Source organism: Solanum dulcamara, chromosome 6 (genome assembly GCF_947179165.1).
Source record: "Solanum dulcamara chromosome 6, daSolDulc1.2, whole genome shotgun sequence".
NCBI classification, from domain to species: Eukaryota; Viridiplantae; Streptophyta; class Magnoliopsida; order Solanales; family Solanaceae; genus Solanum; species Solanum dulcamara.
The window spans coordinates 23,994,721-24,138,899 of record NC_077242.1 but is presented as its reverse complement, the minus strand read 5'-3'; the positions used below and the strand labels follow the sequence as shown (position 1 = coordinate 24,138,899).

General features: G+C 36.4%; 6 protein-coding genes across 9 annotated transcripts; 3 read left to right on the top strand and 3 right to left on the bottom strand.

The window, feature by feature from the left end:
• The first annotated feature begins 51,335 nt into the window (after positions 1-51,335).
• LOC129892790 (protein FIP1-like) lies at positions 51,336-75,647 on the top strand. The gene is made up of 15 exons (XM_055968340.1): positions 51,336-51,478; positions 65,238-65,329; positions 65,402-65,506; positions 65,642-65,691; positions 66,441-66,507; positions 67,006-67,074; positions 67,172-67,193; positions 69,816-69,846; positions 70,213-70,391; positions 70,717-70,772; positions 71,026-71,150; positions 71,864-72,016; positions 72,395-72,457; positions 73,004-73,063; positions 75,335-75,647. The coding sequence occupies exons 1-15, from the start codon at positions 51,360-51,362 to the stop codon at positions 75,434-75,436; spliced, it is 1,293 nt and encodes a 430-aa protein (XP_055824315.1). The 5' UTR covers positions 51,336-51,359; the 3' UTR covers positions 75,437-75,647.
• On the bottom strand, positions 54,356-56,729 carry LOC129893207 (uncharacterized). 3 transcript variants are annotated; one of them, XR_008767401.1, is made up of 3 exons: positions 55,527-56,638; positions 54,537-55,440; positions 54,356-54,445 (listed from the first exon to the last, which is right to left on the bottom strand). XR_008767401.1 is itself a non-coding variant. In XM_055968702.1 (2 exons), exons 1-2 carry the CDS (start codon positions 56,320-56,322, stop codon positions 54,881-54,883), a joined length of 1,356 nt encoding a protein of 451 aa, XP_055824677.1. In that variant the 5' UTR covers positions 56,323-56,729; the 3' UTR covers positions 54,500-54,880. The 3 variants fall into 3 exon arrangements, 1 of the variants encoding a protein (XP_055824677.1); XR_008767402.1 differs by lacking the exon at positions 54,356-54,445 and having other exon boundaries at positions 54,500-54,655; positions 54,736-55,440; positions 55,527-56,729; XM_055968702.1 differs by lacking the exon at positions 54,356-54,445 and having other exon boundaries at positions 54,500-55,440; positions 55,527-56,729.
• A 152-nt stretch (positions 75,648-75,799) lies between the features above and the next one.
• Positions 75,800-82,392, bottom strand: LOC129893206 (uncharacterized). 2 transcript variants are annotated; one of them, XM_055968700.1, is made up of 15 exons: positions 82,070-82,392; positions 81,663-81,905; positions 81,029-81,153; positions 80,667-80,877; positions 80,339-80,464; positions 80,015-80,271; positions 79,258-79,365; positions 78,334-78,475; positions 78,082-78,247; positions 77,705-77,862; positions 77,295-77,618; positions 77,063-77,137; positions 76,873-76,942; positions 76,600-76,757; positions 75,800-76,352 (listed from the first exon to the last, which is right to left on the bottom strand). In XM_055968700.1, the coding sequence occupies exons 1-15, from the start codon at positions 82,361-82,363 to the stop codon at positions 76,203-76,205; spliced, it is 2,607 nt and encodes an 868-aa protein (XP_055824675.1). In that variant the 5' UTR covers positions 82,364-82,392; the 3' UTR covers positions 75,800-76,202. The 2 variants fall into 2 exon arrangements, with proteins under 2 accessions (XP_055824675.1, XP_055824676.1); XM_055968701.1 differs by lacking the exon at positions 82,070-82,392 and adding an exon at positions 81,988-82,064.
• A 4,715-nt stretch (positions 82,393-87,107) lies between these two features.
• Positions 87,108-88,121, bottom strand: LOC129892789 (uncharacterized). Its single transcript, XM_055968338.1, has 2 exons — positions 87,991-88,121; positions 87,108-87,510 (listed from the first exon to the last, which is right to left on the bottom strand). The coding sequence occupies exons 1-2, from the start codon at positions 88,119-88,121 to the stop codon at positions 87,108-87,110; spliced, it is 534 nt and encodes a 177-aa protein (XP_055824313.1).
• A 1,974-nt stretch (positions 88,122-90,095) lies between these two features.
• Positions 90,096-90,989, top strand: LOC129892788 (uncharacterized). The gene is made up of 2 exons (XM_055968337.1): positions 90,096-90,606; positions 90,829-90,989. The coding sequence occupies exons 1-2, from the start codon at positions 90,096-90,098 to the stop codon at positions 90,987-90,989; spliced, it is 672 nt and encodes a 223-aa protein (XP_055824312.1).
• A 17-nt stretch (positions 90,990-91,006) lies between these two features.
• Positions 91,007-91,797, top strand: LOC129892787 (uncharacterized). Its single transcript, XM_055968336.1, has 3 exons — positions 91,007-91,231; positions 91,430-91,520; positions 91,604-91,797. The coding sequence occupies exons 1-3, from the start codon at positions 91,007-91,009 to the stop codon at positions 91,795-91,797; spliced, it is 510 nt and encodes a 169-aa protein (XP_055824311.1).
• Positions 91,798-144,179: the final 52,382 nt, after the last annotated feature.

Below are 144,179 nucleotides of genomic sequence, written 5' to 3'. Positions count from 1 at the left end.
AGTGAGGAATTGCATGAACCAACAGCAAGTCCTATCCAACACTGTCTAAGTAGTTTATGGGATTTGAATTATCTAAAATCTTACCCAAATCGATGCTCAATACCACTCCCAAAATAATATGCATTAATGTTCATATACTCAAATGAGTAAATACTCAAAATAATAACTCATTTAGTCTCAATGGACTTATACTCAATTTAGCTCAACTTTTCTAAAACTCTATACATTCTCTTTAAAAATAGTTATACTTCTCAACTCAGTGAATGCATAAAATCTAGCTTTGGCTTCTCAACTTAGTCTCAAGATAATTAGATGCATAAATAATACAACTCATTTAGACTTGATATGGATCATGCTTAAAATCAGTGAATGAAAGACTTCACAACTCAAGTAATATATTATGCTCAAAACTCCTTTCTCAATTAAGACATGAAATTACATCATTCATCAACTCAAACAATGCTTAGTAAAAGAAATTATAAATAATCAACTAGGGTTCATGTGAATATAAACATGAATAACAATTCAAGAACTTGATTTATGGGGATAATCGCAATAGAATCAAATACACAGAGAACTCAATGGGAGGTAGCTTAACTTGCTCGAAAACTCAATATACAGGATTGAAACTCCTGCTTGAACTCTTCAATTATGGAATTAAGATATAGGGTGCGAGGATGAACTCAATCTAATGCTATGATTATCCTTACATACCTAGAAGGAAGACATTCTTGGCAAAAATCAAAGAACACAGTTACTACACTTGAACCCTAGCTTTTGTCTTCTCCAATCCTTGATTTAAAGTTTCTAAGTATTAATGAGGGCTAAATGCACATAAGGTACTGATAAGGGAATCAAATTAGTCCCAAAATATCATGGTTTTGGTTTGGTAAAAGTGGGAAAAGAATAAATTACCCTTTATTAAAACCAACTTTGGGCCATCTATGGGTTGTTCCATGGATCGTAGGAACTATTATGGGCCATAGAATACCCCTCGTAGGAAATGGTGTACAAAATATTAGAGCTACTAGTTTTTCCATATTGGTTCTAGACTTATATATGGGTCATAGACCCTTTGATGGTCGTACATGCTTCTCATATTGGGGTTCTCAAGAGGGTTAAGGTCTATGGACTCTTGTACGGTTCTCAGAGCTTATTAAGGTATGTAGACTAGGCCTATGAAACTTGGTGCACATTCCAGTAGCTACTAGAATGTGAAATTGGGTATACGATATTACCCTATGGGTAATAGTCATTTAGACGGGTCATATATTTGGGCTCATGGAATGGGTATAACACTAGGCTTCAAGATTACTAAAATGGACTCTTCCTATGGTCTGTAGAAACTTCTACGAGTTGTAGAAGTCATCAATAAAAGGAGTCTCACCAACTCAAATTTCACTAAATATTGGTAGTTGTACGAGTCCCTCTTATGGATCATAGAAACTTCTATGGGCCCTATATGGCACTCGTTGGACTTCTCTAAATCAAAAACTTGGCTTTTCTCTAGTTCTCAATGACTAATCAAAGTTTGATTATTTCAGGGTTTTACATTAGTGCTCTTAAAAAATATTAGAATTTCCTAATCTTGTCCTCCATTGTTGTTCACTGATATTATCAGTGCTCTCCATATCATGCAAATTTGATATGACTTTCTCACACTAAGCATGTTAAACTTGATTACCATTTTGTGCACGAAAAGGTGTTCATGGTGAAATAGAAACCACATTCATTCCTTCCAAGATTCAAATTATGGATACACTCACAAAAAGATTTCCTAAGCATCAATTTAAGGTGTTATGCATAAAGCTAGGTGTTATCTGAAATCCCCACACTAGCTTGCGGAGGGAAGATAGACACTATCCTAGGTCTTGTTTCCATAGTAGTACTTTTACTTATCATTCTTAATATGATATCGTGCAATTTAAATTTATTGAATAATATATATTCTTACTATAGTGATCCTTGTCTAAATTATGGAGGACCCCATTTATGGTAAAATATTATAATATTCCCGAGAATGGGTAGTGTGCACCTCACTAACCCTTTGAGTGAAATAATTATAATATATATGGTGGTCAAGAACTCAAGATGACCATGGAAATGGTTGTCCTAAATCTATTTCCCCTTCCATGATCCCCATTTGTAATTATTCTTTTGTTACTTGTGATGCTGATAGGAGTAATGAAGTAATGGGGGCAATACTATTGGAAATTATTGATATACTGAAGCATCTAGAGAAGAATAATGTAGTGGTGGGAGAGAGGTCAACGGAACAACAAATACATTGGAAGAGATTAATGTTAAGCTCACATAGATGTAGGTTGAAGCTTTTAATGGTCAACAAGTTACAAACTTAGCCAATATTCGGGATGAACCCCAAAATAAAAGAAGAGAGCAAGTTCCTGCAAGCAAAGAGTTTTGATGAAGAAGACATAGTGAACCAATCTTTGCTAAAGGAACAAGCTCAACAAATAAAATTACATATATATATCTAAGATGGTCTTTGTGACATGTCAAAACAATTCAATAAGTGGGAAATTGGTATACCCAGCACTTTAGGTATACGGGAACATCTATTTAGCTTTTCTAGAGCTATCATGTGGTCCATGATGTTATCACATACTCATAAGTAACGGAGGATAAGGCTGTCCATAATGATTGGAAATAGGATTGGAAGGATGTGAAGGGAGTTGGAGGCTAAGTAAAGAGGTCATGGAGCTTGACTTACTTGCTCAAGCTACCAACTTGGATGCCTTACATACTTAAGCTACTTGAGTACATGTCGATCTTAGGTAGCAAGGATTACATAGGTTCTTAAAGTGAGACGAGATTATGAACCCATGAAAAAGGGGTAAGTAGGTGATGAACCTACTTGTACATGTGGCAGCAGGTGATTCACCTACTTAGGGTCAAGTAGGTGATGCAGCAGCTTGGGGTGGACCCCCACCTACTACTTGGCAGCCTAGGAGTGGCCTCATGGATGTGTTGGCCCAATAGGGGCTGGACATGTGTCACCCTTAGGGGATAACACATGTACCCTCCTAAGGAGGTGTATATATGTATGTTAAGATAAATAAGAAGTCATTTTCTTCAACTTGTACAGTTACAATTCTTGGAGAAAACTTGAGAGAAGGAAGAGAGGGGAGCTACGGCCTAGGTGATGCCAAGGTAAGCTTTTGAGTTTTTCTCCATGAATTAATTATTTAAGGTGTTTCTCAGTCAATTGGGGGTGTTAATAACATAAATTAATGGTTTGGAGCAGCAACAAAAGGGTAACGAGCAGCCACCACAATTTCATCCACGTTAGAGAGCTTCCGAGGTGAGTTTTGGCAAGGTAAGGTTCTCTCTTTCGAGTAGGAGTTAATGATGTTGTTATGGAGTATATTACTTATGTTAAATGAATCTGGAAGTAGGAAAAATTGCGTAAGTATGCTGGACGTTGTGAACAAACAAAATCAAAGTCGTTCTAGCCGAGTTAAAGTTGTTAAAGTTGCATAGTGTTGTTATGATTGTGGTGTTGTCTTTGGAGATGGTTTAATTTCTTGTTGCAGGGATGGAACGTGGGTAAAAAGAGGTATGGGTGCTTCTGGTTGCAGCCACATAACCCTCCATTCCGTATGGTCAAAGATTTTACAAATTAACGATTAAAAACTTTATTTTGGTATCGTGATTTTGGGAGAATTGTTTGGAGTTTGTATTGTATAATATTGAAGTGATTTACTTATACATAGCTGCTGATTGTTGTTATTGGTTTACTTTACTAATTGAAGATGTAATTGGAAGTTCGGATAGGGTAGGTTATAAGGGAGATGCTGACCAATTTCCGTTAACTTCTCGACTAACTAATAGACTAGTCGAGAAAGGCGAATAAGGAAATGATTCCTATGGAGGATTAATTGTATTTATGGAAGCTGGAAATTCAAGGGTTATTGAAATTAGTATTACTTCCGTGTTAAATAGGTTCAGAGGACGACGAGGCAAGCGCGGTTAAGAGTAATCCATAAGAGGTATGTGAAGCTATCTTTCTTTTCTCTTGGCATGTCTTAGTCTTAAGTTGTTTGAATATGAAATATGAGGATAATTTCATTCATATAACCCCGAGTACGATTCATAAATCTTATTCACTTTGGGATGTTAGAACTCCTATAATAGCTGAGTTATTGCCTTGTAAGTCTTTTACATGACAAAAAGTAGTGTATATAAAGCTATCTCTCTTTTCTTTTGGCATGTCTTAAATATAAGTAAGTAATGATATGTATATGATCTTGGGGTAAGTCCATTCATAAGTTCCAAGTGTGAAAAGTGATTCTTGTTCACTTCGAGATGTTAAAACTCATAAAGTAGTCGAGCTACTACCCTCGAGTCTTCTATGTATTGAATAGTAGTTGGATGTATACACTCCTACTTCTAATGTCTCTAAGATGATGAACATCTCTAATTCCATAAGTTGTTTAGCTTTGTCTCGATACATGTCTATAATTCTTGAGGCTCCAGCGAATATGATCCCTAATGATATTTAGAGAGTACTTGAGACGATTGGTACTCTGATCTTCCAGTGATGGTTCACTTGACTATTTTATTGAGTCTTAGATGATGATTTAAATTGCATATGGTTTCTCACTACTCTACTCGTACATACTGTAACACCTCTTTCTTCAAGTCTCATAATGGGCCGAGAATGTTGTCATGCACAGCTTTACTACTTCTTTCACTGAGTCCCAGGCCGAGTATGGTATGATGCCATATATGAGGGGATAATGCCATATATGATGATATGATAATGCGATTATATGATAATTCACCGAGTCTCGGGCCGTATTTGAGATGATGTCGTATACGATAATATGATGACATGGAGTCCCTCACTAGAGGGCCGGGTATGGTATGATATATATGATGATATAAGGATGGCACCGAGTCCCATGATGGGCTGGATACAGTATAACTATACACTATATGTACGCTACTCTCTTTACCGAGTCCCTCACTAAAGAGACGGATACAATAGATAGACACGCATATGAAAACATAATGATATATTTGTAACACCGAGTCCCACAGTGGGCCGGGTACGGTATAAGAGGATGATATACATGCCCTCATATCATAAGATGCAATTATAGTGATTTGCTAACTATTATACTTGTTTCCTGCATCCCTATTTCAGCAGTTGTCTCAATTATGATATGTTATTCTTTATATACTCAGTACATATATCATACTGACCCCTCTTTCTTCGGGGGGGCTGCATTTCATGCCTGAAGGTACAGATACGCATTCCGGAGATCCACCAGCTTAGGATTTCTAGTCATCAGTTTTGGAAATGCTTTGTTGTGCCAGAGCCTAGCTTTTAGGTACTGGTCTTCTCGTGTATATATTTCTTTATTCAGGAGTACGGTGGGGACCCTATCCCACCATATGTTATCATTGATATTCTTAGAGGTCTGTAGACTTGTATATGTGGGATGCTTGTAAGTTTGTTTCAATTGTGCCTATACGACATATTGTAAGTGTTGTTATGTTATTGCAGCCTTGTTGGCTTGTGGTCCCTTTCATGTTATGATACAAACAAAAAAGGTTACGCGTATAAGAAGATGTTATGACCCATTGGGGTTCTTATGTATAGTTCTTATATCTAAGAATTATATATACGGGGGTCCAGTTCGGACCCCAGTCATGGCCTACGGGGTTGGGACATGACAAAAATAGTTCTTAGAAAAGAGCGAGATTTAGGATCAGCAGCCCAATGACATCCCAAAGCTAGTGTAATCGATGAATCACTCCAAGTCCAAACCAAATCCAACTTGAATCGATGAATGGCCTCTGAAATAAGAACCAAGTACGCGGAGCCAATAGAGAAGAGAATTATACATAAAAGGTCTCAATCACTGAGTTACCGCCTAACTAAGGCTTAGACTATTAGGCTCAAGTCTACATTATCAATCTATATAGAGCTAATCCATCAAATACAACATCAGAGAGGGAGTCTATGGCGGCTCTAAACTAGCACGTCTAAGACAAACACTAGTCTAATCCTAGTCTAAGGCAAAGAATGCTCAATATAAACCAAATAACGCATACCAAATACACCACATGGTAAGGATGATCAAATTAGAGAAGACAACATGCAAAAGATCCTGAATTACCTGAAATAGGCCTAAGATATGGATTCTAAAAAGTAAGCATGATCAACTAGGTACCATAAATCAACATACAATTAACTATTAAAGCTCACTCTAAAACACATCTCTGGAGATTTTTGTATTCTGTACAGCCTATAAATGTTCCACACTATTAAATATAAAATCACAACATTAATACGGTTTTTAGACAATAAATTCACTTAAAGCAGAGAGAGACTAATTTTTGAGTAAGAAAGGTAATGTGGGACATGACCCCAAATTTCAAAATTGACTCCATCAAAAGATTCTAATAGGTCCTAGAGTTGTGTTCCAAAATTAAGCACAATTTGGGGTCAGAATAGCCCAAACGAGGATCATGCAAAATAACTATTAAAAGCTAAATAAAGAGAGTTGGAAACTCCTTTGGGGCTAAATTACATTAAATGAAGGTCCCCCCCGACAATCCCCGAACACTCCCAAGACATTCCTACATTCTCCCCCAACATACTTGACCTTGAAGACACTAAATTAGAGCTAAAATGAGGGAGATATCACACTTTGAATATTTTTTGGAGAAGTCGATCGCGTCTAGTCTTTTAAATAAGGACTATAAGAATGCCTTCATCGCGAATGTGGCTAGGATAGCCTGCGATTGTAGAGTTCCAGTTTGATATCCTGCGCGAACGAGGGGAAAAGTCTCATGATCGCGCAAGAAAAGAATTTTAGCCATCGCGAATGCAGCCCAGGCTTTGCAAACGCAGAAGTGAACATTCATGGCCATCAGGAATGCATCCAAGGGCTTTGCGAATACGAAGAGTAATGGTGACCTGCACCAGCTGAGTTGCATCAGCTAGTCTTGGCCAAGTGCAAAATTTCCCAATGGGATGCATAAATTCATTAAAACCTCATACACGTAAATGAACTATTCTACCCTAAAAAATTTGATATTCCAAACTACATGAAGATGTTAGAATTTATAAAAAAAGTCGTTTCGACAAAAATTGGATCCCACAATCAAGTATTATATTTAGCAAAAATTCTTTAAAGGGGCTTAGGATTAGATCGGATGCCTTAGGAATTGCACAAAGGATCATTCTAGATATAACTCGACATTCTGTAGATAATCAGGATAACAGAATTCTCATTCGAGCATGTTTACGAAGAATGTTTACCAGGGTCAAACTTAGATTGAAGCTTAAAATCTAAAATACCTAATGGAACAAACTCGCATGAAGGCCTCGGGATTCGATCCAACCATGTTACTACCTAAAATTCCCTTCCAAAGCGAATAGAACTGTTAGAAATCTATTTTGAGGTCGTTTACTAGAAGTTTTGACCGAATTAACCTATTCATGTTTTGAAAGCTCCAAAACACAAAAATGGACATAAAATCCAAACGAATAACTAGGAGACCAAATAGCCAGTGCCATCAAGTCATAAATGACTTTTTTTTAAAATGGGAACAGACCTTATACGAGGCTTCTACTTTTCGTGCACAGTCAAGGGTTGAGCATCACCCCCAAGCCTTAACATAAATAACAAAATAGAAAAATACAAGGAGGGGGACATAAACCTTACCTCCGATCCTATGTTGGTACATAAGTGGGCTAACCTACTAAGGTCGGCTAACACATCTCCAGTACAAAAAAGGGCTAACTATAACTAGAAAGAAGTAAACCTATGAGAGGACTCCTCCCGATACAAGTCGACTAAGAAAGCATAAATGAGGGAGACTCTCCCCTTCCATGAGAAAACAAGAAAGTAACCTACACTAGTCCTATTCAACTATGCTACGTATCATACATAGCTAAATTGAAGAAGAACAAGTAAATGAAACTTCTATCTCGCATGGGATGAGAAGGTTCTTTTCATCTTTGCCCTTTTTAGTCTTGTCATACCAAGTAAGTCCCTATGGAGGGGTGCATCCAAATCAAGATCAAGTATATATCAGCTAAGGAGGATGAAAGGAGAGGAAGTATATTGAATTGTAATGCCCAGTAGCCTTGGAGATATTGTTGAGGAAGGACTTGAATTGACTTATTGCATGATGTAATTTGAAGATGCTGCAGCTTTGAATAGGGCTGTTGTTAGAGAGGTCAACTGGTGGTGGTCTCCAAGAAGCTTGTCTGTAATAGAGCTGCTGCAGGTAATGAAGAGTAATGGATGGTGTTGGTGAGGTCCTAGCATGCAATGCTTTAGTCTCCCCTTGTTTGCAGATAAGAATAAGATGTTTTTTGTTGCATGTTATACTTAGGAGTAGAACCCTCATTGTGGTAAGAGTTGTCTCCTTCAGATACTTGCACAGGCAAACACAACCAGAACAACACAAAACAAACAAACTTGCCATCTGCTGTACCAAGTACTATTAGCTTGTAACTGCTTAGTGTGTGCTGCATATTAGTAAAGCAGAGGTTGTATGATGTTGGATGCTGGTGGATTGAGGATCAAAGCATTCTCATAGTTGGAGTTGCAGCTGGGGTACAACAGTGCTGCTGCAGGAGCAGTTGAAGGTGTTGAGATATGGAGATTGGTATAGCTGGAGTGATGATTTGGTGATGAGGTCCAAGTATGCCAAGCTGTTGTCTCCCCTCGTTTTAGAATCATTGAACCTGCATAAGAAAGTAGCAAAGAAGCAAACAGGTGTGGGAATTGGATAAGCTGGTGCAAGTTTATGTGCAGCTTCTTGTTGCTTTCATAGTAGGAGAAGTTAAGAAGCTTGTTGGGGCAAGCTACACAGGAAAAGAGTCCCTTCCTTGTGTGTGGATACCCAGTAGTTGTTGTACCTACAGAAGAATAATCAAAGGAAGACAAGCTACCAAACAAGCACAAAAAATAGGAGGTGCTTCCAGTTCTGCAGAATCCTTTTGTAGCAATCATGGAGAGGCTTGTATCTGTGGTGTCCTCTATGTAGTTGTTGTTAATGCATGTTGGGGTATATCTCCAACAACCTGCAACTACACAGCAAACAAACAAAAACAAGCAAGGACATGCACAGGCTATCAGAAAGGAAAGGACCTCAAAGGGTGCTTTGGAGCCTACTAGCTTTTTCAAGGTCGCTCGACTAACGTCTCCAATTATCTGTTTGAGGTGAAACTTTTTGGGCTTTGCAAATACTAAGTATGCTGTAGTCTTGCACCATTTGAAGGCCTTTTCCACAAGTTGGAGCTTCCAAATTGCTTATTGCTCCCTCTTTAGATTCAAGACAGCAGACTTTTTCAAGGTCGCTCGACTAATGTCTCCAATTATCCGTTTGAGCTAAAACTTCTTGGGCTTAACCACTACTGTATTTTTTGTAATCCTACAACATTTGGATACCTTTTCCTCAAGCTGGATATATTTCCATTGTGCCCTCAGCAGTGGTCTGCAGTGCTGGTTTGTGCTAGTGCATAGCTATATTTCAGTATAGATGTGCCCCTGCAGCAGTAACCAACTCCTTGTTTCCTCCCTAGCTGATGTGGTAAGATGCTTGTTAGAGTACCTGCACAGACAAACAAAACCAAAGCACCACACAAACAAACAAATCTGTAAGCTGCTGTAACTAGTACTATTAACTTATATTTGTTCCTTGTGTGTTGCAGGTTGGTGGGGTTGTTGCTGGAGGGTATTATTGGTGGAAGATGTGGATGGCAAGCTGAGGGTGCTGCTCCATAGAAGCCACAGGATACTGCACCCTATAGAGCAGTTCCAAAGAGGGCCTACATAAAGGGAAGAAGGCAAGGTCCTATTTGTACCCTGTTGCACCATGCTATTGCTGCACCTGGAAGTACCTATGGTTGTGCCCCCAAGAGCTGAATGAAGAGTTGCAGGTTTGTATTTACCTGCACAGACAAACAAGAGAAGAGAAGAAAGATGGACTAGTCTATTCCTTACCTCAAGAGGCAAGATATTAAGTTTAGGAAAGCAATAACAAGAGGAGACTCCCCCCTTTACAATGGTCCTAATTATAGGATCTTCAATGTAGCTATAACTATACATAGAGATATCCAAATTGAAGATCAAATTAGAACAGCAGTTTGGGGGAGGTCAAGGGGGTTTCTTGATCCTTTTGAGCCTTCTTCTTCTGAAATTTGTCATTCCCAGCATGTCTATTTCCATGTGAGCTCTAGCTTCCTTGGGGAGGTCCTGTTTGAGAGATTTAAGTCTTTTCATGGCTCCCTAGGTATTAATACCCCTCACATTCCAATAGAGAGTACTAATCATTGGGAGATTTTGGAGGTATAGGATCTAGTTTTGGGTCTACCCTTGGTGGCAGAGTTAACAGTGTTACTTGGTTTGGAGTTGAACTTTGTCCTGTATGTACCTCTTGGAGATAATCCTTGAGAGCTAGTAACCTGTTGGATCTCATCTTCATGGACATTATCCCTGGATGGGCTAAAAGCTTTGATCAATTGTTCACTCACAGCATCATCCTCATCATACTCATTCATAGGCTGATTATCACTATCCTCTTCATCTTCAGAGACACACACAACATACTCATCAACCTCAGGAGCAACTTAATTGTTGGTGTTGAGAGTACAGCTGAGTTGGGGGTGAGCAGTAGTTGCTTCAGGAATGAGACCTGTTGAGTGGGGGGGAGAAGTGAGGATACAATGGGCCTGAAAAGGGGTTGTAACCATTCCCACTTGATCATCATCAATCACAAATTGTTGACAACTCTGATCCACATGCTGTAAAGATATGTTGTCAAGAAGCTTGGGAATTTGACATTTCTCAGCATGATTTTTTTCATCTATTTTATTCTTTATAGCATCCCTCCTTTTTTTACTCTACTTGTTCTTTTTTGCAGTAGAATGTTGGACACTAGTGCTGGAAATAGACCCCAAATCCTTAGCCATAGAACCTTTGGGAGTTGGCATGGTAGGATCCTTTGCAAGATACTTTTCTTCAGTGGTTGCAAGCTGGGATGTAGCATTTATATCAGTATTGTCAGTGGTTGCAGAGGCTCTAAGGTCACTCCATGTGCCCCTGATGCTTACAATACATGCAATACTTAGGTATATTCTCATATAGGAGTTCTTGCCACCTCCCTATTATGGGATCACTTTTGTCATGCCCAAGCCATACATGATGCGGTCTTTCTTGTGTAAGATTGACCTGCACTCTCACCTTAGCAGTGCTTCCCCTAGTTTTCTGAATAGAGGCTGCATCCATGAAGAGAACTTTCCCAACAGGAGAAAGGAGGGTGGTCACGAACTCCTTATCATAACAATGCCATGGGAGTTCAGGAAGAGCTACCCAGACTGGGACAATTGGAGTTTCCTCCTCTGGACTGAAAGTTGGAGTCCATGTTTGTATTCTCATGATCTGACCTTTAATAGTCATTCTTTGCTTGGTCCACACAGTTGTGTAGTCCAATTCATTGTCCAGGTCAATATATACATGCCTAGCATTGAAGTGGGCAATTTTAACACCTCCTACCAATTGTGTTTGGAGGATGAAGCTTCTCCTTATAAGCTCCACTTTAGGCATAGTACTACTGAATTTCCCAACAAGAGTATATTTACACCTTTCAGCCAACTTAACCATGAAGTCATCCTTATCATAGATCACAGCTGGTAAGCCTTGTCTGGTAGTATAAATAGGAGTAGATAGATTAAGAGGGACATCATTTTTGGCTTGGTTAAGTCTTAGTTTGGAGGCAAAGGTTTGTATAACAGTATATGGGGCTAGGTGAGGGACCTGTTCCTTTCTTATAGGGAACTGGTTCCTTGGAGGATTTTTAGTGGTGTTTTCTATTGGTTGGGGCTGTTTATTAACAGGTTTAGGGACTTGGTTATTGGGGCCAATTCTATCAAAGTTGGAGGATATCTTAGGGAAGTTATTAGGAATACTAGTAGGCTTGTGGGTGTGCTGGTTCATTGCAGGATTAGACTCGGAGTTGGCAATGATGTGTTCAAGGCCCTGCACATTAATATTAGCAATGGTACCAGGAAGCTCATTTGCTCCACTGGATTTCAACAATTGCAATTCAGAAGTAATCAAATTGGAAGAATATCCTGCTACATTATCCTTACCAATATGAGAATTGTGATTCACAAGCTCAGATTCTAGGCTACTTTTCAAGTAATGCATAACATTATTTTGATGCTCTATATTAGAATGAAGTTGAGCATCCTTAGGATAAATGATATGCTGATCCTGTGCATTATTAGCAAGAGAGAAAGAAAACTTACCTGAAGTTCCTTGGCTTAGGCTGCTGTTGTGGTGATCTAAACACTTTTGTGTTTGATCATTGCAATTCATTTGATGAGATTGAGATTGGATGCCATTACCACTATTCTGAGAGTAATCATGAGCCAAAGTTAGCTCATCATTTGGTAAAGCCCTGTAACTGTTGGTATCTCCTCCACTTGTGTCTTGACGACTTTTTGGATTTGAACTTTTTGGAGGTGATTCAAAGTCAGTGGTTTGTATGGAAAGCTTCACAGCATCATTGGGAACATTTTGGCATTGACCTTCCATCAATTAGTTTGTCGGAGCTCCGGCGACTCTACCATGATTGTCGTCTTGACGAATTTTCAAATTTGAGCTAATTGATAGTGATTCGAGACATGCCATATAGTTAGATGTCATCCCCACACTGTCACACACCTTTTGGCATTATTCTCGTGTCATTTAGTTCATCGGAGCTCCGGCGACCCCATTGTGGTCGGTGTTTGAATTGGAATTCGAAGTTCCAAGTTGATATTCGAGCTGATTGTTGATACCTGGGAGGTGCTCCTTGTCTAGCTGAATAGTTTGGCATTGGTCTGGGAGGTTCTCCTTATCAATCTTGGCATGTTCGCATTGATTTTGGTAAGAAAGAGTTGTCGGAGCTTCGCTGCCAACGTCGACCTTTTCACCGGCGATGGCAACACCGGTGAAATTTATACCATTTTGTGTGTCTTGAGTTGGAGAGCAAACCCCAGTAGTTCCGAAGTCTCGAATGTCGCCAAAAGTTATTCGAATATTAATTCGTTTTTTCAGCGCGACTGTGTTCTTCAGCTCCAAGTTTGAAAAATTAGTGTGCACAGTTGGTGATATAGTTTGTTCTAATTTTTGGACTGTATGTAGTCCAATAACTGAGGAATCATATGCACTTATTCTTACTACTCGAATCAAACCATCCTTTTGCAAATCGATGATTCTTTGTGCTGCTCTGAGCTCCTCCTCAAAAATGACCACAGTGATCGCCTGAGTTTTTAGGGGATTGGAGGAGCTGTGTTTGGAATTTCAGGATGTGGTAAATTGCGTTACGTTCATCTAGACAGGATCTATGATCCTATCTTTCAAATGAAATGTTTCAACGTCGGGAGGTGGTTCCTCTCCCATACCTACTTAATGCTCACTTGTGTGACTAGTAGAGAGCTTTTTCCTTAGAGAGATGTTAGAGAAAGAGAAATTAGTTATAGGAATGCTCTAAACGACAAAAAAATGACTTTTTCATATAAGTGACTTCAAGGTTCATTAAAACATACACTACTGAAAAAGGACTTTCGTCCACGAAAGTAAGAGTCAAGAAGTACCTGAAGACTATACACTAGGCTGAATGAATCCCTTATCTAAGAGATCCTAACACTGAATACTAAGCTCCTTGAGCTCTAAAGGATCCATCGGGTAAGGTGGAGTACAAATAGGATGAGTGTGTGGCTCCAAGTTAATTGCAAAGTCAATAACACACTCTGGGAGAAGGCGAGGCAGGTCTACGGGGAACACATCCTCCAACTCTCACACTATAGGAACTGAATCAACTATAGGGACCGCCCTACTAACATCTCTCATATATGCCAAGTAGTATAAGCAACTGCTAACAACCAATTATGAGCCTGCATATAGGAAATAACCCAGTCGTTGTGTGGCTAACCCCTGCCACACAATTAGAGGGATAACAGACATAGCTAAGGTTAAAGTATTAGCAATCAAAGACTACATAGTGAGGGGATAACTAGTCCATTCCCATAATAACATCAAAATCTAACATATCCAACCCAACAAGGTCAGCTTAAGTGTCATTCCCTTGGATAGTCACTAAGCAAGATCTATACACCTAATCCACAACTAAAGTATTACCCACAAGGGTCAAAACATGCACTGGCATTGATAAGGGCTTAGAACACATACTCGATCAGGAAGAAAAATACAAAGATACATATGAAAACATAGGACCTAAATCGAATAGAGCTAAGCCAGGAATATGGAATAAAGGAATCATATCTATGATAACGCCGTCCAATGCCTCAGTCTTCGCCCTCATTGGAGCTACATATAAGTGGTCCTACTTGATTTTGTACTGATCTTTAATCCTTCCACCTGACCTACCACCCCGTAGACCTCCCCATGCACCCAAATAACCACCTAGATGGTCTTACCATGGCCTCTGCCTCTAGCTGGAGTTACTACTATTCGGGCTGGTCATGTTGCCTACAGAGCAGGTGAAGCCGCCCTACACAAGGGGTACATCTAGAACAGTGATCAATCTCTTCATAATCATAACAACCCTACGAAGATCTGCTCGCAACATAAGGATAGCCACTATGGACTAAAGTACCCATCTATGAAATACCTTGAACTTGACTCGAGACATCACTCGAACCACTCCACTTGTACTAATCACCATCAGAGGTATAAAGTGCCACTTGAACAGACCGGCTAGACTAACCCTACTGAAATTACTAGTAAGGCCTATCATAAGATTCCTAACCCCTAGACTAGTACCCACAGTAGTAACTCGGGTGTCAAGCCCTCTTGTTGGTGCCCTCTTGGGCCTTTCGTCAGAGATGCTCCATAAAATGGGCATAGTTGACCACCTCTAAGAACGAGCAGACTTTTATAATTATAGGTTTGGTCTCTATACATAACTGGAACCTTAGACCATGAGCAAAGCATCGAATCCTCTCCTACTCGTTAAAAAATATCTTTATAGCATGGCGAGAGAACTCATAGAACCTATCCATGTACTCAGTACAGTCATGAGCCTTGTTTCAACCTGGAAAGTTGATCACATCCCTAAACCTTCACAAAATGAATCTAGATAAAAAGGCCTCTAAGCACTCATCCTAAGAATATAGAGGTGACCTAGTTGGTCAAGTCTCTAAGTACAAGAGCCACTAATGCATGGCTGGCTCGAGGAACTAATGAGCAGTGAAGTCTTCTTATCTCGACTCCATAAGATCTAAATACTAAAGCTTCTCACGATAAGTAGTTAGAAATGTGTCAGTAAATAGTTGAGAGGATAGCCTCAAGAATATCTCGAGCATTTTCTACTCCTCCAATAGCATAACCTCAGCTATTGCAACTGACTAGGCTGCAATGGGTGCTGGTGGTAGCTAAACCTGAGGTGTCGCTGCTGTAAGTTGACCCTGCAATGCTAGCATAACTAGAGTTAGAGCCTACTACATATCGCATCTACTAATATTTGATCGAACATCGTGTCAAGATCCAAAGCTGTAGTTTGTATGGGTGGTGGCTAGGATGATCCCATCCCCAAGACTTTAACCAAAGTAAAGAATGAGTTGAGGACAATAACCAAAACTAAGGGTAAGTCAAGGACTCTAACCGAGGCAAACGATAAGCTAAGGTTTCTAACAAAGGTGAAAGATAAGCTGGGGACTCTTACCAAGGCAAAATATATGCCAAGGACTCTTCTAACCAAGGATAAAGACAAGCCAAAGAGTCTAACCAAGGTTAAGAGATAGGCTAAGGACTATAACCAATACAGAGAGAAAAGGTAGGGACTTTAACCATAACCATGTAGAGTGAGTTAGGGATTTTGACTAAGAATAGAGATGAGTAAGCTATATTTAGGATCAGTGGCCCAAAAAGCATTAAGAGGAGTACCCCAAACCAAGTACAATCAATAAATCACCTCAAGCCTGAAAAAATCCAAATTGAATCAACTAACGGCCTCTAAAACCAAAACCAAGTACATAGGAGCCGACTGGGAAGGTAAGTATGGATAAAAGGTCTTAAGCACTGGGTTTTCTCCTAGTTAAGTCTCAAACTATCTGAATCAAGTCTGCTATATTAGTCTATATGAAGCTCAGTTGTCCAAAAAAAAGTCATCGAGAGAGTCTAAGGCCTATTGTCAATGAACTTTGCACGTCTATGACAAACACTAGTCTAATCCTAGACTAAAGTCAAATATGTTCAATATCAACCAATAACATACCAAATACACTACGAGGTAAGGATGATCAAATTAGAAAAGACAACAAGAAAAAGAACCCAAGTTACCCAAAATAGGCCTAAAACATGGATTCCAAGAAGCTAAGCAAGATCAACTAGGTACCCACCCTAAATTCACACAAATAAACATACATTTTCATATTCAAGCTCAATCTAAAGGATGAAAAGTCGTATCCTACCTTTAGAATGATTGGGTGCGCTCTAAATCACGTCTTTGGAGCCTTTCCATTCTACAATGCTACCACACTATAAAAAATAGGATCACAATATTAATACGTCGTTTACACACTAAATTCACTTAAAAAGAAGACACGCTAATTTTTTATTCTAAAATGGGAATGTACAACCTGCGCCTAAAGTTCTGGAATAGTCTCCATCAAAAGATTCTAATTAGGTCCCCAAAATTGTGTCCTAAAATGGAACACAATTTGGAGGAGCTCGGAACATCCTAAATGAGCATCATGTTAAAAAAACCATTAATAGATAAAAAAAGAGACCTGGAAGCCTCATTAGGGATAAAATTACCTTAAACAAAGGTCCCCCGACAATGCCGAGCACTCCAACACATTCCCACAATCTCCCCAACACAATTGACCTTGAGTCACTCAAATTGGAGCTAAACCAAGGGAGATGTCACAATTTGAATGTCTTTGGGAAAAACTAATGACTTCTGGTCTTTTAAATAAAGACCAAACAAACGCATTCACCATGAACGCAACCAAAATGGCCTAAGATTCGGAGGTCTACTTTACTGGTATTCACGAACGAAGGGAAAGGTCATGCGATCGCGCAAGACAAGCTTCTTGGCCATCACTAATATGCCCAAGTCTTGATGAGCAGAGCCCAAATATCATATCCATCATGAATAAGGCCAAGGGATCCACAAATATAAACAACAATGGTGGCCTTCACAAGCTGGTTTTGACTAAATCCAAAATTCCCAAGCGGGTACTCGAGATTCATTCAGAACCGCATACGCGTAAATAAATTATGTTACCCTACCAAATTTAAAGTTTTGAATTATACGGAGATGTTAGAAATTACGGAGGTCATTTCAACAAAAAGTGAGTTCTACACCCAAGAGTCGTTTTTAGCCAATTTTTCTAAAGGGGCTCAGAATTAAACTAGACACCTCAGGAAGTTCACAACAGATCATTCTAGATAAACTCGACATTTTGGAAATAACCAGACTGAATAAATTCTCATTCAAGCTTATTTACAAAGAATGTTGACCAAGGTCAATCTTAGGCTGAAGCTTAAAAGCTAAAATTCTAATGGCACAAACTCACACTGAAGTTCTAGGCATTCAAGCAAATGATGTTACTAGCATAAAATGACCTTTACGGAGCTGATAGAATTGATAGAATTCTATTCTCAAGCCATTTACCAAAAGTTTTGACTAAAGTCAACTATTTAATTTTTAAAAGCTCAAAAATAGAAAGACGAGCATAAAACTCAAACAAACGACCACACGATAAAATAATGAGTGCCAACAAGTCATAAATGACTTAGTGTCACTATAGGAATTCTCTAAACGACAAAAAGTTGGCATTTTCACAGAAATGACATGGAGGGTCATTACAACATCTACTACTTAAAAGGACTTTTATCCACGAATGTAAGAGTCAAGAAGTACTTAAAGTATCAAATATATCTAGAAATTCTCCTACATCTGCTGCTTAGTCTCCATAGTAGCTTCCTCAACTGGATGATGCCTCCAATAGACCTTAACTACAGGAAAGGCTTTAGAGCGCAACTGCCCCCATCTCTCGATAGAATGGTAATTACTAACTCCTCTAAAAGGTTCAACAATCATCTAATTCAATTGAATCACACTGGAGCACATTAGACTCATCTGTAACATACCGGCGAAACATTAAAACATGGAGAACTAGGTGAATAGCAGAAAAAGTAGGAGGTAGGGGAAACTCATTGGTGACATCTCAATCTGTCCTCAAAAATCTCAAAAATACCTATATACCTGGGGATAAGCTTGCCCCTCCTCCAAACCTCATCACGCCCTTCATGGGCAATACTTTGAGGAATACCCGATCAATACCTACAAACATCAATAGTCCTTTAGAACCTCAATCCAATTGTTCTACCTCTAATTAAGGTCCTTTTGGCTCATAATGTGCTATTGACACATGTGATCAGTGTAGTTCTCATAAAGAACTCGATAGAGGTAGTGCCTCTAGATTTTAAGTGCTAAATCTAATACCGCCAACTCCAAGTCATAAGTAGCATAGTTTCACTCATACAACTTAAGCTACCTCAGTGCCTAAGCTATAACCTGTCCTCGCTGCATCGGTACACAACTTAAACCAATACCTAATATTCCACAATATACCATGAAGCCCTCGCCCTCAACTAGAAGAGTCAAAATTACAGAGGTAGTAAGCAACTCCTTGTATTTCAGAGAGCTCATCTCACACTTCTCACACTATTCAAAAGGAATATCCTGGCGAGTCAACTGAGTCAAAGTTGTTTCTATAATAGAGAATTCCTTAACAAAGCATTGATAATAACCCGCTAACCCAACGCAGCTATGAATCTCAGCAATAGAGGTGTTCCTGGCCTAATCACGAATAGCCTTAATTTTTAACCGATCCATCATAAGCCCATCGTTCGACAATATATGCCCTACTGATACTTTTAGAACTTGACATAAAGTCGATGATTTCTTAAAGTTTGGAGCACAGTCCTCAAATGATGCTTATTCTATTTCCGACTTTGTGAGTATGCTAAAATGTCATCTATGAATACTATGATGAAGGAATAAAGGTATGTCCTGAACACACGGGTCATCAAATCCATAATAGAAGATGGGATATTAGTTAACCAAAAAGATATCACTAGGAACTCATAGTGGTCATTATGAGTCTTAAATATAGTCTTAGGGATGTACGCCATCCTAATCCTCAAATAATGGTAATCAAATCAAAAATTAATATTAGAAAATAATGCGGCACCCTAAAGTTGATCAAATAGGTCATTAAAACAAGACATAGGATAACGATTCTTTACCATCACCTTGTTCAAATACCTGTAGTTAAGACATATCTGCATAGTCTGATCCTTCTTTCTTCAAAAACAAGACTGGGCACCCTAAGGCGATACACTAGGATGACTGAATCCCTTACCCAAGAGATCCAAAAGCTGAACACAAGCTCCTTGAGATCTACAAGGTCCACCTGGTAAAGTGGAATACAAATATGACGAGTGCCTGAATCCAATTTAATAGAAGAGTCAATAACACTCTCAAGAGAAGTCTAGGTAGGTCTATGAGGAACATATACATAAACTCTCATACTCAAGGAACTGAATTAACTATAGGGACCACCCAACTAACATCTCTCATATAAGACAAGTAAGCTAAGCAACCACTAGCAACTAACTAATGAACCCGCATATAAAAATTAACAATAGTTGGTGTGTGGCTAACAGAGCCCTACCATACAACTGGAAGGATACCATGACAGCTAAGGTTGAAGTCTTTGCATAGAAATCCAAGTACACATGGTCAGAGGATGACTATTCCATGCCTAGAATAATATCAAAATCTAGCATATCCAACTCAGCAAGGTTAGCCGAAGTGTCACACCCATAGATAGTCACTAAGCAAGATCTATACACCTGATCAAATATTAAAGTATCACCCATAGGGGTCAAAACAGGCACTGGTGCTAATAATGGATTAGCACACATACTCAACCATAAAGCAAAATACAAAGATATATATGAAAACATAGAACCTAATCGAATAAAGTCAAGGCAAGTTGATGGTGTAAAGAAATCATACCTGTGATAAAGTCGTTTGATGCCTCATCCTCCACCGTTACTAGAGTTACATAGAAGTCGTCTTGTCCTCCTCTATTTTGAGTGTCAATCCTTCCACCTCATGGTTTCATGGTTGGTTCTTTGCGGTTGGATTGGTAGCTCTCGAGGTCTGGGTTGTGTTATAGAGCCCAAATAGTGGTGTCCCTTGGCGGGTTAAGACTTAAGCTTCTGTTGGGGAATTAGAAGTTGTTAGAAGGTTCATATATAGGATGCGGCCAAAGTAACTCGTGGAGCCTATAATTTTGAATTTGTTATGGATGGAAGGTTTTCTTTTGGCGTATTCTGTAGACTGCAGTGTTTGTGAGTCGGAGTGAGTTCTCTTAGACCATTACCAATCAGTTGTTCATGTTTATGCATTGCCTACCGGCATGATTTCCCTTGGACTGGGATGGTTGACTCAAATTTGAGGTGTTAGAGTAATTTGTGGGCATACGATGCCAGTTTTTCATAAGTTCCTAGGGTAAAGTAAGTCACTAGGGCTAGGCTCAATGCGACCTTGTCATTTGCGGGATAACAGTCCCTTGGAGTGGAGTATTCAGTTTTGGAAGCTTGTGTTTTCCCGCTTGAATTATGGGTTTTGAAGTTGAGATTGGAGTTTTTTTCTTTGCCCTGGGTTGTCTTCTTGTTTTAGGTTATTGTCATCAGCCAATTTTCAGATAGAATATGTAACTATTTCGAGGTTGGTGTTGTATGGTTCTATAAGAAAGTTTAATATGGTATTTGTAGTATTTAGGATAGCTAAGGACTAGCAGAACTCCTTAGGTGGCTAGAATAAAAGAGACTTGGAAGCATAAGATGAGTATTTGGAAATTTACGTTGAATTGTATTTTCCATGGTCCTGCAATACCCATTTCAGTGGTTTCGGCGTAGTTTGGTCTTCCTCGGATGAATCCAGTGTTTTTGTCAAGATCGGGCTCAACAAGCGAGAGTTGGAACCAAAGAAAGAATTGTAGGAGTTTTTGGAGTTAGAAGTGGATTTGAGGATTTTTCTCTTAGCTTGCTTCTATGATTGCATTGTTCGAACTAAGAAAGTGTTCGAGGGTCTGGCGGAACGTGCGGACCAGATACCCTCATCTTTTCGGGCCTCTAAGTTGTGACTGTATTTTTACTTTTGTGAATGAAAGTTCTTTTAGTAGTAGATGTTGTAATGACCCTCCAGGTCATTTCTTTCATCTTCTAACCATTTAAAGTTTTAGATCTTTTCTGTAGCAACCCCAAGTCATTTATGACTTGTTGGCACTTACTATTCGGTAGCGTAGTCGTTTGTTTGGTTTTTAGGCCCATTTTCCTATTTTGGAATATTTGTAACTTGAAAAGTTGACTTCGGTCATAAATTCAAGTAAACAACCTCAGAGCGGAATTTTGATGGTTTCATCAACTCTGAAATGGCCAAATTAGGCTAGTAGCTTAGTTGGTGCGAGTATCGAGGTGATTAGTGTGAGGTTGAGGTCATTTGGCACTTAAGTCTTTGAAATTTGGCCTAAGATTGACTTGGGTCAACATTTTTGGTAAACACACTTGGATTGAAATTTTAACAGCGCGGTTAGCTTTAGAATGTTTAGTTTGGTCTAGAACGACCCTTCGTTTGCTCTCCGAGGCTTCCTGTCTAATCACAAGGCCCATTGAGGAATTAGGTTCAAAATTGCATTTAGGTGTGCCACTTTTAGTCATGACAACCTCGTATGGAAATTTTGACTATGCCATTGAGTCCGAAACATCAAATTTGGTGGGGTAGCATATCTTATTTGTGTGCATGAGATTCTGAATGAATTTTGAGCACCCTGTCGGGGATTTTAACTTGCCAAAATAGCTAATGTAGCACCTTGTTGGTGCAAAGGTATTTTACTCTTTGCTTTTGAAGGAATTAGGCCGCATTTGCAGAGGCCAGGAGAACTAGTCTACGCATTCGCAGGACGCTTGCCTCATTCGCGGGATTCAATGGAGTAAGCCTCTGCGTTCGCGGGCCAGGGGCTGCATTTGTGGAGATTTGTATCGGTATTCGTAAAGGTCTTTCCCTTTTCCTTCTGTGATGGTGGGCCACTTAGGCCTCGTGTGTAAAGGTCAGATCCTTGGCCTTTTAATGAGAGACCAAGGACGAACTTAGCCATAGTTGGCATTTTAAAACCTTGATTTCTCCTTCGATTATCAAATTTGGCGATTCAAGAGGTTATCTTTAATAGAATTTTGTGGGTAATCTATTATTGAGCTCAGAGTATTAATGGGAGGCTTCTTGTGAGGTAAAACCTTGAATTTATATGTTGTTCTTAACATTTTCGAGTTAAGATTCCTATGAAATTTGGAGTTTGATTTTGTGATCATTTTAACTCTGTTTTCAATGATTCTTGGGGCTAAGTAGTGGCATTTTCTACAAGGAATATCGTGGTGTGATTAGTTTCATCCGGTGAAGCACCGTTTGAGGTAAATTCCATCCCTAAGGGACTTCCCTCCTTCTTGAATTATCCTTTTAATGGTAAGATTATGCATGGGCGGATTTTCGTACGTTTCGATCATCGAATTGTACTATAAGTTTGAGCACATGTTTGTTAAGATCAAATGTAACTTTTAACGAATATGAATTCTAGATTCCCAATATGGGTCCCACAACCCATTTTAGACCCAATTTTGGGTCCATCTTTAAAAACGTAAATTTGGTTTTAAAACATCTGTATTGATGAGGTGATTACTATTTTGTTAACTTGGCGGCGATTGGTGGATTCAGAGTGTCGCGTTTGGCTTCAGGGTAGGCTATGGTCTCCCTTTTTGACTATGTTCTATTAGATATTGCTTGGTATTTATTTCATGTGATTTAGACTGGTATTGGCTGGGTTTAGGTATTTTCTCCTTTTATCTCATTACCTTGACTCCGGTTGAACCTTAGACTAGCGTAGTCTCTCGAGACCCTTATTCTAAATTTATGGTTTTTGATTGCATTATGGTTTTGGTGAAATTATCCTTCTTATGATCGGTATTAATGACTTTAGGCTAGATTTGAGCCTTAGATGCTTTAGTTTATATTCCAAAGTGCCCTTATAGCTAGGCGTAGCTTTCAGTAGGGTGTGTCATGATTGGTGTAAATAGGTGCTAGTGCTAGGGACCTCTAGGGCCGTTCGTAGCCATAGTTTAGGCTTAGTTGTGCTCATTGAGAGCGGAGATGGTATACTTTGGGGTAAGGCATCGTTCCTAGAGATATTTCTCCCCCTATATGATTTTGATCATTGTCTTGATTGTTTCGCTTTTATTTAGCGACATGCTTATGAGGACTTCTTATCTATTATTCATTGTTGGGCCTGAGATTGTATTCGAGGAGCGATTGGACCCCAAGTTAGTTCCTTTTCCTTGTTAGTATTGTATGACTTGATGTACTATTCAGACTACGTGTACCTTATGCTTGCATTGATTAAGCATATTCACTCATTTTATGGTACGATCCCAGATGTTTTATGGATTTTCACTACTATTTTGAGAGGGCATTCTCATGCTTTCACTAATTTTAAACTGGATTTTAATAGGAGTCGTACCACATGGGTTACTTGATTACTGGTTTTGAAACTTACGAGGTGTTGAGGACGTACTCTTTTTTGTACTTGAGGCATTAGAGGCATCTAGATATGCTCAGTTTTACTTGGCTATTCGGTGCGTCGATGCCCTTTCTTGACTCAGCGATGCCTCCAAGATAACTCTTGCTAGCTAGGTCATGCCCCTGATTTTACTGGCTAGCTAGGTGGCCCTTTTTAAGGGTGCTCACGGTTTGAGGGTATTAGTTTACTGATATCCGGTGCGGCTTCGCCCTTTCTACATCGTCTTAGAATCTCACTCTCCAGTACCACTATGGGGATACTATATGTCTATGTAAGACCTGGTTCAGACCCAGGTAGTGTATACGGACTTCCTGCGTCCCCTATGGGCCTCTTTGGTCAGTGCACTACTGAATTGGATAAGGGAGCCACAAGGGTCCCACCTGGCAGGCTGGGGGGCGGGGAGGTCTATACACTTGTTTTTGTTGATCACTGAGAACCACCGATGAGGTCATTGATGTTTACTGTAGACTTGCATTCATCAACATCGCCCATCACCAGTATACTTATTTGTTGTTTAGTCCTCCGATTTTATAAGAGATGGGGGTATATTTGTCATTGTACCTTCCGGGGGTATGGGCGTCAGGTCGATTATAATTTGATCTTACTTATACTTAACTTTGGTTGTATTGGTATTTGGTCTACATGGTATTTGAGTTGGATTGTGGTTGGTACTTCCTGCTAGGTTCAGTCAGAATAGTTCCTAGGTGATTACGTGGTTAATGTTGACTATTAGCACTATATTTTCTTTAGTAGACTCCTATGATGCTTTCTTCCTTTGAATAGGTTGTTAGATTGCATTACAGGTGCATTCTTTGACTTTGCTCTGTTATCTATATCTCCGGTCTCCTTATTTTATTTCCTTTCATTATTGTGATAATTTTGATAAGTTACTTATGCAGTATTTACCTGATTATATGTTATTTATACTTGATTTATTTATGGAGCTCAATCATCCTATGCCTACTGAGTACCATTTGTGTGGTACTGATACTACACTTCTGCCCATATAGATCATAGTACAAGTTATCGTGGTTGATTTGGAATGGTGTAGAGAAGCTTCTGATTCAGAGATTTGATGAGCTCCTAGCGTTTAGAGTTGGTGATTTCCATCCATGCCGGATTAGGACTGGTCTTTACTTGCTTTTAAAGACTGTATGTACTCATATTGTATTTGTAAAAGCCTGTACTCGTATTTTGATTTAGATGCTTGATTACTGGCTGATGTTAGGTCTTGGGATGGTTTCTTGTGGTTGTTTTAGTTGTTCTCTTTCTTTTCATTATTATTAACCTTCTGCTTATTGTTCATCTTTCGTTTGATAGCTTGTTGCCTATGGTTTTGGGCTAAGGGTTAAGAGTTAGGCTTATCTGCTGGTGGGTGTTTGCAGGTGTCATCATGGTCTGAGAAATTGGGTCGTGACGATTCCCTACCATTTTTAAATATTTCAAAAATCCCTCTTTTCCTCACTTTCTCTCCTTTTACGGATACATCACTGAGAAGTCCCAACTACACAATTCTTGTTACTTTTTTCATGCCTAAAATCACTTTATGGTATTACCAATTACCCCCCATGACTCTATTTTTGAATTTCAAATTTTTTCTCTCTTTCCACTTCATCGATTGCAAATTATTGAAGAGGTAGTTCTTCTTCATCATCTTCTCCATCCATTTTTTTCTTTCCAGTTCATAAGCTGTCATTTTTTTAATTATTTTTTTTAGTTTTCTCATATACAAATTTCTGACACATATGGATGATGCTCCATCTTTTAGTATTGGGATTACCCAATTAGTTTCAACTACTGAAGATAATGTACGTGGTATATTTAATTCTCACGGTGAAGATTTTATTGAAAATAGATATAAACAAAAAATGATCCATTATTCATGAAGAATTTGAGATTGGAGAAGTCAAAGCCGAAGAAGGATGCATCTTCGACTTCTAAATCATTGTGAAAAAAATGTCCAAAAGAGGGAGAAAAAGTTGGATCTACCCTTTCACACTCATCTCTACCAAAGGTACATATTTTCAATGTATCTCATTTATTTTGATTTTTAAATTAGCCTTTGTTAGTTGTATTAATGTTATGTTATATCACTGCTACAATAGCCTCTGTTTATGCAATGTATCATGTTTATATTTAATGTATTGATACATAAATCCTAATGTTGTTGAATCCTCAACTAGTGGTTATCATGTTCAATACAAATGTACTTCATACATAAATAATATCTAATGTATCATTTACCATGTATCAAGTTCCAAAGTGTATCGTCAATATTAAGACACACTCTCTCTCTCTCTCTCTCTCTCTCTCTCTCTATATATATATATATATATATATATATATATATATATATATAGAGAGAGAGAGAGAGAGAGAGTATATATATATATAGAGAGAGAGAGAGTGTACAAAATCAGTTGTGTGTAATATATCAAGATTACCCATGAATAATTTTGGTACATAAATCATAATGTACTATAACTGGAGCACTGTGTATCAAATCCAATAATATGTATATGTATCGTTTGTGTTTTTAATTTTATGTTTAATTTATTTTCTAATACACTACATTATTTTTGCCAAAAATGCGAGTTGTTTGTAGTTTGCTTTTGTTGAATACCTTAGTGATGGGATTTCGATCCCATATGGTAGTTTCCAATATGATTACTCTTGTACAAGATCTGCAGCACTGTTATGAAAATATGGTAGCGAAAAGGACAAGGAAGATTACATTTGGCAAAAAGATGATCCACCAAAGCCTAAGAGTCATATCATACCACCAGCTGAAGAAGATTTGGTTAATGTAGAATAGTCGTGTAGTCATGACACCTTTAATTTTTTCTTATTTTATAAGATACTTTTACTTATATTTTAGAGTATTACTCCTAAAACTTGTATGGATGTTTAATGTTTTTGAATTTAAATATCTTATCTTAGTCACGCCATGTTGTTGCATTTTGTCCATAGTGTCTTTTGTAATTATAGATGGACAGCTAAGAAAATGATACATCATGCCATGTCATGAATACATTATAATGCTTTTGAGACATAAAGGTATACTTAATACATAATAATTTACCTGATACACATCAGTGTCATATTTTAAAACACATGTATCAAATACATAAATGGTGATACATAAATGTCATCATAAGGAGTTTGTTTAGTTTATGGTAAATGTGAACGACTTGCAGTCATGTATTTAATATAATAAATATGGAACATATTAATAAATCTAGTAAATCATGTATCCGATACACAACAGAAAGTACCAGATTATAATGACCTCCAAGATCATTTTCGTGCTTTTGCGTATTTTTATCATTTTACCCCTCTTTGTAGCTTCTTTATAACCCTTGTATGATGTTGAAATGGGTGGCATGCTCCTCGAGGTGGTTAGGTGATCTTGGTGCGAGTTTTTCCCTTTTTAGAGATTTAAAGTGAAAAGATTTGACTTTAGTCAACATCCAGAGATTTATTCATCGTATGAAAATTCCAATGGTTTCACCAGCTCTGGAAGCTCTATTTTGGTCTAAGAAGAAGGTTGGTTTGGATTTTGGAGTCTTTATTTTGAGTTGGCATCATTTTATCATTTTAGTTTTAAAGTTTTAGCCAAGTTTTACTTCGGTCAATATTTTGGGTAAATGTGCTCGAATGAAAATTCTGTTAAAGCAGTTAGCTTCGTAATACCAATTTGATCTAGAACGACCTTTGGTTCGATTCCCAAAAAATGTTTTTGGTAGTTTGGGAGTTTTATATGTTTTCATTGAAAGTGTTGACTTTGGTTAACATTTCAATGAGACGACCTCCATTGATCATTTCATCGATTCGATTGAGTTCGTAATACCATTTTTTCAATAAGGTAGCACGGTTTGTTTGAATCAACGGGGTTCCGAATGAGTTCTGAGCCCCCATTGGGGAACTTCTTCCCCTTAGTGAATTGCTGATGCACAACTATTGGTGCAGCTCTTAGTTGTTCTCCATGATCATGGACCTTTATTCGAGTTCATAGAGGTTTGGATATTTGTTCTGTATGTTCGTGGGCCATTGGCCGCTTTTGCGAATGGTTGCCTGTCCTTTTTTCGAGTTTGTAGGAGGATCTTCGCGTTCATCGAGGGAACTTGTCCAGTGCTCCGCATTCACGGACTAGCCTCCACATTCACAAAGGGTCAGCTCGCTAACCTCCGTGTTCGCGAAGGCCAAATGGCCTAGCAGGGAAATCTTATAAGACCCGTTATTAGCTTCCTCTTTTTCATCTCCAACATATACAAAAGTCATTTTTGAGATCAATTCCTGATCAATTTTAGTGATTCTTTTACCTTGCATTGGAAATTCTTGCGGGGACATTTTGAAATCCTATCTCGTCCCAAAAATCTTATAAGTCTTGCGTAATTTCATAATTTTCTTCCTTTTTTGACCATCTTAAGGGTTGAATTTTGTGGGACTGATTTGAGCCCTTCCAATGCTCAAATTGTGCCTATTTTTAGGGCACAAGTTCCTTGAGCTATCTGAGACCTTGTGGCATAATTGGTTTCTTAATTTCGTGCACAGGTCCTATGTCAAATTTTGACCCGATTTTGATTCCATCTGCAATAGCTGTAATATGGGTATCATTGTCTTTGTTTTGATGTGTTCTTCAATATTTTGATAGAGTGGCATCATTCAGATGCAGTCTAAAAGGGAAAAGCTTTATTTTAGCAGTTTGTGTGCGGTTTTGGCCTTGAGGTAGGTTATGTTTTCTTTCATTTAGATTTAGATCGGTTAGAACTTGTATATTATGAGTAGTATCATATGATTAGGTTAGTTTCTAGGTGTTGATAGCCTTTTTGAGAAAATTAGCAGTTGATGGCCATCGTTGGTAATTAGTTTGGATCATAGTCGTTGAAGCCTTAGTTTATGTGCTTTGTTGTCTTGTTTGCACCATTTAGTATCCTTAGAATTTACTCCTAGGTGACTTGATATTTAGGACGCTACTTATTTGGCTTGATTGGTTATGTTTGACCTTTTTGGTGTGCTTTCGGGTTATAATTATGTTATGCTTGCTTATGTTATTGAAATGTTGGGTCCGAGGTCGTGCTTTTGTTACGTTGAAGTTCCAGGTTAGTAAATTAATGCCCTTGGTGGGGATTTTCCCCGATTTTGAGTGATCCAATACCATTTGATATCCTATCTGCCTTATTTGTTTCACCGTTAAGTTAAAATTGGAAATTTTCCCTTTAAATGGATGAATCAATGAAAAGTCTCACTATTATATTCACTATGACAAGCTCGAGGTATGAATTTTGCACTACCCATTGATATATTCTAGGTTTAATCCCTTGATATTGATAAGCTTGAAGGCTATTCCGGGTGACCCATTACATTTTTTAGGTTATTTGCTTCATCATTACTGGACTCACTCATGTTATTACTTTAATATCATTGTGTTTCTTATATATATATTTATTCTTTCTAAGCTAGGTCGGCCTATGATGCCTACTGGGTACTCTGTATTTTGGTACTCATACTGCACTTCTGCATCTTTTGATGTAGCTCCCAGTTCGAGCCACCCCCAGCACAAGCCTGATCATTCGTAATTGTGTCAAATCCAGATAGTGGTGAGCTCCCAGCGTTCAGAGACTTGTTGCTTTCAATCTTCTTTACTGACTTACACTTATATTTTGGACAAGAATACCATTTAGTTGGTCTATGTCTGTTTGAACATATATATATATATATATATATATATATTAGCTTTTATACTTAGCAACTCCTGTGTAGGTGACACTAGGTCCGCGGATTGGTCTAGCATTAGTTTATTTTTTTGGTCACTTTCGGACCTTTTGTATATTTTGTATCATATTTATACATCTATACCATGGCTCAATCTTTTTTATATATCATTCCTGCATTCGCCTTCTTATGTTATTACTTGATTATTTAAATTAAATATTTGGCTGTAGCAAGATTTGGGTTTGGTCTAGCTTGCCTACTTTGGGTTATAATAGGCGTCATTATGGCCCGGGTTCGGGTTATAACTCCCTATCCGGTAATTCAGCCTATTCCTACCATTTCTCAGCACATGAAATCCAGGATGGTTACGACTACAAAAGAGCAAAAGATGTTGGGGAGGTTTATCAAATTAGGTCCTCCATGGTTCTCAAGTGTTGCAAGCAAGTATGCCTATGAGTTTTTTGGTCAGATGCCAGGAGATATTGCATAACCTAGAGTTGGTGGAGTCCCATAGGATTGATTACACTATTTTCCAATTGGATGGGCCAACAAAGCAGTGGTGGAGGTCATATCTTAGTTGTAGACCCAGGGATAGCTGCCAATAACATGGACTCAGTTCTTCGAGGCTCTCTTGGAGAAGTATGTGCCCACAATTTGGGGTAGAGTATTAATGATGAGTTCACAACGCTAGTGCGAGGATCGATGATGGTCACAGAGTATGAGTCTCGATTCCATGAGTTATCCAGGCATGCCACTATGATTATACCGATAGAGGAGAAGCGGGTGCGCTGATTTGTTAGAGGGTTATCTTTTCCTTTAAGGTTGGCTACAAAGTAGATGGTTGTATCAGGTTATTTGTTCCTGCAGATAGTGGATCATGCCTATACTATTAAGGCTATATGTTATGAGGCCTATGGAGGAAGCGACAAGAGGTCTCACTGTCAGGGCGATTTCAGTGGACACCAGTCCCATGGTAGGGGTTCTTTTAACAGAGGTTATCCACAGTAGTATACACCTAACAGGCCGATTCAGGTATCTTTATAGCTTACCGATGGTGGATCAGCAGGTACCGGTGGTCAGATCAACCAGACTTTGGATCAGTCTTCTCGAGGTCAAACTTCTAGGTATTCAGGCTGTGGTGGCCATTTAGGTTCAGCTGGGACATCACAGGGGGGTTCATATAGAGGGTCATGGTATAAGTATGGTGTAATAGTCCACTTTGTCAGGGACTGCCCTATGATCAACCATCATAGATGCCAGAGTCGGCAGGGTCAGCAGGTTTAGGCCCCCAGGGCCCCAATCTAGTCACCCAGAAAGGGTGCATAGGGTGGCAAAGGTAATTCTCAGGGTACGAGGGATGGTCCCCAAGAAACTCAGATAGGTAGTAAACATGGACGTGGCCATATGTATGCATTTCTTGGTTTACCAGAGGCAGAGACATTAGATGCCATCATCATAGTTAAGATCTTCGTCTCTAATTAGCCTGCCTATGCTTTAGTTGATTCGAGGACTACTTATTAGTATATGTCTGCGTATTATGCTACTCAGTGGGATGCTTTGTCTGAGCCATTACTTATGCCGATGCGTGTAGCTACTTCTGTAGGTGATTCTTTAATAGTGGATTGAGTATATCAATCCTGTGTAGTGACCATCTTGGGGTATAATACTAGAGCAGACTTTATCGTGCTAACTATGGTAGACTTTGACTTGATTCTAGGCATGGATTAATTTTCTACTAATCATGCAATTTTGGATTGCTTTTCCAAGACTTATACCCTTTGTATGCTTGATATTCCTCTGATAGTATGGATAGGTGCGGCTAGTCATATGCCGTGTGGTGTGATCTCCTTTCTCAAGGATCAGCAGTTAGTAGGAAAGGGGTGCCTAACCTATCTTTCTTATGTCTGTGACACTAGTACTGACACTTATTTTGTAGATTCTATTCCAGTAGTTTGAGAATTTCCTGATGTTTTTCCCACTGATCTACCTGGTCTCTTTCTTGAGCGTGATATTAACTTCGGCATTAATGTTGAGCCGGTATACAACCAATCTCTATTCCACCACACTGAATGGCTCCAGTTGAGTTGAGGAAAATTAAGGTACATCTCCAAGATCTCTTAGGTAAGGGGTTTATCAGGCCCAATGTGTCTCCATGGAGTGCTCCTATTCTATTTGTGAAGAAGAAAGATGGTACCTTGCATATATGTATTGATTACAGACAACTAAATAAGGTGAGCATCAAGAATAGGTATCCAATATCGTGTATTGATGACCTATTTGATCAGATCCAGGGTGCAGTAGTGTTCTCTAAGTTAGACTTGATATCGTGGTATCACCAGTTGAGGATTAGAGAGGCAGACATCCTTAAGACTACCTTTAGGACTCGATACGACCATTATGAGTTCCTACTCATGTCTTTTAGGTTGACTAATGCCTCCGCAATATTCATGGATTTGATGAATTATGTGTTCAGACCCTACTTGGACTTTTTCGTTATTGTATTCATCGATGACATCCTAGTCTACTTCAGGAAAAGAGAGCAGCATGAGCAGTACCTGAGGATAGTACTTCAAACCTTGTGAGATCAGCAATTATATGCCAAATTCACTAAGTGTGAAATTTGGCTTTAGTCTATGGAATTCTTGGGGCACGTGGTGTCCAAGGATAGGATTATGGTGGATCCAGTAAAGATAGTAGCAGTTTGTGATTGGGCTAGGCCCACTTCTCCTATCGAGGTTCACAATTTCATCGGATTGGAAAGGTATTACAAATGATTTGTGGAGGGGTTCTTTTCTATTGTAGCGCCTTTGACTAGATTGGTAAGAATATTCATTTCCATTTGTCTGACGAATGTGAGTCAAGCTTTCTGATATTCCTTTCCATTGGTCTGAAAAGTATGAGTCGACCTTTATGAAGCTCAAGGTCTTGTTGACTTCAGCTCTGATTCTTACTCTTCCTGTTGAGGGCTAGGGATTTACAGTTTATTGTGATGCTTTAGGTGTTGGATTGGGTTGAATTCTGATGCGGCAGGGTAGATTTATTGCATTTGTTTCCAGACAACTGAAGATGCATGAGCAAAACTGCCCCACACACGATTTAGAGTTAGTAGTGGTAGTCTTCTCATTGAAGATTTGGAGGCATTATTTGTAAGGCACCCACTATGAGATCTACACTGACCACCATAGTCTTTAGTACATCTTCATCCAGAAGGGCCATAATTTGAGACAGCGCAGGTGGTTTGAGTTATTGAAGAACTATGATGTTACTATTCTTTATCACCCGGGCACGACAAATGTAGTAGCAGATGATTTGAGCCTGAAGGCAGAAGGTATGGGGAGTTTGGTATTCTTATCAGTTGAGTAGCGGCATTTAGCTTAAGACATTTAGTCCATAGCTAACCAGATTGTTCGACTTGATATTTTTTAGCCGAGCAGGGTACTTGTTTATGTAGAGGCTAGGTCTTTTTTGATGGAGTAGATTCGGACACAATAGTTTGATTACCCATATTCAAGGGTTATTTGTGATAGGGTGCTCAGTGGGGAGGCTAGGAAGGCGACCTTAGATCCAGAGGGAATTTTGAGGATGAAGGGTCGTATTTATATTCCTAGAATTGGAGATTTGGTCAAACTGATTCTTGAGGAGTCCCATTATTCAAGATATTTTATTCATCCCAGCGTGGCAAAGATGTATCGTGACCTACGGTATCATTACTGGTGGTGTTGGATGAAGCGGGACATTTTGATATTGATAAGCTCGAAGGCTATTCTGGGCAATCCATGACATTTTTTGGGTTATTTTCTCCATCATTACTGGATTATTTTTATGTTCATTCTTGTCTATTGTGATTGCATCAATTGTGGTGGCTATTTGGTCAGGCTAATTCTTGAGGAGGCCTATTATTTTAATTATTCCATTCATCCGGATGTGGCAAAGATGTATTGTGACCTATGGCATCATTACTGGTGGTGTTGGATGAATCGGGACATTTTGATATTGATAAGCTCGAAGGCTATTCCGGGCGACCCATGATATTTTTCGGGTTATTTTCTCCATCTTACTGGATTCTTTTTATTTTCATTCTTGTCTATTGTGATTGCGTCTATTGTGGGGCTACGTATTTTTTGTGAGCTATTTTGGTTGTTTTATACTCTTTTCGTACCTCGATACTCCTGTATATGTAGTTTATGACTCACTCATGTTATTACTTTAGTATCATTGTGTTGCTTATATATGTGTGTGCGCACGCGCGCAAGTGTCTCTGTGTGTGTGTTCATTCTGAGCTAGGTCAGCCTATGATTCCTATTGGGTACCCCGTGTTTTGTATTCATATTGCACTTTTGCATTCTTTAATGCACCTCCTAGTTTGAACCACCCCCAACGCGCGCCTGATCATCCGTAGTTGTGCCAGATCTGGATAGTGGTGAGCTCCCAGTGTTTAGAGACTTGTTGTTTTCTATCTTTTGTACTGACTTGCACTTGTATTTGAACAGTCAGTTATGTATATAGGTGACAATAGATCCGGAGAATTGTCTAGCGTCAGTTCATTTTTTGGTCACTTTGGCCGTATATGTTTTATCGTATTTACACATATATATACCATGGCTCGATCTCTTGTGTTATATTATTCCTGTTTCTACCTTTTTATGTTATTACTTGATTTTTTGATTAAATGTTTGGCTTCCGTAAGCTTTGGGTTTGGTTTGGCTTGCCTATTCGGGGGTTATAGTAGGCACCATCATGATCCAGGTTCGGATTCTAACACAGATACACAACATTCTGTCTTTAAACAGTGTTATTATCAAAGACAATATTTATCAAACACATCTAAATACATTTGAATTTTTTCTATAATATGCTTTCATACTCCAAGCACAAGTTCTTTGAATAACATTTTAAGACATAGCTACATAGTTTATTTATAATTTTATTATATGTAACAAATACATTCCAAATCAACAGTGTATCATGTATCACTCAAAAATAAACTACAGTAATTCACAAACATATCAAGATAGATAAATAGTAATGTATCATTCCCATTTTCTTGATCAGAATTCTTGCATTCATTTTAATAGCACATATATCTGATGCATATTAATGGCTAATATGTATTAATATGCATTACATGTATCAGATACACATTACTGGCCATGATACATTCATACAAAGTACTACTACTTATCCATTCTTTTGGTGATACATTCACACAAAACTAATTCACATGTATGTGATACCTAATAATGACCACACGTTAATGCATAGATCTAAAAGCAACCACATTACAGGTAACCGTTACTTTTCTATTATATCTAGTAGGATTACAATACTTAGCAATTTACTAAATATTTTTAAGAATAGTAATACATCATGAGTAATATATCTAGATCGAAAATACAAATCAAAAAAATCTTTACCCATGATACATTCACTAAAATGAATACTACATGTATTTGATACGTAATAACTATTGCACAGTAATGTATCGATCTAAACCAAACACATTACGGACAAACTTTATTTCTTTAATGTATCAAGTAGGATTACAATACTTAATAATTTACTAAATATTTTAGAAATAAAAATGTATCATGACTAATACATCCACCTTGAAATCACAAATCAAAGTAATGTATCTCTTCAGCAATCATGTCAGTTATATCAATGAATAGTGGATACATTGAAAATTCAGGCTAGTTTTTTTTACCTCCAAATATAGCCTTACTCCCATGTTGTTCCTAATTATCATTGGAGATGAATTACCTCCTACGATGCATCGAATTTCCAAATTTTTCCTCGTCTCATCTATCTTCAATTTTGATGCAATGGCAGATTTGAGATTCACAAACGAAATCGTTTGTCCAACAAATACACTATCCCTTTTGTATCTTTCATAACTCACCTTGATTTTCCAAATTTCTGAACGTCTCAACAAAATTGATATATTCATCATGTATCAGCTTATTTCTTCGAATTGTTGAATCTGTTACAATTTGGTGTAGATCGTGGAGAAGAAATTTTAAAATTTGAATTTTTGAAGCTGTTACAAAATTGGGAGAGATTGATATCGATTTGTTTTGCGTGATTTATGAAACTGAAATTAAATTTTATATTTGATTTCCTTTTTAAGATCAACAGACTAATTGTCAAATGTATCAAACAGCTATGATTGCTAGTATGTATTCGAATGGAGTTAATTTGAAGGAATTTTGTAAAATTGAAAGGATAGGAATAGAAGGTAATTAGCTCCTTACATTACGTGATTCCTAAAATTTGTACCTAATCTTATATATATAAAAGAATCTTAGGTCAGTGACGTGGTGCATTCTCATAGCAGCAATTATATTTATCTTTTTCCACTTCTCAAAGCAATCTTCTCAGAAAAAACAAAATCAACAATAAAAAACGCTATGCTTCAGCAACCCAATAGTCATAACTCTCTCTATTCTCTGCCTTTTATGTCTCTCCATAACGTTTCCAGTTTGCCACTTCAATCACTCCCTGTTTCTCTCTCACACACTCACACTTTGTATTCTTCCTCTCTCTGTAGCAATTTATTGTTTCTTCTCATGGCCCAAAATCTGATACTATATGAACCTCTCACGTTGTTCTTCATGGACGAGCCCAACAGGTTGGCAATGAACAAGATGCTCTTATCTCCTGTATCAATTCTGCTCCCAGATTCTCCGCGCCAACTTCCCAGATTTTTTTTTTGCCCTAATATTGTTAATATTATACCTTTCTAATGGTAATATTGTGGTTTATATTTATATGATTGAATTTCTTAACCAAATCACTTATTAGCAATTACATGGGTTAAACATCTCTATGCAGGTCTTAACTATCGCTTTCTACAATCAACTCTCGGTTCTCCCATTCAACAATTGTGAACAAAAACTAATCTATAGGCAAAGAATTTGAATCAAAATATGCTATACTGGAAAGAATTGTAGTACCCAAATTACAACTATCGGAATTCGTTACAAAAATCCACTATTGAGGCGCACACTTAAGTTTATATATATATTGTTCTGAAGCTTTGGGCTGACAAAAATCTAACAAAGTAATGTAGTCATGCACTTGGAGGATTATTTCTGGTATGGTTGTCTCTTTAATTGAAATCATAGTTCAATTTCGATGGTTCATTTTTTTAATTTCAAATTTTTGAACTTTATTTATTTTGTTGTAGATATGGAGCAGAAGTTGGTGCAAATATGGCTAGAATAGAGGACTGGTTTATCAAAAAAAGTTACCCATATTTTTGCCGTGGATGTTTTCTCCAAAGTTATGAGTTTTATGGACTCTTTTGCGATTGACGAAAAAAAGTTACCCAAGTCTTAATAATCGCTCTCTATTTGGATAAAAAAAATATAATGTAGTGTCTATAAATAAGGCTTAATAATATAAATACACAATTTAATAATATTTTACCCTAGATCTCTTACCTGTATTATATGGTTAAATGGGTCATAATAATATTGACACAATTACATTAGCGACGGTGTCCACTAGGAGTTTATTTGGTTTGTTTTGAATCAATACAAAAGAGAAGTCAATACTAAAAAACTGTCAAAAAACGACGCAAAGGTTCCCAAGCCTTATACCTTTCTTCTGCAATGATTCCATTCTGGAATTCCGCGCTACGAAAAGTCTTTTTTGATGCGTCTATAATAGCCTATGTGTCCAAAAAAAGAACGTGCTACGCCCGGCCCCCTTTTCAATAGATCAGATTAGGATGAAAGGGCTTTCTTTCATTAACATTTAGTGAAGGTGCATAGCTTCTTTGAATGTCCCGCTGATTGACTACTACATCTAGGGACGGGACTGATCCCGAAAGAGAGGTCTTTCTTTATGGTTATGAAATCTCTTTGATTGAAAAGCAAGTCGATGATGCCATAAGCCAAACGGGCGGGTGAGGCGAGAGTCCTTCACTGCACTCACTGGAGAGAGGATAACATATCCTATATAGTAGTAAGGTCTTATCACATTATTAGTAGCCGAAGTGTGGGCCGGCTAATTCAGAAAAAAACTTCCAGATGTGCATAGGAAGACTAGAACATGTTAAAGAAGCCTTAGTCGACCTCCGGAGGACAACAATTTGGTCAAACTCGACGAAAAAGCAACGCAGTCACCTCCATTGCTTTTTTGCTCGACGCTTTTGAAATAGCGACGGACAAGGCCGTTAAAAGCTACGGACTGGGTCGCCCTTAATGTTTTTAATTACAAAATATATATAAAACAAAATGATGGACTCTATTTTTTTATTTTTTTAAAAAAGAAATTATTTAATAAAAAACGATGGACTTTTAGTCTCCGCCCGTCGCTTTTTTATACTACTCTTCTTAAAATTTTGCAGAAAAGCGATGGACAGGGTCCTTTAGTCCATCGCTTTTTCTGGAAAAATATTTTTAAAAAAACAGAAAAACGACGGACTAAAGGACCCTATCCGTCGCTTTTCTGCAACACTTTTGACAGTAGAAACCTGCAGTTTCTGTTGCCCATCTGCAATCAAAATCCAATTCAATTGTATTCAATTCAACTCATTCAAACACAAATAACAATAAACAAAATCTGCAAAATACATAATAATAAACATAATTAAACACTTAAAATGAATAAAATCATAATTTAGAACGATTTAAAGTGTTTCAAAGTTAACAAAAAAATTCAAAATATTCATAAACTAACATAGGGAACCCTAAGGACTATTTGCTATATATCCATCACTATCGTCGGAAATATCCGGAGTAGACCCTCTTGAATAACGAGGCGGAGGCTGACGGGCGAGGTTGAGCACTTATTCTTTAATTTGCTCAACTTGTTCATTCATACTTTTTTGATCCTCGGTCCTTCTTTTCTCTGATTCTGCCAATGCGCATGTAAGTTCTGCAATTTGCTGAGACATTGCATCTATCTTAACCCCGTCAATGGCCTCGACTTGACGCAACGATCCAATACCTTCTAAACCTGATTGGAATTATCGTACATTATTTCTAGAGCCCATTCCATATATTCAGCCCTTGTGGCTGCCTCCAACCACTTTTTCTGACCAAATTTGAGTGGACTGTTCAGGCATTAGATGAACCGAATCTCTCATCTCACATACGTGCCGCTCATAATCTTGCTACATATTAGAAAATAAAAGTTATAATCAATATATATATATATATATATATATATATATATATATTAAAAATAAAACTTAGAATCAAAATATATTATATTATATCTTAAATAACTTACATAGACTCGTTCGGCTCTTTCCTCCACCCACTTATCCGTATCTGACTCATTAGTCTTTTTATTCACATGAGTCTTTTTAAAGACTTCATGACAATAGGGAGTGCGTCCCAATTCTTTTTCCTATAAATAAAAATACAATTAATGAAATAATATTTTGATTCAGAAAATGAATTTAAACTTAAAATTTAAAAACATTACCATCTCCCTCTGAATCGTACCAACACTCTTTGCACCTCCTGTGTGCAACGAGCCACCCTTTAGGCTGGCTCTGGCTTTTTTTCCTTGATTGGACAAACCCTTGAATTCTTTGGTATCTCAATACTGGCATAATTCTTCAAATATATAAGGCAGCATCCAACTCGAAGGTGCCCGATCATCCCTAGCTTTCTTTAGTCAGCTAGACAGTCTGGCGCTCGCTTTTTTTTCAAAAGTGGTCGCAATGACCATATTTTACCTTGTCTCCCAGGTACATAAAGTCTAAAAAAAATAACATTAAATAATTAGTTAAGTAAAGTATAGTAAAAATATTAAACGTAACTTAAAAAATAGATTTAAACATATATATATACCTTGAATTCATTAAACATTGCCTGGCGAATACTGTTTGGAATCTCCCGCCAAGAATGATAGGGCTCAGTATATAGCCTCCTAACACTCTCCTGAAGATCCCTAGCAGCCTCCTTCGAAGGATGTCACCTGCAAGACACATAATAAACATGTAATTAAATCATCAATAAGTTATTAATGTAGTAAAAATAAATAAATAAAACATTAAACTTACGAGGATCCATCAGGCTCAATCATGACTCTCCCAAGTCTGTCCCTCTGCCTAGGAGCTAACTCAGACACATCATGTACTGCCTCTGTTGTAGCAGCAGAACAAGGTGTAGGTGATGCTGTAGGAGTGTCAGTCTCTACACTAGAATCTCTAAGTCTCAGAGTAGATATGTGAGGAGACTGAGATCCGGGAGATGGAGTAGAAGAAGATGATACTCTCGGGGGTTAAGAATAACCTCTGTGGATAGCTGGTAGGTCTGATCATATGAAGTATATCTGACCTGTGAAGAAGAAGAAGTGACGCGTGGTCGGCGGAACTGACTATGGTAAACTAAAGGATCCATGGTCCCAAAAGGCACAACATGAATATGTGTAGGACTAGCTCGGCGGTGCTGCATCTCCGGCGCTGAAGAAATATGTCCTGGGATATCCTCAAGATCAACAAGTCTCCTAGACTTCTTTTTACTTCTACCAGAATGGCAAACACCAAGATGATCCCGGGATCTATCACCATTACCAGATGACATTTGCATGTAAAGTAACAATACAATATATAAAAAATATAAATTAAATAAATTTAGGGTTAGGGAAATAAATAACTTACATACTAATGATAATCTACCACTCTATTCCTCCTCACTTGTTTCATTTTCGTCATCTTTCCATTCCTCCTCCTCAGTTGTTTTATATTCATTGTCAATCCATCCTCCCCCTCAAATGATTCATATTCCTCATTTACTTCTTCCTCAATATTTGGCATTATAAGTTCATCATCGAAAACCTCTTCTACTATATGTTGAGGATGTTCTAGTGTGGTTTCCAACTCAAAATCAACTTGTCGTTGAACAAGTGCAACATCATTTTGGTACGCCACATCTAATACATTCTCAATTTTAATTCTTCCCATAGGCTTTGTCTTAATAACAATACACCAATCAGCCTTATCTCTACGCAATGGATATGAAGCGTACTAGACTTGCTTAGGATTTTGGGCAATGATAAAAGGATCATAACTTCCGTATTGTCTGGTGTGCTTAACTTCAATTATATTATGTTGTTGCTCCACCCTGTGCCTCTGTGTGATGGGTCAAACCACTTACACCAAAAATACTATCTTTTTTTAGGCCAACCTGAATATCTTACTTCAATATTCTCTTGAATGACACCATAATATTCTACAATTTGGCCATTACCATCGACATCACCTTGAATGCACACACCACTATTATTGGTTTTCTTGTGCATAGAAACTTCTTCAGTTTGAAACTTAAAACCTCTAATTAAGTTCCAATATTTTTCTCTAAGTTTCAAACTTCAAAACTTCCTAAGTTACAATCCAATATACAAACAAACTACAACAAACTAGATGGAATAAACTAATTAATCAACTACTAAATCACAAATTACTATCCAATTTACAATCTAATTCAAAAGACTCAAATCTAACTTAAAGCTTAAAATCAAAACTATAACTACATTCACTAATTTTATAATCCAATATACAAATAAACTACAACAAACTAAATGGCATAAACTAATTAACTAACTAACATCACAAATTACTATCCAATTTACAATATAATTCAAAAGATTCAAATCTAACTTAAGCCCTACAATCAAAACTATAACTACATTCACTAATTTCACAATTCAATATACAAATGAACTACAACAAACTAAATGTAATCAACTAATTAACTAACTAACATCACAAATTACTAAAAAAAATTATAATCTAATTCAACAACCCAAATCTAACTTAAGCCCCCTAAAATCAAAACTATAACTATATTCACTAATTTTACAATCTAATATACAAATGAACTACAACAAACTAAATGTAATCAACTAATTAACTAACTAACAAATGACAAATAAAAAAACTAAAATTTAGTTTTAAGTTTAAGCCCTAACCTCTTAAAAATTAATAATACTCCTAAAGCACCACAAGACGGCGGCGGAGCAGCGGCGGCGGCGGAGTAGTGACGGACGACAGAGCTGGGGGTTGGGGAACAACGGTGGGAGGCAAAGCGGCGGAATTGTAGAGAGAAGGCAGAGAGAAGAGAGAGTTTAGAGAGAGAGAAAACTGAAAAAATACGTTCTGTGTTGTACATATTTTAACAAAAAGCGACGGACAGCATCTCTAAGTCTGTCGCTTTTTTTAAAAATATTTGACTGTCATTTTGACAAAAAATGTGACGAACAAAGCGACAGCGTCCGTCGCTATTTTAAATATGTTGACCAAATATTTTGACAAATAGCGACGGACGTAGCGACCCTTTCCGTCGCTAAGTTAAAAAAAACTATAAAAAAAATATTTGCGGCGGACGGCGTCATAATATTTAATTTATAATAATTATTTTTTAATAAAATATATAAAATATTTATATAAAAATAATATTTAATTTTAGCAAAAAAAACTGCCAAAATAAGAGACGGACTAGGCGTCACTATCCGTCGTTCCTATTAAAAAAAATAAAAACGACGGACAACGTCGTTTTATCCATCGCATTTTATTTGCGACGCTGTCCATCGCTTTTTGTTCTATAGCTTTTTGGACTATTTTTAGTAGTGAGTGTGTGTAAAATGGAATTGAATTGATATTTGTGGATTCATATAGCCGTTCAAGTTAGTCCGGAATTGATTAACAATAGGAATTATTGTAATTTAACTTGTGTGGTGGTCGGAACCAAGCAGCCTAAACCAACAATATTTAGGATTGAGCAATTTTTTTCCTCTTATTTTTCCCATGAATTCTTAGTTTTCGATCAAAGTTACTCTAATTACATTCCAAAATTTCTTTGATTACTATTATATTATGAGTTTTTGTGAAGTGTGCACGATTTTCTATTTTTTGTTGCAGTGTACTTTGGTAATGAGAGTTTGGTAGAGATTTACCTTAGTATGTTTGATCAAGTTTTTTTTTTTCATGTTGTTAGAAGCAAAATTCGTACACCTAGAGCATCATTAAGAAATCATGACAGTCCCAAACTCATCTGATAGAAATATTATTACCCCAGCAAATTGAGGTAATAAAAATTAATTAGTTTATTCTATTCTTGAGCGGGTAGACGAAATAGAGGCTTTGTTTCAGGGTACTTTGGTGGAGATTCGTTCGTAGGCTTGGCCATTCTTGAAGATAAGGTTGTGGTTGCAGTGTCGCTAGAGGTGCAGTTTTAGGTGGTAATGTTGTTGGTTTTGGGAGTGGAGAATTAGTTGTCAATGAAGAGGAATAATGGGCATGGGTCTTGATTTTAGGTCTCCTTAAGCAGAAGAAAGAGGAAGTGGTTGGGGAGAAATGTGGGAGATATAGGTGATGAGAGCTATTCCAGTATTGATTTGAAATCTTTGGTAGTTCAATTCGTGTAATTATTAATAGTCATTACAGGAAAAAACTTTTACATGAATTTATTAACGATTAATCTGTTAATTCCAACAAGGGTGGTTGGTTACAGGGGATTTCCTTGATTTAGAGCAGAAGTAGCATAATAGTTATTGAGAAAAACAAAAGTTCTAAGTTACATATTGCCAAAAAATTGTGGTGGCACTTTGCATGTTTCTAATGATGAAGTTGTGTATATATTCTTTAAAATCAGGAAAATAGAAAATTTTTGCTAATATTACCTATCTGCTACTTGGATATGGATTTAAGTGTTTAAAAAGTGTACTCATTTTCTCTCACTTTTGCTTTATTTTCACACGGCTTATTGGTATTTATGTTTTAGTATGTGATTGTATTGTGAGAAGTTAACTAGTTGGAGGGTAGAATAGTCACTTTACCAGAAATTAGTTTAGTGTAACTAACAAGTTGTTAAAGTTATTAGTGTAACTAATTTTAGTTAACTAGTCTAACAAAGTGTATATATATATACACTAATTGTAATTAGGTTGGAATGAGCTAAAAATAAAGAAAAATATCTCCTCTCTCACTTTACTCTTTCTCTCTTCGTTTCTCTTCTTCTCTCTTCTCTCTTTTGTTGTTCATCTTCATCTTTTTTTTTCTTTGATCTGTGTAGCTCACGTTTATCTTCATGGTATCAGAGCGGATCGTCACACTTATCACTGTGAGAAGCTGATCCTCGTTATGGAGTCAAAGAATCGCAATGAGATTCACTGATTCATAGTTCTTTTTGACGGATCAACAGATCGGAGCTCCGTCTTAGTTAAAAATTCCACAATTGTGTTACTGTTTGAAAAAATAGCAGGTGACACGGCAGCAGCAACAAGTTCACCTCAAAATCTCAACCAAGATCACCAACAAGCTAGTGTGCCCTTTTCCTCGAGTAGTAGTCTCACTCAAGGGCAAGGTATTGACTATAATCACCCTTTATTCCTTGTCCATCATCTCTTTTCAATTGACTGGTGTTGAGAACTACACTCTGTGGAGTCGTTCAGTCAATTTAGGCTTGTTAGGGAGGAACAAGTTGGGGCTGGTTGATGGAACATGCAGAAAGGACATGTACAGTGAAGAACTGTGGTGTCAATGGGAGATGGTAAATGCAATTGTCTTGTCGTGGTTAATGAACTCAGTCTCAAAGAGTTTACTTAGTGGAATTGCATTTGCCTCAAGTGCGTTGTAAGTGTGGAATGATCTACAAGAGAGGTTTGATATAGTAGATGGATCAAGGACCTACAATTTACACAAAGAGATTGTTACTCTACAGCAGGGTACTAACTCTGTCTCAGTATACTATACGAAGTTGAAAGCATTGTGGGATGAAAAGTCCCACAATGCTTTGTTGCAACTGTGAAAAGTCCAAAGGATTTGTAGCTCACATGAATAGACAAAAGTTGTATCAATTTCTAATGGGATTAAATGACTCATACATTCAGGCTAGAAGTCAAATTCTCATGATAGATCCATTACCAACTGTAAACCAAGCATATGCCATGATAGTAAGAGATGAGGGCCAAAAATCTGTGGTTACAGGCATTAATAATTTGGGACTACATTCATCTATCCTAGACTCAGATACTATGTACTCTAAAGGTGGCAGTAGTAACAGATACAAGAAGAATACACCTCTACTTTGTGAATTTTGTAAGTGTAGAGGCCATACCAAAGAATTATGCTATAAGATTGTTGGATATCCACCAGATTTCAAGTCCAAGAGGAAGGCATAAAGTGCATATGCTGATACATCTAGCTTCTCTAATCATACTCAGAAATCAGGTCAAGCTAATTTCTCTTATGGTTTGAATACAAATGTAACTGATGAATCAGTGTGGGGTAGGAATATTACAGGACAGCACTTTACAGACACAATATCAGCTGAAACTTCAACTAAAACTCTGAGTCAGGCTGAGAAAGATGTCAAACAATTACTTCAAGGGTGCACATTCATAAAGGAACAATATGAACAGATACTCAAGATGATGAACCAACAGCCATGAGCTACTACATCTGACTGTAATAAGGCAAATAATGCAAGTAAAGCCTTATTTATAACTGAAAATAGTGATGTGTAGATTGTGGATACAAGTGCAGCAAACCACATGGTATCTAAGTTAGATATGCTACAGAAAGAATTTGTGCTCAAGATTGACACTCCCAAGGATGTATGCTTACCAAATGGTGGTACTACACAAGTTACTCACATTGGCTCTTGTAATCTATCAACTAGAAGTGTGATTACTAATGTGTTCCATATACCTGAGTTCAAATATAACTTAATATATGTCAGCAAAATAACAAGGGAATTAGGCTGCTCGGTCTTTTTCTTCCCTGATTTTTGTGTTTTCCAAGAGCTTTACACTAGGAAGGTGAAGGAAGTTGGGAAGGAAGAAAGAGGTGGAGACATTTAACTCAAGGTAGTGTCAATAATGTCAAGGAATCTGCTCATGTTGTTGATACAGTTCCTTCAAATGGTAAAGAGTTAGACATGGAGCTATGGAATCAAAGGCTTAGACATCCCCCTTTAACAGTACTTACAAAGATGTTTACTGACAATAAAACCACTATGTGTAAGGTGTCTAAGTGTTTTGTTTGCCCATTTGCAAGACAAACTAGACCTGTATTTCCCTCTAGTAGTATTAAAAGCAGTAGATGCTTTAACTTGATACATTTTGATCTTTGGGGACCTATAATGCAGCTACTTTTGATGACAATAATTACTTTCTTACAATTGTGGATGATTTTTCAAGAATGACCTAGTTATTTTTACTTAAACTTAAGTCAGATGTTTGTGTATCTCTTCAAATGTTCTTGCAATATGCAAAAACACAATTTGACAGAGTTGTGAAGATTGTCAGATCTGATAATGGTACAGAATTTGTTAATTCTGTGTGCTGCAATTTGTTCAAAAAATGGGGCATTATTCATCAAAGGTCCTGCCTTTATACTCCTCAGCAAAATGGTGTTACTGAGAGGAAGCATAGACACCTACTGGAAGTGACAAGAGCTCTGAGATTTCAAGTTAAAATACCTATCGGATTTTGAGGTTGCTGTGTTCTAGCTGCAGCCCATCGCATCAACAGACTCCCTAGCAGTGTAATTAGGTTTCAAACTCCCTATGAAAGACTATATGGCATCAAACCAGGGCTATCTCACTTGAAGATTCTTGGCTGTCTTTCTTTTGCTAGAGCATGACAAACTCATGCCCAGGTCAAGGTTAGCAGTTCACATGGGCTACTCTGAAGTGCATAATGGATATATTTTGTTTAACTTACTTAACAAATCATTCTTTATTAGTAGAAATGTTATTTTCAAGGAGGATATCTTTCCATTTGCCAATAAAGCTGATGCTGATTCACAACAACTATTTGTGGACATTTTGCAAGAAGCAGATGTGGCTATTCCAGATTTATCTACTATGGCTCCCATATCTTTTAACAATACTGATCAGAATCCAAGCCTTGATGCATGATGTGAGCATACTACTGTTGAGAAGTCTGAGGATCATATACATGTTGCTGATGGTGCTAGCTCTGAGTCATCAACCGTTGTACAAGTAACCCTTACTGAGGGTCTAAGTGTTCCTAGAAGATCTGCAAGATCTAAACAACCTCCAACATGGCTGAGGGACTTTGTTTCCCTAAATATAACCAGTGGTGTTCAATATCCTTTGTCTAACTATGTGAGCTATTCTCATCTATCTCCCATCTATCAGAGTTATATTGCTGCTACTTCTACTATAACAGAACCTACCAGCTATGCAGATGCCATCAAGGATCTAAGATGGGTTGATGTTATGCAAGCAGAGATTCAAGCATTAGAAAACAACAATACTTGGGAGATCACTACCTTACCTGCATGTAAAAGACTTATTGGTTGCAGGTGGGTTTATAAAATCAAATACAAGTCCACAGGTGAAGTAGAAAGATTCAAGGCCAGGTTAGTTGCCAAAGGTTACAGTCAACAAGAAGGTATTGACTACAAAGAGACATTCTCTCCAGTTGTGAAGATGGTTACAGTGAGGTCTATTCTAGATCTTGTTGCCTCCAAACAGTGGCACATTCATCAAATGGATGTGTTCAATGCATTTCTTCATGGGGATTTTGATGATGAAATCTATATGCACCTTTCTTAGGGGTTTGTCAGTCAAGGGAAGAAGGTGTGTGGACTGACAAAGGCCCTATATAGACTGAAGCAAGCCCCAAGACAATAAGAAAGAAGGAACTTAAATCATTTTTAACTTACTTATTCGAATAACTTGAGCTAAGTAAAAATAAATATAAAATTTAAAAATTCTTTAATAATAATTTTATAAATATACTCTTTCCATCTCAAATTAGTTATTGTGATTTCTAAAAATAATTATTATAAATTATTTATCATGTTAGAAGTTTAAGATAAAATCAATTATTCTTTTCTCATTTTACATTCAATAGTAATTGTTCTTAAATACTACAAATACCTCATATAACACATAAATAATGGAAATGTTCAATAAAAAATATATTATATTTTAAGATAAAAATAAAAATAAAACAATCAAAAACTCTCATAATTAATATTTTTTTTTAAAATCATGTAAATAAAAACAACAAATAATTTAAGATGGAGAAAGTATCATTTAAAATGGAATAATAATATGAGTAGTTATTTTGAGGCCTTCAATTGTTGGGGCGTAAAGTAATGGCTTCAATGACATTATCATTGAGTCTCTCGTGTTTTGGAGACACAAATAGTCTTTGATCTTCAACAATCGTAAACACTCTGATAATATGGACGACATACAAACACTTTGAATTATGATTATGTGTCATGTGAAACTTAGTTTAAAAGGAAGATTGTTGGATGTGAAAATAAAATAAAAATAGTTATTTATAAGGTGTTGGATATTTTTAGTGTGAGACTTTTTAAAAAAGATCGTGCAAATTTAGCATAAAGTGAATAAAATCATGTCGTATTAAGCATATTTTTGGATCTTTTTAGCCCAACACCAGAGGTAAAGGATGTAACTATTAATTGTAATTACTATTATTTTAAAAAAATTATTATATCCTAGTATAGTTTATGCTCAATTCGACTACTTTCATGAAATATCTATAACTGCCTACTAATATAACTGTGAGATAACTCTATTTACGAATGTTTTACTTGTAATTATTATACCTACTAGTGTTTTAAAAGGCGAGGGCGTGAGGCGAGACGTTTTACTTAGTATAGGGTGAGGCTTAAATCTTGAGACATGGGGTGTAAGTCATATGGATCTTTAAAATTTTAATTTACAATATGGTATAATAATATAATAACACAAAATTATAAAAATACATCAATAATTTAAAATAATTACAAATATGATTAAGAAAACTCATAGAAAATAAAACTTCTAACATGACTGTACAAGTATAAATAATCTAATATCTTAACTTTCTAATAATAAAAGAATCATTATTTCTCAAAATATTATTTATCATACTATACAATTCACCCCCTAAAAGAAAATAATCAATAAACTTATTGGTATTATAATACAAACATCACTACATCATGAATAAAAATAAAATTACTTTCAAATAGCTAAATAAAATATGATAATTTTGATACACATGACAAAATCATAAAGACCAATGAGAAGTGAAAAATTAAATTTCGCTACGTATTTTTAAAAGAAATATTACGTAATATATAATCACCTTCATAATGTTACCAAATAGTAAGGATGTGATACTACAATTTATTATTTGGGTTACTCTCAATCTTCTTATTTCTATAGATTGAAAATTAATAAATATCATTCATTTATTCAAGAATTATGAGGGTCACCAATGTTGACTAAAGATTTTAACACATAATTTGTGTAAGATCTATTAGGCGAGCCCCAAACGTTGGGAGTGCTAAAGGCGTACGATCGGACACTTAGGGCGTAAGTCTTATAGAACTAAGTATCACACTTGAGTCTTGAGCATTTTACTAGAGCCGCGCCTCGGGCAAAGCCCCGAGGCGAGTCCCAATAAAGTCTTTTAAAACAGTAATACCTGCTTTATCTGGTATTTCTATTAACTGATATGATTAGGTGAAAATCTATTACAAACAAACAACAACAACCCAGTGAAATCCCACAACATGGGGTCTGGGGAGGGTAGAATGTACGCAGACCTTACTCCTACCAAGGTAGGACGGTTGTTTCCTGGAGACCCTCGGCTCAGTAAAAGCATAAATGCATAAAAAATGTTAGATAAGAATAGAAAATTAAAAGCTTTATGCGAAAAACAACAAACAAATAACGAATAGATAACAAATAAATACAAATAAATAAATACAAATAACAAATAACGATTAAATAAATAATGAAAGCGTCACAGGTAAAATAGAGTAATCAAAGCATAGAAAGCAATAAATAATAACAGAAATCAGAAGTCAAAGTGCAAGAGATCGTAATGCACTACTACACCTATGAATAGAGAAGAATAACGAGACTATGAACTAGCATTCTACCCTAATGTGGGCCCTCCACACCCTCCTATCTAAGGTCATGTCCTCCGTAAGCTGTAACTGCGCCATGTCCTGTCTAATCACCTCTCCCCAATACTTCTTCGGCCTACCCCTACCTCTTCTGTAACCATCCATGGCCAGCCTCTCACACCTCCGCACTGGGGCATCTGTGTCTCTCCTCTTCACATGTCCATACCATCTCAGTCGCATTTCCCGCATCTTGTCTTCCACCGAGGTCACTCCTACCTTGTCCCGAATAGCCTCATTTCTAATCTTGTCGCTCCTGGTGTGCCCACACATCCATCTCAGCATTCTCATCTCAGCAACTTTTATCTTTTGAATGTGAGAAGTCTTAACTGGCCAACACTCCGCCCCATACAGCATAGCCGGTCTAACCACCACTTTGTAGAACTTGCCCTTAAGTTTTGGTGGCACATTCTTGTCACATAGCACTCCGGAAGCGATCCTCCATTTCATCCACCCTACCCCAATACGATGTGTGACATCATCATCAATCTCCCCGCTGCCTTGCATGATAGACCCAAGATACTTGCAACTACTTCTCTTTTGGATGGCCTGAGCACCAAGCCTAACTTCAACGTCAACCTCCTGAGGTGTCTCACTGAACTTGCACTCTAAGTACTCTGTCTTTGTCCTACTCAACTTAAACCCTTTAGACTCCAAGGTATGTCTCCAATCCTCCAGCTTAGCGTTAACTCCGCGGCGAGTCTCATCGATCAGGACTATGTCATCCGCGAAAAGCATACACCATGGCACCGCACCTTGAATTTGTCGCGTCAATCCATCTATCACCAAGGCAAATAAAAAAGGACTAAGAGCTGATCATTGATGCAACCCCATCACCACTGGGAAGTGCTCTGAGTCCCCTCCTACTGTCCTTACCCTGGTTTTGGCTCCCTCGTACATGTCCTTGATCACCCTAATGTATGCCATAGGTACACCTTTAGCCTCCAAACATGTCCATAGTATTTCTCTTGGGACTTTGTCATAAGCCTTTTCTAGGTCGATGAATACCATATGCAAGTCCCTCTTCCTCTCCCTATGCTGCTCCACGAGTCTCCTCATAAGATGGATGGCTTCTGTAGTTGAGCGTCCCGGCATAAATCCAAACTGGTTCTCTGAAATAGACACGTCTCTCCTCACCCTCATCTCTACCACTCTTTCCCACAGTTTCATAGTATGACTTAGTAGCTTAATACCTCTATAGTTGTTGCAACTCTGGATATCCCCTTTGTTTTTGTATAGAGGGATCATTATGCTCGACCTCCATTCTTCGGGCATCGTTGCCGTTTTAAAGATGACATGAAAATCTATTAACTATGACTAGGTGATATTCACTCCATTTCGCTTTTTTGTCTTAGTTACAATTTGGAAAATCAAAGAATATTATCTTAACTTTTCAAAGACGTTTTAATTTTTTTGAATTGTTAACTATATGACTCATAGTACTTTTTGTGTAGTTTTTAAATACAAAAGATTATTTCAAATCAATAGAAGCTTTTATATTTGCGTTCTTCTGAAATATTAGTTAGTTTGACTCTCATACTTCAAATTAACTAAACGAATTAATATAGAAGGAATAATAATTATGAGGTAACATAAACACATATCATCCATTTATTAATTATAAATAAATAAAAACTGAAAAAAGAAAAAATGTAAAGGAGAGTGGCAATGATAGGATAAGAAAGAAGGAAGGCCTAACACATCGACAATCCTTTAATTTTATCCGTAAATTTTATTTAAATATTTAAACAACGTGTTGTTTCAATTGAGCATATAACCTTATGATAAGTTGTTTGAATTAGACTTATACTAAATTTTAAAAGAAAAAAAAATAAAATATACTTTTAAGCGTCTACTATATAGTCAAATTATTTATATAAAAAATATATATATTTTAAAATTATATACATCAATCTCAAATGAAACATGATATGTTAAATGGTTAACTTATTAACCTACTAGAAATTAGAACTAAAATAAGGAAGAGAGAAAAAGAAAAAAAACCATTGGATGCAGAACGAAACACAGTGGTTCTGTTTTGAAGTGGGAGATTTGCGAAGGGAATTTCTCAGAAAGAAAATGCCTGTAGAAAGACATTCCTCTTCTATCTGTGAAGACGAAAACAATTTGTAAGCGCTAATTCTCCAATCCAATCACACAATTCTCAACATTTTGATTTTGCTTCCATCAGTTTCTAGCAATGTCAGTCTTTCAGTTTTCTATTGCGCATCTCCGTTTCCGTAATTCCATGTTGAATGTTTTTTACTTATAAATTCAGTTAATTTTTCTCTTTATGCCGCCTGAAAATTTTGCAAATTCCTGCTTTGGCAATATCTGTCAATACCTAATTGTGAATGCGAACTCAGTAGAGCGGCTAGCAATCCTTGTGAACTCTATTTCTATAGAACAAAGTGTTGTTTGGCTAGTGACGCTGTCATAGTAGGATAGTTTGCATCGACCCTAGCTAAGTTTTCAGATATTTTGATTCTTCTTCCTTTTTCTAGAACTCCATCACACTATTAATTAGGTTTCTTTTGTGTGATCAACTAAATGAATATATTTGAGGGCTTCAAACTTAGCATCTAGACTATAAATTATGAGGTTGTATGTGACGACCCGTTATGTCATTATGTCACTTAGGTGCTACATGGCACAAAGTTGTCCATTTGGAAGGCTTACGTAGGAAGGAGACTAATCCTTAGTGGAATATTCTAGAAATATAGGGAGGTTTCCCATGGTATATCCTTAAATTCCATGGATTTGCATGTAAGATCCTGGCAACTTTCTAGCTAAGTAGGAAATTCTAGAGGAAGCCCTTATTTGTAAATATTAAGGGATTTGTGCAAAAACTAATATTTATACCCTAGTCCCTTGATGACTTATATAAATAGAGGGTTATTCATTTGTAAAGACAACAAGAAAAATAATTCAACTTCTCTACAATACAAAAAGCTTTCTTTAGCAAATTTTTGGTCTTCTTTATTTAGCATTTCCCTAACGATCTTGAGTGTAGTAATCTAGGCTGACTTGGTATAGTATGATCATGAGCATGTTATGCAAGATCATGAGCAAGTGTTTTAAGTGTTGCATGTGCTCTTAGTTGAAGTCTAAAGATGCGACAACGTGGTATCAAAACGAAGGTTGCGACGAAGGAAATTGCGAAGGACAGAGAAATCAATGTTGCTAACACGCAATTCAGCATCACCTAGGATGTTGTTGGCAAGAAGGCCCGTAACAAGAAGAGGAATGTCAGCAATAAGAGCCAGGAGGTGTCGCCTTAGGTTTTGTCAAGCGAAGGGCTTATGTCCTAGGAACCATCTGCCACAGAGGAGAGCGAGGATAAAGTGGAGGTCATGTCCGAGGACGTCTCCCTAGTGTTATCAAAGGCGAAAAGTGCAAAAAAGCTCTAAAGTCTGTTGGGGCTTTAAGTTCAAAGCGCAAATAAAGTGTGAACTTTAATGAAAAAGGGCGCAAAAGGACAAAATATACAAATATATATGTTTAGTCCAAGATCAATGATTATAAATATGAATGACAAACATATGACCAAAGAAATTGAAAAAAAACTTTGATAAAGTGAAAAATCAATTGTTTAGTGTTACTTCTTTAGAAGAGGCTCATTGGCAAAGAAAAGTTTGCATTAGAATCTTGTTGATGACACTGAAGCGCACATAAAGTGAGGCGAAGCGATCAACACGTTTTGAACCTCGCTTCAGGGCTTAAGCGCGCTTAAAACGCGCCTTTGACTACATTGTGTATCCCTCGATAGAGAGTTGGTTATGAAGGTTAATAGGGGGATGGGTGTTGTCAGGATCTTTGGCCAACGCTTGGGAAAAGTGGAGGGCACCCTTAACGTTCTTGAGGGACATGCTTTTAAAGAGATTGAGAGCAACCAAAATAACTTGGAGGGGTTAAGACGAGTAGAGCTAAGGCAAACAATCATTACCTTAGAGTCTAGATTCATAGAGGCGTTGACCACTATCGATACCATGAAGACAAAGATGGAGGCACTCACGAAGCATGTCAACGATGGCGTAGCTGAAGCAGCCAGGAGTGTTGTTGTGACAAAGGAGGCTAAGATGGAGGCTCCCAAGACACCAATGATCAAAGGTGTTCGTGACACAGAAGAAGTGGAGAACTTTCTTTGGCACTTGGAAAACTACTTCAGGCAAGTCAAAATGAGGGAAGATGAGGCCAAGATCAACATTGTTGTGTTGAACCTATTAGAGACTGTCATGCTATGGTGGAGAAAGAAGATGGTCGAGACCTAGAGGTCTGTGCACCATTAGCACGTCGGATCAATTCAATGTCGAGTTCAAGCGACATTCTTCCCAAATAATGTCTTGTACAAGGCAAGATGCAAACTTAAGAGAGTTGAAGTAGATAGGCAGCATACACGACTATGCAGTGTTTTGAGAAGCGAGAAGCGGAAAAAAGCAACGGGGGCTCGCTTCACAGAAGCGAGAAGCGTGAAGCGAAGCGCACGCTTTTTCCAGAAAAAGCGCTATTTAGTATAAAAATATAAAATATGCATAGATAAATAATCAAGAACTCAAAAGACTTAGATTAAAAAGTAACTAGATAGTCAATAATCCTCATAAGTAACAACATATAAAGCAAATGCATAACCAAATCACAAAGAGAGCAAAATCCTATTCTTCAACAAGATCCTCAAACTCTTGAAGTGCCATCAACAAGGGTTCTACTTCTACTTGGTCCTCATCTTCTTCCTCATCGGAGGACTCATCAACAAGAGTTCTACTTCTATTTGATTTTGAACATGAACTTGAACCTGTAGCTACTTTTTTTTCCTTGCCCCTTAAAGTACTCCCCCTAAAACCATAAATATTCTCCTCCACACCACTAGCTGTAGCAACTTCACCATAAGTGAGACCTTCTCCTTCATATACTTCTTCATCTTCATGATTTTGGGGTGCTCCAGTTAACCATTCATTTGCATCATCAATATTATCCAATAAAATTGGATCAATGGTATTGCGAGCATTGTAGCGACGCACCAATGTTCTATTATATTTGATGAACACTAGATCATTCAGGCGTTTTAACTCAAGTCTGTTTCTCTTTTTTGTATGAATCTGCATAGAATATGTAGAAAGTAATTAATGGGAGGACTTTGGATAACTAAGATACCATTTAATTTAGTAATAACGTAATATAGGTTCTCACATGTTCATACACGCTCCAATTTCTCTCGCAACCGGATGAGCTACAAGTTAAACTTTGCACTCTAATAGCAAATTGTTGCAAGTTTGGGACATTATGACCATATTGCATCCACCATTCAACTGTAGAAGAATTATTTTAAAAGTTAATATGTAATAACTTAAAAGTTAAAGCTCTAATAGTTAAATGTTGAAATGCTCACCTGGTGACCTTAAGGTTCTAGCTCTAATGGCCGACTCAATTCCAAGTAGCCCATCAGCTTTCATGTACACACCAAGCTCATCCCCTATTTTGTCTTGCAAAGTTTTATCTAGGATCATCCTTTCAACACATGCATGATATCCCAATCACACTTCTTCAGTTAAAGTCTTCATCTCATTATTTTTATAATAGAGCCCCGAGTTCAAAATAAGTCCAGCTGCATGTAAAGGTTGATGAAGTTGATCCGTCCACCTTGCATCAATGATTTTGAAAACATTCATATATTTCCTGTCATCATAATTGAATGCCTTTTCAATACTTTCTTTGGCCCTATCCATGGCTTCATAAATGTAGCTCATTGGTGGTTTTTTCTCCCCATCCACCATACGAAGTACATTAATTAAAGGACCACCAACTCTAAGTGCTTGAACAGTGTCATTCCAAAAATATGGACTGATGATGTGTCTCACAACTTCTTTCCCAAGAGTTTCCTTTGCATAGACACTCTCATTCCATTCAGTGGACATAAACAAGGTTCTCAGATTTTTCTTTTGCATATAAAAACTATGCAATGTCAAAAAAGCTGTTGCGAATCTTGTCTTAGAAGGTTTTACCAAGTTTCTTTGCTTTGTGTATCTCCTCATCATATTCAACAACAGTGCCCTTTGACTGATATAAGAATGTATCTTAACAGCCTTACCAAAAACTATTCAAAAAAATTTAATAGTTAATAAGTAAGAAAACTAACATGAAGATTAAAAAAGAACATTAAATATCAAGATTCAAGTTCACCTGTAGAATACGGGGCCTCTTTGAAAATGTCACCAAATATCAAGTTGATACAATGAGCAGCACAAGGAGTCCAGAAAATATGCGGGAACACTCCCTTCAACATGTCACCCGCTTTTTTGTTCTCACTTGCGTTATCGGTCACAACTTGTACCACATTTTCCTTGCTTATTTTCAAGATAGTCTTCTCAAACAAGTTAAACATCTTATTTGAATCAGTAGAAGAGTCACTAGCATCATGAGATTCAAGGAACACACTCCCTTTTGGAGAATTCACCAAAACATTGATGATCATTTTCCCATTCCTTGCTGTCCATTTATCCATCATAATGGAACAACCATACGTTTTCCATTGAACCTTATGATCTTCTACAATTTTGTTTGTCTTTTCCACCTCTTTTTTTAAACAAGGAACTCTTACCTCATGATAGGTAGGGGGCTTCATTCCAGGGCCATATTGGCCTACGGCCTCAATGAATTCACCAAAACTTTCGGTGTAGTTAACACAATTGAAAGGCAATCCTGCATCATACATCCATCTAGCAAAAGCAGATACAGCACGATCCCGTAAAATCTTGCTAGAAGCCTCTAGATCAATAGGTCCACCTTTTCTCTTTTCATTTGGTTTTTGCGAGAAATAGAGATTAAGAGGACCTTTGACATTGCTAGCGGTGGATGACCCACTTTCACTAGTTGAAGGTTTCTTTTTTGAGGGAGGTCCCATTGGCATATTCACTTCAACTTCATCATCCATTTCATCATTATCAACAAGATTAACCATGGATGCTTCAGGATTCATTTGAGTTTTAAATTCATTTTTTTCGTAAAATACTCCTTTATTTCTTCCTTCACACTATTCGGGACTTTTGGACACACTTTAACATCTTTATAACCACCAATAAGATGCTTCTTGTGACGAAATATTCCGCCATTATATGTCATATCACAAAAAACACATTTGATTTTTGTGTTACTTCCCATGGCAATTCCATATGTCCAAGCTGGATCCTTTTTTTGTGCCATTAAGAAAATACAACTTACTACAAAGAAAAAATAGAATAATAATTCAGTCACACAAGTCAAATTGTCAAAACAATAATAGAGCAGTTGACAAATGGCAGCAAAATTAATAAAACATTAATAGAGCAGCTGAGCAAAATTTTAAAAAAAAATTATAAAACTGCTGGCCTGCTGCAGCAGTGTTTTAAGTCCAAAATTGGCCATGAAAGTGGTCTATGGGCTCCACTTTTTGATAAATTCCCTTTATGCAATTAATTAAACATCCAATAACCATTCTCCACTTCATATCACCAGCCCACTAGCCTAATAAAACAGCTGCAGCAGTATTAAAAAAAAATAAAGCAGCTGCAGTGGGTAATAAAGCAGCCCTTGTTTTGTGTAATAAAGCAGCCCTTGTTTTGTGTAATAAAATCACTATAAAAAATTCAACCAAATTTTTCAGCTCAACAAATTAATTAATATTATATGATAAAATGATTTATGAGAAAGAAAATCATGATACAGATTACAGATAGAAAAAAACAGAGCATAACTTAACAAAACAGAGGTCACTGAGAACCCAAATCAAAAAAAAAAGGGCCAAAACATACCAGCAGCTGCGCAGAACTGCACTGCTGGCTGGATAGAAACAGAAAAAGAAGATGAGAAGAAGTGATGTAGAGAAAAAGAGAAGAACATCACAGTGGCAGAAGCTGAATAGAAATAAAAATAGAAAGAGAAAGAGAAGAAGAGAAGAAGAGAAGAAGAGAAGAAGAAGAGAAGAAAAACTAACCTGGTTGAAGTTTGAACTGACGAAGTCTCGAAGAAGTCACAGCAGCGAATAATTAATTGTAAGTTTACAGATTTGTTCTTTTAAAATAAACCCTAGTGCCGCTTTTAAAAACTAAGCGCGCTTTTTTCTCGCTTCAACATGAAGCGCGCTTCTCGCTTCTTCCATGAAGCGCACGCTTTTCTGTTTTCGCTTCGCTTCACGGTATTGAAGCGCTAGTGCCTCGCCTCGCTTCGCTTCACGCTTAAAGCGAGCGCTTTAGCGCTTTTTCACAACACTGCGACTATGTTAAAGAGTCACTACCCTTATGCTTTAAATGACTAATCTCACCAGCAATGACTTATTTAACTTCATGGATGGGTTGCAAAATTGGGCTAAGCCGGAGTTGCAACGCTGGCAAGTCATGAATATAGACCAAGCCATAGTAGAGGGTGAGTCTTTGATGGGTTTCAAGCATGAAAAGTATAATAAAGTCAAAGGCAAGGAGTCAAATGGTAGCAATGTCAAATGTGGGAAAGACTGTGTGAAAAGCAAAGAGATCGACCAACAACACCCCATGACTCAAGATTTTTATAAGTCTGATTTCAAGAAGTCAAGTGGCCATCAGAGCTATGCTGAAAGAAAGGCCCAGACTGAAAAGGATGGATCCTTCATATGTAGAGGGCCGCGTGGATTCAGGAATCTCCCTGACCTATAGAGCCTCAACTCTATGGTGCGTGAAAGGAAAGAGCATGCATAAGGAGAATGTTTGGGTGCAACAAAGTTGAGTATGGTAGGGCTATGTGGTACTGTCAAGAAGCAATCTATCAAGCCCAATGAGAATAAAACTTAGTAGGTGGAACTCACCATCAATAACAAGCATGCTCGTGCACTAGTGGACACTGGAGCAACTCACAATTTTGCGAGAAGCTTGCTCCTATGTCAAGACCGTGAATGTCGAAGCACAAAATGCTCATTGTGTAGCCAATGGTGTTGATGTCAAATTGGGCAATTGGAAAGGATCTTGCGTGGTTCCTAGAGTGACTGCCACACAGACGAAGCCAATATTTTGCTATGCAGTTAGTCAAAGGGCTCAAAAATGGGGAGCCAACGTTCATGGAAACCATTGTATGTTTGGAAGAAGACAACAATACTCAAGAGACTCTACCACCTTGCATAAAGAAGTTACTTGAGGAGAATAAAGATGTTGTGCCCAAGGAGCTATCTAAGCACTTGCCTTTTAGGCGTGAGGTGGATCACAAGATGGAGTTGGAGCTAGGGGATAAGCCACTTGCATTCGCCCCTTATCGCATGGAACCACCTGGGTTGGAGGAGCTTAGGAATCAATTGAAAGAGCTACTGGATATTGATCACATTTACCTATCAAAGGCACCCTTTGGTGCACTAGTTTTGTTCCAAAAGAAGGATGGTTTGTTGTGCTAATGCATAGACTTAATAAGGAAGAACAAGTACCCCACCACGCTCATTGCTGACTTATTTGATAGACTAGGGAAAGCCAAGTACTTTACCTAGGTGGATCTTCGCAAGGGCTACTATCAAGTTCATATTGCAGAAAAGGATGATTCAAAGACAACTTGTGTACAAGAATGGAGCCTTTTGAGTGTTGGTCATGCCCTTCAGCTTAACCAATACACCTACTACATTTTGTCCTCATAAACAAGATCTTTCATAAATACCTTAATCAATTTGTGGTTGGCTACTTGGATGACATAGTCATCTATATCAACACCTTGGAGGAGCATATGGAGCACTTAAGGAAGGTTTTCCAAGTCTTGCGAGAGAACGAGCTATACATCAAGAGGGAGAAGTGCGAGTTTGCACTATCAAATGTGCACTTCTTGGGCCATGTCATTAGCAATGATAAGCTACGCATGGATGAGACTAAAGTACATGCTATCTAGGAGTGGGAGGCACCTACAAAGGTAACTAATTGAGATTATTCCTTGGCTTTGTTAATTACTACCGTCGTTCATCAGTGGCTATTCAGGAAAAGCTGCACCATTGACCGAATTGCTAAAGAAGAACAAATCATGGGTTTGGATGGAGCATTATCACAAGGCTTTTGAAGATCTTACTGCAGTCGTGAAAGAAGAGCCAGTCTTGGCATTGCCCGTGTTCACCAAGACATTCAATGTGTAGATAGATGCATTTGAATTTTCCATTAGGGGTGTCTTTATACAGGATAGGCATCTCATAGCATTCTAGAGCCGCAAGTTGAACGTGACAGAGCTGTGTTACATGATACAGGAATAGAAGATAATTACCATTGTGCATTACCTTTGCACATGGTGACACTACTTGCTCGGGTCAAGGTTCGTGGTCAAGACCGACAATGTAGCGACTAGCTACTTTTTGATGCAGAAGAAACTTACACCTAAGCAAGCTAGGTGACAGAATTTCTTGGCCGAGTTTGATTACGTACTAGATTATAAGTCGGGCAAGGGTAATGCCGTGGTTGATGCCTTGAATCGGAAGGCCGAACTTGCTGCCATCACTTCAATAAGTTGTGACATTTGAAAGGCTATAAAGGAGGGATGCAATAATCCAGTAGCCAAGCAATGTATGCAGTCAGCCACCCAGGGAAGACTAGGCACTTTTTGTGGAGGATGATCTATTATTCACCATTGGATAGAGGATCTACGTGCCATAATTTAGAGATATTAGGTGGTGTATTATGAAGGAGAGTCATGACACCTTGTGGGCGGGGTCATCCAGGCCAATGTCATATTTGAGCCTTGGTTGAGTGGGGCATGCGAGAGGAAATAGGGTGTTATGTGCGGACTTTTCTTGTGTGCCTGCAAGACAAGGTTCAGCAGAGGCAACCCAACAGACTTTTGGAGCCACTACCAATTGTGGAGCATCCATAGGAGAGCGTGACAATGGACTTTCTTACTTGTCTATCAATGTCTAACTGTTACGGCGCCATCATGGTGGTCGTGGATAGATTTTCAATTATGTCACTTTCATGCTCGCCTCATTGGGTTGCACAACAAAGGAAGTTGTAAGTTATTCTTTTCTGAAACAATTTTTTTAAAACAAACCTGCAAGTTATCTTTAAGAACGTGGTGAAGTATTGAGGTTTATCATGGCATATCACCATTGATCGAGACCCTCATTTCATTGGGAACTTTTGGAGAAAGTTGTTCGACATACTTGGCATGGAGCTGCATTTCTTTACTAGTTTCCACCCACAAACGGATGGACAGACGAAGTGGGTCAATGCCTTATCGAAATGCTATTTTGAGGCATTATGTGAGCCCACATCAGAAGGATTGGGCTAAGTTCTTGGCCACGACCCAATTTTTTTTAATAACTTGCAGCGGAGTGAATCTACTGGGCGTCCACCATTTGAGCTTGCCACAGGCCAACAACCGTAGACTCTAAATTCTCTATTATTTGTGTTCAAGGGGAAGAGTTTGGGAGCTTATCATATGGCCAAAGGATGGGAGGAGTAGTTTGACACTACTTAGTCCAACTTGGACAAGGCAGCTAAGCGGATGAAGAAATTTGTGGACCGTAAGAGGTATCCCACGAATTATAGAGTTGGGGACATGGTCATGGTGAAGTTTAATCCAAGACAGTTCAAGGCACTACAAAGCAACAACAACAACAACAACAACAACCCAGTGGAATCCCACAACGTGGGGTCTAGGGAGGGTAAAGTGTACGCAGACCTTACTCCTGCCAAGGTAGGACGGTTGTTTTCGAGATACCCTCGGCTCAATAGAAGCATAAAAAGAGGTCAGATAAGGCTAAGAAGTTCAAAGCGATATAGGAAAGCAAATAACGAAAGCGACAGATAAAATAGAGTAATCAAAGTACAGAAAGTAGTAGATAATGACAGAAGTCAGAGCACAAGAAATTATAGTGCGCTAATGCGCCTACTAATACGGAAGCATAACGAGATTATGTACTAGCCTTCTACCCTAATATGGGTCCTCCACACCCTCATATCTAAGGTCATGTCCTCGGTAAGCTGTAACTGCGCAATGTCCTGTCTAATCACCTCTCCCCAATATTTCTTTGTCCTACCCCTACCTCTTCTGAAATCATCTATGGCCAACCTCTCACACCTCCGCACTGGGGCATTTGTGTCTCTCCTCTTCACATGCCCAAACCATCTCAATCGCATTTCCCGTATCTTGTCTTCCACCGAGGCCACTCCTACCTTGTCTCGAATAGCCTCATTTCTAATCCTGTCGCTCCTGATATGCCCACACATCCATCTCAACATTCTCATGTCGGCAACTTTCATCTTTTGAATGTGAGAGACCTTAACTGGCCAACACTCCGCCCCATATAACATAGCCAGTCTAACCACCACTTTATAAAACTTGCCCTTAAGTTGTGGTGGCACCTTCTTGTCACATAGCACACCGGAAGCGAGCCTCTATTTCATCCACCCTGCCCCAATACGATGTGTGACATCATTGTCAATCTCCCCGCTGCCTTGCATGATAGACCCAAGGTACTTGAAACTACTTTTCTTTTGGATGGCCTGGTCACCAAGCCTAACTTCTGCGCCAACCTCCTGAGGTGTCTCACTGAACTTGCACTCTAAGTACTCTATCTTGGTCCTACTCAGCTTAAACCCTTTAGACTCCTAGGTATATCTTCAATCCTCCAGCTTAGCGTTAACTCCGCTACGTGTCTCATCGATCAGGACTATGTTGTCCGCGAAAAGCATATACCATGGCACCTCACCTTGAATTTGTCGCGTCAATCCATTCATCACCAAGGCAAATAAAAACGGACTAAGAGCTGATCCTTGATGCAACCCCATCACAATTGGGAAGTGCTCTGAGTTCCCTCCTACTGTCCTTACCTTGGTTTTGGTACCCTCATACATGTCCTTGATCACCTTAATATACGCCATAGGTACACCTTTAGCCTCCAAATATCTCCATAGTATCTCTCGTGGAACTTTATCGTAAGCCTTTTCTAGGTCGATGAATACCATATGCAAATCCCTCTTCCTTTCCCTATACTGCTCCACCAGTCTCCTCATAAGATGGATGGCTTCTGTAGTTGAGCGTCCTAACATAAATCCGAAATGGTTCTCTAAAATAGACACTCCTCTCCTCACTCTCATCTCCACCACTCTTTCCCACACTTTCATAGTATGGCTTAGAAGCTTGATACCTCTATAGTTGTTGCAACTGGATATCCCCTTGTTTTTGTATAGAGGGATCATTACGCTCGACCTCCATTCTTCGGGCATCGTTGCCGTCTTAAAGATGACATTAAGTAACCTAGTCAGCCACTCCAAACCTATTGAGATCGCGCTCTTCCAAAATTCCCCAGGAATCTCGTCAGGTCTGGTCGCTCTTCTCCAGCGCATCCTACGTACATCACCCTTAACCTCTTCGACCGTAATACTACTGCAACACCCAAAATTGTGACGCCTCCCTGTATGTTCCAAATCTCCCAACACAATCTCTCTGTCCCCTTCATTCAAGAGTTTATGGAAGTATGACTTTCATCTCTGTTTAATGAGGGTCTCATCTACCAATAATTTTCCATGCTCGTCCTTAATGCACTTCACTTGATCCACATCGTGTGCCCTTCTCTCCCGCGCCTTGTCTAGCTTGAACAATTTTCTATCCCCGCCTTTCTCTTCTAGTTCAGAATAAAGGCATTCAAAAGCTGTTTTTTTTGCCGTCGAAACCACCGACTTCGCCTCCTTCCTCGCTATCTTATAAAGTTTCCTATTCGTCCACTTCTCCACCTCATCCTTGCTTTCTATCAGCTTCGCATACGCCATTTTCTTTGCTTCCACCTTCACTTGCACTTCTCTATTCCACCACCAGTCCCCTCGATGCCGACCACGGCTACCTGTCGAGACTCCCAACACTTTCCTTGCTACAACCCTAATACAACTAGCCGTCCTATCCCACATACTGTTCGCATCCCCACTAGTATCCCAGGCCCCCATATCCTTCAATTTCTCTCCCTCTCCAGGGAACTAGCCGTGGTCAAACTCCCCCATCTGATCCTAGGTCGATCATCCCTGACCCTCTTCTTTCTCGTCATCTTGATTCCTAAATCCATCACCAAGAGCTTATGTCGGGTCATAAGGTTGTCGATCGGAATTACCTTACAATCTTTGCACAAACCTTTATCATCCTTCCTAAGGAGTAAAAAATCTATCTGAGTCTTAGCCACCGAACTACGGAAGGTTACCAAGTGGTCCTCCTTCTTTGGGAAACTCGAATTGGCTATCACAAATCCAAAAGCTCTTGCGAAATCCAAAAGTGAAACTCCTCCTCCAGTTCTGTCCCCGAAGCCAAAGCCTCCATGCACATCATCATACCCTCTCGAAATAGACCCGATGTGCCCTTGAAATTCCCTCCCACGAAAAGCTTCTCAGTAGGCGGTTTACCTCCCACTAACTCATCCAAATCCTCCCAAAAGCGCTTCTTATCCTCCTCGCCTAAGCCCGCTTGCGGCGCATAAGCACTAATAATGTTCAAGGTGATCCCTTCAACGACCACCTTAATCAACATCATCCTATCAGTGACTCTCCTAACCTCCACCACCTGGTCCTTTAAATCACTGTCTACTAAAATGCCTACCCCATTCCTATACTTCGATCTACTAGAGAACCAAAGCTTATACTCGTCTACCTCCTTAGCTTTAGAACCTACCCATTTGGTCTCTTGGACACAAGCTATATTAATCTTCCTCTTCTTTAGAATCTTAACTAGCTCTATGGATTTTTTCGTTAATGTCCCAATGTTCCAAGAACCTACTCTCAGTCTAGATGCTCCTTTAACCCACTTACCCCTCCTTACCCTCGTCCCCGTCCCTGAGTCAAGGCACTACAAAGCATGCACCACAAGCTTGATTCGCAAGTATGAGGTACCAGTTACCCTTCCCAAGGTGGGCAAGATCTCGTACAAGCTTGACATGCCTTCACATCTTAACATCCATCTTGTCTTTCACGCTAGCATGCTTTAGCCATACCATGAAGATAAGGATGATTCGAGTAGGGACCAGTCTAGTCGGATGCCTACTACTATCACCGCGTTACATGATCAGGAGATTAAGGCTATCATTGACTACCAAGCTAGGCGAAAACAAGGGAAAAAAGCCATTGCCAGGTTCCTTGTCCACTGGAAGGGACAATTACTGGAGGAAGCCACTTGGGAGCGATAGAAGACTAGTGGCAATTCAAAGACAATCCAAGAGTTTATGTAGCGGCAATGCGCAGCGGTCGTCACAACATCAGGTGGGGGGAGAGTGTGGTGACCGCCATGTCATCATGTTACTTAGGTGCCATATGACACAAAGTTGCCCATTTGGAAGGGTTACATAGGAAGGAGACTACTCCTTAGAGGAATATTGTAGAGAATAATGGAGATTTCCGATGGTAGATTCTACAATTCTATGGATTTGCAGGGAATATCTTTGTAACTTTCTAGCTAAGTAGAAAATTCTAGAGGAAACCCTTATTTGTAAATATTAAGGAGCTTGTGCAACAATTAATATTTATACACTAGCCCCTAGATGACTAGTATAAATAGAAGGCCATTATTTGTAAAGGCATCAAGAAAAGTAATTCAAGTTCTACAATACAAAAAGCTTCCTTTAGCAAATTTCTCGTCTTCCTTATCAAGCATTCCCTTAGCGATCTTGAGTGTAGCAATCTAGGTTGACTTTGCATAGCAAGATCGTGAGTAAGTTGTCAAGTGCCACACGTGCACTTAGTTGAAGACTAAGGATGTGACATGTATATGTATAAAGAAGGGGAAGGAGGAACATAGGCTTATATAAAGATGATGTGTAAGCAACACTGAGATGTTTATGGTCAATTGTGTGACTTGCCAAGTGAACTTTTTCAAATAAAAGTTATGGTTCTTTTTGACTTAACATTAGAGTTTCTTGCTTATTAATGAATGGCTCTGCTGTCTGTTTAACTGTAGGTTCCTGGACATACTGGATGAGGCACCTCTATTCGGTAATAGGAGGCCTACAAGCCTTATTGGGAGTGTTTTCTACTTTATCTTATTGGCAAGTAATACTACTTCAGTACCACATGCAAATTACTCACTTATATGATAGCTGATTAATAACAAATTCCAGGCAGGTTTTAGTGTTTTGGCTGTGGGAGCCACATGGATATTTCACTCTATTCGAGGATTAGTTTTCCAGCTTCTTTGCAGTTGTAATGTTGCCGTCTTAGTTATCACCGGTCTGCTCCTGTGAACTTATCCTCTCCAGTTATATTCTTGGCCAAGTTATAAGTTACAAATCTGTTTCATCATTTATATTGTTCATGTTGTTGACTTCACTCTAATTGTTGAACATAAGTATTAAATATCTGTAGGCATTTTTCAGCAATATCTGGTATACCAAGTGCAGAAAATACGGTTGCAGGTGAGGTTTCCATTATACATTACTTGATAATTTGTAGTTTTTGATGTCACAAATGGCATTTTTCTGTTGAACTATAAATCATGACTTGAGGTCACACAAAGTAGATGAAAATAACACAGTGGGTCAATAATTAATATCAGACACTACCTCATTGTATATAACTTTCTTTTCTCTCCCTCATGTCCTTCTGCTGCGTCGTTCCCCAACCGACATGTACAGAAAAAACAAACAGGATATTTGAAACAACCTCTCTTTATATCACTTTGGTTAATATCATATTCACGTGAGGTGAGTGCATATATCATACGCTCGTATGGTGCCAAAACATGCATAGCATTAAAGTTGCTACACTTTCTAGTGTAAGCAGCTGTGCATTCTATAGATTTTCTTACTATGGTGCTACTAGAGAGTTTGATAACCTGACAGATGTAGGAAGAAGACCTAATTAGCAATTATATGAGACTAAAGATTGGCCTGTCCACTAGGAGTATGAAGGAGTAAAAGTCAGTTGGCCAAGGTGATATAACTTTTTAGGCTTCTGGGATCTTTCTTGCCGAGAATGGGGGATTTGTAATTCCACTACTTGGCTAAGGATTACACATTACTGAAATATTTTGCTTATTAAGATCGACAATGTCTGTTTCCTTCTTTGTTTTGAGAAAGGTAACCGTTCCTTCTTGTTTTACCATGATCCAAATCATATTTTGTGAAGTGTAAATTTTGAAGTGCACGATGGTTTAATTTTGTAGGGTTACTGTGTTTTTATTCAGAAGATGAACCATATTATTCGCTTACCATTTGCAACAATTGCATATGGTACATCCCTACTTGGTTCTTTATGTGTTCAGCTTTTTTGTGTACTATGCATTGCTTTAATTAGTTCTAATCTCAAAATATATGGTCAAAACAAGTCTTGCTTGTAGTGCCAAATATATTGTTTACATGCAGGAATGGCTCATTATAGTTGAATTGTGTTTCAGCAAGGCAGTACAATCTTTTCCTTTTTATGGTTACTAATTTGAACTTGTGAATATTTGTGATGCATTAGATGATTCAAATTTTCTGCCTTCTCAATGCCCCATCTCTTACTTCCTGGAAAAGGAGGGGAAAGGACAATCACATAGATCTTGGTTAGCCTGAATATTATTCTAGTCTTCTGATAAGCTTGCTCATTTGCAACAGTGATCCCTAAAGATAGTATCCATAGCCTTCTGTTATCTGTTGAAGGGGACTTCGGGAAGTTCTAAGTTTGAATCGCCAACTTCTATGAAGATTATATTTCTGCCACAATTATTTATATTTTTCGATCTGTAGTTCCTACAGAAGTGAATATCCATTTGAAACACTTCTTTTGCCGGAACTGCTGCAATGCTGCTGGTCATGGTTTGGGATCCAGATATTAGAATCCTCTCCATATCCACACTACTCAGTTTGACCTGCCAAGAACAATTTTGCCTTTTTTTTCCTTGGTTATATGCAGCTTCACTGAATATTGAGATGCTGTATAGCTAAGTTTTTAGCTGAGAAACAGGCCCTGGAGACTTTTCCTTCTAAAATAAAAAAAAATTCATGTAATTTGCTGCATAGTGGAAACTTTTGTGCATGCTACATTACAAGTCATGGATTTGGATTTAAGAACACAATTTTTATCATAGAATTTTAAGTTTTGTTTCTTGGACAGTGAAAGCAACCTGAATAATGATTAGAAATAGTACAGAGAGCTCAAGACTCTGACAATGGGAAAATCACTATTTCTATGTTAGAGCTCAAGACTCTGAGGTCTGAAATAGACTTTGTTGGAGCTTGGTGTATTGTTTGATGGGTTAAACCAAGGAGAAACAGAGGATGAAGGAACTAATTTTCAGTATATATTTATTTTGCTTGTGTTTACTTTATTTGGACTGGAAGAATACAAAAAATAGCATCTTCTACTCCATACCTGAAGAATTTTTACATAGACTGAGTGATCCCCCAGAATATTGTGAGGAATAATCACTTCATAGGCTGAATGATCCCTCAGGCTATTGTGAGGAATAATCACTTTGAATTCAAACTACCCCAAGCAACTGACGCATGATGAAGAGTAAAATAAGGCAGAGGGATCCCTACTTCTACCTTTGTCTCTTCAGCTTAGGAGATCCAGTTCAAGGACTGAAATTAAATCAAAGTGGATATGAAATATCAAAAGGTTCTATTGATCCAAGCAAAAAGAATGGGCCAAAATTGTCCATTTGGTCCCAAATCTTTGGGGTTGCTTTTTTCCAATAATGTGTCAGGAGCTAAGATCAGGTCGAAGGGCGTTGTCGATATCCTCCTGGTGATATGCGGGACAAACATCGTTGTAAGTTTTCCAAGAATTTGTTCCTTTGCACAAGTAAGAAACCAATGTCTCATATCGTATATCAACTTCTTAAAATTTGCTCGTAATGGACCATACTCAATGGACCTTGCTAATATGCAATACTACTGAATCATAAAAATCGAAATTGGTCTTGAATATGTCATTTACATGTGGAGTAAATAATCTGAAGATTGAACCTTAGGCTGGATCTAAAGGCAGCTTCAAAGCCACAATCTTCAAAATGTTCAAGGCTTCAGCCACATGTGAGGTGTAGCTTTCACACTTCTATTATATATTGAATGCTGCAATTGAAGATTGTATTTTCCATTGTGGTTGTTAGAATAGAAATAGAAACAAGAATAGTAGATACAATCCCACTTAGAATAGGCACAGAAATAAGAATAGTATATAGAATCCTATTTGAAAAAGGATTGTAATGTAGTGTTCTAATTGGAAAAAGGAGTCTAATCTAATGTAGTATCTATTAATACGGTCTCAATATAATAATGTAGAGAAACAATTCAATAATATTTTTCTCCTATATTTCTCACATTGTATCAGAGCCTCTACGATCTTGGTAGAGAATCAAAGAGCTTTCTCTGCTGGTGTGCGACTATTACCCATTATGCCGCTCGTCTGGCCAATGATTATGTTCACAAAAGTTGGGTCACCGTGTATCTTTCTAGTGACTATTTTCTCATTCTCCCTCCATTTCAAAAAGAATGGTCTAGTTTGACTTGGCATGAAGTTTAAGAAAATAAAGAAGACTTTTCAATCTTGTGGTCCTAAATTGAAGTTATGTACCAAAATGCCCTTTAATCTTGTGGCCTTAAACATGTCACGTGGAAAGTTGAAATTAAAGTGTTGCCAAAAAAGAAAAGGGGTCATTCTTTTTTAAACATACTAAAAAGAAAAGTAGGTTATTCTTTTTGATACAGAGGGAGTATCTAATTTGTGTAGTATCGTGCCATCTTTTCGGCGACTACTTTCACATATTGGATTTGCGTTGCATTGTGCCATCTTTCGGTGACTACTTTCTCATATCCGATTTGCGTAGTACCATGTCATCTTTCCGGTGACTACTTTTTGATATCCAATTTGTGTAGCACCGTGCATCTTTCCACTGACTACTTTCTCATATTTGATTTGTGTAGCATCGTGCATCTCTCCTGACTACTTGTCATATTTAATTTGCATAGTTGCGTTGATTTTTTCGAACTACTTTCTCATATTTGAGTTGCATAGTACCGTGTGTCTTTCCGGTGACTCCTCATATTCAATTTGCATAGTTCCATGCGTCTTTTCGGTGACTGCTCAAATTTGATTTGCATAGGATTGTACCATCATTCCAGCCCTACCCATATAATTTTTCTATTTCAGTAGGATCGTGCCGTCAATCCGACCATATCCATACAATTCTCTTTCTCCGTAGGGTCGTGCCATTATTCTGACCCTACCCACATAATTCTCTTTCTCACTAGGATCGTGCCATCATTCCGACCCTACCCATATAATTCTATTTCTCAGTTAGGTCGTGCCATTATTCCTACTCTATCCATAAGTTCATTTTCCAAATTGTGACCACTTTCAGCCATCGAATCTAATAATAAGGCGCATGAGCATGTTCTGGTCAATTTTATGGTGACTTTCTTGTTTAAGATCTATCCATCTCTTGATTTCAAGTCGATCTGTATATTAATTCCAAATTTTGAGCACTTTCTAGCGACCATTGCATTGTTTCCATAGATTTGAGTTTTCCTGTAGTGTTCTCTTTCTGTTTCAGATTTACTTTTGCCAAAAAGAGAAAAGAAAAGGTATATAGATAGGTTGGATTATAGTGATATTTTCTCTCCCCGTGACTAAAATAACATATGTCCGTCTTTTTCCATCTATGGGTTTCGTTCTTCATTGGCCCTTTAAGAGTTTAATCAGTTGGCAATAAGAATTTTTTTTTCCACGATTATTTCGAGGAAGAAGTCTATATGGAGCAACCATCTAACTTTTTGTTGCTCAAGGGGAGTCTGGTAGCCTTGTATGTCAATTGTGTAAGTCAATCTATGGTCCGAAATAATCTTCTCGAACTTGGTTTGGGAAGTTCAGCACAATAATTTAGGAGTTTGGCATGACTCGTACTGGTGCTGATCATTCTGTGTTTTATCGATATTCTACATCAAATCCAGTATTTCATGAGAGGAGTAAGCACATTGAGTTTGACTGTCACTATCAGAGAAAAGATACTCTCGGGAGATATTGTTACAAAATTTGTGAAGCTGAGTGATCAACTTGCAGATATCTTCACTAAGTCCCTCACCGATCCTCGTATTAAGTACATTTGTAACAAGCTAGGTACATATGGCTTGTATGCACCAACTTGAGGGGGAGTGTTAGAATAGAAATAGAAACAAGAAGAGTATATACAATCCCACTTAGAATAGAAATAGGAATAAGAATAGTATATAAAATTATATTTGAAAAAGGATTGTAATGTAGCGTCTTAGTTGGAAAAGGAGTCAAATGTAGTATCTATAAAATACGGTCTCAATGTAATAAGATAGAGACACAATTCAATAATTTTTTTCTCCTGTATTTCTCACAGTGGTGGTATTGGGGTAGCTCTATAACTTGATTGCTTCACTATTGCCTTTCTAATCAGAGGTTTAATGCATTTTCCACCATTTTTGCAGGATAATCATGCTGGCTGAAGTAGTCTGTGCTGCTTCTTTCATGACTCTCTACATTGGTGAGTGACCTCCTCTGTATCACATCCTCCAAAATAGAGTCATTTCTCTAGACATATTTTATAGAAAATTCCACTTGTCTCAGAAAAAAATTCCATAAAATTGCTCAGTGAAGTTGTCTTAAACCTTCATGTTTGATGACTAAGAATTGTTTAAGGCTGTTGGGTGCCTATTGTAAATTCCAAATTTTATATTTTATTCGTAAACATATTTGGGGAATAACATTTCTCAGCACAACACCTTCAATTGTCACAGGTTATGTTCATCAATACAATTCATTTGATTCCCAGCCCGATGTTTTAAAGTCACTTTATTCTCCACTTCAACCATCAAATTCTTTGGAAGGACTGAGGTACCTCATTAGATTTACGCTGATGAATGTAGAATATTTTTACTAGTAATTTGGTCACTATATCTCAAGACAAACTAGTTGACATCAAATACTCCATTAATGTATGGCTCTGCCAAGAGTCCTCATAAAATGAAGAGCTCTGCAGACACAGTTTCTTGTTCCACATTTTTGCCACATTTTTTGGTTCTCAAAGCTCAAAGCACATTACCCTTTTTGAGTCTATTAAGTACAATGCATATTGAAAGGAAAAAAGTAGCGCAAGGAATTATTTTGAGACTTTTAGTTTATACAGAGGCACAACCAAACTACTCTCCTAATACTTTTTAGATAAATGTGAAAAGCTTATATCAGTTAAAATCTTGGCGATTGGAAGCCATAACTAGAAAAGGTAAAACATATCAGGATTACTGTGGAAAGTAGCCTAATAAATTGGGAGTGACAAGTAGTCATATTTGTTTGAACACATCAATATTGAGATATAGCTACCCTATGCAAGGAACTTCTGTGAAATGAAAGGTTGAAAATTATAATGTCTTCTGAGATGGTTACATCTGTGGTTGCTTGAGAAGTGGCAGGGTTTTGGTGGAAAAACTGCTGCTAAAGAATAATCAAATATCCTTATGTTTCTGTAACGCAGTTAGAACTGAAGATGTGTAGTCATGCTCAGGGATGAGATCACATCTTCTCTATGTTACTTGGAATAAGGACTTCTGAGAACAGATGGAACAAAGATCTTAAAAGATGATTACAAGCTGCCTCCAGATGATGAATGATTTTCAGATGTTCACTGGTAGCCTTTTGTTGCATAGATATAAAGATGATGGTCGACTATCTGATCAGCTCATGGCCTTACTGCAATATCAGCAAGAAAATATACACTTTCTGAGTGAAGAGGTATATGTTGATAAAGAAAACTCTGATTATTTTCTTCTGTAGAATAAGATTCCAACCATGTTTCATTGCAAGGAGAGTAAAGACGGAACTGGACTTTGAGCGGCTGTAGTTTTACTAGTTGGTGCATCAAGTAGTTAACAACACATAGAAGTCTTTTTTCCTTCTTTTTTTCATGTTAAGGGATCTCCTGCTATTCTTTGGAAAGGAAGATAGAATTCTACACATTCCGTGGTCTTGATTGCTGCAGGATGTGTCGATTTATTGCGGCCAAAATAGAAAGAAAAATGCATTTTGATTGTATTTTAGTTATTGTTTCTTGTATTTTATTGAACTATCTTCTTTGTTTCTGTCTGAATTTTGATGTTTTTCTTCCTTTAGATTCTTGGATTACAGGAATCCTTGAGCAAATATGAAAGGTCTAATGATGGGAGTGTACTGCAGGTAAGCTTCACTTTATGGATGTTGCTTTGCTACCAGAATCTCCTTCCTCTATTTTTAGAAAAGAAAGAATCTAACGTTTTGACTGCATAGTGAGTTCGTGTCTGTGATCTTAAGCTACAAGTCATAAAGGAAACCAAAGAATTTAAGAAGGATAAATGTGTATCAACTATCATAAATCTGAAAGTGGTAAACAATCTTCCACACTTTCCACTTTATAAGATCTTGGTGAAGGTATTATGATAAAAGGGCTTCACTTCTATTATTGTTGTTGACCAAGGTAGCTGGTAATGACTGTCTGAACAAGTTTCTCCATGAAAAACCCAGGAAACAAAGAAAAAAAGTCATTGATTCTGGGGATGACATGACATACACCAGCAGTTGCATGTTTTATATTCCGTAAGATGATAATTTGGAAGCTAATGTTATTTTAGCTCATCTAGTGGAATTGTTCAGTTATGAAAATCAACCATCTCTGTGTAGTAATCACTCAATTGTGGAATTTGGACTACAAAAATTGTGAAAATAATCAGCTGCTTGATTCTGCAGGTTGATCTGTCCCACTTACTGGCTGCTCGAGACCAAGAATTGCACACACTTCCAGCTGAGGTATTATTGGTAGCGTGTGGTCTTTTTTATCTATTTCTTTCTTACAAAATTAAGTGCCTGTAGAGATGCAAGTACTTTTATGCTGTGCAGAACTAACATGTAAACGAATTGTTTTAAGAAACAGACTTGTTTGTATAGTTCTCTGGGTAAAAAAATTGAACTTGTACATCCAAGTCCAATTTCCACAAATACTAGTCATGAGCATGTTTTGCATTTTTATTATTGTTGAAAGTCGAAAAAATTAATAAAGTTATATATGTCTAGATTCACATGTCATGTTGAAGTTATGTAAGGCGAACATTATAGAATACCATTGAATGTGTTGCATTTTCTGTTTGTTTTTTTTCACATCGTAAAAGCTGTTACGATCTAGGTAGAGACTCGAGCAACTTCTATCTTACATTTTCTGCTTGGTTAAAGTCATAAAAAATAATAATATTCGTCTCTTTCTAGTGATTATTCTGGTGGCACCACTCTTATTTTCGATGAATGTTCTGATAGCACCGTGCTTGTTTTCGTCATTCTAACAACACTATCTCCTCCAATCATCACGGTGGTCATTTTTCCAGAGATTTTTCACATAAAACTTCTGTCTCTTCTTTTTCCACATGACATTGCAGTCTCATATTGAGACCCTTTGCTAATTGAATTTTTTGTCACCTTTACAGAGCTCGTTTTCTTATAGTTTTCTTCTTGGTATCAGAGTTGAGTATTGAATTCCTTTTCTAAACATTACATTCCTGGCCACTCCGCTCACTGTTCCATTAAAATCTTATTATCTTCTTTTTATTAGTTTGAGTATGGAATTCCGCCTTTGACAATTGAATTTCACTGATTTGTTATTATCTTCTCTTATTTTCTCCTTGTGTTGTCAGAGTCTGGATATGAAAGTCTTCTAATTATTGAATTTTTGGTTACTATTCTAGAAAAGTCGTCTTCCCTTTTCTTTCCTAATGGCATAAAGTTTGAGTATTGAGTTCCTCTTCTGAATAACCCTTTAAAAAAAAAATCTTTCCTCATGGACAGAGTACCATCATTATCCAGTTAGTCTCATGACAGTGAGGAGGAGATAAAAAGTCTAGCCACCATACTCGATATAATTTTTTTGATCTTGATATGCAAACTCAAGTTATTTCACCAGACCGTGCTGAAAATGTTGTGTCTAGACTCTAGAATGCACAACATGCATTTAAATAAAGTTAATGAGAATGGTATAGAATATACTATTGGGTAGCGTAAAATATTTTTTATTTTGTTATTGAATAATTACTATACTGTATCTAGCATAGAGAAAAATCGTGTATCATATGTACGGATACTGAAACAGCACCAGGAAAAACAACAGAAGAATCATATGAACTCAGTAGTGATGGTCTCACTCATGTAAATTAAGTGAGTTTTGTTTTTCATCAACGTGAGATTATAATTCCATAAAGGCATGAGCTGTATGCAATGGGCTCCCACTTATAACAGATCCAACATAAAACTTAAAGAGTTCGAAAATATTGCAAGGACGAATGTAGTTTGCTTGTCTCTGATATTTCTTCTTTCTAAGTATAAGTTTACCTCAGTATTTGTTATCCTTTTACTGTTTTGTTATTATCTGCTGAAAGATTACTGTTTCAGATGAATCAATTGCAATCTGAGCTTAGGCTTGCTCGATCTCTTATAGAAGAGAAGGATGCTGAGATGCAGCGCATCCGCAGTACAAACAATTAGGTGTTTTAGAAAATTATTTGGAAAATAAACTTTTTTGTGGTGTTTAAATGCAACTGCTGCTTCTTTGCCATTAAGAATGAACTATGATGTATCAAAAGAAAAGTCAAAAAGTATTTGGTTAAGATGTAGCCATTAACAACCTAAAAGAACAATCTAAATTTGGAAGGCATCAATCACTAATGAGTCGTGGGTGTGCCCCGTCTTTTTAGCCATCTAGGTGCTCCATTGCATGAGTCATAGAAGTCTAGTCTGATTCGAGTTGAACCCCAACAGTTGTTCCAAACATACATGATTTTATAAACATGACTCATCTATTATATCAAACCTTTCTGCTTCCGTCAGAGAAACATTTTGAGGTTCTCGTAATTTTCTATATTATGCAAATTGACTTCCTTTTTTTTTTTTTCATGTACAGATGTAGCGGTTACAGTTATTACTAAGTGTTATTGTTACTCCATTTTCCATCTTGTTTTAGTTCCCATAATCTTGCTAGCTTCTTTTACACCAAAAGGTTGTATGATATTTCCTTTTGTTTTGGGTGTTTTGTAACAGTATGTAGAGGAAAATGAGAGGCTTAGAGGAATTCTAAGGGAATGGAGCAGCCGAACAGCTAAGGTAGTGTTTTATCATTATTATCATGTAGCAAAGCAGTAAGTAGTTATTATCATTTCCCTTGGGTTAAAAACTAATGTATATAGTTCCAACCAAAGTAGCTGCTAGGTTACTAACTTGCTACTTCTCAATGGACTAGCCAATTCTTTGCTCTTTTTGTTATTATGAACTGGGAAGGAAGTTGCGCTCTATGCACCATTCTAGGTTTGATCATGAGAAGCATGCTGAATGCAACATTTTGAGCCTCCAGCCATTGTATGTTCGTGCACATTTTCATTTTGTTTCCTACAGCTAATGTTTCAATTTCTGGACAGTTTTTGTTTACCAAGTGGAAAGCATGTTTTCAACCATGTTTACAGGCTACAAATATGAAAAATCATACTGGGAACTGGCATTGCACAAACATTACCTGAAAAAGATGCCATAATATATATAAGCAACACCTTCAACCCCCAAAAAGATTATCCAAAAATAAAAGCAAAAATATAGCAATGTTGCTGGAGAGCTTTCAAGACTTTAAATTACAGGGAAAAATGAACTCAATAGACCATGGAGATATGATGCATCTCTGACTGCAAGAGAGTTGGGGAAGAGGGAGAGGTTGGTGAGGCAGTTCTGCATAGCTCCTTGGTGGTGTGATAAACCATAAGGGCTCTAAAATCCAAACAGCCAGACCTACTTTTCCATAGATTACATGGTGTACAACGGCTTTTTGCTTGTATTTTCTCTCGATATACACTTGCATAACTCGAGAGTTCTACTTTGGCATGCAAATTACAGAAAAGAGCGATACGTGCCTGGGTTTCACTCATAATTGGGAAACATGATTAGTTTCATTTAGAAAGAGACAGCCGAAGATATAGTTGTAGAAATCTTTTCCTTCAACCGTTTCTCCTCCACTGACGACAGCTTCAGTATCGTATGTGACTGCCCTAGTACAGTCAGGGCAGTAGGTAATCTGTATCCAAAAAATATCCTTCTGGTTTAGAGTTGTTCATTGCAGATTTGAGCTTAACAAGGGGGAGGGTGCATTTACTGTCTTAATAGGATACAATGACACAGGAAAATAGCAAGCGACAAAATCCATATCGATATTGACAAAAGCAAGATGACCGACCAGTAACAAGGTCATGCTTTGAACAGTCATCTTTCAGGAACTACTACACATTGAAAATGCTATAATATAGGCAGTATAGCTGTCATACCTCCAATAATTTAGGCTGAAAATGGCTATCAAGCATGACATCGACCCCATACATTGCCCTAGATTTGCTATGATGCATTTCTGGATGCACAGCAGCTGCTGCTTCAAAAGCTGTTTTGATCATATTTCTAATCCTTGAGTGGACATCCTGCCAGTTAACTGCAAGAAAGACAAGAGAGTGAGACTAGTAACTAAATCACTATGTCCTGCTAAATCAACAATATACAGAAAGGAGGAAATCAAAGTATTGGTATTGAAAAGCAAATACCCTCACCCTCATGTTCCTTCTCAAATTCTTTCACAAAATCTGGTGTATTCATATGGTTCAACCTGCCTCTGTAGTTCTATAGGAGAAAATTACGCTAAATGTCACGAACCATGTCAAGGAATCAAATCATGCAATTACATATACTCAAACTAACAATGGAGCTGGACAATCAACAAAGAGGGGAGCAAGTCCTTACCATAACAGTGAAATGAGTCTCATATTCATCAAAGCTATGTTTCTCCAAAGTGTATGTGTTGTTTGCCAATCTAACCTGAAAGCAAAATGGGAACAAAATCAACCAGAGTCGAGAAATCAAATCTGAACAAAGACATTTATATGTTATAATGTAAAGTATCTGAGTGAAACTGTTCTCTTTTCAACATCTCGATCACTCATGAGAACACCTACACCACTGAATATGTACATACCCAGAAAACTTCTGCAAGGAAGATCTCCAGGGGATTCATACTGCGAACCAAGACAATATATCGGAGATCAAATTTTCTCCCTCTAAATAGAGCAGGATGCTCAATGTACTTCTGACAAATTTTTGGGCCAGTCTCCATGAGACGAATAATAGCAGATAAATTGCTATTTATTGTCGTATCAATTGTTCTTGCCATGTTCCATGGCTTCAAGATCCACAAATTGTCTTGTTTCTCTCTTTCACGTAGGTGAAAATCTCCAATAAGTTGACTTAGCTGTGTCTCAAGATTATAAGTAGGCTGAAGCCATTCAACCAATCCATGAGCCTATTAAGTGGACAGATTTTAACATCAGCATTCTGCATAAAGAACAAGTGCTCAACCACTTTAAGAAAACATGATGTCTGTGAGACCTTCTGAATAGTTTCGGCTAAGTGATGTTTCATAACCAGGCAAGCCTCAAATGGAAATTGATTTATGTATTGTTCGTCATTTATTCCTGCTGCCTTCTTTGTTTCCTCATCTATCTGCATGCTTGTCCATATAATGTCTGCATCTTTGGGCTCAGTTGCTACAAACACCACCAGTAATGTGCAAGGTAATTTATGACTAGTCTTGAGTCAATTAAATGTTCATAAAATTGCACTCAAACAATTAGTACACACTTTCTTGACTGTAAGCAATATGAGTGCACAGAACATTAAAGACCAAGTCCAGACAGTGATAACAACACAGAAATAGTCAACCATCTAAGGAAAGGGAAATTTTAGAGGCATCAAAATGCACATACTGATAACAAACTCAGGACGAGTCAGATATTCTTCTACTTGAGGTATGTCAGCGTACACACGTAAAGCATTTCCATCACTGCGACACAGACTACTTGTAATTGATAACCTCTGTATTGGGCAAGCAATTTTGATCGATTGCAATTTGTTCTTGTATTTTTCATATTCCTGAAGAATTACGGAAACAAAATTTCATGTTGAGCATCTATATTCAGTTAACAAGAACAATCAAATATGAAAAGGTAAATACATACTTTGATAAAATAATTTTGTGGTGTATGGAACCAAGCAGTTAGGCGAGCAGATCGTTGCTTCTCTTCCCCAATACCAAATAGGTAATCACGAGTGCACTCGTCACCTTCTCGAACATCATCAATTGGCCAAAGAATTGAATAACTAAAATCATTAATAGAGTTAGTGAAGTTTCAGAAATATATAGCAGTTCGCAGAGTTAAAAGTTTAAATGCATAATAATTTCATCAGAGAAGCAGAAGAAGTACGTAGCAAACTCTCTTTCAATTTCCTCATCAGCCCTTCCATTGGAAAAATACCTTCATCCTTAGGCCATAGAGGAGACTCGGGGAAGGATAATTTTCCAATATCCCATTAAGTAGGATACACTTGTGTTCTACACAGTGGCTCTCATTCCACTCGCTAAGCTTTTTCCAAGGAGAGTTACTTAGGATACTCGCTATCTACTAGTTCCAACCAATCATCCATATACGTGATATATCTTCATGCCCAAAAAAACCGTTCACAAGATCAGAATACAAAATTCCATTATGTAAGCAAGAAACAAGGTTATTTATGCACTTCTTTTAAAAGTTCATTTATTACCAATTCATTGGAAACAACAATTTTCAATTAAACAATTGAGACACCTGAACAGAGGGAGTACATATAGGTTTTATTATTTTCTTCTTCGATAGGTACTTTAGAGATTTATTTGCAAAAAGGGCAAAGCCCTGAATCCAAGAGGCATACAATCTGAGTACTTTAGAGATGGGCATTTCCAGCTACAAATGCCAAGAAGTCATGTACACAAAGTATTTCCTGTGTACTCCAACATATACAAAATGTATTTTTTTTCTTCCATAATGAATATATACAAAATGTAGTTTCCAAAAGAAGAACATCCCAATATGTAAGCAAGAAAACAGGTGGTTTAAGAAGAGAACCTCACAGCAGATGCCAAGTTGCCCTCCGACATGTAAAGAAAAGGAGATACTCTAAAGTTTGGCTTGTCGCTATGGCGCAAAGCAGAACCAAGTTCATCCATTACATACCTATGAACACAAACAAACATGCACAGACGATATTACACATATGAGTGTGAGTTTAGTAAAAATTGTCCAGAATCACAAAAGGATTGTATCATGATAGTCCAGCAACTTGGCACAACCAAGTTGAAAGACTTCTTAGTTGCAACGGCAACTCTCACCAACTTAGTTAAACATTTGACAAAAGGATTCTCACGTTAATAGAACTAAATATACCAAGTTATGGAAGCTTCTTCTCTCATCTATGTTGCTCAGACTCTTTAGAAATGTTGACGGGTGTGTGTCAAATACTCCAAAAGTAGTGCATTATGGAAAATCTGATACGGGTGCGGCAACAATTTTGGAGAATCCAAGCAACATAGGCTCTCATAGACGTTTTTTAATTCCCAATTGCTGAAAGTCAAGTGCCTAATTTTCCACAACTAGAATTCCTGTGACTTCAGCTGACAGAATGTGCTACTTTTTCTAGGTCCTATTGAGTCTGCAGATGCAAATCTTCAGAACCAAGCAGGAGAAAAGCCAGAAACCCAAAGCTTCAATTGAGAATGCCTAATTAGCTGAACTATTTCATGTTGTTTAGAGCAGTTGTATAATGGAAACAGGACATCACATGGAGCAGCAACTTTGAGATGATCATAATTTCTAGCTTGCATACCATACAGAGGTTTCGTCAATCTTTTCTTCATCGGCAAGTCTATACGTCATTAAGTACAACCACATAGCATTAATGACACGATCTGTTAGAGGTTCTCCAGCAGTCCATTCAGGAAGACGTGGTTGCAACATTGAATCAACCACAGACTTCCCAGACTCCAATACTTTCGATGTGTTTACTCCATTTAGTAGAGAAAGATTAGGCAGGGCTTCAACAATTTCAGCAGCACTTTCTCCTAAAGGCCCTGGGATATCCACCTGTTCCATAGTTTATATAAATATCATTATGTGCTCACACTAAAGAAGAAGTAGTTAAAAGAGGTACCTCCAGAGAATGCAAGCAGCTGAATCCTTTAAGAAGCTGCAATAAATCACTAAGAGAATTCTGGTCTAATGGATTTCCACGCAAGTTTAAATAAGAAAGAGATGTGATCTCATCAGGATTAAATGCCTGAGAAAAAGAAGCAACATGAACAGGGGAAGATTATTAGAATAACGGAGAGACCACGACATCCATAAAAGACAGCCATAGTTTCACATTATCTCGAAGAATCTTAATATTCTTGGAAAAAGAAGGGATGGAGAGGAATTTCATGATAAACTCAATAGCACATTTTGTTTGGGAAATAAGTAAATGTGTGAATAGGCCTGACCTTGTTCATCAGATTGCGAATAGACCTGTCACTAAGGTCCAGAGATGTCACACTCTCCAAAGGATGATCTCTTTGATGATCACAGCCTGCATTGTCTTTGTCATAGATTCCACCACAAAATCCTAATGCCCACTCTCCATAGTTAGATGTAAATTTTGAGTTGCAAATTTCCAAACCAGGACAAACCTGAATGATTGCAGCCTCTGAATTACTATCCAAAGAAGAAAAGGTAGAAGCATCAATTACTGTTCAAGCTTGCCAACAAGACAATAGTTGAACCCAGCATCAATTACTGCTATTAAAAAATGGATTTAAGCACTCACTGCTCCACTGGCCTAGTTACTGAGCTCTTGGCAACTTACCTATGCTCCAAAATTGGATTATTATTCAGCCAGAGAGCTTTAAGATTGCTGAGTCGGGTAACTTCCTTAGATACAACCTCAACATCCCTCAGATTGTTACCACACAGGCTCAGTGCCAGTAAGTTCTGATGCAAAAAATTTCAAATTAACAAACATAATATAAAACAAAGGAACGACAAGAACATTGTAAGAAGTGTGAGAACAAACATAGAGAAAAGCGCCAATCACAACAGATGACTCATTACATAAATATAACTTTGCCCCTACAAGGTAGCTACTGTTTGCAGCTTCTAACCACTACTCTAAAAGATCTGCCATTATATGCATAATAAATCTAATAAGGAAATCTAGGCTAGCTATTGTTATGTTTTATTAGTTTTACATTAGTTTTTAATATGGATCTAGGTTAGCTATTATGTACAAGAAACCACAGTTTGCATCTCTCATCCATAGGAAAGGTGGGAACAGTCCTAGTGCAAAGTAAAGCCTTAAAGGAACTACTTATCTGCAGATACAACTCATGCTATCACGAGCTTGTAGAAGAACAAAGTGTGTAATTCCAAGTCCATGAAAGACACTCGGTTCCTACTTGGTCGAGTTGATATCACATTTTAGAGCTATAAAGTAAACGTACCGGAAATTTACTAGGCAAATCAAGAGATACAAGCATGTCATCATCAATGTCAAGTTCCTCAAGCTCCAACCATCTCGTATCATCCCGGCCTTCATTTACTTTATGCATTTCTCTCTCCACTATTTCCGCGGCACTCAGTTTGCTACAATCCTCTTCACCTGCCTCCTCAGCCGCTGAGTTCAAATCAACATCTACACACATTAATGCAGCCATTCTTTCTGCTAAACCCGGAACTTCATACAACTGCATTATGAAATTCAAAAACATATTCATACATAAATTAATCGCAAATAACAGAAAGCATAGCCCAGGAAAAAAAAATTACTTCGTCATCAATTTTCCAGTAACGTGTAAATTCCAATCGTCACCATTTAAGGAGAGAGAAAGGAGTGTATGTCACTTCAAACCTGCTTATAAGCATCGGATAGGCGAAAAGTCCAAGCATGATCAACAAGGAAGAGATTGGAGTGTTTGGCGATGAAATCAGAAGTGAAAAGTAGCCTTCTTTGGCGGCCATCTTCGAGCGGCTCAATCTGGAAATAGCGGCCGCCGTCGAAAGTGTCGGAGGAGAGCTTCTGAAAGAGAAGCTTGTAGAGTGACTGAGGGATGCCGGCGGCCGCTAGGAGTACGCCGTGGACCTTAACGAAATCGTCGAAGGATTGAAGTTTGTTCATTTCTAGTGAGTTTTGAGGGAAGCTCATTCACTAACTTGCTGAGGAGGGGAAAAGGGTTTTAGATGCCAAGGTCATGTTTGTTTATTGTTAAGAAATAAATATAAAAAACATATCAAAATTATTTTTTTTGAGTTTCATATCTAAACTATTGAAATTATCACTTATTAGTTTGAAAAATACACTTCGATTGTGTGTGTAATACATTCTCTCTACTCTCTATTTCTTTGAAAAAATCTTGTCACGTGACATTTCACATAGATAAAATATTTCACCTTAATAAAAATTAAATAAATTATTAATATTTGTTAAAAGTTAAAGATTCAAGTATCTATTCCAAAAAAAGAATTATTTTTATAAAAGAAATTATTTTTAAAAAAAAGAACTCTACCACCTTGCCGGACACACAATCCCCGTCCTTTTATTTTTTAAAATTTCTTTTATAAAATATTTTTAAAAAATTCATACTTCACCCACTCTCCATTCCTTCCTAAAAAATATTCTTATTTTTATTTTTAAAAAAAAAAAAATTATACCCACCCCATCTGATCCTTCGGTATTAATTTATATTTTTATATTGAACATAGACATAGTGAACTTTAACATAGTATTTTTTGAGTCTATGTCTAAAATTTCAAGTGATTTGGAGTTGTGGAGAAAATTCTACATTAAAGTGGGTTAAAATTTTGAAACTTTAAAGAAATTTTAAGTGTGTCTTGTTGGGTTAGGTTGAATTCGAGCTCTAAAGATATCGAATATCTAGTACGGAGGTATGCTACTATTGAAATTTGAGGTGATTTCGTAAAAGATTAAAGAAATTGAAAATTTGAAGTTCTTGGTGTTCTTCATGTGTATTTGGTGTTCTTTTAAAAGAATGAGCAAAAAGAGTACATTTAATTCAAAACTTCAATGAAAAAGTGTTAAAAATTATTTGGGTAGTTTTGCAAAATTGGAGTTAAAAAATAATGATATAGATGAGCCTTTTCTCAAATGGCAATGACATAGATGAGCCAAACTTTTAACGGATGACATAAATGAGTCTTTTCTCAAAGTTTGATGGTATATTTGAGCCTTTTCTCATTTTTAAAAATGAAACAGAGAGTGTAGTACATACACCATGATGAGAGTGAAATAAAGACGAAAAGTGTGTTTTTCAAACTAATAAATAATTTTTACGTATGAAACTCACACTTTCAATAATTTAGGTATAAAACTCAAAAAAATGAAATAATACAGAAGTGTTTTTGACACTTATCTCAATTCTAAAATTACTCATACATAAAAACTACATGCACACATTATTTTATGAGAAAAATTCAGAAATGACAAATCTATTAAATATAATAATTCTTTATGCATATAGTTTACATAATTACTTTCAATGGCTATATTTATGTTTCCTATGGGCCATAACATTTGTATATTCGAAATTGTAAGTTAAAAATTATCCAAATTTCCTTTCTTTAAAAGAGGACTGAAGTGGCGCTAATTTCAGTTATATAAATGGAACCAAATCCCTGATTGCACGCAATTTATAAGTCAATAGAATTTCTTTCTATCACGATCCGAATTCGAGTGTGATGACACTCGCCTAACCCATCAAGGCGAGTCAGCCTAAGAGTCTAACCACTTCATAACAAATGGCAATAAAAGCGGAAATGTAAAGTCTAATACGACATAAATAAGGATAAGCGAAAAAATAGATTCTAAACCACCTAAGACTTGGTGTCAAATGTACAAGCCACCATTTCAAAAAAAAATGAAAAAGGTACAAATCTATATGCCTCGGTCCTCAGGTAGAACAAATCATAAAATAAATTGGCAGCGAGAGTCTGCCGAAGAAGACAAGCTACTACCTCTCACGCGTCTAGAAGCTCGGTCCAATCAGTAGAAGTACTAAAAGTAGGAGGTGTCAGGTTCAGATCCTACATAAATGTAGAAACAAGGGGTGAGCACCAACAATACGGTACTCAGCAAAATAGAAATTAAACCCTAAGTAAAGAATTGCGGAACACAGATACTCCTGACATTTCCATCATAATCCTCCACAACTACACACCTACACTTAAACAACCCAATCTATACAGTTTATATCACAATTATACCAGAATACTAGATAGTTCACAAGTAAAAAGTACATATACGTTCCCACCACTATACTCATGCAAACACAGGAAATCTCAAATCGTAATCAATCACAAGATGAAATAGATGAAAATGCAATGTCAAATAATCGTGATGCATGTCTGTCCTATGATACACATCTGCTAATCACCTCAGATCGGAACCCATGGGGGCCTCACATACACCATGTATCCGCTGGAAGAGACCTCGACCAATATCTGCCGGAAGAGACCTCGGACATAATATCCACCGAAAAAGACCTTGGTCGCCGAAAATACCTCGACAAATCACCTCGACAGGTAGAAACCTCGGTCCCAATATTCAGTACCTCACTCACATCATTTCACAGCCATCACAGATAAGTATATGCACAGTAATGAGTGGAACAGGATAAATATTCACATAAAATGTCATATAGTCCACAACCACACAATAAGTCAATGTCTCATAATTCACAACACTTAGATAATTTTTCCTATACAAGTTTCTATTATCACACTTCAAATCATATAATTCAACTCAATCTAATGACTCAACACACCCTAATCCCTCGCATAGGAAAATACAAGGTTCAACATACTTAACAAAGGTTAGAATTTCACTTACCTTATCCAAAAGTCACGAACAATCCAAAGTCACCGTCTTTTCACTCTGATGATACTCCAAGTCACCACAATCTAATCACATATAGACTCACAATCACATTTTGAAGCTATTGACACTAAAATCAAGAAATTCGGGTGAAAAAGATAAAATGGTCAAAAATTCCATATCGGAAATCGAACTCAGAATCAAATTATTTTAGATGAAAATGTTCCTCATGAAATCAAAAATCTAATGGTGAAAATCAGTTCAAAAAGGGTTAAAATGGGTTCACAAACTCAACTTTTGATAAAAAATTGGATTAGGCAAAACCCCCCCCCCAAATCTCCAATTTGAAATCTAATTTTTGAAGTTAAAATCACGAATTAATCAATGGGAATCAAAGTTAAAAATGACATACCCAATAGTTTTTCATGAAAAATCTCTTTGAAAATCGCCTATACCGAGCTTAGAATGTTGAAAATAGAGGAAATTGACCCTATTTCCATCTTTTGGGAAAGACACTATCTAGGTCGACTTATCCCATTGCGATCGCAACTCAATTACGTCGCGAATGTGAAGGTCAGACCCTCGCTTCATCGCGATCGTGGCCAAGACCTCGCGATCGTAGAGGTCAAAAGAAAGGTGCATCACGATCGCGGCAGGGCTCCTTCGCTAACGCGAAGAACAACTGGAAGCACCAGTTGACAACAACAATTTCACAAGGCTAAGTCTCCGAATGGGCCCTCGGGATTCGATCAAAATCCCGTGAACACAAACCAGATATGTAACCCTACTAAATTCGACGTTCCAGACTCAATGGATCATTGGAATTCAAATTCAAAACCTTCTTGACCTGAAATTCGTTAAGTCGCAACTAAACTAGTTTCGACACTTGAAATATCCAAAATAACCTCGGCACCTCTAAAAATTATAACGAAGTCATTTCTAGTGTTAAAATCATCCCTCGAAACTATTGAAACCATCAGAAATTCGATCCAACCACCCAAACCCCAAATGTTGACCAAAATCAAACTTAGGTCAAACTTTAACTCAATTTCTAACTCCAGACCTAAATTGCACGTTTTAACTCCAAATTTAATTCTGACAACTCTCTTAGACCATTTTTTACATTCTAGAACTAATGAAATCGACAAAATTCCATTCTGAGACTCGAAACTCCAAATAACTTCGAAACTCAAAATTTAACAACCTAAGCCTTTAAACCCATTTCTCAAGCAAAACCTCAGCTTTTCACAAGATTTTCAAAAACTAGCTTTCAGACCCAACCAAAAGTGACTCAAAAAAGCTAACAGAAGGGATAAAATTATAATTTTATCAAAAATATCAAAAATGACCCTCAAGGTCATTACACTTCCGCGTTATTGGTTCTTTTTCAATAAAATCACCATTCTTAATGGGTTCCCCTACTTTGAAACTTCAGAAATTCAAAAATAAAATCCAATTCTCTTTTTCATTCTTCTTAAGAAAGTTCTTAAAATTTTCGGTTAACGAATCAGGTAAGTCGTGCATAGAAATTTTCATTAATTTGTTGTTCGATTTCAATTTGAATTGTATATTATGAAGATTTGATGAGTAAAAGCCATTTTTGAATGTATAGAAACATGAAAAAGCAATTTACAATTGAATAGTTTTTTAGAATTTATTTTTTTGTAATATTTTCTTATGGATCGAACATTGAATTTCAGTATTATGGAATTTTGTTTCGAATGTTAGTTCGATTATGTAATGTGTATTGCCATTTGTGAGTCGCGATTAAGTTAGGCTTGTATATGTTGACTCACATGAACTACTTGTATACCAGTTCAGTAAGCGTATATGTATCAATTAAAATGAGTGTGGTTAATATATGTACAGTAAAACCTCAATAAAATAATATTCTCACTAAATGCATTAGATAATAATTAAAAATAAAGTATTAAAGGCCCAGAAAAAATATAAAGTAATAATTACTAGAATATATCAAGAATTTATATATATTTAATTAGTCAATACTACTAGACCAATAACTATTTCTTTTTAAAATATGATTCTATAGTTGATTATTTTATCTTCCACCAAAACCAAAATTAATTTCATCCTTAACTTTTAGAAGAGCGAACACAATTTGCAGAATATTTTGTTCGTGTTGTACCAAATAGTTTGACAATGTAGTCATTGCTTGAAATGTCTCCTTTGACAATACATGTGAGACGATGCTACTATCATCTTGTTCAGGATCATTTTCATCATTATTATTCATTACAGATTGAATAATCTCTTCCTTTGTAGGTGATTCCATAACTATATCATTCTCGTTAGGGTAGCTCAAAAGATGTTCAACATCCATCACATTTCTATAGGCTAAATTAAAGATGACATCATTTAATTCCTGGACACCTTCATCTAATTCATCAACTTCTTGGATTCCTTCATCTGATTCACCAACTTGTGGTTCGGAACATTGTTTTCTTCAGACCGAATCTTGCAATGCCGAAAATAATTTGCAATTGTTATTTCTTTCACATCAAAATTCTAAGCCAAGTTAGCAAAATTAATAATATTTAAAATATTATTTTTTTAGTATTTGGTGCTTCAACCTCAAGGCGTTGTAGGATGCTGAAATAAAGACGACGATGATAATGAGCTTTAAATGCTCGAATAATCTCAGCATCATATGATTGAATCTTAGACGTTGTGTTAGGAGGTAAGAAAAACAACTCTATATTTCTTAGGCCTTCAACTATCTTTGGATGAGATGGGCAATTGTCTACTATTAACAAAACATTCCTGCCATTCATTCTCTTATCAAACTAGCCAACATATTCTTGGAAAAGCAAGCCAGTCATCCAAGCTTTCTTGTTAGATTTATACATGCAATTAAGATTGTTCACGTTCATATTTTTAAAGCATCTAGAATTTGCAAACTTACCAATAATCCACAATGGTACTTTGTCAGATCCATCACAATTGCAACAGAGAGCAAGAGTAATTCTCTCTTTGTCTTTTTTGCGACCTTCAAGCTGCTTGGTAGCAAGTGAATATCAGCTTCCAATCGGTAAAATAGTCCAGTTTCATCCATATTATAAATATCTTTCAATTCAAACTGATCTAGTTTTGACCGTATGCTAGGCAATTCATTTTCAATGTTCTCCATCAAAACTGAACCACTTTCACCAAAACGTCTGTAAGACTTGATTCCGTATCTTGACTTGAAACGTTCTAACCAACCAGAAGAGAAGTTGAATTATGTATTAGTTTCACCATACATTTTCAAGAAAAGATCTTTTGCTTTTCCTTGAATAATTTTTCCTGACATGTTCATTTTCTCTTGTATTTGAAGAAACCACCTGTACAAAACTTTCTCTAAATCAGGGTATTTTTCTGATTTATGCCTCTTGACATCACTATTTTTCATCTCATTTGACAAATACTCTGTCGACCTTTTAAGAGTGTGCAATATTGTTGATTGACTAATAGTCAAATCAAAATTTTGTTTCATCCATGCTTGCAAATCATTTTGGCTAATAGTGGATTCTTTTTCTTATGCTCACATATTTTATTTCTTATTTTATTGGTTAAAGATGATTTTTGTACGTCTTTCAAATGATGAGAAGACATTATACTTGAATTATGATTTTTAAACATCTAGCTTTTTCTTTTTATAGTTAACATAGAATCTCTTCATATTCTATATACATGAATACACTTAGAAACATTAAACATCACTAAATTCGTTTAGTTTTCCTAGATTTAAATAATAAATATGCAAAGACTACACTTTTTATCTTTCTAGATTTAAACTTTTGAAATTCTTAATTCAAATATATTTTTTCTTTTTTATGGCACATACTGTAAAATACTCTCTAAAATAATAAATATTTATTTATCGATAAATAAGTATTTTATGCATTTATCGATAAACTAATAATCTCGATAAATGAATATTTTTTCAGCCCCAAACATATGCATTTATACAGGTTTTACTGTACATATACAAATAAATTGTATATAATTATGGTTATAGTTATACATTTATATCTATATACAATATTTATAAAACAACTTTGTATATGTATAAAAATAGTGATGTTGTATAAATTTGTATTAAAATAGTGTTATTGTATATATTTGTTTGAATATAAGCTAATTATTGTATGAAGACTTCATTCTTGTATCAATAATGTAGATACTGTATAATTAGTGTCAATATATAATAACTTGAATTGTATAATGTATTCTTTGTTATTGCATTTAACCATATGCAGAAATGAGTTTCTTAGCAACATTGGTAATGCATTCTGATATATGGGATGATAAAAATTGTTACGTTGATTATACTATTGAGTGGATTGTGTTAAAGGAGAATGCATCATATTCAGAGTTGTATAAGGCGATTTCAAATCAACTTTTTATTGATGTGAATACTAAGCGACTGCAGATTGAGCACAAGAAAGGACAAAGCAATACACCGATGTTGATACACAACTGCATGGGTGTGAAAATCTATGTAATACTCAAAAAGGCTATAAATAATTTTAACAAATATCTGATTTGTATAACTGAATTTGATGGGTGCTACCCTAACAATGAGCTTTGTGAAAGTTCAAGAAGCAGTTAGGAGGGTATTTTAGAGTCAACTTGTACAAATTTAGTTGATCATTTTGAGATCCATCAGTTGACAATTTTGAAATTGATAGAGTCACTTGGTGCATTTATAGTGGAGTGCTATGATGAGGTTATTTTAGATCCATGTTTTAAGTATGTCGAGGAGGAACAAGTATACAAGGACAAAGATAATCTGAAATCTATTATGGAGCAATATGCAATTGCACAAAGATTTTAATATACAACTGAGAGGTCAAATGCGATCAGGTATTTTTGAAGTTGAATGAGTACATATTGTGTTATTACTGAATATTTAGTTGTGTGTATATATTGTTATATTGTATATATTTGTGTATCTGATATTATTATATATTTGGACTGATAAGTTAAAGTGAATTTCGATTGTAGCTATACATTTCAATGTTTCTTTGAAGAGTGTAAATGGCAAATGAAGGTAATGAATATTAACAAGTATGAAATGTTCAAAATAAGTGCCTTCAACAAGGATCATACATGTCCTTTGAAGGACAAAGTATATTCCCAAAAACAACTAACAAGTAATTTGATTGGAGGAATTATCAAACCTAAGCTTGTAGATCACAAACGAAAGCATAGAGCTACGGATATAAAAAATGATGTGAAATTAGATCTCGAAATTAATATTAATTACATGTGTGCTTGGAGGGCTAAAGAGAAGGCTTTGATATCTTTTAGGGGTACCTCTGCTGGATCCTACAACAAACTGTCTGTTTATTTGTATATGATGTCTATTACATATCCAGGATCTCATATACAATTGAAGAAAACAGTTAATAATCAGTTCTTGTACGTATTTATTGCACTGCGTACTTTTATACAAGGATTTGGTCATTCCAGACTTGTAGCTGTTGTCGATGAAAATCACCTAAGAGGACCATATAATAAAACTTTTGTTGCAGCAAATACTACGGATGGAGTAGGTATATCACGTTCAATTTTTTATGTGTGTGTATATATATATTGTGTATATCTATATTTATATATACATACCATACTTTTAATGTGGATATACAAACATTTTTATGTTTATATATTGCATTGATATTGATTTGTATATAAATTCAACTGTAGGTCATATCTTGTGGTGTGATTGATTCTGAAAAATAATGCAAGTTGGACTTGTTTCTTTGAACAACTAAAAGAGGCATATAGGAAAAGGAGTAATATGTTTGTTGTGTCTAATAGAAATGAGAGCATTATAAATGCTGTTGCGAGAGTGTATACTGATGTGTCACATTATGCTTGTTTGTGGCACTTGTGGAATAATGTTCAAAAGAAATATAAAAATCGCATGAAAAACTAACTGCTCTATTCTATACAATGGCCAAGACGTGTACAAGAGTTGATTTTCATAGGCTAATGGAGACTATAGAGAAGGTAGATGTAAAGTTAAAAGAATACTTAAAGCTGACTGGATATGATAAATGGGCTAGGTGTTATGCAAAAGTTCATCGAGGATTGTCTGTGACATCGAATATTGCAGAGAGTCTAAATATTGTACTAGTATCAACAAGAGAATTGCTAATCAGTGATTTTCTAGAGCAGGTGAGACTGATGTTTGGAAGGAGGAATCATGATTATAAAAAGAAAGTCACCAACATGTTTACATCATTGATTGAAAAGTATCATGAGATACTCATGAAGAATGAAGCAATGAACACAAAAATAATGGTATTATTGTTCTTTATATATATATAAAAAATATATATACAAATTATTATTTTATTTGTGTATAAAAAACAGGTTGTATCATTGACTGAATACGTACAGAATGTGATTGATGATGGCCGAAATTTGGTGGTGTGTCTTCTAAAAAAATATGTTCCTGTGGAAGGTTTCAGTATGAAGAAATAACAAATGAACATGTTTGGGTTGTATTGAAATCGAAAAATCTAACACCATATGAATATTGCTCAGATTTATACAAACCAAAGATTGTCTTAAAGATTTATGAGATGCCAATATATTTTTTACCAAATATTAAGGAGTGGGTGATAGTTGAATACATATTGGATAATGAAGTTCTGCCTCCAAATTTCAGGAGACGTGCTGGCAGGCCAAGAAAGAAAATTTATGCAAAGGGTTCAAAAGAGTTGCTCGAAACTGTGTAAAAGAATACGTGTTGTTCATGTGGAGTTGCAAGTCACAATAGGCATTCATGTAAGAAAAAGGCTCAAGCTCTTTAAGGAACATTAGTTTGGATTAATATTTTGAACTTCTATATAATTGAAAATGCTTTGCATTTGTATTTTGGATATTACTCTTATAATAAATATTTTGATACATTACGACAATAGCTTTTATATACCGTAATTTTTTTAGTGTCATTTTTTTGACAGTTTGTTTATTAATGGAAAAGTGTATAAAATTTGATTAGAAATTGGGTACAATATGATCAACAAACTATATATTCCTTAACTCCATCAACGAATATTCATCAGTTTTTTTCTTTTGTATACATCTAACTTTTTTTTATTAAAAGAAATTTTTATATAATTTTTGGTAAGAAAATATCTGAATATCTTTATTTATTTGATTATATCAATGGAATAAAATAGTATAAGTATATAGGATAATTTTGTTTGATTAAGTTTGTTTGTATAAGTATGTAGAATATAAATGTACAATTACACATAATATCTCTGTTCGCATCTTTGTTTGTATAAGTTTATGTAATATATTTGTATAATTATTTAGAAACTTTATTTGCATACTTGTCTAGAATATATAAATATAGTAGGAGCGCATGTATTTATATATAATTATATCATTTACTTATTGTATTTATATAAGTTATTATACCCACCATTTTTATATAGACAATATCTTTTTTTCTATTTGTTTCCAATTTTTATAAGGATAAATATATTCAAATGTTGATTTATTTGAGAATTGTTTTATATAATTTTACACGATATACAAATAAAAAGGAGGAACTAAATAAATTTACATGAGACATGAATTGCTTATGATAAAAAGGTGTTATCAGATTCAATATTAGTAACGTAGAAACTTAGTTAAAAATGAAAAAATTACATTGCCAAGCAATGTCTGCTATATACAAAAATGAATATAAGTCATGCGTACAGTGAGAAACTGAACTGAAAACTAAAATTCTACTGAATTATCATTATTTCAGCACTATCACAACCAGTCCTAGTCCTGGTAGGTTTTGGTGGTGCCTCACTATCATTAATTGAGTCAGATTTAATTTTTTGCATGCCATAATTCGACCCCAGTGACACTATTTGATACACATTAATTCTGGATCAAGTAAAGTTAAAATACCATTGCCAGAACTGAGATATTCTGCATAAGTTGTGATATGTACTCGACAATTCCTAAAAGTTATAAAATAAAAACAAATAAGATGTTTTGGCAAGATAGTATAAAACAGAATAAAATGAATAATAACTTACAAGATTTCTTCCGGCTGCTGTGATATATCATTGGCATAAATAATTTTAAATGAATCAAAATCAGAGTATGCACTGTATTATGGGTGAGAAGATACATCCAATCCCTCACGTAAAAATCATACATAGAAAGATACTTGGGTATGAGCTGGGCATATGTCTTGACCTCATTATCAATAAATGAATGGTATAGCGCAGGATTGATTGAATCATACACCATTATACATTGATCATCGAAGAATACAACAATCAATACCTAATGCAACCTCTCCTTCACATTGACAGTAATGAATATATTGTCCACCGAATGCTATGGTACATTAGCGTGCTTTTCAGATGCAATGTATTAAATTGTTGAAATTACAATCGACAGTGCTGAACTTATATTCTGAATTAGTGGAACACTTTGCTTTTTTCCTTAAATAGTAGAAGATCAAATCTATGTGTTGAACGAAATAAAATTAAAATTTCTATAAATATGACTGTTATACAAATTTAAAAAATAAATGTATATTATAAACAATGAAAAAAAATTATATCGAGTCATCGGGCAACTGCCCTTCATTAGCAAGTTTGGTGAGCCATTCTTGTCCTCAATTGTAATAACACCAAAATTAATGCATTGTCTTAAGACTACTTTTTGCCTTTTGAATCGGTCCTAGTTGTTCTTCCTGTAAATGAAGAAAATTTTTAATCTAAAAATATAAATTTATACATATTCTGATATAGTTAAATGTATATGGTGCTAGGTAGATATATACATCATAGCTGAATAGGTGTGTTAATGTAAATGTATAAATTTAGTTTATTTAAGGAACTAAATTAACTAAATTTTACTTGGTATGATGCCTACTAATAGACCTTTCTTTAACCATTTACAGAAATTGACAAAGATATGTGTGTCTTCAGTATCGGGCATATCAATATATGAATGCTTCAAATCAAATATTAAAGAGGACTTTGACGAACACCCCGAAATATATAAATGATTGATTTGAGATTAATGAATAACAATGTTGTCTCTATGTATAGAATTGGTGATTGAAAGATTACTTTATACCTGTATCTGATAAAAAAATATAAGATATGGTGATGTATTATATTGACTTGGATGCCTAACCCTTTGGATCGGTAATGGTGTCTGATCGTCTGCAATGACCTATGGATATAGAATAATGCTTTTTTCGAGATTAAGGCTTGGAAGAAATTGATCAGTCAACTCAAACTGGGATTGAGGTATGTTTGCATCCATCTTTGAAACAGCATGAGGTCCATCTGAACTGGTATAGGAGATACAACATCTTCCTTGACAGGTGGAGCTGGCGGTGTTGTTTCTTTGGAACAATCAGTAGGAGATTGATCTTTAAAATGATCAGATGGAGCTGACTCAGGGGTATACAGAGATTCTTATTTTTGGACCTCTTCACACAAAATAGGTGGGGCGGGTAGTGTTATTTCTTCAGTACAGTCAGCTAGAGATTCGTCTTTGGTGTAACACCCCATGTTATTCTAGCCTAGACAGAGTCAAAATAATCATAAGAAAAGTTGATGAGGTGGACTGACCTAGTGAACCACGAGTGTTTTCTACGACCTGTAGAAAGTTCTACGAGTCGTAGGCACGACTCGTAGAGCAGCCCAACACGTAGTGAAATTTTTGAACTTGATATTCCTGCCTATGATTGACATTATGATTCATAAGGATTTCTACGAGTCGGAGAGATGACTCGTAGAACCCCTTTACACTTAGCTAAAAACTCAAAACTCTAAGTCACTTCTACTAGTGGAGTCAATGACTCATCAAAGAGTCTATGAATTCGTAGAAAAAGTTTAGAGACTCAGTATTTCCAGAATTTCAAAAATCTGCAGGACGAGTTGAGTGTATGACTCATCGAGTAGTTTACGACTCGTAGACCAGAGTCGTAGACCCCCTTTCCTTTTTCATTCCAAGTCTACAAGTAGGTTTCTTTAACCAGTAGAAGTTTCTACGAGTTGTAGAACTGATCCGTATACGGCCAGAGTCAATTTTTATAAAGGATATTCTTGTCTTTTCCCACCCTTTTAAAGTCAAAAACTCAATATTTTGGGACTATTTTGAGTCTCTTATTAGTACCCTGAATGCCTAAGCCTTATTAACACTTAGTTTATTTGAAGATCGAGGATCGGAGAAGAAAAGAGACTAGGGTTCAAGCGTACACTTTTACCCATTTCACGTTCGATTGTTTTACGAATCTCAGTTATGTAAGGATGAACTAAAACATAAAATTTATTCCTTCATATGCCCATGATTGTGATAGGTTGATTGTGAATGGATTGAGTCTCATTAATGTGTTTCTTGAGAATTTCTTTTCTAAAATTTACACGTTTTACTGATTATTGATAAATTCATACTTTTCTACGAATGAGTTCTTTGAACAAATGATTTGAACTACTTGTTTCATAAACCCTAATAGCATATTGATAGATATTGAATTGTATATGCCTAAGGATTGAGTCTAGAGCCTTGAACTTGTGAATGTATGATTGTGATTGGGATGTGAGCATGATGATAGTTTTGATAAAATTTGATAGTCCTTTATATCTTCATAACTGAACCCAAGTAAATGGTCTCAACTAAATGATTTCATAAATGATTGTTCAAACTACTCTTAAATAAATGATTGGGAATGATTGGAAAATTGTTTTGTTGATAGGACTGATTTAATAGAACTGATGAACTGATAAGAGTCCATATGAGACTTATTAATTTGATTTGATTTCGATTGATTGTCTTATGAGCTTTGAGTCTTGGGAAGAGTATCAAGCATCAAATTGAGTAAGAGTAAGTAACAACTGGAATCCAATAACTACATTACAAAACGTAGGAGAGGATTGAACCATTAAGTCGGATGTTTCTTATTTTATTGTCCTAATGATGGGACTTGATTGATTTTTGGATCCATGATTGGTTGATTCGTTTTTACCTGGCAAGGTATTGAATAGACATGACAATAATGTCGGCTTGTTGTACTATCATTGACTCATAAATGATGGTTGCCGGATAAGAGAAACTCCCATATAGGTCTTAATAGTACTCTAATTAGATTGAATTGGATTGGATTGTATATGATTGGTCTTTGTCTAAATATTGCTCTTGTTTTGGACTTATGACATCCCGATTGAGTTCCTTACTCCTAATTGAGTTACTTGAGTTGATGTTATTCTACCTTGAATATGTTTCATTCTGCTATATTACATATTTGTACATTCTATATACTGACGTCAATTTGAACCTGTATCATTTCATGATGCAGAGACATGTGCTAGAGATCATCAACAGGGGCTCCATTGAAGATCTACTTCTTTCCTGATAGTGGTAAGACCTCCTTGCTTTTTGGAGGGGTCATGTTTATTTTTATTTTTACTTTGAGTTTTTTCTTTTGGGTAGCCATGGGCTTATCATTGACACCTTCTTGATAGTGGTAGAGGCTTCATAGATGGATAGTGATAAGATTGAGTAAGTGTTTTAGTTTTCAAACTTGTTCTTGAAAAAATATTATTTTATATGGAGTTAATTTGGGATTTATTTTTAAGTGAATGTCTTTTAAATTCATATTGAGTCTTCCGCTGAGTGATTAGATATGTGATTGAACCAAGTGGTTCACTTCAGGATCAACAATGATCTTCGAGTGCTGGCCACGCCTAGGGTACCCTCTCGGAGCGTGACATTTGGCACAATCAAATGGAGCGGACTCATGAGCACACACAGATTCTTATTTTTGGACCTCTTCTGGATAACCATTTTCAACAATAGGCGATACATTATGATTAAATTGAACAATAACAACGTTAAAATGTTCAAAAAATAAACAATAACTAATAAACTTTGAGATGAATCAATAACAAATAATTGAATACATACAGTTGGTGCTTTGTTGGCGTCTGTTTGATCGTCGATGGAGTCTGGTTCCTCATGGAAATCATTATTCAAATTTTGACAAACAACCTTATAAAAATAGAGGTTAAATAATATATATACAAATGCAAATTATATAGATTATATAGATAATTGAAATTATAGGATGAATGTCTAATCAAACCTCTAAAATGATCTTACAAACAACAGATCATCCAAGTTGGAAGCCTTGAATGTATAACGGTCAAGATAATTGAAATGTTAGAACTATCTGTATATGTGCATTTCATTATACAAAAGATATATATTGAGAGACTTGTACAAATATTGACTTTGTATAAACTATATTTATGATTATACATTTATAAATTATAATAATTAATTCAATAATTGTATATGTATAAAACTTTGAGATGAATTAATGATAGATAATTAAATACACACAGCTGGTGTTTTATTGACGTCTATTTGTTCACCCATGAACTCTAGTTCCTTATGAGAATCATTATGCAAATTCAGACAAACAACCTTACAAAATAGAGGTTAAATGAAATGTATACAAATACAAATTATAGATATTGTATAAATAATTAAATTAAAGAATGTATGTCTAATCAAACCTCTGACATGATCTGATCAAGCAACAAATCATCGTTCTTGGAATCCTTAAATTTGTAAGAAAATAAAAAAATTAAAAAGTCAAGTCAATATGTATATGCGTATTTCCTTATACAAAATATATTTTTGAGAAACTTGTATAAATATTGAATTATATAAAGGATATGTGTGATTATACAAACCTAATGGTTGATGCATGACATGTATATGTATACCACTATATAGATACATGTTGTAAAAAATGGTACAAATAAAAAGTAAAAACATGCTACCTATGGGTGGTTTATGTTACTTGATTGACCTGGGTGCTCTATTCCGGGATCAGAAGGTGGATCAATTAGAGGAGACTGATGATCGTTATTGATTGTTGAATCTGGTGGAAATTCTTGGTCAGATACCTGAACTAGTTTATTAGGATCTGTGTTCTTCTTGTTGATGGCCTCCAACATGATTATGAAGTTGTCTTGTATCAACTTCCTTAGATCCTTAAACTCCTGATTTACCTATAGTCAAATGATAATTTAAAATTTAGAATTATGTTAGTAATACAATAAGTATGTATATATATATAAAAAATGAGCTTACCAAAGTTTTGAACAACTAGAATTCGTTGCGAGAGATTCTGAAATCAGATGACTTGTTGTAGGGCTAGGCATAATTTGGTTCAAACCAAACAAACTGATCAAATTGATTTTTTTTAAATTTAATTTCAATTTTTCAATTTATTCGGTCTGTTTCAGTTTCAAATTTTAAAATCTCGATATTGGATTCCTTGATTATCTCCGTACCCATCTTTGTGAAGATGGAACTAGTGCTAGTATCCTCACAGTGTTGATTGGGACAAAGTGAGGTCTATGGTTAAGTTTCTTGAAACTTTTTATATACTTACTTTGAAGCTCTCTAGTTCAAAGTATGTCACAAATAATGTGCACTTTGTGGAAATTGGTGAGCTTGATCTTATTCTGAAAGAGATGATGCAAAATGAAGATTCTAGTTTGAAAAAAATGGCAGAAAGTATGAGAGAAAAGTTTAGAAAATATTGAGGTGAGCCAGATAAAATGAACAAGATGATCTTTATATCATCTGTGTTGGATCCTCGTAAGCCGTAACAAGCTTGATTATGTTCCTTTTGTAATTGTGAATATGCTTGAAAAAGAAATTGACGACTTGCTTACTGATGGAATGGATAAATATATGAAAGCTTTGTTTGATCATTATGTTAAAAAATTATCAAAAACCTCTTTCTTTGTATCATCTTCACCTACTTCATCTTGGAACTCATCGAGTATAACTAATGTGAGTGGTGACAATAACTTTCAAAAAAGTGGATCAATGAGAACAAAACAACAATTTGTGAGGCATAAAGAAGTTAGTGGAAGTTTAGGTAGTAAATCTGAGTTAGGTAGATATCTTGCTGAATATATTGAGCCGAAGAATTGTAAGACCTCGAAAGTTAGAGAGTTAAAACGAAGGAGAAATTTCCAAAATGTTGACTGGATCCAAGTTTACAATCGTATCTATGATTCATAGAGGTTTCTACGACTCGTAGAAATGAGTCGTAGAGGAGTCTTTGCACTTGTCCGGAAACTTTGTCAGGTGAGGTCCTACGGCTCAACAGGATCATTTTTGTCACAACCCGAATTCGGGTGTGATGACATTCATCTCAACCCACCGAGATAAGTCAGCCTAATATCCAATGGAAAGTAAATGCGGAAGTAATTGAGATAAAGCAAGGTTTAACTTAGTCAAAAACAAATAAATAATCTCAAAATCCCCAAGACTGGTTGTCACGTGTACAAGCCACTAATATATTATTGAAGTACGAAAGAGAATACAGTCATAATGTTTTTGTCTCTAGAATAGGACTAAAACATATTAAAGAGTAAGAGGTGTCCGCTAGATGGATGTAACAGCTACCTCAACACTCGAGTTGATAGCCGCGAATGTGGTATAAAATGCGAGGAGATCAAGCAGGTCTGGACTTACAACCTACACAAGTGTAGAAGCAAGGGGTGAGTACCAAACAACACGGTACTCAGCAAGTGGATAACTAAAACTAAGCAAAGCTCAATAGATACAAGTACTCTTTCCCTCCCGACCGAACTTCCTTAACTACAACCTGCATAAAACCAGTCCAACTCTACACTTGTACAATCACAACAGTAATACAGTCCACGAATACTCATATCAAATCAAGTTCAGCATATACAAATCAATAAGTGGTAAACACGAATTTCACAAATATCAACAAATGCAATGCAATACAATGAGATGATGCATGTCTGTCCTATCGGTACACATCCGTTGAATTAAAGTCTGAAACCCATGGGGAACATTTCTGTCCATGTAACCTGCCACGAGCGTGTGACCCATCCCCTCAATATATATATCCTGCCACGGAGCATGTGGTCCGACCCCTTTATTTCATAATACCTACCACAGAGTGTGTGGTCCGACCCCTTTTATTTCATATCATTTTCAGTCTCAACACAATATGTCAGAACCAATGCAATCAATTCATGTTCATATAATTTATGATAATAAAATGACAACAACAATAATTCTTTCTATCTCATATTAACATAGTCATTTCACATGTTCAAAATAAAACCATAATCATAACATATCAATTCCACCAATACATGTCATTAGATCACCATTTTATACCCTTCATCTCCATTTTAAGGCCAATCATATAGTCAATAACCCAGTCCAATTCTCATTACTCCCTAATACATATAACACAAAAATACAAGCATCTACAAGCTTAAACTGAGGTTTAGAAATTCACTTGCCTTAATTAATTAAGCAATCACTCTGGGACTTGAGACTTCCCTTTTCGTTAGGCCTCCAAATCAACGTAATCTAATCAAATAAATAATCACAATAAGATTTTAAAACTAACAACACCCTTATTACCATATGTCTAGCCTAAACCCAAAAATTTAAGCAAATCTATAAACACGTTCCTAATCTTGATGCCACTTAACATGTCAACTCCCATATTTTCTGAATTTCAAAACTAGGGTTACACCTCAATTAAATTGAATATTCACTTTAAAACTTAAGCCTTTCGTAATGCTTCCGAATGATCAAAATCTGTTTAAATACATAATCTTCATAAGAATACGAATCCAATGACACCCATATTGCTATATTTATTTTTAGATAAAAAAAATTGGGTCAAAAATTCATCCTGAGTCATTGAAGTTAAATCTGAATTTTTTTTTCCAATTATGTTCATTCATGATAAAATAAACTCACATGTCAAATTTAAGCTAAACGGATCGTTATTTGACCCCCAAATCAAAATTTTATGTGAAGAACCCTAGAGTTATATTTTCTTATTTTAGCGTTATTTCTTCACCAATATACCCTAAAAATATGTTCATAATCGCATAAAAATTTAATGGAAATGATGAGAATAATTACCTTGGCGCTTTGGAATAAAAATCCCTATTTTTCTCTTCTTCTTTATTTTTCTTTTTCCCTTTCTTTTCTTTTTTCCTTCGTATTTTTTTTCCAGTTTCTGTTTCTCGTTTTCTCGCCTTTTTGCCTACATCTGATGGAATTAAACCATTAGATTATATATATATATATATATATATATATATTTATTTATTTATTTTCTTTTCTTTTATTATTATTTATTTCTTTCTTTTTTTTCTCTAAATTAATCATGTACTAAAAGTGACAAATCCTACTAACCTATTTTATTAAATATAAAAAAAGTGGTATAAGTATTAAATAAATTAACACTTTAGCCCACCAATTAAATTAATTCTCTAAAATTATTCTTCAACTAATTAGCCAAAGTTACCGAAAGGTCCAAAATTTTTGACTTAAATTAACGAAAAGGGTCTTCTATGAAAGGAGGAGGACTCATTCTCAAAATTACCTAACGGGTCATTACGGAGTCGTCGTCCTGTTGACTAGTCGTAAGGGCGACTAGTACACAAACTTCAGATACCTATACATTTGCAGGTTTTGGGACCTGTAGGACGAACAAATTTGACGAGTCGTAATGAAGTTTACGAGTCGTAGACATGACTCGTAAGAAAAGTTCAGAGACCCTCAAAATTTAGGTTTTTATACCTTGAAGGATGAGTCATGTTTACTACTCATAGTCCAGTTGAAGAGTCGTAGACACAACGGTATGGAAGAATCAGAGATCCTGAAATCAGGGTCTTCTCAGAAGCCTGCAAGACGACTCAGGTCTACGAATCGTAGACTTGAGAATGACTCGTAGGACCCCAGTCGTAGATTTAAATTTGACTTTTTAATAAGGGGTATTTGTGTCATTTTCCAAGTTTGGTTCAATGAATCTAGACACAATTATGGCCAAGTTCAAGCCTATTTCTACACAATTATTTAAAATTTTCCTCATTCCAAATCATTCTTCTAAAAATCTCTAAGGCAAGGAAGTCAATTCTCTCAAGGATTCTTCTCCAAGTTTCAAGCTAGAGTTTCAGATTTCTTCGAGGTATCTTCTTCAATTCTTAGTGAATTCAATCAAGGTATGTGGGGATTGATCAATGGGTTCCTTTCACCCATGGAGTCCTAGAGTTTTCTCAAGTTCCTTTCAATTTTCAATTGAATTATGAACCCTAATTTTGATGAATTGTATTGGGCTATTTTAATTTTGTTTTAAATTGTTATTAATGATTATTCTAAGCATGTATTTACATGAATTGCATGATTTTAAGATGAACTATGAATTTCCATGCATAAAGCTATTTTGAAGTATGATTATGAAGTTCAAAGATAATTTTCATGAGTTGATTATGAGTTCAATTATTTTCAAGGAAAGTTTCTAAGATTTAAAGTTGAGATTATGATTTAATGATGAAGTTATGATGATGATCAAGTTATGATCAAAGATAGTTATTATGGCGTGATAAATTCGATTCACACATTCATGTTAGATGGTGATAAGTACAATTCTCACCAAAGTTATGGAATCCTATGAATCACTAAAGCTAATGACCTACTCCTAATATGTTTTACAAAGATGGATTGATAGGCAATTACTATCTTTCTCTATTATGTTATAATCATGTTTTTATGAGTTTTCATTGGGATATTGACTAATCACCGAGAGAACTTCTAGGTGGGGTTTGGGCCGGTAACACAGTTAGTTACCCAAGGAAATCCTAGTCGCAACGTGAATCCAAAACTACGTTGCCCACGTAGGATTGCCTTCATGGCCTAGCTAGTGGATCCACATATAGCACAATTTAGTTGAGTTGAGTACCATGAAGGAGTATACCTTGTCAAAGTAGACTCTCCCTTCTTAATGAGGGTTCCATCGGATTCCATGTTATAACTCGCATGGTCTAAGATGTCAGTTAAAAATCTTATCCCACACAAGTTGAAGTAAATCTATGAGTTTTATGATGAAGTTTTATGATATGCATTGACCAAGAGTTTTCATATGTTTTCAAATACTTTTAAGCCTTAGTCATGTTCAGTATGATTAGTCATACATCTTATGACATATTGTACACGTTCCTTTACTTGTTCATGCATATCTCACATACTTAATACCTTCTATGTACTAATGCATATTTGCCTACGTTGTCTCATAATGTAGGGACGGACGACATTCATGATCACCCTATTCATAGTTAGAGTTGCCTAGATATCAAAGCATTGGTGAAGCCTCATCTTATCGAGGGCAATGACTTTCTTTTCATGTTTCCACTATTTTGACTTCTCCTATTATTTCGGGTTAGCTAGGAGCTTGTCTTAAGCCCCCATCAAAAAATTAAACTAGATGTATGTTTAGACAGTATTATGATATAGTCCATTAGGACATTGGTTGATTGATTCTATTCCTTAGATCCATTTCCTCGAGTTGTTACTTTCGTATATATTATTGTTTCTTTACCTTATGTATGCGATGCATGCTAATTTGGCTTTATTGGGGTCCCTCACATCCAGATCGCCATGTTGCATCTTGGCCCTAGTTTGGATCGTGACAAGACTGATAATTTTGATATATTAAATGTAACACCCCCTAAAACGTTGTATGTGGTGTTTCAATTGTAGATGAAAATGATACTGCTTCTATATTTTGGGCATAACTTTTCATAGAATAGTCCAAATTAAGTAATTCAATTTTTTGAATAACCCTAACGGTATTACCTACAACTTTCAAGAATACTATATCTTAAGATTCGAAGGATACATAGGTCAAATAAATTAATTTTTGCAAGACATGATGCTGTGATTAAATGGAGTATTTGTAGAAGAAAAATCATATCTCACGGTAGGATGTCCAAATTGGTTGATTCTTAAACGACCTGAAAATATACTTCTAGATCTACAATTCATATAAAGACATCAAATCCTAATTAGGAAGTTATTTTGTTCAAACACAGCTCCGAAAAAAGGTATTCCGTTAAAAGAAGGTTTATTTCACCAACCATGGAAAGATCTAGATCCATTTGACATCACCCATGATATCAATAGTTCTCCATTTGGCATCATCCATGAGATCACAATACTCCATTGAATTTTCAAGATCATCCTTTGTAATTATTTTTATTTATTGTTAGGTCTCTCCTCCACACCTATAAATACCCACCTTATTTCCTCGTTTTATTAATCAAGCTTTCTCAAGCAACTCTTCTTTCTATACAATTATTTACCCATTCTCAAATATATTTTTAGTTTTTAGTATTGTAGAAATACTATTCCAGTGATTTTTATACTCCGAGCAATACACAAAATGTTCCGACGAAGAGAAAAGGCTAGGGGTTGAAGAGTGGTCATTGAGTTCTTTAATTTGGAGTAAAACTTCGAATTCCAGGTATGTAAGGCTATTCATAGAATTGTATTGAGTTCGTCCATGCACTCAATATTTAAATTTATCGTAATTGAATTATAGTTGAGTTTTACCCAAATCTTGAATTCTAAATGAATTAATTTTTCTTCTATTGAGTTAGATATATTTATGCATTGAGATTATTATTATTTTTATCTCTCATATTATTGGAATTATTTTTCATGGCTACTTTACCATGAACCCTAATTGATTTGATGTTCATGAATATTTTTACATGTGTTTTGAGTAAAGATGTTGACTTTTAATATTTATTGACAAAAGAGTGATTTGAATTAATATTATATATGTATTTTATTGAGTTTTGAAAGAGCAAAAGAATTGAGTTTAAATAAATTTGAGTAAATAAAGTTTTGAGCAAGATGTTTTGATGAGATATAATTAATGTTTTGAAGTGCAATGATTGATGAAGAGGTAATAAGATGAGTTTGATATTTTTCTAATAAGACTAGATGATGATGTTAATATGAGTACATATTTTGGGAGTAGTATTGAGCACTGAGTTGGGTAAAGTTTAATTGACTCAAACCTCAGAACTACGTAGCCAGCGTAGGATGGAGGCCATACCTCTTAAGTTCCAAAAATAGGACTTTGATGATTGGATCCAAGATGGTGATGTCCTTTACCCTGACAAGATATTGGATGGATATGGCAACGACATCGCTTCATTGTATCATCACTACCTCATAAGTTATGGTTGTCGGTTAGAGAAACTCCCAACTGAGTAATCATTGCTTATTATTATTATTTTTAAACTTGCATTACATATTAATGTTGAGATGATGTTGAGTTCTGAGCCGAGTCTTCTTGAGAGGAGTTTCTTGATATCGGTCCTTACTTTCCTTCCATTTTACATACTCATACATTTCATGTACCAATATCATTCGACCTGCATCGTTTTATGATGAAGATACAGGTGTTAGAGATCCTGAACAGACGCATTGTTGAAGATCATTACTTTTCAGCTATTTGGTGATTCCTTCTTGTATTCAGAGGAACTCTTTATCCTTTTATTATTGTTGAGTATTATATTTCTTTTGAGGTAGCCATGGACATGTCATTGGCACCGTCTGATAGTGTTAGAGGCTTCATAGACAGAATTTTATGATGCAGATATAGGTGTTAGAGATCCTCAACAAGCGCATTGTTGAAGATCATTACTTTTCAGCTATTTGGTGATTCCTTCTTGTATTCGGAGGAACTCTTTATCCTTTTATTATTGTTGAGTATTATATTTCTTTTGACGTAGCCATGGACATGTCATTGGCACCGTCTGATAGTGTTAGAGGCTTCATAGATAGAGTTTGATGATGTAGTTGGAGTAGTTCTCCTTTGAAACTACTTCTAAGGATTATTTCTTTTATTTGATGTTGATGATGGTGAGCCCACATTAGTATTCTTATTTTCACTTAAGTCTTCCGCTGATGAACGAATGAGTGATGAGACCAAGTGGTTCTCTCGGAGGCCAAAGATGGTTTCTGAGTGCCGGTCATGCCTAGGGTACCCTCACGGGGCATGACATTAAAATGGTGGAAATTTAATGAACAAAGATTTTCTATTCTTGCGGAGATGGCTCGTGATGTGCTCGCCATTCCCAGTTCAAGTGTTGCATCTGAATGCACATTTAGCACAGTTGGTTGCATTCTTGATCCCTTTAGGAGTTCATTAGCTCCTAAACTAGTGCAATCTCTTATTTGTCTTCAAGATTGGCTTACAAGTGAACTTATTCCAACTAATATTGAGGAAGATTTAGAGTATCTTGAGCAACTTGAACTTGATAAGAATTTTGTATTTTGTATTCATTATATCAAAAATATTTTTTTATTTATCTTACTTATATCTAACAAGTCCTTTTATATTTTTTTTAAGATATGACTCATAGTGGAACTGAATCCAGTATATTTCTAAAGAGTTTCATTTTCTCTCAGAAATATTTATAGTTTAGATGTTACTATGGTGGAAATTGGAAACTGAAAACAGGAATGTACACCAAGCCGAAATGCCAACTTTCTTTTGATTGAGTTGGAATGCTGATTCTTATTTTGTACTGCTGCCTGCTGGTTCTTATTTTGACTGCTGATTGACTAGTTCTTATTTTGTACTGCTGATTTTGTTTTGTATTGTTGTTGATGTCTAATACTCTTGTTCTCTTAGCTTTTTGTTGCATCCTGAACCTGAAGTGGCCGGGGGGTTCGCTTTTTGATAATCAATAAGTAGCGTAGATCATCCAGTTTCCTCTAAAGCTAAATGCTTATTCTTACTTTTGTAGTTTTGCTTTTGGATAGTGAATTAGTGATTGGTGTTTCATGTATCTGTTACTTCTCTTTTTATTCTCTTTAACAAGAAGCAGTGAAGTAGTTTTGTGTAAGCAGGGGTTCATTTAGAAGGAATTTATTTGTAGTAGTGTTTTGGTATTTCTCTGGTTGATGGCACTCTAATTTTGAATTGGATTGAGTGATGTAAATTGTAACATATATATATGGATTCATGTGAGATGGAAACAATGAAATTGATTGAAGTACCAAAGAATATAGTTGGTAATCAACAAATAGGAGTTTAGATTCACTATGTTGGAGTAGAACAGAGACAGTTTTAGCTTCGAGACGAGTGTTGATGTTGTTGAGTACAACACTAGCCATTGGTAAAGAAAATTGGAGCTCCAACTTGCTGGGATATTAGGAGCTAAAACAGAAACAGCTTGGCCTATTTTGATGTTTGAGACCAAGTGTAGGTAGTTGAGTTATAGACAATGGAATAATGGATATACTTTCTCCATAAGCTACAACAGCTCTTTCCAAAAATGTTAATGGCGTAAGGGGAGACAAATTGACAAAGCTTGGCTTCAATTGATCCATATATATGTTACTATATATACTATAGGAAAAGGACAGTTTGCGAAGAAAATTGTTATCTATATTATGACAAAAAAGGGCCCAAAATGATATTCAAACCAAATAATTAAACCGAAATAAACCAAACTGAAATTGCAAAAATCGAATTGAATTGAATTTATTTCACTTTAGTTTCGGTTCATACTTTTCTTAAACCAAAATCCAAAAAACCAAACCGAATTTTACAAACCGAACCGAACCGACCGAATGGCCAACCCTAACTTGTTGTTTGATGGTTATTCAGTAGTGTCATCAAATTTTTTTCACTGCACGCGTTGGTTGATTGCTGGCTTATCAACAACATGATGAGGGTGTTTACCCCGCTTCTTTATAGGCGAAGCCTTCACAGGTGGTGAGACAGTGTGATGTTTGGACACTGGATTGGTTGGTATCTTCTAGGCAAGAACAACAACATAATGCCTTGTCTTCTTCATCGCAGGTGATGCACCACAATCAAATTTCTCTTTTCCTTTTATCTTCCTTAATATTGGAGGATCTTCAAAATCATCGTTAGAGTCAACAGGGTTACTGTGTTCACCTCCATCAACATGTGCATCTGACACAATGTACTCAGGCGGTAATTGGAGGATTTGAATTTCCATAGTAGTTGGACTTATATTTTGAAAAATGATCTGCGTATAGAAATTGACCTCATTATATATATATATATATATATATATATACAAAAATTTTATAGAGATAAGTGTCAAAAACACACTTGAACTATCCTCTTTTTTTGAGTTTCATACCTAAATTATTGGGAGTGTGAGTTTCATACCTAAACTATACATTATTAGTTTGAGAAATACACCTCATCATGGTGTGTATAATTGTCACGACCCAACCCACCGGGCGGTCCGAGCACCTATCTAACACTTAGATAGGAGAACCCTTACAAAAATACATGCGGAAGTTTGACAAAAAGCCATTAATAGCAAAAAATAGTAGTGAAAATACCGTAAATGAAAATTTTAAAACTCCAATTTGATTACAAGAAAACACTTTTAACACCCTAAGGATACTAGTCTAAACAGGTAGAAGAGCTTCTAAATATATAGAATATAAATAAAAACAAGACGCAGCTCCCACCATAAGGAAGGAAAAGTAGAAGCTGTTGGAGACTCATCTTCGTCTTCACCTATGAAACATCACTGACCCTGCAACCAGACTATGCCAAGTGTCATAGTAAGAATAGTATCAGTACCAACAACACATACTGGTAGACATCATCGGTCAATCAGATAACCACCGCATAATATAAAGGAATCGACAAAAAGGAAACACGCTCTTAAGAGATTCCCCACCAAACCTTATGCAAAACTCTTATCATTCCCATTAACCTCATTAAAGTCGTTCAAGCCTAAATTTCACCCTTTCTAATTGGTCTGCTATCAACTCTATTATAAATCAAGGCCTAGCCCTTTTATCACATAGAGAAGTTTTCAAACTACAGGCCAGGACTAACTCCGTCTAACCCGTTTACTATAATTAGTTTCACACCATCACATGGCCTTAGGATAATTAACATCTCACTTGGAAGAGGAAAATATTAGGGGGACTAAATCTCACCTCCTAACCGTTACTTCCCCGCCATGGCCGAACTTATCCCGCTCTGGCGGCCTCCCCACAACAGAATTTCTCCCGTTAGGGCGGCCTGCTTGGAGACAGAATCTCTGAAAACCTTCCAATCCTCTTTTTAACCCATGTTCCTATAGGACATCAACAATCACCGACTTTAAGTCATTAATTTCCATTAACAACACACTGACTGCTTTCCACTATTTACCATAACCTCATACCTACTATGCGGATGCATCTAACACCCATAACATAATTCAATTAGGAATATATATGAACACATTATCAATTTACCATTTCAGGAGAAATGTACAGTTTCACAAGGTGAATATCAATCACAACAGAAGGCCTAAACATGAAATCTTCCATCAATCTTTGATACATTATGCAATGGGAACAGATTCATAACTACTCAATTGAGAAATCTAGCCTACCTGGGCGTCAAGCAACTGTTGCAGAAGTCTGATCGCGAGCCTTGACTCCTTTAATGAAACTTTAGCTTGTTCTTGGTCTAAAATAATGGTATAATATAAAATCAATCACAAATGGCCTAAATATTTTCAGATTATATGCAAATCCAAAACCCTAGGCCAAACTCATGATTTTTCCACCCAAACTAGGGTTTAGTTATTTTTTGAAAAGAAATAATTTTTAGTTATTTTTAATTTTCTTTGTAAAATTTTTAAAAGAAATTCTTACTTCATCTCCCCCACCTTTTCATATAATAATTTATATATTGTTTTAATTTTTTAAAAAGAAATAATTTTATCCCACCCACCTAATCCTTCGATTTTAACTTTTTTCTCATTTTGTTACTTGCTGCAAAAAAAATTAAATAAAATTTTTATTTTTGTTATATTCGATGTACAAATAGAAAAAAATATTTTTCTAAAAATATACGTACATACATATCTAACACAAAAAAAGAAAAATATAAAAATAAAATAAAATAATTAGAAGCGGAGGGTTAGATTGCGTGGGTAGAATTTTATTTTTTTGAAAAAAATAATATCATTTTTTTAGAAAGGAGTGGGGGAGGAGGTGAAGGCAGAATATTTCAAAAATATTTTATAAAAGAAACTTAAAAAAAAATCAAAAGGGCGGATGATTGTCAGGAGGTGGGGGATAGGGTGGATGAGGTAGGGGCTTGTAGAGTTGGGTGAAAAAAATATTTTAAATTTTATTTGTAAAAAATAATTATTTTTTTGTTCTTTTTTGGATTGTAATAGTTTGATCTTTAACTTTTGACTAACATTAAAAGTTTATTTTATTTTGTCTAGGTGGAATATTTTATTCATGTACAATGCCGTGTGACAAGATTTTTTCAAATAAAAGAGAGAGTGTATTACACACACCACTGGAGTGTGTGTTTTCAAACTAATAAGTGATAGTTTAGGTATGAAACTCAAAAATAGGTGATAGTTTGTTTGTGTTTTTGATATTTATCTCTACAGTGAAGACAACAAAAATGGTATACCACTAAGTGTAACTAATGTCATAATTTTATGTTTATAATTGTATAACTCTACTAAAGAGGTTAATTTTGTATAAGAGCATTGAACAGTACATACACAACTCCACATTTTGAATTAAGTTAACATGCTGAACAAAAGATATCGGATTATTTGCATCGTAGAACATTCCTTTCATGAAGTAGTCTAGGCGAGGCTTGTTCTTTTTGGTCTTTCAGTTGAGAATTCTCGGGATGTGGTCAGAAATTTTGACAACAATCTGTGGGTCAACCTTCGAACAACATTCGTTAAACCACACTGGCATAGTAAGGGGGGTATCCATGAATTCTATAATACTTTTCTTGGGGTGTCATCTTCTTATGGAGAGTTTTGGCTAGTTCGAGCAATCCATATATCTACCAGCCTCAATCAAATCAAAATGTATTCTATCTATTGTTGCACAAGTCGGCTTCGTAGACAAAATGAATGTATGTATGTAGTACAATATTGCAAACTTCAATGCATCATCATCATTATCACCACATACCTTGTCAGTAAAACTATCAATAAGGTCTTGTTTATCGATAAAATTTCTACCTTTAAAGTACTGACTAAGGATTATGTTTGGTTCAGCAATGTCAAAAACAAAGTCAGAAAAAAGGTTTCTGTATGGTTCAGCAGTGTCAAAAACAAAGTCAGAAACATCCTCATTGCACTTGAGACCAGAAATAATTGAAAAACTTCTACAGGTGAAGAGTAATTTGGTGCCATTTACGTAGATGAGAATTGCATCTGTCGAACTACCTTCCAATTCACGCAACATAAAGCACCTAAATAATTGTGCTTGAACATGACATAGTTTCATGGTAGTCAACTGAGCAAAACATGTAGTTCCACAAAAATACTTCAGCTGAGATTCAGATAAATACTTTGCGAAATGATCCATAATATCGATATTTATATAAAATTGCTATGTGTGGAGTATGCTTGGGGCTTCATTGAGTATGAATCTAACAACCTAAAAAAATGATGACCAAAAATAAATTCACTTTGAAAAAAATATGTAAAAAAGGCTTGAAACTAGTACTAACTGTAAATGAAGATATACTATAGAATTATTTGTTTGTCCGCCGGTTTCAATATTCGGTGAATGATGTTGTAAATGGAGAAGTGGCTAAATATGTTAAAGAACTCATTTTTGAGGGGGTTGTCCCCATTGGTTTGTGAAAGCAATGGGAGACTTGCTCCATAGAACCCCTTTCCAAAGTGAGAAAGGAGGGAAGGCACAAGAGATGGATCTTTCCCGGCTGTTGTCAGATCAATTTCCTTTTATTCTTTAATAAAATAGGGAACGGACAAAGCTGCGACTATCAGGAATGGGCGGGCGCGGCCCCCCAATTCTCAACTCCGACATACACAAGTATTTTTTAACCCACATTTGCTTATGGGTCTCACTCTGTCTCTCTTGCTAGACAAAATCTTCTTTCTTTTTTGAATTCTTTCTCGCAAACACCTTTTTTGCCCTATTTTGAGAGCAAAGATCTATCAAAGCAGAAAGTCGAAAGCCAAAGGTTTTTTTCAATGCTTATGTTTTAAAAGTCGGGTTGCAACCAAAAATAAAACTTGGTAGCACTCTAATCAACTCTTATTCTGCACATCAACATAGCGTTCAGACTCATGTGCCTTCCAGAACTAGGGGTATTCGAGCCTGCTGCATACGATTAGCCAACCTTGCATGCATGGATTGACTCTATTTCTTTCTATGAGTTAGCATGTGAGGGGAATGAATGCCAAATCTGAAGCAAACCACAAAATGAGTTCCTGTGGAGTGATTCTAGTGCTTCCCACCCTTTGTATGAGACTCTTTTCTTCATACAAATGGTCTTAGGTGAAAGAGACCTTCCTTTGCTCCTGTCACGTTTTCAGGCAATGAAGATAAAAAACAAGAATCAATCGTTCAAGTATTCCAAATTGAATGGAAAAATAATAGAAAGCAAGATACTTCACGCTGAAGTTCATACTCATACTGATCTACGAAACACCACTGGCTGGAGTTGGTCTCACCGTAGTGATGAGTTTTCCAACTCAATGAATCGTCCATTTCCTCTGTATGTCCAAGCGCCATCCACTTTTGGATGCCCCAAAAAAGATATGAGGTGCTTGAACGTAGGAACTTACTGGCTATTGAAACTATCCTAACTTTTTTAACGGGAACTGAGTTGACTTTCAAGGGGTAGGGTGATGTGTCGCCAAAATATGACATTTATAATGCTCAAAACAAGGAGTTATTGTAAGTTCTCAAGCGCATTTTGTTAGTTTGATATGTATTTTTAGTTATTTTTCAGGGAAATTGAGGCACGCTTGGATTGATGTATGTGGCATGGTTCATGTGGAAATTTGATTGATCTTGAAGGATGTTGGTATCTTGGTGTTGAGGTGAAGTCACAAGGAAAGTAAAGTATACAAGAAGTGATATAGTGACTTCAGTTTGGCAAGGTTTCGCGATAACTTGAAAGGAGAGCTCAAAGAACGAACTTCACCAGAACTTGAAGGACCTTGGAATGAGTGTTAGGAGATTAAATCAACATGTTTTGACCAAGTATGCCCACCAAGACAAACACCATGGTCCGTGGTAGGCAGTATGGGCTGTGAAAAGCACCTCCTATCCATGAAGAAGGCTTCCATGTAAGCTGCCAAGAAATTGGTCTAAGGTTCACACCAAGAAAGCCTCACCATAAGCCATGGTCCTCACCACTGGTGTGATGGGAACCGTGGTGGTGTGTCCAACATCAAAATGCAAATTAAAAAAGTGGCAAGGGCAAGGCAATCACCAAGAGCCAAAGCAAGAGGCAACTTGGCCAAGGCAACCACCAAGAGCCTTACCATGAGTCATGGTCCTCACCACTAGCCGTGGTGAGTGCCATGGTGGGATGGACAGACATTAAAGGTTAAGTCAATCACCAAGGAAGGACACCATGAGCCGTGGTGCCCAGCACTGGCCGTGGTGGATCCCGTCCAGAGCAATCCAAAGTGCATCAAGTTTCCTTTTCCTAGTTGGTTTAGGACTAGTTTTAGACTTCTATAAATACCTTATTTTGTTCTAGGTTTAGGGATTCCTTCTCCCATGTTTTCCCTACTGTTTGAATGGTATTATACAAGACCTAAACTATATTTTTGAGTCTTTTTTCATTGACAACACACGCTGGGCAGTAGCTAAAGGAACAACGCGACAACTTGTGTTTCTTGGCTATCTTTGGAGACTTAAATCAAGTTTTACTTGCTAGTTTACTTTGTTTGATTATTGTGTTGATTTTCAATCACTTTGTAAGTATTGTTTCATGAATTATACATAATTTCTTATTTCTTTACTTATAATTATGCATAGCTAGTCCCACAACTAGGGTTGTGGGAACCCTGACGACATAACTAGAATAGGCAAACGTAGGATTGATATTTGTGAATTATTTTTGCATGTATTGTGATTTCTTCATTCAAAAGTCTTTCTTAGTGAGTGCATTCATTAAGAAATTTTCCGTATTCATTACTTTCCGGAGAGGGAGGTAGTGATTAGCAAAAGACTTCACAACAGAAATTTGGAGAGTCTGGCTTCGAAAGAAGGGATAAACTTCATCTAAGTTACTTGAGACCTGGAGGAGATAGTACTCTAGGATCCAGGGTGAGGGTTAGTAAAGTATACATTCTGAGACCGGGAGGAGATGAATGAGATACATCTAAGAAGTATCGGGAGGTGAATTAGATGTTACCTAACTCACTATATTTTGCATGTAATACATTGAACGATATCATGAATGCGATTAGCCTATTAACTTATAAGTCACGGGGAACACAATCCTAGTCTAGCCTTCATATTTTTTTACAACTTTAATCTTATTTACTTGTCTTTGCATTGTTACTTGTTCTAACCTAAAATCAAAACCCCCACTTTTACTTTATGCAAGTTTATTTTTGGGAAGTAGCAACTACGACCGAATAGTGATAGCTAATAGAGCTTGTTTCAACTTATTCCCTGTGGGTTCGACCTCGACTCTTAGTTGGGTAAAATATAATTCTAACGATCATCTATATATCTTTACAGAGGTGTAATTGAGCGTTATCATAGGGCTGAGGATCAAGCATCCCAACCTGAATTAGAGGGGAGCCATTGAGATATATCTAGTGGAAATGCCAGTTTCCATCTATCCGCTTCAAGTCTTTCATTCTGCGAACAAGTTGGTGCTTGCAGGGCTCACCTCCCATTGTTCTCTTCGATTGTAAAGTGCTGCTCAAGCTGAGCTAACTACAGGTCTGAATGATCTGGGACACCAAAACATTCTTATTTGGTTGGCCCCAATGCTTAATGTCAGGTTCTCTCTATATACATATGAAAAGTAAGCAGTGAGAGTATATGTCAACACATACCTAAAGCGCCTACGTTCCGCTTGCAGCCAATACAACCCATCATGTGGGATCTATGATCGATTGTGCCCGTTGTTGGCTTTGCAGATATTTTTAAATACTCTTGCAGTGGATACGGGGCATGCCTTGAGCCTATTGATTCAATTCCTAGCAAGTCCTATCTACTTGACTGGTTGGAGAGGGCAGGGCTTTTCCATTGTTTTGAAAGAACTGTTCAATGACCAAAATGGCTCTACTGTAATGGATGGTAGAGGGTCCGTAGTACTGCCATTCCAAATAAAAAAGGAAAAAGTTAGGATAGGATTCACCTCGGTCCATCAAATCTCGAACAACTAAAAGTCAAGGGGAATCAATTGTTGCCTCTAAAAGGGCCCGGATATCACCTAAACTAGTGCAAGGTGGTATTCCCAAGGTTGCTAGCATAGCGGCTCACTTTCTTACCCTTTATTACGAAATGTGTGTGATTAGAAGCACACCTTTTTAGCCAAACTAAACTATATATACAACCAGTACTGATATTATATAGATATACTATAGAATTATTTATATAGATATATACAATCAATAATGATATTATATACAAATTCTTATGTAAAGTAGAATTATTTGTATATTATAAACCAAATTGTATAACTGTATATAAATCAACATATACTATTATATAAGAATAAACTTAACTTACTTGTATAACGACATTGAGTATTGTACATGTGTCATGATCCGAATCCTCGAGTCATGATGGTTCCTACTATGACCCACCAATAGGTAAGCCAATCCATATCCCAAAACTATGAGTAATGGGATGTAAGGGTAGAAGACCAACATTTAAACTAAAACCAATAATAACATAACATGAACACAAATGAATGGACGGAAGCAAATAAAAAATATATACAAATAAAAGACCTCTACCAGAAACTGGAAGTCACATGCACAGAGCTACTAACGAAATGAGTACAAGTTCAAAAAATGGACCACAGAAATAAGACTATCTAAAATAGCAAAAAACAAGTCATAAATATATAAAGAGGGAGACTGGTAAATCTAGAATGCTGTGTGCTCAGCCTCACCATCAAGACTACAACTAGCTTGAGGTCAATGCTGGTAGCTAGAACTTGGACCTACATCACAAAAACAAATGTAGAGTGTAGTTTGAGTACCAAAATAACAGGTACCCAGTAGGCATAATAGGACTACTGAGCAAGGAAAGCAAAAGTAAACTCAATGTGAGAAACTAAACCTAACTAGACACAGGAACAAGAAATCAAATAGGTACAAACACGAGCGTACTCACACACAAAAAGAAAGAGAGAATCTAGCTAAATCCTCTGGGCTCCCATAAACCCGATGGGTATGCTCGTGCACAAGTCTAAAAGAAACATCCCGAACGGACTCTCATAATCCTAACAGGAGAAAAGATAGTTGAAATAAAATGAAGAAACCCGATGTAGTACCAATAGTGTCACAATATCCCGCAAACTTGAACTGAACCCTTTCGAGCTTGAAGCTTGAACCCGAAGCATGAAGGAGTTAAGGACTTGAAAAGAATAAATATAAGAGGATTAAGGACTTGAACTAAGATTTGGAATAACCAAGGACTTGAAACACGGATAAGGATAATCATGGACTTGAACCACGTGTAAACGAGACTAAGGACTTGAACCGAGGTAATATTAGCTATGGACTTGAACCAAGGCTGATAAGCGGTGGTGGACTTGAACCATGGCTGAGTAAAATCAGGGACTTGAACCGAGGTGATAATACGAAGGCAAGGATTTGAACTGTGCCCGGTGCAGTGATTTGGAGAGTTGAACCAAGAGTAGAGGCGAATCAGTCAAAATTGAGATTAGTAGCCAATTGAGCATCACAGGGAGTACCCTAATCCAAGTGCCATCAATAAATTACTCCAGCCCAAACCACATCCAATCAGAATCGATAAATAGACTTTTAGAACCAAGAATCAAGTGATACGAGATCGATGGAATCAGAGAGTTATGGATATATGGTTCCAAAGCTGTGTTACTTCCTAGATAAGGCCCAGACTATCAGACTCAGGTCTACTATATCAGTCTACAGGGAGCTAAGCCATCCGAAGCGACGTCGGAGAAGTTCCAAGGCCTAACAACACCAAAAATACTCAAATCTATGGAAATCACTAGTCTAAGCCTAGACTACGGACAAACATACTTTCCAAAAACATAAACCAAACACACAATATGCAATACAAAGGACAAATGATCAACAATAGAAGGAGACATGATTTATTAGCCCAAATTTCCTGGAAAAGGAGCCTACAACATGATTTCTAGGAATTAAGCTAGCTCGACACCCAACTACCCTAAATCTCACACAATTCAATATACAAATGCTTAAGCATGCTCAGTCTAAAGAGGGGAAAGCCATAGTCTACTGTAGGTTGATCGTGCATGCTCTAAATCAAGTAACTAGTGCTTTTTCCTTCCATATGGTCTTAGAACACCGACGCACTATCAAATATAAAATCACAACATCAATACAATCATTTTAACACAAAAATTACTAAATTTGGAGACAGACTAATTTTAGAGTCAAAAAACGAGAATGTGGGACCCGCTCTAAATTTTTTGGAATTAACTCCGTAAAAAGGTCCTGCACACTACTCTGAACTTGTGTTCCAAAAAGGAACACGATTCGGAGGTCGAATCATCCCAAATGATGACATACATAAAAATCATAATTTTCCACTTTTAAAGCTTACAGGACAAAATGTATTTCACAAAATGTACCTCAAATGAAGCTTTTCTGATACTTCCCAATCACTAACCCAAGTAGTCTCAATAATTTCGGACCTATAGCACTTTGAATCACTAAATTTGGTTGAGAAATCACTAAATTTGGTGGAGAAATGAGGGAATAATCACGTTTTAAAATATGGAGGAAAGGTTGAGTTCGACCTTGGCCTCTCATTAAAAGATCAAGAAAATGACCTTCGTGAACGCGACCGCTATGGCTCACAAATACGGAGGTCACAAGGGTTGGCCTTCGCGAACATTGAAGGCAAAGTCACAAGCCTCCATGACCGCGGTTGGGCTTTTGCAATCACAGAGGTCTAGCCCATTGGCTACCGCGAATGGGGCCAGGGGTCTCGCGAATGCGAAGCACAAACAGGTTTGCACCAGCAACTACTACAACCCAACTTTTGCCATGTTCAAAAATCCCCGACAGGGAAGCAAACGAAGGATCGTTCTAGACCAAACTCGACATTTCAAATTTAATGCACTAACAGAATTTTCATTCAAGCTTTTTCAAAAATATTGACCAAAGTCAACCTTAGGCCAAATTTCAAAGGCTAAAGCGCCAAATGACCCTAAACTCGTATTGATTGCCTCGATACTCAAGTTGACCATACTACTAGCCTAAATTTACCATTCTAGAGTTGATGGAACCATCAAAATTTTATTCTAAGGTTGATTATCTAAAGTAATGACTAAAATCAACTTTTCAAGTTATAAAAGCTCCATAATAGGGGAACAGGCCTAAAATCCAAATGAATGACCAAACGAACTGTCAGTGCCAGCAAGTCATAAATGACTTGGGATCGCTAAGGAATACTCTAAACGATTAAGTGAATGCTTTAATCCAAAAATGACCTTGAGGTTCATTACAATATGGTATTTTTCGTGATACTATATATGAAATTAAGATATACAAACAAATAATGTATATAACTTATTATATACAAATATGATTTTGCAAATTTAGACTTATACAATATACAAGGCATGAATGCATGTAGAGTGCTATATATATATATATATATATATATATATATACACACACGCACACACACACATATACAGATACATGTTACGATTTGTGAAATTATCACTTATACAAATTGGGTTAACACAAATATACATACATGGATTACTAACAAATGTGGATTATACAAATTAGGTTTTTTCACTACCCGACTTCTCAGGTCATGATGACGCCTACTATGACCCACCAGTAGGTAAGGTAACCCATATCCCAAAACAGTGAGTAATGAGATGTCAGGGTTGAAGGCCAACAATTCAAACTAAAACAATAATGAAATAAAAGGAACACAGATGAATGACGAAAGCAAAATAAATATATGTACAAACCAAAAGATCCCTCCCAGAACCTGGAAGTCACTAGTCTAAGCCTAGACTAAAGCCAAACATGCTTCCAAAGACATAAACCAAATGCACAACACACACTACGAGGTATGGATGATCAACAATAATAGGAGACATACTTTATTAGACTGAATTTCTCAAAAATAGAGTCTACGACATGAATTTTAGGAATTTAGCATGCTCAGCACCCAATCATCCCCAAACACATACAAATCAGTATACAAGTGCCTAAACATGCTCAGTTTAAAGAGAGAAAAATCATAGCCTACCTGCCGACTACACGTGTTCCAACTCACAAAATTAGAGATTTTCCCTTTTGAACAACCTCAGAATGCTGCAACTTTATCAAAAATAGAATCATAATGTTAACACAATCGTTAAGATGCTAAATTCGCAATTTTTGGAGACAAACCAATTTTGGAGTTCAAAACTGGGAATGTGAGATCCACATTTCAAATTCTAAAATTGACCCTAAAGGTTGGTCCTAAACAGCACCCCAAGTTCATGTAATAATTTAACACACAAGATGGGGTCGAAAAATGTCAAGAAATAGTCATGTAACAAGGATTCTGAATTTTAAGCTTAAGACATTAAAGGGCACAACAACTTTGAACAACAAGTTAACCAAAACAAAATCTTGATGGACGAAACTAAACACACCATAGTGTTCCTTGTGGAAAACCCCACAATATGGACTCTTGGATCACAGAAAGTGGACAAAAATTAGACAAGAAACAACTTTCCAAAATTCAACAAAAATTAGACAAGAAACAACTTTCCAAAATTCACTAAGACTCTACTCTAAAAATGGGATAATACAACAACTAAATCAATGAACTAACCTCAAACGAAGCTTCCAATGCACTTTTTGAGCTCACCAACACATTCCTCCTGAAATTCTCTTGAGAGAGATACGACCAAATGAATGTAGGTGTTCATAGCTGATCGAGATCGCATAGCACGAAGCTCGTGATTATGAGACCCTGGAAAAGTACCAATCGCGATTGCGAACCACGAGGGACAGGACCTTCGTGATTACGTCCTAGGACCTCGCGAACGCGAAGTTTAAGGGAGGCCTGCACCAGCATCAGCTGATTTGCAAACTCCCAAAAACTTTGATAGGTTGCTCGAAATTCTTTCGAAATTCTGTGCGTGCAAACAAACTATGTTACCCCACCAAATTCGATATTTTGGACTCAATTGAGCATTCAAAATTTTTATACGAGGTCATTTTAATAAAAAGTAGATGTCACACCCAAGTGCCAATTTTTAGCCAAATTTTACAATGGCCCTTGGGATTAGACTAGACGCCTCCGAAAGTGAATGAAGGGTCATTTTAGACTAAACTCGACATTCCAAAACTAACCGCACTGACAAAATTTTCATCTGAATATATTTTTCAAGAATGTTGACCAAAGTCAATCATAGGCCAAATTTTAAAGACAAAAGCGCCAAATGGCCCTTAACTCATATCGATTGCCTCGATACTCATGTCGACCATGCTACTAGCCTAATTTGACCATTTCGGAGCTGATGAAACTGTTAAAATTCTGTTCTGATATCATTTACATATAGTTACATCCGAAGTCAATTTTTCAAGTTATAAAAACTCCAAGATAGAGAAACGGGCCTAAAATCCAAATAAACGACCAGACGATCAAACAATCAGTGCCAGCAAGTCATAAATGCCTTTGGGTCGCTATAGAAATGCTCTAAACAATGAAATAAATGCTTTATTTTTAAAATGACCTAGAGGATCATTACATGTTTATACAAAATACCTGGGATCCTTCGGTCTTAGCACTTTAGCACCATCCTCTCTTGTTATGGATTCATTGTTATTAGGATCAATTTCCTTTACTTTTCTCTTTTTTATACCCAAAATCTGCTCCGCCTTTGTTTTTCAACTCAACTGATTTGATGGTTTTTTCTGTTGCTTGCTTTATAATTTGTTGAACTTTCATGGAGTCGTTTCTATGCTTGGACCTGATCTTATAGTCTTCGGCAGATCTGGTATTTCCAAGAGCTTTACTTTTTGCAATTGACCCTGTATTTTTTCCCAATACTTGTATTAGACCTAGAGAATACGATGGAAAATCATAAAAAGAATTGACATGCAATGATATACCTCGAGTGACTCTCTTTGATGGAGTTTGGTCATCCATTTTTTGAGAATCAACAATTAAAATCAATTGGGGAAGATAAAGTTTGAAGTGTCAAACTGCAAAAATATGAGAGCTGTGAGGAAACTGGCAATTTTCCCACTGTAAAAATTGAAAAAAAAAAATGAAAGATGAAACAAATGATTTAGGCAGTTACCTGAAATTGCGGTTGTCGATTAGGAGAGAGAATGAGATGAATGAAAATTCAAATTGATATAGTAGAGAGATTTTAGGAGCGATGAGACATATAAATAGAATTGTATAAAATGCTATATAAAAGGGAAGATGAGGCGGTTTTTGATTCATATACAAATCTGAATGTGGGTCCTGATTAGTATAGCAAAAATCACTAAAGTATACCCACGAATGGTAATATATTAAAACTATACCTGTATTAAATAATAAATTAGTGATGTTTGTCAACTCGTGTAATTTTTTCTTATTTTACTAATATAAAAGTTAGTCACGAAGAAATTAATATATTATTTTATTCTATGTAAGATTAATATGTAGAATTTAATTGTTGGTGTTAGTTATTTTATTTGTTATCGAACATAAAATAATACATAATTTTTTTTATAACTTGTATATTTATGAGAAAATTTAATTAACAATAATGTATATAAGAGTGAATATTACTACTAGTAACAGGATTTTGTAATTTTCAATATCTAGCATCTATATATATATAATAAAGGAGAGTAGTTTGCATGTGGTTAATCCAAGTGGCAAGCTATAGAAAAGCCAAGTGGCAATTTTTAGGAAAAATTAATAAATATTATAATAGAAGCTTTTAATTGAGAGATTAAAAATATTTGAATTCAAAATACATTAATCTTTTAGAAAGAAAAAAATTAATTGAAAGATTAAAAATATTCGAATTTGAAAATGCACTAAATTTTTAAAAAGAAAGATTTTTTTATTATTTAGGACAGATGGAAGCAGGTTATGGATCTGTTCAAGTTGGTCGATCCATCCCTCCTTAGATTAAAAGTAGAAACCCATAGGTAGAAAAATTCTAAATAAACTCTTACTGTTTCATAACCTTATTATTTTCATATATTGTAACAACAACAACAACAATAATCTAGTGAGATCCACAACGTGGGATCTGGGGAGAGTAAAGTGTACGCAGACCTGACTCCTATCAAGGTAGGACGCCTGTTTCTGAAAGACCCTCGGCTTAGTAAAATCATAAAAAGAAGTCAGATAAGGATAAGAAGTTCAAAGCGATATGACAAAGCGAATAACGAAAGCCACTCAGATAAAATAAAGCAATCGAAGTACAAAAAATAATAGATAATAACAGAAATCAGACCACAAGAAATTATAGTGCGCTAATATGCCTACTAAAAGAAAGAATAACGAGATTATGAACTAACCTTCTACCCTAATGTGGGTCCTCCACACCCTCCTATCTAAGGTCATGTCCTCGGTAAGTTGTAACTGTACCATGTCGTGTGTAATCACTTCTCCCCAATATTTCTTCGGCCTACCCCTACCTCTCCTAAAACCATCCATGGACAACTTGTCACACCTCCACACTGAGGCATCTGTGTCTCTCCTCTTCACGTGCCCAAACCATCTCAGTCACATTTTTTGCATCTTGTCTTCCACCGAGGCCACTCCTACCTTGTCCCGAATAGCCTCATTTCTAATCCTGTCGCTCCTGGTATGCCCACACATCCATCTCAACATTCTCATTTCAGCAACTTTCATCTTTTGAACGTGAGATACCTTAACTGGCCAATACTCCGCCCCATATAACATAGCCGGTCTAACCACCACTTTGTAGAACTTGCCCTTAAGTTGTGGTGGCACCTTCTTGTCACATAGCATACCGGAAGTGAGCCTCCATTTCATCCACCCTGCCCCAATACGATGTGTGACATCATCGTCAATCTCCCTACTACTACTACTACTACCACTACTACTACTACCACTAATACTACTAACACTACCACTACTATCACTACTACTACTACTACCACCACCACCACTACCACCACTACCACTACTACCACTACCACTACCACCACTACCACCACCACCACTACCACCACCACCACTACCACCACCACTACCACCACCACTACCACCACCACTACCACCACCACTACTACCACTACGACTACTACGACTACTACTACTACTACGACTACGACTACTACTACTACTACTACTACCACTACTACTACTACTACTACTACCACCACTACCACTACCACTACTACCACCACCACTACCACTACCACTACCACTACCACTACCACCACCACTACCACCACTACCACCACTACCACCACTACCACCACTACCACCACCACTACGACCACCACCACTACGACCACCACTACTACCACCATCACCACTACCACCACTACCACTACCACCACTACCACTACCACTACTACCACTACCACTACTACCACTACTACTACTACCACTACTACTACTACTATCACTACCACTACGACCACCACCACTATCACTACGACCACCACCACTACCACCACTACCACCACTACCACTACCACTACCATCACTACGACCACTACAACCACTACCATCACTACCACTACCACCACTACCACTACGACCACTACAACCACTACCACTACTACCACTACCACCACTACCACTACCACCACTATCACTACCACCACTACCACTACCACCACCACCACTACCACCACCACCACTACCACCACCACCACTACCACCACCACCACCACCACCACCACCACCACCACCACTACCACTACCACCACTATCACTACCACCACTACCACTACCACCACTACCACTACCACTACCACCACTATCACTACCACCACTATCACTACCACTACTATCACTACCACCACTACCACTACCATCACTACCACTACCACCACTACCACTACCACCACTACCACTACTACTATCACTACCACTACCACCACTACCACTACCACTACTACCACTAACACCACTATCACTACCACCACTACCACTACCACCACTACCACTACCACCACTACCACTACTACCACTACCACCACTACTACCACCACTACTACCACCACTACTACCACCACCACCACTACCACCACCACCACTACCACCACCACTACTACCACTACCACTACTACCACTACCACTACCACTACTACCCCTACCACCACTACCACTACCACCACTACCACTACTACCACTACCACTACTACTACTACCACTATTATTATTATTAATAATAATAATAATAAAAAAAAAAAAGAAGAAGAAAGAATAAAAGAAGAAACGAGAAAAAAAAGAAAAGAAGAAGAAACGAGAAAAAGAGGGAGAAAAAGTTGGAAAAAGATTGGTCTTTTTATATTCAATTATTGTTAACTATAAAATATATTTGGATTGTATTTAAAAAATTAAAAAAAAGGAAGAGTAATAAACTGATTTTATTTTAACAAATAGATGTGATATTTGAATTTAAACTTAAACGAAATTTGAGTTGGAATTAAGTTCTATCTTCTTAACTTCTTTTTATATATGCTCATACAATCATATTTAATATTAAATTTCTTCTCTTTTTATATATAGATGATCATTAGCTATACTGGTGAATTTATTACTTCATTTCTCATTTTTAAAGTTTTTTTGTTGTTTTAATATTTTTATTTTCATATGTAGATGAGTGATGGTCATATTATAGGCCAAATTATTTTCCTACTATATCCAAGCTTGAAATCAAGTAAGTCATATTTCTTATTCTAATTTGTTCGTTTAGTTTTTTTTTATAACAATAAATACACTTGATTACATAAAGTCGTTATATTGTAAATAATATAATAAGAAAAAATATTAAATGTAAAAGCTTTATTGTTAATTACATAATTATTTTCACTCATATAGATTATGATTAGAGGTAGAGGAAGGGAGGAAAGTGGATGGGGGAGAGATATTAACCATCTAATATCTTTAGATTTTAAAAAATAGAATTAAAAAATATGAAGAATAAAAGTCTTTTCTTTTTACGATTACATGAATATTTTTTTCATATAAATTGGATTAGAGGTCGGGGTATTAGAGTCATGGGGTGATGGAGGGGTTGTGGGGGTGGAGGTGTGGGGAGAGTAGAATATTTTTTAAAAAATAAAAATTAAAGGGGGGGGGGGGGATATTAACAATCTTATGTCTTTAGATTTTGAATAATATAATTAAAAAATATGAAAAATAAAAGTCTTTTCTTTTTACGATTACATGAATATTTTTTTTTGTATAAATTGGATTAGAGGTCAGGGTATTAGAGTCGTGGATGATGGAGGGGTCATTGGGGTGGAGGTGTGGGGAAAGTAGAATATTTTTTTTTAAAAAAATTAAGGGGTGGGGGTAGGGTGTAGGGGTGGACGTAAACATTTTTTCCTGTATTTTATTGAGAAATACGATGATATTTGAACTTTTATTTCAAGATTATATGATTTTAATATGCTCAAACAAGATATTTCAATATGAAATGATAAAAAATATTAGTTTAATATTATCTGCGCATAGCGCGGATACGTATACTAGTTAGATTTCTAACAACACTTAACAAATAATAAACAAATTCAAATAAAAACGGAAAAAGAAACTAAAAAAATAGTAATAAAATTAATCGACCAAATATCATTTTCAAAAATATAGGCTTTCGAAACTGATAGAATATATCACCTGATATTTTTTATTTAACAAATAATTAATTAGCAAAATATCCTTTTCATAAATATAGTAATTTGTAATTGAAGGATATGTCAATCTCTTGATTTTTTGATTTTCTCCCAACTAGTTGATTACTGTTTTAGTTATCACAAAGTTGACATTCCTTCTTCCCAATTCTTTCTTCGTCCTTATTCTCTATCAATTGATTACGATTAAGATTTTTTCTAAATTACATGATGGAAAGTTGTAACGACCACTTTTGATCGTTATAGGAAAATCAATAGTGCAAAGATTTGGGTCATAAAGCTTCTTGAGTAGTAACTTAAAAATTTTAAGTTAGACCAACCTCAGAAGTAATCTGAGTAAGTGAGGTCTAGGGAAATCTGAAAATAGATGGGGTGATATATTGTAATGACCCAAAGTATCGTTACTAAGGGAGATGGAAAATCATAAAATTTTGTCATCTGGACCCGCACCATCCCGCCAGAGCGGATATAATCTCTCTACGGCGGCACTGCTTCAGCGAGATGTGAACCACCACAGCAGGATGGTTGGATAGAATTTAATGTCACGAATTATTATTTTCTCCTCTAGTCCCTAAGTGCCAGAAAGAGGCGAGGGTTACCCCAAAAAACCTCCGAAGGCTACTCTAGGCTTGGGAAAATAGGGACAAGGAGATTTCAGCACAGGAAAGGTTCAAATCGGCAGAATTCAGTACTACTTTCACCATTTTGTTGTCCGGAAGCTAGGATTGAAGCCACAATGCCTCTCTACAGTTGCTTGGCACCTAAGTAGGCTAGGTTTCTCTAATTGATTATTTGTAAATCTGTTCCCACGCATTCTATATTGTAGTTGATAGGAGATTTCATGCCTAGGCCTACAGACACGGAGTTTGGATGGCAAAATGTATTGTATTTATTGTTTAGGGTAGGAGTGTACCATGTGGGTATGATTATCTTATGACTAGTGATGATAGTCTAGTTATTAGTTGATAACTGTAATACTGCTTGTTGATATGATTGATGGTCTTTGTAAAGATTAAGGTGAAGAAAATTATTGGATTAGAGTGAGATCCTAAGGCTTGTGATAATCGGGGGGTGGGGGTGGGTCCATATTAATATATGAGACATGTACATAGATTTACATATGTGAGTTCATATTGATAGTTCTATGTGAAATATCTGAGAAATATGAATCATGAAATAAAGGATGAATGTGAATAACTTATTTGATAGTCTCTTGCCGTGAACCTATTTGATTACCTGTGACTGTAGAATATGGTTTAATATATATTATAGAGAGAATTCTAATAATATTCGAGTAATATTGTGATGTCTACTATGGTTTCAATGATTATGGTTGAGTGATTGATATGTGGTTGGGATCGGTCTACAAGTTCAAGACCGTGAAATCTATAATCTTGAACTTGCTCTACTAAAAGTGATGTCTTGAATAAAGAAGGCTTGATGAAGTATTGTAGATGAAGGGAAAGATAGAACGAAACCAATGATATGACTAATTGTGAACAACTGCATGCAATGACCTATTACTTGATTGTACAAGTATGTGAATTATTCATTGTAGACTATAATTTTGGTTGTGATTGTGATATTGGATTGGGTTTCATATTCCAACAAATATATTAAATTGGGTGTCACAGTCTGACATGTATATTGAATCATGCTCCGACACATATATCGGGTGTTGCGTTCCGACACATATATTGAATCGGGTGTCACATTCTGATACATATATAGCTTAGGTATAGGTTCTATGAGAGAACCATTGTGTGACTATCATTTATGAATTGATCTTGACTATGGGGTGATGATAGAGAAACTGACCCAGTTATAATTGCGCATCTCCATCTTGTTTACTAATTGATATGAAAGGAACGAGGGTCTAAGTGTTTTCATGTTGATTGTTGTAATTGAGATTTACCTTGTGAAACTGTTTATTGCTTTTGAAAGGGTAAAATGATAATGTGTTCATGTATATGCCTGTACAGATTATGTTATGGGTGCTAGATGCATCCGCATAGCAGGTATGAGATTATGGGTAAACAAGTGGGAAGCAGTTAATGCCTCTGTTAAGGGAGATTAATGAGTTAAAGTCAAGTATTGTAGATGTCATGTGGGCACATGAGTTAAAAAGGAGATTAGGAGATTATTCGGAGTTTTTTCTCCGGGCAGGCCACCCTGGCGGGAGGAATCACGTTGTGCTAGTTATCAGGTTGACCGTCATATTTTTTGTACTGATACTACTTTTGCTATGCCACTTGGCATAGTCTGGTTGCAGGGTCAGTGATATTTCATAGGTGAAGGCGAACATGAGTCTCCAACAACTTCTACTCTTCAATCCTTATGGTGGGAGATGTGCCATATTTTTGTTTATACTCTATATCTTTAGAGGCTCTTATACCTATTTAGACTAGTATCCTTTGGGGAGTTAAAGTGTTTTTCTTGTAATCAAATTTGGAGTCAAAATTTTATTTAAGGTATTTTCACTACTAGTTTTGGCTTTTTGTCAAACTTTCACATGTATTTTTATAAGGATTCTCCTATCTAGGTGTTAGAGTAGGTGCCCGCATAAACCAATGGGTTGGGTCGTGATAGTTTGATATTAGAGCCTAGGTTACCTGTCTCCCAGTACAAGAACGAGTGTGTAATAGACTCCTGGGATTGTGTGTTGACGTCCACATCTAATCTTTAGGAAGCTATAAAGCATTTTAGGAAGTAGTTCCATTCCTTCTCTCCTTTCTTGCGGTTTGTCGCTTGTGGTACAGGTTGAATCCAATTGGTATCTTTGGATTCCAATTGGTATCTCAACAAGTATACTTGATATTATTTTTGCGGATAAAGGGACACAAGCAAGAGGAATTAGAACCGAGAAGGTTCCAATTGGTATCTAGCATTACAGGCTGTCTAAGTGCATGGATGATCAATTAAATGTCACCTATGAAGCGAACTAATCAAATAAATTGACACCCTTGTGAGAAGCCTTGAATTGTGATTATGTGAATGTTGCCTATATAACTGCCAAGGTATGAAGTGTACTTCCCTAATATGATGTGTGTATAGTGTTGTCTGAAGTACCTGTAGTGTGTGAAGTATACTTGCTTGAATGGTTGAAATTATGTAAGGAAATTCAACTCTTAGTTGAGTGTGGGCTTACCATTGGTAAATATAGTAAGGGAAAGAATGGATTATGACTATAGAGAAACTCTAATTTCGAAACAGTCTGGATTGGTTGGGAACCATGTGAGAAAAGGGCTATTGTTGCATAATAGTGGAATATGTTGTTACGAAAGATCTCTTTAACATGTTTCATAACTGATTTAAAATAATTTGATGCTGAGTTTTGGTCTATGCATTGCTTGAGTTAATCTTGTAATTATGTTAAATGCCTTAAGGCGATGTCATGTGTTTATTAAGTCAAGACTTGAGACTGGGGATCTGATCTATGTTGTACTTATGATCATAATAGTTTTGACTAGTAGATTAAGTTTATGGGGACTCAATACTTTAGTTGTTGTTAAATTGTATTTCTACCTGTGATAATTGTTTGAACTATTGGATTGAGTTTATGGGAACTCAATGCTTTAGTTGTTTCTAAATTGTGCTCCTATTTATCATGAGGTTATTGGTTTAATGTGGATGATGAGCAGATCCTTGTAGTGTGTGTGTTCGTTTATGGTAAGATAATGGGGAGAAATTCTGATGTGTATAGTGTTGGGTTCGATCTTGAGGTGAATTCCGCTAAACCTATATAAGAGAGAGTTATTCTCTGGCTAAATTTTCACCCCAAAAGTCAATAGTGATCTCAAGAAGTATAGAAGAAGGGGAAAAAACCTTCAGGAAATTGCTCCCTAAAGACTGATTTCATAATGGCCGCCACAGAGGGATGATCCCTCCATGGCGAGACCTCTAGAGCGGGAACCAGCCCACCAAAGTGGGACAGGGTGAGACAGAATCTCAACCCCGTGTCCCCTATTTTACTTTGTCCCACCTTTATACTCTGGAATGAGTAATAGTTAATTCTCTTATTTGAGTAGTTAAATCTATACCCATTGTGTAGTATAGAAGGGAATTTAATGAGAATTCGTATAACTAAGCTATAGGTCACGGGTCACGGGCAGAAATTCAGTTGTCTTAGTGGTTTAATTTTAAGTGACTTGGGTAAGAGGGTGGTTTCACGATTGGAGAGACATTGATTGTGATGTTGTTGCATACAAATGGGTGAAGTTATAATGGACATAGTAGCATGTACAGAGATATAAAATATGTGGATATTGGTGATAAACCTTAGGGATTGGCAATGTAGGTGATAGTCTAGTTTCCCATATGTGTTTCATATACTTGTTAAATTTCTTCATGATATGCACATGTGTGTATGAATAGGGAAACATGCTAGAATATATGTGAAAGGATCACTATAATGCTGAAATACTGAATATAAGTGTGGTTGTTTGTATGTTGGAATCGAGTATCACGTTTCAACACATATTTAGATCGGATGTCATATTCCGATCCCATGAGAGGACCCTTTATTAAAAATGTTTGATAATTGACAGGGGTGAGAATCTTATGGTATGCCTTGATAGTCCCATTACGATAGTGAATTGCTTGAACTTTTTGTTCTTCATTAATGTGTAAACATGCCGAATTGCATTGGTTCTTGGATCATGTGATGGGATAGAGAGTATGATGCTGAGATCATTACCAACGAATGTGATTGATGCTCGATTATTGATTGTGAATGAGCATTCTTATAATCATTATCTATTGATTTTTGTGTTTGATTTGTGAGATACCTTGTGGTTACTACTCTTTGATTGGGGATGATGTGCTACTTATAACACATGTTAGGGTGTAAGTATTCGGGTAATGTTTTCCCCTAATATGAGGGTTAACAAGGTTTTAGTGAGCATAGAATCCAACTAACCTTATGAATTGGTGGTTTAAAGATATTTGACAGTATCAAGGTGTAGTGTTTTAGAAAAATTTAAGGTGGTATCATGATATACGAGGGACGTAGTATTATTATCCCATAGAAACTTCCGAAATGGATTTTGGGTTGGTAAACCTCCAGGTGTAGTGTTTGACATAAATGGATTAGTATGGGATGTGATCCTTTCCCTAAGTTGTAGTGGTGTCTCACCATTTGTTTAAGAGGACTCTTGGACCGGATCGTATCCTCTCCTCCACGTTATCGTTCGAGGGAAGGGTAAATTGGTATCTATTGTAACGATCTGAACCATCGTTACTAAGAGAGATGGGAAATCGTAAAATTTTACCACCTAGATCTGCACCATTTTGCCAGAGTGGACATAATCCCGCTATGGCGGTGCCATTCCAGCAGAATGTGAGCTGCTAGAGCGAGATAGTTGGGGAAGAACTTAATGTCGCGAATTCTTATTTTCTCCTCTTATCCCTAAGTGCCAAAAGAGGTGAGGGTTACCCCAGAAACCCTTTGAAGGCTGCTCTAGGCTTGGCAGAAGAGGGAGAAGGAGATTTTAGCACATGAAAGGTTCCAATCGGCGGAATTCAGTCTCACTTTCACCATCTTGTTGTTTGGAAGCTAGGATTGAAGCCAAAATGCCTCTCTATAGTTGCTTGTCACCCAGGTAGGTTACGTTTCTCTAATTGGTTAGTTGTAATTCTATTCTCACGTATTCTATATTGTAGTTGATAGGAGATTTCTTGCTTAGACCTCCGGGCATGGAGTTTGGATAGCTGAATGTATTGTATTTGTTATTTAGGGTAGAAATGTACCATGTGGGTATGATTATCCTGTGATTAGTGATGATAGTCTAGTTCTTGGTTGATAACTGTAATACTACTTGTTGATATGATTGATGGTTTTTGTAAAGATTAAGGTGAAGAAAATTGTTGGATTAGAGTGAGATCCTAAGGCTTGTGATAATCGGGGGGGGGGGGGGGGGGGGTCCATAGCAATATAGGAGACATATACATAGATTTACATATGTGAGTTCATATTGATAGTTCTATGTGAAATATCTGAGTAATGTGAATCATGAAATAAGGATGAACGTGAATAACTTATTTGATAATCTCTTATCGTGACCCTATTTGATTAATTGTGGCTGTAGGTTATGGTTTAATCTATGTTATAGAGAGACTCCTAATAATATTCGAGTAATGTTATGATTTCTACTATGGTTTCAATGATTATGGTTGAGTGATTGATATGTGGTTAGGATCAGTCTATAAGTTCAAGATCGTGAAATCTATAATCTTGAACTTGCTCTACTAAAAGTGATGCCTTGAATAAAGAAGGCTTGATGAAGTATTGTAGATGAGGGGAAAGATAGAACGAAACCAATAAAATGACTAATTGTGAACAACTATATACAATGAACCCATAACTTGATTGTTCAAGTATGTGAATTATTCATTGTGAACTATGATTATGATTGTGATATTGGATTGGGTGTCACGTTCGGACACATATATTAGATCGGGTATCACATTCTGAGACATATATTGGATTAGGTATCACATTCTGATACATATATAGGATTGGGTGTCACGTTCTAACACATATTGGATATGGTGTCATATTCCGATACATATATAGCTTAGGTATAGGTTCCATGAGAGAACCATTGTGTGCTGTCATTTATGAATTGATCTTGACTATGTGGGTGATGATAGAAAAACTAACCCAGTTATAATTGAGCATGTCCATCTTGTTTAATAACTAATATGAAAGAACCGAAGGTCCAAGTGTTTCTATGTTAATGGTTATAACTGAGATTTACCTTGTGAAACTGTTTATTACTCTTGAAATGGTAAAATGATAATGTGTTCATGTATATGCCTGTTTGAATTATGTTATGAGTGCTAGATGCATCCGCATAGCAGGTATGATGTTTTGGGAAGACAAGTGGGAAGTAGTCAATGCCTTTGTTAAAGGAGATTAATGACTTAAAGTCAGATATTATAGATGTACTGTGGGCATATGAGTTAAAAAGAGGATTAGGAGATTATTTGGAGTTTCAGTCTCTAGAAAGGCTGCCATGGCGGGTGGAATCCCTCTGTGGCGAGGCCGCCAGAGCAGAATAGGTCCCGCCATGGCAGACTATTATGGTTATGGAAAGGGCCTTAGTTCACCAAATGTTTTCCTCTTCCAAGTTAGAAGTTAATTATCCTAAGTGCATGTGATTGTGTAAAACTAAATATAGTAGATGGGTTAGACGGAGTTAGTATTGGCCCATAGTTGGAAACTTCTCTATGTGATAGAAGGGCTTGGCCTTGATTTGTATTAGAGTTGGAAGCTGACCAACTAGAAGAGATGAGAGTTAGGCTTGAACCAATTTAATGAGGTTAACGGGAATGATAAGAGTTGTGCATAAAGGTTTGGTGGTGTATTTCCTTAAGAGCTTACTTTCTTCTTGTTGATTTCTTTATACTATATGGTGGGTATCGGGTTGACCGATGATTCCTACTAGTACGTGTTATTTGTACTGGTACTACTCTTGCTATGCCACTTGGCATCGGCTGGTTGTAGGGTCAGTGATGTTTCATAGGTGAAGACGAAGATGAGTCTCCAACAACTTCTACTCTTCAATCCTTATGATGGGGGCTGTGTCATATTTTTGTTTATACTCTGTATCTTTAGAAGCTCTTGTACCTATTTAGACTAGTATCCTTGTGGGTGTTAAAGTATTTTTCTTGTAATCAAACTTGGAGTCAAAATTTTATTTACGGTATTTTCACTACTCTTTTTGGCTTTTTTTCAAACTTCCACATGTATTTTTGTAAGGCTTCTCCTATCTAGGTCTTAGAGTAGGTTTCCGCACCGCCCGGTGGGTTAGGTCATGACATATATCTAAGCGTGAAACGTGTTTTATAATAGATAAGATATTAAGGAGTCCGTAGGACTTTTCAGAATTGAATTCGGGTAAGTAGAACTTTCGATATCAGACTTTGCATGAATGAGTTAGTTTGGAACATCAAGAGTCGAAGGTGTATGTAACATCACGGATACTTCGTCTTGTGTTGAAGGCTTGCGAGCCTAAATTTGAGAGTTTTATTGTGTCACATCTTGTGTTTGAGATATTGATTTTAAGTTGAAATTTGATAGAGCATATTTTCAGTTTCTTTCTAAAATGCCTCAAATATTTATGAGATATTCTATAGTTACGATATATCTGCGTATGTATTTATTTGTATAAGAGTGCTATGATTTATTGATATTTTTAACAGAGATAGTAATCTAATTATGTGAAGAAATTATTACTATATGAGATAGACTTTATTCAAAATAATTTTATATTAATTGTGATATATTTAAAAAGTTAAATGTATTTTATCATGAATCTATGCAATATCCATGTACAAATATATCAGACAAGTAATCTTTTTTTTGTGTTGCCACCTCCACTCCACATGGAAGTAAGGGAGGTGGACAACATGTTAGCAATTTATTTGTTGTTTCCACTTGCTGCTTAGCCTATAGTTAAGGTATTATATATTAATAAAAGCTATGTTGGTCAATTGGAAGACCCCTACTGTCTCTCTCTCTATATATATGTTATGCTGCCTTTTGTCTTTCATTTTCAACGTACTGGTTTAATTTTTATATGGTGCAAATATGTATATACATGTTGCAACACAGTTCAGTAACATAAATATTTTGATGATTTATTTGATCATCAGAAGAAAATTAATCATTTACGTCAAGTTATTCAAGCTCGAATTCAAGGTAGTTGTAGGCTAATCCTTTCTCTTTTTGGCATGATTCTTTGGATTTTTTATAAAATTCGGCTCTTGCGTTTTATTGAGGAATCGATTCGTAAATACCTAAATTATTGTTGGTACTATTCTTTATCATGGACTCATATTCGATGTGTCAATTTGGTGCTGTGTTGGGAGGTAGAGGTGTTTAGAGCGCAAATGACTGTTTATGTCCATTCTTTGAGTCTTGACAAAATCAAATATGTCAAGAGACTAGAAGAACCAATTATTTAGAAAGCATTTCTTATGACAGATTCAATAAAATTAATCAAAACTCATGCTTCTGTTGTGGATTCTGAGGGGATTTATGCAGTTTCATCATACTGTTAATGTTGAATTGTACGAGTCCACCACGAGTCAGGGGATCAGGTCCGTTGACACAACCAATTAACAGAATACTCAAGTTAGATGCAGAAGGTAAAAAGACACACAATGTTTACGTGGAAACCTCCTTGCTCAAGGAAGAAAAACCACGACATGTCACACAGGATTTCAATCCAAATCCATTATCATTAACGTAGCAAAGCTTCAGATTAGAAGCTCATGTAACCTAGAAATTAAACTCTTAATCCCTTCCTCTTTGTAACAACTCTATTACAAGATGTAAGCCTAAGCAATAACTCTATTGCCCACTGTACAAACTAACTCTACTTAGTGCAGACTTCAACAATACACCACGGCTAACTCTAGCAACTAACTAAGCAATACCTCTATTGCCAACTACCCCAACTAGCTCTAGTTGACATAGACTTTAAACACTCCGTCAAGCTAACTCTAGCCATGACTCAGAAACTCAAACTATAACATTAAGATGATCAATATTCCTTTATAACACAAGAATCAATCTTACAATATTTTATGACAAAAGATACAAAACTAAAAATCCAAATGAAGATGCTGCAATGTTGGATCAGATCCCTGTTGAGTATGGGCGATGTTCTTCTTTGAAGATGGCTTTTTCTTTTTGTATAAACTTGATTTGCAAAAGCTTGGTTGTTTCTTTTCCAAGGATGGGTATTGACATATGGACAAAACAACCTCATGCATTCTAATTGGCTGAGCAGGTCTGTTGTCTTCTATTGTATTTTACCAATCACAGCAGGCAGTGACATCTTTTACAACTGGTATCCATTATGTCATTGACATTCCATGTTCATGGGAATAGGTGCGTCTATCAGGTCTCATAGTTTGTCAATACCTCAAAACAGAAATATGCACCTCTGCTGCAGCATCTACCAACCTCTATAACTTTTGCAGCTTTACAACTGTACTCCACTTTCTTGATGTCCTAGACAGACATTACACATAGGATCAGGTCCCTTTACCAGGTCCCATAGTTTGTTAAAACATAAAATACGAATATGCACCTCTGCTGCAGTGCCCACTAACCTCTGCGGCTTTGCCATCTTTACAGCTGTACTCTATTTTTTTATTCTGGATAGGCATTAATTATAGGACCAAGTCCCTCTATCAGGTTTCATAGTTTGTTAAATCATCAAAATACATAATTTTGTGAAATAATTTAAAGCAACTTAATATTTTGAGATACTATTAGCGTGAGAGTTCTTTTTGGAGTTTTGCCAATTGTTACTAGACACTAGTATTGTCATTAAACTGTAATATCCTACATTTAAATAAGGTCAAATATGTTTTTTAATTTTTTTTAGAAAAGAGACAAATTGTTGGTTTGTTTAATGATCAGAACAAAAAAAAAGAAAAAGAATTGGGCTAAAATCCCAAAACACCAACGGGCTGTATTCTGCAGCAAACTAAGAAAAGAAAACAAAAGGGATTAGGGGTATTCAATCTGTCCTCTGTGTACACAAATAAAAAAGTATAGGAACATAGTATTTGGTATAGAAAGTGATAAAGAAGAAGAGAGGACGTGTGAAACAAGGGGGACATACGTGGAATGAGGATGCTTCAATAGGTTAAAGCAGAGCATCAACGACCTGCATGATTACTATAGGAGATCAAATTCCAGAGTAAAAATGGGAAATAGTTACTATAGATTTTGTAGTTGGTCTACCATGAACCCTTATAGGTTATGACTTTGTATGGGTGATTATAGACCGACTAACAAAACCAGAACACTTCTTATCGATAAAGACTATATTTAGTGGAGTGAGATATGCCCAAATCTTATGAATGAAATTGTTTGAATTCATGGAGTTCCAATATCCATCATCTCTGATAAAGGGTCACAATTCACTTCATGTTTTTGGAAATCCTTTCAAGTGGCATTGGGTACGCGAGTTGATCTTAGCACCGCTTTCCATCCACAGACAGAAGGACAATTTGAACACACTATACAAATCTTAAAGAATATGTTGCGATCTTGCATTCTTGATTTTGGAGGTAGTTGGGATACTTACTATCCTTTACCTGAATTTTCCTATAACAATAGCTTTCAATCAAGCATTCAGATAGCACCATATGAAGTCTTGTGTGATAGACGATGTCATTCTCTTATCAGGTGGTTTGAAGTTGGAGAGGCTAATATGTTGGGACTTGACTTGGTATAGGAAGCTATGGACAAGGTCCATTTGATAAGATAGAGATTGTTTACCGCTCAAAGCAGATAAAAGTCCTATACGGATAAGAGGAGAAGAGATCTAGTGTTCACAATTGGGGACAAAGTTTTTCTACGAGTCTCTCCTATGAAAAGGGTGATGCATTTCAGCAAAAAGAGGTAAACTGAGCCTGCGTATATTGGATCATATGAAATATTTGATTGGCTAGGAGGATTAGCGTATCATTTGGAACTTTCTCTTGATATGTGTTTCATCCAGTCGGTATTCCATGTCTTTATGTTAAGGAAATATACATCGGACCCCTCTCATGTTATTGATGCACCGACTGTTCAGATTGATGAAAATTTAACGTATGAAGAGGAACCAGTGGCTATTGTCGACAGATAAGTAAGAAGATTAAGATCAGAAGAGATTATGTCCGTAAAAGTCTTATGGAGAAATTACACTGTTAAAGAAGCTACTTGGGAGTCAGAGGATGACATGCGAGTCAAGTATCCTAACTTGTTTAAATTCGGGGACCAAATTTCTTAAGATGGGGAGAATGTAATACCCTACATTTAAATAAGGTCAAATATGTCTTTTAGTTTCTTTTTTTTAAAAAGAGACAAATTGTTGGTTTGTTTAATGAACAAACCAAAAAAAAGAAAAAGAATTGGTCTAAAAGCCTAAACCACCAATGGGCTGCATTCTGCAGCAAACTAAGAAAATAAAACAAAAGGGATTAGGGGTAGGGAATCTTTCCTCTGCGTACAGAAATAAATAAGTATAGGAACATAGTATTTGGTATAGAAAGTGATAAAAAAGAAGAGAGGAAGTGCGAAACAAGGGGGACATACGCATCAAGAGGAAAGGATTTATCAGATTTTAGTGGGTTTGAGGTAAATCTTTTTTTTTGATTTATGAATTCACCTTGATCCTTAACAACTTTCCCACTATCCTTAGTAGCTTTGCCGTGAGTTATTCTTAGTCTAGGTAAATTGCTTTGTGTATTGAAATTTAATTACTAGAGGCAAGAATTTGGGCAGTGAAGAGTAGTTCTGGATAAGGAATTGGATGAATAAGATGGATGATTGGCCCAGTTAATAGCTTATTGCACTGACTGAATTACTGATAGCTTGGATATATATAATTCATCAATTTGGGTGGGCAACAGAAAGTTCAAAAAGGGGCTGGGTATTCTTAATTTAGCATGAATTATCCTAAACATAGAAACTAACACTAGATCGATATAATGTGATTATAGATTGATCAAGGAAGGTCATACAGATTTCTTGAGGTGACAAGTTTGGTACTTTGGCACGAGTATTGTGAGTAGTAATCTTACCATAGTTTGTGTTTTAGAACTTTCATGATTTATACATGGTTTATAAAGTGAATGTGTTACCAAATATTTCAAAGTTGCATATGGGATAAGTCTTTTACTTGATATGAAACCGAAATGGCTATTTGAGATGATCTCACCTTTATATGACCAGTTTATTTATAATTGAAATATGATTGCCGTTATTGACAGGGTTTGACACTTACTTGTGAAATAACATTTTAACATGTGTTTTCATTAAGGTTTGACATAACATGATTTGATAAGACTTAAATGGTTTGTTTGATTTTGAAAATGCTTTCCTACAGGTAACTATTGTTATAAAGAAAAGTATATAGTGAGAGTAGACCTTGATGGATCCCGTATCTAACAGTGGGTTCGTTAGATCTGCTGTACCTTATATTTATAGATTACCGATATAGCCCTCGCTAGTGGGAAGGTAGAACTAGCATACCATTATCGATATCGCTCAAGAAGGGATCTTCTAATATGAATATTTTACTCTTTTATGAAGGGCCACACCCGATTACATAATTCATTCTTGGAAACCTCCCAAATATAAGGTTTGATATGGAAGTGTTTTACTGAGTTTATTACTATATGCTTACATTGATTTTGTTTACATGAGATAGATGAGATTTGATATTATTATAGTTTTTCTGAAAAGATAGTTATTTCATGATTTTGATTATCATACTAACATGTTTCTGAATTGTCCCTCATTAAAACAATTGTGGTTAAGTATTATTACTCACTGAGCTAACGTTTCACCCCTGCTAAATGTTTTTACAGAGAATTCAGGTGGCATTGGCAAGGATTCCATTAACTAAAGAGCGCGATTGATAGTATCTGGTGAGCCCCATATTTCTTTGCGTGGAAAGAGATTTATTAATTTGTTTTGGTTTCTTTTCTTTTATATCTCTTAGAGTCTCTCCATTTGTCTTTTCTCTATTAGAATCACGATTATTCATTCATATTAAAGTCATGTGACTAGTTTTAAACTTTTTTTTGTATTTGGAGATGAATTGATATTATTGCATGGTGATTGGTTTCAAGATGGATATTATGTCTTCATTTAGAGTTATCCTTAGTTGTGTTTTAGATATTTGAGATAGGAAAATTCAGGATAGGTCCAAAAACAAAGGAAACTTTGCCCGATTTTCTGTAGATTTTGGTAAGGTTTGCTTTGGATTCTCCCACTTAGCACCGATCTCAGAACAAAATTGGGTCATGACATAAACTTACATCCCATATAAAGGATACTTAGGAGCAGAAAAAGGGGTGGTTAATATGACAATAGATTATAGAAATGAATTTCTTTGGTGTCACATTTTCTTTTAAGGGTATAGTCCCTGATAAAATATTTGTTGTTGTGTTTACCATCTTATGTGGTTGTGAAGCATAGAATACATATTTAGATACATGCAGGTTGTTGGTTCATGAAAAAGATATGCCAGGGGTTTGAGTGGTTTCCATCACGGAGGTGGGCATAGAAGTGATTTCTTTGAATTAAATTTAAGGTTTTGTATGAGTGACCTTGGTGGAAGGGATCTATTTAAGTTGAAATCCTTATCGTATAGTTGATATGACTGGTTATTTATTACCATAGAATTCATATCCATAATAATTATTGATGGAGCTAGCTACTAGAGTTATATATACATACACGCCAGCTTCTTTGCCTTGTCGAGATTTAGACTTGTTTAGCTGTCACAATAGGTTAAAAGCAACATAATGATATTCTCATATAAATTATCATCCATCAGTTAGCTATTTGTAGCGTGTTGGGTTGTCAATTTCTTATAGTCTTTTAATTAGTTGATTAGAATTTGATGTTTATATTGGCAGCAACAATTAGTTTGTCATGAAAGTTATGTGATTGCAATGCCTATAAACTATAGGGCTCGCCTACGGGCCGCTAGTGTATCTTGCCGGCTATAGGGCAAAAGGATTAGAGTTATTATTTTACCTTTGGCTAAATCACATAATGGTTGCCTGTTGAGTCATGGTGGTTAGTTGCTAGATTTCTATTGATTTTTACCAATCCTATACTTTTACATAACATACAAATGCTAGGAAGGTCATTTAGAAAGCCACCTTCTTTCTTGATAAAGTAGAAGATTACATTATGCCCAGCATGACTACCTCGTCAACTGTTAGTATTTGGTACTAAGCCTTTAAGCGATATACACATAGAAATCCCTCTAGTTATTTCCTAAAAAGGCAGTGACTAGCATACATTGCCTATAGGGGCTATAGTTTGTTTATAAGAATTATTGCATGTCTAGAAAGATCATTTTGAAGCCTGCAAAGCTATATTAAAGTCTATTCACTTATGAACTTCCTTTATGCCTAAGTTGACATCACTGACCCTTAGTATATCTTTGTGTGCTCGAGGTATAGTTATAGATTCCAGGAGGCTCAGAGACAGCTATAAGAGCCCAAACGGCTCAAGACACAGACATAGGATCCAAGTGGTGTCAAGATATAGTAAAGCTTAGCAAAGATATGGCTAGTTGTCGTAGCCAAGCTACTCGTAGCCTTTTTCAATTATGTTATCTATTGTGTTTGATATAGACATTCCTCGTTGTGACCTATATTCTATAAATTAGCAACTATGTATTTAGGTAAGGTATAATGATTGTTCACATAGGTTACTTATTGCTATATTGCTTGTCTGAGGGACATTTGATTGTCTGATATTGCCCTTAGGACTATTGTGGTTAGCTGCAGAAATGTGATATTTTCCCACAGGGCTATGTATTTCTTTCCTAAGGGGCTATTGATATCAATGGAAGACTACAGGTTATTCCAATTGTCTTCGGGGCTAATATGAAGACAATGGGACAATATGGCTACCTAAGGGGTTATATTAAGGCTTGTTCACTTATGAGCCACTCGATTGCCAAAGAGGTATATATGTTGATGCTTAATTTGGATTTATGTTTCCTATGGGTCTATGTTGATGCCTAAGAGGGCTATGTATTACCTACAGAGCTATATTATTACCTAAGAGGGCTATGTTTTGCTTGTGAGGCTATATTATTGCCTAAGAGGGCTATGTGCTGCATATGGGACTATGTTATTGTCTAAAAGGGCTATGTTCTACCTATGGGGCTACATCATTGCCTAAGAGGGATATTTGACTGCATACGAGGCTAGGGGACTACTGATAAGATATATAGACTGAATTGGCCCCTTCTAAGCTTATGGGGGTTTGGGTAGGTGTTCTTATTTGTTGTTTGTACCTGTCGTTCTTATGGGAGATGGTTAGGTTACTATTTTACTATTATTATATGATTAGTATAATGAATATTATAACGTTTATTAATCTTCCTGCACATATACTTTATTACTTTATTATTTGATGACACTAATTAGCTCGATTTAGGTAAGCGAGCTAGTTAGTTTGTTATGTTTTGTAAGGCTAAGTCGAGAACAAGTAAGTATGTTTTGGATAACCTCTGACTCCCTACTTGAGTATTTAGAGTATTTATATTATCAGTTTCATCTTTTGTAGATTCTGAAGCAAATACTTATGTTAAGAATATTTTTGCCCTTCCTATGATATTATTTACCAAATTTATGACATTAACTTCAATTTCATTTTCTAGTTGCCTTACATACTCAGTACATTATTTTGTAATGACGTTCCTATTGCATGGGGGGCATTTTCTTCATGCCTGCTGGTCTTGAGAAATGACCAGACAGACTTGGCGAGCAACTCAACTGCCTATCTAGATGATTGATAGAATCTTTTCTTCCAAGAGTTTCCCAAGACCCAAAGATTTGTTCAATTTGTTGTTTATAGATTTTGGGTAGGTCGAGGTCCATCCCGTCCAAGTATTGTATTCATAGAGGCTTGAAGACTAGTGTTTTGGGTTGTATAGACACATTATTGGCCTTAGGTGCTGGTTGGTTGCAGTTTGATATATAATTTAGATATGTCCCTATTTTCAGCTTATGTATAGAGATCATGGTAGCTTTGGCGGCCCACATAGCGTTTATACTTTTCTAAATACCATGGTGACATTGAAGGCCCAAACAGGCTTGCGTGCCAGCTGGTTAATGCTTTATATAAACTATTAGGAGTAGCTGCTTTCTTTGTAGAGCTGTTGAAAGGGGCCTTGTCAAACTAGGGCTTATTTTTAAGTCGAGATATACTTTTTATTTTCTTGATTGTGTGTGTCTTCCATGAAAAATTAGCAAGTGGTTTAGCAGGGCCAACTTTGTCCTAAGTTTTGGCATTAGGTACCAGTTGTGTCCCTTGAGATTGGGGCGTGATAGTATGTTGCAAAATGAGGACTTTTAGGGAGAATACTGAGTTTTTGTTGATAACACTCAATTATACCTCTCAAAAGAAATATAGATGATCGTTAGCAGTATATCTTACACAACTAAGATTCAGAGTCGATCCCATGGGGAATAGGTTGAAACAAGACTATTAGCTCTCACTTATTCAGTTGTAGTAGCTATTTCCTGAAAATAAAGACGCATAAAGTAAAAGTGGGGGTTTTGGTTTTGATTTAAAAACAAACGACAATATAATAACAAGTAAACAAGATTAAAGTTTTAAACAATATGAAGACTAGACTAGGGTTATGATCCTCATGAACTATAACCTAATAGACAACTCGTATTCATGATATCGATTCAATGTATTGAATGCAAAATCTAGCGAGTTAGGTAACATCTAATTTACCTCTCGGACCTTCTTAGATGTATCTCATTCATCTCATCCTATCCTTAGAATGTATGCTTTACTAACCCTTACCTTGGATATCAGAGTGCTATCTCCTTCCGGTCTCAAGTAACTTAGATGAAGTTTACCCCTTCTCTCAAAGCTAGACTCTCCAAATTTCTATTATGATAATCTTTTACTAATAACTACCTCCCTTCTAGGAAAGCAATGAATACTGGAAAGTTCTTAATGCGTGGACTCACTAAGAAAGAATTTTGAATAAAAAAATCACAAAACATGTAAAAATAATTCACAAAAATCAATCCTACATTTGCCTATCTAGTTATGTCGTCATGGTTCCTTGAACCCTAGTTGTGGGATTAGCCTTGCATAATTATGATGAATAACTCAATAAAAGATGAACAAATCATATATTATAAGGCTTACAAATAACGATGAATCAAACTCACACATGAAGAATAAACTTTGATTCAAAACACCAACACAAAGATCAAAGAAACTAAGTTGTTGTTGTCTTTATTTCATGTTTTTTCAGGCGTATATTTGATTATGGAATTCACTAAAAAATGATGTTTAAAGTGGTATATTGTAGCCTCAAAATAGTAGGAAAATATTAGGAAAATTATACCCTAAAAATATAACAAAGGTGGGTGTTTATAGAAGTCTAAAACTAATCCTAAATGAAGTAGAAAAACTAAAATTTTCAGCTTCGAATAGTGGCTGGACGGGCACCCACTATCGCCAGTGGTGAGCACCACGGATCGTGGTGGTGCATCGTTGTGTTGGAATTATATTTTGGTGGCTGTTCTTCCCACTATGGCACCCACCACGGTCAGTGAGAGCACCACGGCACATGATGGTGCCTCGTGGTGGCAACCTTAGCCAAATTATTGGCTGCTTCCTGGGAGCTCACTTCTTGACTGGAGGGCCCTTCTTCAAGGACAGTAGTGTGCACTACGGACTGTGAAGGGTCTCATGGGGTACACCCTTAGTCCAAACACATGATGATTTCACCTCCATGCATCCATTCCAATATCCTTCAAGGCATGGCGAAGTTCGATCTTCGATTTTTCCTTGCAAATTGTCG

Bases quoted from the DNA above. Each gene is read 5' to 3' on its own strand.
- LOC129892790 (XM_055968340.1), top strand. From the start codon at position 51,360: ATGCAGAACGAAACACAGTGGTTCTGTTTTGAAGTGGGAGATTTGCGA. The intron at 51,479-65,237 runs GTAAGCGCTAAT...GTTTAACTGTAG, and splicing joins TGTGAAGACGAAAACAATTT to GTTCCTGGACATACTGGATG. The intron at 72,458-73,003 runs GTAAGCTTCACT...TTGATTCTGCAG, and splicing joins ATGATGGGAGTGTACTGCAG to GTTGATCTGTCCCACTTACT.
- LOC129893207 (XM_055968702.1), bottom strand. From the start codon at position 56,322: ATGAATCCTGAAGCATCCATGGTTAATCTTGTTGATAATGATGAAATG. The intron at 55,441-55,526 runs GTGAACTTGAAT...TTTTTTGAATAG, and splicing joins AGAGGCCCCGTATTCTACAG to TTTTTGGTAAGGCTGTTAAG.
- LOC129893206 (XM_055968700.1), bottom strand. From the start codon at position 82,363: ATGAGCTTCCCTCAAAACTCACTAGAAATGAACAAACTTCAATCCTTC. The intron at 80,878-81,028 runs GTAAGTTGCCAA...TTCTTTGGATAG, and splicing joins AATCCAATTTTGGAGCATAG to TAATTCAGAGGCTGCAATCA. The intron at 77,619-77,704 runs GTCTCACAGACA...TCCACTTAATAG, and splicing joins TAGCCGAAACTATTCAGAAG to GCTCATGGATTGGTTGAATG.
- LOC129892789 (XM_055968338.1), bottom strand. From the start codon at position 88,121: ATGGATGAAACTGGACTATTTTACCGATTGGAAGCTGATATTCACTTG. The intron at 87,511-87,990 runs GTACCATTGTGG...TTCGGTCTGAAG, and splicing joins ATTGTGATGGATCTGACAAA to AAAACAATGTTCCGAACCAC.
- LOC129892788 (XM_055968337.1), top strand. From the start codon at position 90,096: ATGAAGGTAATGAATATTAACAAGTATGAAATGTTCAAAATAAGTGCC. The intron at 90,607-90,828 runs GTATATCACGTT...AACAACTAAAAG, and splicing joins AAATACTACGGATGGAGTAG to AGGCATATAGGAAAAGGAGT.
- LOC129892787 (XM_055968336.1), top strand. From the start codon at position 91,007: ATGGCCAAGACGTGTACAAGAGTTGATTTTCATAGGCTAATGGAGACT. The intron at 91,232-91,429 runs GTGAGACTGATG...TATAAAAAACAG, and splicing joins TCAGTGATTTTCTAGAGCAG to GTTGTATCATTGACTGAATA. The intron at 91,521-91,603 runs GTTTCAGTATGA...AATATTGCTCAG, and splicing joins AAAATATGTTCCTGTGGAAG to ATTTATACAAACCAAAGATT.